Genomic DNA, 144,179 nt, shown 5'->3' with positions numbered 1-144,179 from the left:
TCTTCCCATCTGTTATCCAAATAGGCACACCAAACTGAGTCTATGTCCAAGAGATCTGTGGCCAAATGCATTGTCACTGGCTCCAAGGCCCACATGGGTATTTATGATATTATGAAAAATCAAACCAGGAACATCTTTTCCAGTAGGTATTCAAGAATCTAGCAGGCAGCTCTCCCCTAGCTCTTTGTTTTCTTCTGGTCTTTTTTGCTCTCCGGAGATTGCATTGCTAGTATGTTTCGGTCCTCAGAGCTTTATAATGGCTCAAGGGACTCTATGCTCCTGAGGCTGAGAGAAAACAAGAGAGAGCCTTTCTTTTTACTGCAACAGTCACTGCACTTGAATTTGTCACTATGGGTGAACTGAAAAGTGACAAGAGACATGCCTGAAATGTACAACAAAAATTATTTGGGCTTTTCTAAAATAGAAATATTGATCTATTGTTTTTGTAGTTAAAATGGTGCATTAATTTTTGCAGTCATAATCTGACTGTCTGCTACACTGGCTCTCATAGATAGTCCCCAAAAATACCTTCCCTCCCCCCCTCACCTTTTCCCTCTGTATGATTCCAATGCTTTTTAAATATTTGTTGCTGCTTGTTTGTTAATTTGGTGTTCTAGTGGTTGGATTATAGATGCTTTTATGTTTGTATTTTATTTGTAAACTGCTTTGAGCAGATGACTGGGAAGAGTAGCTAATGCCGTAGAAGACAGAATCAAGATTCAAGATGACCTTAACAGATTGGAGAACTGGGTCCAAACTAACAAAATGAATGTACTAGTACTGTAGTACACATGGAAAGGATCTAGGGTTCTTGGTGGACCACAAGCTTAACATGAGTCAACAGTATGATGTAGCAGCATCAACAGAAGTATAGTGTCCCGATGAAGGGAATTAATAGTGCCACTCTGTTCTGCATTGGGCAGACCACACCTGGAATAATATGTCCAGTTCTGGGTTAGGAGGATATTGACAAGCTGAAACATGTGTGGAGGGCAACCAAGATGCTAAAGGGTCTGGAAACCAAGCCTTATAAGGTATGGTTGAAGAGCTGGGTATGTTTAGCCTGGAAAAGAGGAGATAGAAAAGCCATCTTCAAATATCTTAAGGGCTGTCACATGGAAGTTTGAGCAAGTTTGTTTCCTCCTGCTCTGGAGGATAGGAGTTGTTGTTTTTTTCTCCTCCCTCCCCACTCCAACCCTCCCCGCCCCCGGTCAGGCCTTCCTTCTTCATATCTTTATCCATGTACACAGTCTGTTCATTCGAGCTTGTATGTTAGGGTTGGCTTCCCCTCTTTCTATGCAGTCCCTGTAAAAAGCCCATTTATTTGTGATTCTTTGGCATTTGTTTTCCCATCTATCCTCTGCCACTATCTGTGCAAATATTTCTGATTGTACGTATTCAAAAACATAATCATTCCATTTTTCCATATTCCATTTGGCCTTTTCTTTCCATCCCAAAGCAATAACTGCCATTCCAGCTAGAATCATAACCTTGTACAACTCTTGCTTATTACTTTTTACTTTGTTATTTCCCAGTATGCCCAAAAATAACAAATCCCTATTAACTTCTTTGTTTATTTGAAATAATCCAGAAATTACCTTTATAATCTTTTGCCAATATTCCTTAACCAGATTACATTCCCACCACATGTGTGAATATAGTCCTTTTTCCTGTCCACAATGCCAGCATTTGGGACTAAACCCTTACACTATATAAGCCATTTGTGCCGGAGTTCTATACCATTTTAATAAAAAATTTCTACTTAATTCTTTATACTTTTCTATTTTAATATTGTTTATATTCTTCATCAGTTCTTGGGCCGTGTTTGGATGGATCATACCTTCCTGCTCCCATTTAATCTGAATTATCCTTATCATTTTTTCTTTGTCGCTTATCATCAGTTTATATAACATCCCTGCTATCCCTCGGAGGATAGGAGTTGAAGCAATGGCTTCAAGGTGCAAGAAAGGAGACTCCAAATAACATCAGGAAGAACTTTTTGGCAGTAAGAGCTATTTGACAGTGGAATGGACTCCTTCGGGAGGTTGTGGACTCTCCTTCATTGGTGGTTCTGAATCAGAGGTTGGATGGTCATCTGTCTTGGATGCTTTAGCCGAGATTCCTACATTGCAGGCGCTTGGAGTAGATGACCATTGGGGTCCCTTCCAAATTACGATTTTATGATTCTGTGAAATATAGGCTTTGCCTTTCTTGCTGTATGCTTCTCATGTAGAGGGTTAACAAGCAACAAAAATTAGAACTCTGTCATTTAAATCTAACAGGTTTCAGAGGTAACTGAAAACTGATGACAGATTTCAGGCATGCACTATGTTTAGCTTTCATGGTGAGTATAGATTTGTAAAATCACCTTGGCCCGTCATCAGGTCCTCCCCTCAGCCATTCAGGAAGGCCGTTATAGGAAGACACCATACGAGGAGTGGAAATGCCCATATGGTTCTGGGCAGCAGGAAACAACAGAACATGCCTTTTTTTCATTGCCAGTACTACATAGACATACGAGCCGGGTTTATCCTGCCTATCCTGCACAAATTCCAGGACGTACAGAACAACTCAACATTTCCCTACTACTACAGGATGAAAGCCCAGATGTTACATACTCAGTTGCTAGATTTTGCGCTGCCATGATGGATATTCGCAGAAGGATGGTTTGTGCTACAAACCGGTCCTAAACAGAAGGCCCATATTGCAAAACCGTTATTTCCCTAAGCTCCACCCCTTATAGTTGTTTTAACTGTGTGTTTTCTAGTTCTTATCTGTTTTCATTATCAATTCTTATTCATCAATTATCTGTCTTTAAGCTCATACTCTAATCACGTTTTATTCTCTGCTTGTTTCTTTGTTCTTATTTGCTTTAACAATTACCTGTTTAAATCCTAACTGCTATTTTATTCATTTGTTTCTCTTATGCTGGACTATTACTGTAATAAAGTTTATTCTTCTTCTTCTAAAAAAAGATTGGTAAAAAGTGCTAAAGGCATTAGGAATTCAAGCCAATGTCCACCTGACAATACTCTTTTATTAGTACAGTGGTACCTCAGGTTACATACGCTTCAGGTTACATACGCTTCAGGTTACAGACTCCGCTAACCCAGAAATAGTACCTCGGGTTAAGAACTTTGCTTCAGGATGAGAACAGAAATCGTGCTCTGGCGGCACGGCGGAAGCAGGAGGCCCCATTAGCTAAAGTGGTGCTTCAGGTTAAGAACAGTTTCAGGTTAAGAACGGACCTCCGGAACGAATTAAGTACTTAACCCGAGGTGCTACTGTAATAGTACAGTGAGAGGACCTAAATAACATAAGAGTTTTAATAAACACAATTGGGGATGCAAATACAATGCATTCTTTCTCCTTCAAAAAGCACAGGCATAAACTCACTATGATTGCAGTCCATTTAAGTCAGCTATGTTGTTGATTGTAGTCATTGTCTTTCATAAAAGGCATCTATTTAAATGGACTTTTCCATTGAACCAAGGAGTTGCCAGGTTCATTTCAGTATAAGCAATCGGTAGATTAGATGTGTAACTAAGGCCATTCAGACTATGCATTCAACAATCTACTGTGCACATTTTCTGTTTTTACTGTACTGATTTTTACGGAGATTGTCACAAAACACTCTGGAATTTCCAATGAAGGGCAATATGCAGATGAATACATGAATAAGCCAATTTGTTCTATATACCGTACTTAATTTAGGCAAAGAGAGCGAGAGAACCATGAAGATGGAATGTATGGATACTTTCTTGGGCTGTAGAAGAAAGATACATGCTTAAAAGGTTGAAAAACGGAACAGTCAAATATTGCAGCCAGCCAGGACCACCAGTTTGTGAGTGTACGCTGGTAGTCGCCATTACAGTGGTACCTCGGGTTAAGTACTTAATTCATTCCGGAGGTCCGTTCTTAACCTGAAAGTGTTCCTAACCTGAAGCACCACTTTAGCTAATTGGGCCTCCTGATGCTGCTGCGCCACCAGAGCACGATTTCTGTTCTCATCCTGAAACAAAGTTCTTAACCTGAAGCACTATTTCTGGGTTAGCAGAGTCTGTAACCTGAAGCGTATGTAACCTGAAGCGTATGTAACCCGAGGTACCACTGTACTGGTGCAATGGGATGGAGAAAGAACACTGAATTCTTAAGCCTAAGAAAGTACTTGGACAGAACTTCATAGGTGGGAGATAGGACAGTGTATGTGAGTGGGTAGGTCGGGAGAATCCTGAATCTGTAATCAAAGTCAAGCTTTGAAGTCCATGCATGACCCACTCTTCAAGCTGCCACAAACATGTTCCTAAAAATTGATGGTTTCTGCCAGCAGGCATGCTTGGGCTTGAGAATGTAAAAGAGCCCTTCCCATCAGAAAAGTGAACCCAGAAGCCTAGGTGTGACCAAGTGTCTAGGCATTAGGTGGATGTAAACTAGACATGACTAAGTATGGATGCAGCCCTGTGTGATTTCTGTGCCTCCTACGTATCTGCTGTGGACCATGGAAAAGGTTGAACAGCAAAGGATCGTCAGTAATTCTCTACTGAGCAAAGAGGTTGTCGCTGCTGATCCATGAATTGCTTTGCACAAATAGTCCATCAGATCTTTAAATATTAAACAAGGAGAACAAACAAATATTAAAGAAGGAAAAACCAACTAACCAACTTTACTTCTTCTTTTCTTTTTCTTTTTCTTTTTTTGCAAGGTGCAAGCACATATTCCCTTCAAAGATTTGTCTCCTAGAAGCAGCAATTTGCAGGCTGCTTCCTGTCCACCTATGCACATTAGGATTCAAGTCAGAGGGGTAACCTTTTGTGCCTCTTTGCCCAGGTGCGGATGACAGTAAGCATGTGGGAGGCGTTTTCTTTAATGTTCGAATTCAGGTATACCAGCAAAGTACTTTGCTTCTAGGAACACAGGTTTTTGCTTTGTTTTTTTGCTTTGTTTTGTTGGTTTTTTTGTCCATGGAGAAATGGAGCTGTCAGAAGCTAATATGCTTTCTGTTTGTGAAAATCTACGCAATGGGGCAATTCTTGCTGGGCATCTTTTATTTACTTCTTACCTGGCAAAGACCAATTACTGAGAAACACCATGACTGATTCTGCTGGGCATCCCAGGTGACAGCTGGCTTGGTGGAAGAAAATCAGAGGCTTTGCCGGACTTTATGGAAGGATCCATTATATCCTCTAGCACTCGGCAGAGAGAAAAAGGAAAACCCTCTGTCCTGAGAGGAAGGGCATTTGGGGAAGCTTGTTTGCATACATTTCATTAACCGTATTGCTTCAAGCAACATTTCATTAAGCTAATCATTGCACTCCGAATGGATTGTGTTTAGATCCAACACTTCTCTAGTTTAGAGTTATGCTCCCATTTTTCCCCAGCAGAAGCAATTTTTCTTTCTGTGTTCAGGGCATTCAAGGTGGAATATTTTTTCCTCATCTGTAATGAATGTATATTTGGTGCTCCACTGACATTTCCAGGGGATTCAGTTGTCTTTCCTCAAAGCACATTCTAGAGTTTCTGGTGTGGGAATATTACTTTTTTCCCAGATCCCAGAGCAATATTTTGTGTTTGGGGAAATACACTCTTCCCTCCTACATATTTGTTGCTCTACCACCGAGACTCTGGAGACTGATGTGGAATGTGGTTTTGCAAGTGTTAAAGGCTGCTACTGGACAACATCCATGACATCATCACTGTAGTAGTACATACCCTCCAACATGTTGAGTCCCAAAACCAGGACTTCGCATCTGTGCTCCCATGTGATTCATGTGACCTGCACAAGATCGCAACCCTGAAATCATGTGAGATCACAATGCCCTAAATAGCTGCTGTGCTCTTGCAGGAGAAAACAAGATGTTCTGTTTTTTCTGGGACACTTGCAGGGCATGGTAGTATGTCATAAATCTCCTCCTTGTACCTATACTATTTTGTGAAAATTTAATTTTATACTAGGAGACATATTTGGGATTCCTCACATAGCTCTTTGGAAGATAGGTTTGGGATTACTCACATAGCTCTTTAAAAAGGATGAAGGTTTTCCCTTTCTCCTTTATATTAATTCCTCATCATCTTATTTATTTTTTAAAATATCACTTTTACTTAGCTCTTTGAATACATGGAATTCTTCACCCACCCATTCCTCCAGGACTAGCTGCATAATTCTCAGTTTCTAAAAGCGGCTAATTAGAGTATAGGTATATCTCTGCAGCAGAAGTGCCCTGCCTCTTGTTAAGATTATGCTGCTCTCCTTTAAACAGGGGTGGGTTTTGTGTGGTCTTTGATCATGATCCAGAGAGGTCACACAACTACATGTTTGCACTTGGGGATTTGTCTATAGTCTCCCTCAACAAATGCTTACAATCCCACCATCCCAATTGTAAAAAAGGCTTTTTGATATGCCAAGAAAGTATGCATGATAAAACAAAGGAGAAAGCCTGTTTAGACAGTTAGATCAAAATAATTTACATATGCTATTGGTTATATATAGTTGACATAGCCCATTTGGTTGGGGTTTCTCCAGTCTTTCGTGTCTGTTTTGCTGCTTGGGCTGTATCAATACAAATCCAGAACATGAAGTACTGCTCACACGTACCTGAACAGTGAGCCTTAAAGAGCTGTTTTTAAAGGCTTACAGGAGCTGTAACTTAATCCATAAGGAAAACCTCACAGAATCTCTCCAACCCAACTGAACAAATGCTTAGGTACCCTACCCGACTAAGTCCTCATCAGGCTTTTGACCAGGACAGAGGATAGGGCTAACAGTAGTCGTGTGGGATTGGAGGATTCACTTTAAACATACAGTATTTACTGTGTGTCACACAATCCAACCCCATGCTACAACTTTTCTCTCCCCACAGTAATGGCAAAGGAAAGAAATGCTCCTTGAATTTTTCTGCACATCCACTTCCCTGACGGCTGCCTTGCCACCTCACTGAATGACTGACTGGCTGATTTGGAAGAATAAACACAAGCAACATCTGCTCTGTTTTCTAATTGCCCTCACTTCAGAATATGGAGACAGCTGTTTATGAGAAGACAATGTGCGCTTCATTCCCAGATGCAGGTTTTTCATCCCCATTTTACTGTTTCAACAGCATCAAAGAAGCTACACACTAACAAAACTTGACATAACAGATAGACAAGGAAAGGGAAACATTCGTGAAAGAACAGACATATTGAACTCTGAGATGAATTGAAATAAACTATGGTTGAACTTGTCCTTAGTTTCCAGGAGCAAGGTTAGACATCAGTGTTTTTACATTCACTGTTGATCCAGAATAAATCCAGAATTCAACCCACCACCTGAAAGGTTCTTCTGAAAGTGTACATAACAAAGAATGAAAGAGAGAGGTAGGAAGTACAGCATACTTTGTCTGACTGAAGGCCTGCTCTAAGATATGTATTCAATGTATCAATACTCAATGACTGGACATTCATCTTTCTTAGGCAATGAAGGGCTTCCTTTAGTTAATTTTCTTCACAGTATCCCCACAAGGTGAGAGGCAATCTTTTAAACACCTATTTTGAAAGGAGGGAACTGAACCATGTAATGCCTAAAACCTCATAAACACAACCAGCATTTTATTTTGCGAGTGATACTACACTACACTCTGAAAAAATCCTTTGTGTGTTAAAAATTCAGCCATCAGAAACCTGTATGTACTAATCTCTTTTATTTGTCCATTAGCTTCTTATCACATCTAGAACTATTATTTTTTTGGTTTACTGTTCTTCTTCATATGTTTTCTCATAATAGCTATGCCATCCATTTGTGTGCTCTCTAGACGATATGAACATATCTAGTTTCTTCCTTCTTCCATTTTCATTTCCATCTCTTCTGCCATGGTGTTCTCCATGCCTGGAAAAACTTTCCTTTTGTTATTTAAGGCACTTACTTCTCCTCTATTTAGTGATAATTTATCGTGCACATTCAGATAGAAACGCTTGTTATAGTTCATTTAGGAATCTACCACCAGAACAAATGTGGAGGATCACATGACTTAATCCTTACAAACTTCAAAAAATCCCTACCCCTGCCTAGTATGCTAGAATAATTCTAGTCTAGCCATTTGTTCTGCATTCTGAATTGGTACAGTCCAAAGATGTTTATTTCACATACTTTTTTCTGAGGGTGCAGATCATGTCCAGAGTTCACTTAAGTATTTAAGGTGCACAAGTTTTCACTCTCCTGAAAACTTGTGCACCTTAAATACAAGGCAAAATATTACAAAAAATAGAATAGTGTTTTTCACTTGAATGTATGTTGGTCAAGGCTATACCTTTTTTAAAAAAAGAAAGAAAAAAGTAAAAATAACCGTTTAATGATAGGCACCATTTCAGACTCAAGATAACATTTTCACACTCTCTTTCTCTCTCACACACACAGAGCCAAAGCCAACAGATCTGTTAGAACAGGTGTAATTAGTTAGCACCCAAAACAAATAAATGGCATCAATCAAAGTCAGTAGCCAAAATTAGAAAGAAAGCTTGCTCAGATAGGAACCATTCTCTAAAATAGAGAAGTCCAAAATGAATGTGTTTCCACCAAATAGAAGAGCCGAATATCTGATCTGCTTGACTGAGAGGATAACAGACACTGTCATGTCCCTGAGCTAAAGAAGAAAAAAATAGCCTAATTATTGTCTTAACACAACAGTTTCGTTTTAAATCAATATCTTGAGGAAAGAGCAACAACTTCAATCAAAAATAAGGAAAAGTCAGTAATGGAACAGATTCCTAAAACTTTTCCTTGTTAAAAAGCAAGGTAAAAAAAAGATTGTCTTCGAAACTAAGTTTAGATTAGTGAGGGTTACTTTTGAAACCTTTGATTAAAGCACATTGTTAAGAACCTCAAGATTGCAGTGAATTTATTTGGTATCATTTAAGAGCAAGCTTAATGTGGTCTGTTTCTCAGAATTACATACATCACCAGTCAAAATAAAATTCTGCTTTCATTAGAATCTTGAATGTGAATCTGACAGAATTTTTGCAATTGCATATTAGTACTCAAATACGATACTCATTTGCCAGAATTTATTTTAGGTATTTTTACCATCCACCATTTTCTGAAGGCGCAACCTGGTTGTTACCCTAAAAAACTAAAAGCATTGTAGAAAGATGTCAGACTTCATTGAATTTCCTCTATCTAACTCCTGTGTCAAGCTAGCCATATGTAGAGATCATTTACATAAGAAGAGCCCTCTTGGATCAGACCAAAAGCCTATCTAGTCCAGCATTTCAGGGCCTCTGAACAGCGACTGAATATGAATAGCATGGAGGTGCTGTTGGGTAGGCACTTCCCATTTTTGAGAATGAGGAAGATGATAAATCTTGGGGGGAACTGCACTCCCTCTGACGGAAAAGATTCATATAGGAAGAAGAAAGAACCACTGAATTCAAAGAAGTGCTGCATTACTTCTTTATGCTACGTAGGAGAAAATAGAAGAGGCAACAGGCACTGAGCTCAACCTTGTCTTCTGGGGAAATGAAATCTAGTGTGGAATTTACCCTTTTCTTGACCCAGATATGCATCCTAGCAGACAATCACCAGTATCATAGTGCTGCTATGTTGGGGCAGGGGAGGTAACACCTGAAGTGGACTTAAGCACCTCTGTATGATACCTGTATATTTTGCCCCACAGAGCAAATAGCAGTTTTGGGGAAGGTTTTCAACCAGGAAAACAAGGATAGGAAAGGGTTCTTGTTATGATGATGATGATGATGATGATGATGATGATGATTAAAAAGATATACCACAGAGTCGTGGTTCTGAGCTGAATCACACACATCCGTGCAACTATATCTGCCTTTTTAAAAATTCTAATAGACCCAATAATAATTTTCTGCTGTCTCTTCTTAGTTCACTATATCCTCATATTATATCGGGGGAACCCCAGCCAATCAATTTTTTATTATTTCCTCCTGCATTTCTGTTCTGTGCTACTGTTTTGCAATTTTGCCGTTTTATTTTATTATGTTAATGTAAATTGTACTTGTTTTAATTCAAACATTTAGTAAAAGACAGGTTATAAATACAAATAATAAATGAATCAAATCAAGGTTTTTGAACACCAGCCTCCTAAGCCTGGTATTCTATCCTCAAGCTCAGAGTGGCTCTTGAGTAAACAGTTCTATGAAAGTTTCAGCAAAAAGTTGGCTGTTAAACATAGTATAATGTGGCCTATTCTTTCATTAATTGCTTAATCCCTAAATGATTAACCTCTAATTATGCTTTTATTACATTAGCAACATATCCTCTGTTCTTTCCATTCAGAAAAATGGCACTGGTGGGTGGGAATTTACCTCAGAGACAAGGAAGGAAGACATTTGGTTTTCAGAGTTTAGTATTCTCCAGAGGATTCTTTACTCAAAAAATGGACCCGGATATGTGGTAGTAAATGAAAACACAATGTGCAATTAAGATTTAAAATGCAACTTCATATTGTTTGTGGGGGTGGGCGACAAGTTCAGCATTTATTCTCCAGTTTGTTTGGATGGAAGGGGTAAAACCTGTAATTTAAACAGACCTTTCTGCATGTCAGTTAGATTGATTACAGTTTCCTGGGAACAATACTCTTTAAACAGATCTTTATAAGGTTTATATTACTCCCAACATCTTTTCCCCATTATATGAAAAACCCTTTGCTAACAAATGCAATCACATTTCTATTCAGTGCCTTTCAAAAATCTCCATCCTTCATTGTCTGTGGCCACCTGTTAGCGCTTCCTTTTCTGTTTTTAGCTCCATTTGCTTTGCACTGTAACCTTTCCCTTCTGGTCTCCTACTGTTGTTAGCCTAATTTTGTTCTCACTACAATAAAACTATGGACTGGTTTATCCTTCATCCAGTCAGAGAAACATTATTTAAAAGTGTCCCTTCCTTTTGTCAAATTGGTTTCCCTCAAGCCTTAAATGGCAGCCTGCCCTCTGCAAAGAACTCACAGGCTAACTAGAGACACACTTTTATCCTTCTTTATTTTGAGCTCTTGTCCAGCCTATGCTCATAGGCTACATTTCTAAGATCTTGAAACAACCACTGTATCTTTTAAGATCACATCTTCTCTGTCCATAGTGCTTTATAGCACTCATTGCTGTGGTGCCCCTATCACTCACAAGTGTCTCTTCTTTTCTTTAAAACTCTCCTGTAAGGCCTGGAAGGTGAGAAAATAAGAGTACTACCATTGTTTGCTTGTTACATTTTATCCTGCTATGTTACATTTTATTTCGTCAAGAAACTCAAAGCGCTTTATGTTGATTGGGAAAGAAAAATAGGTATATAAAAAGAGAATTCCTGTGTGCCTAGATCCAAGTTTGGGGATCTCCTCAAATCTCTTTGGGGAGAGAACCTAAACAGAGATTTAAAATCACAAAATATGCAGCAAAGCATAAAAAATATAAGCCGTTAGACCTTTACAATATCCCCTTCTAAGTAGCTTCCAAAGTCCTCCTCTTCCCTCAGCATAGAAAGAGACCACATATTTCTTAAGTTAAAAATGGTTTCCTTACAAACTCTTCAAAGCTCATGTTCATGTGGTTTTTCCACACAGCAGTCAGAGAAACATAGGCAATAAAACTTAGGTTCCAAAGTGGTGAATGTTTCTAAATTATTTGTATAGAATTATTTGTTCTGAGCTTGGAGCAACCAGTTCAGACCTCTTTACTGGTAGAGGTCACAAGGTGGAATGGAAGAACAAAAGCATGGTAACCCTTCTTCCCAAGGTGAGGGGGAGTGACCTAGCTAAGTTTGGCAGGATAGCTTCCTCTATGGGCTCAACCCCTTCATGCATTACTTAGGCTTAAGCATGTTAGTTATATAAGACTGATTATCCCACTTAGTACCCATTTTATACTCACAACTACTCCATGAGGTAGGTGAACCTAGAGTTGGTAACTGGTCCAAGTGAGCTTCATGGCTGAGTGGGGATTTGAACCGTGGTCTCCCCAGGCTGACACTCTACATCACAGCTTTCTCATGTCAAATCATTCCTACTGGGTGGGAAACAAGGAGGCGCTGAAAGATTTCACATTCCCAGTGCCCTTGCTGTTTGTATTTCTTACTGTCTACTTCAGTAAGGACAGGCAGGCCTGTATATCACTATGTGTAACAGACTGGGGAGGGAATGCATGTGTGACAAACACTATATTCTGAGCAGAGCAAGATCTGAGCAAAGTATCTGTGATCAGACCACTTCTCTGGAAACCCTCCACAGACAAATCTCTTGCGTTTTGTTTCCGAAGGCACACTTTTAGCTTAATCCCTTTTCCACACTGCCTCAGCTAGCTGAAAACTGTCCAGTTATTTATATGAGTGCAGAATCATTACAGTGGTGGACCTAGCCTCTAAATAAATTCTCATGACAGTGAGAGACAGTCATGCCAGATGGTTGAGAACTGCAAAAATCCAGCAAATTTAATTAGTAAGTTCAGTGCTTGAGAACCAGTAATGGCAGCACTTGATGGGACAATGTTATCAGTCTAAAAGAGTGATGAGAATTGACTCCTGATTTCTGGCTCTTCTGGAAAGTTGCATGTCTGGAATTACTTTCATTGCCTGTTTTCACCCAGAATAATGTCATGGTAAGTTGGATAGTAACTTAAAATAAGGCACTTTTTAGTCCAAGAGATGACTAAACAGAGAGAATGGTGAAAGGTTCACCCATTCTTACATCATTTTTTAAATGAAATATGAGCTGTTACCAAATCTAATTGAATGGAGGTGATGTAGAAATTCAACTGCTGTTATTGAGCTAAGACTAGATTTTTTCTTTTTCTTTTTATCTCTTTGGAATGAAATCTCAACAATTTATTTATCAGTCTTACATACCTCCTGTAAGATAAGGTGATGTACAGTGGTACCTCGGGTTAAGAACTTAATTCATTCCGGAGGTCCATTCTGAACCTGAAACTGTTCTTAACCTGAGGTACCACTTTAGCTAATGAGGCCTCCCGCTGCTGCCACACCACCACCACGCAATTTCTGTTCTCATCCTGAAGCAAAGTTCTTAACCTGAGGTACTATTTCTGGGTTAGCAGAGTCTGTAACCTGAAGCGTCTGTAACCTGAAGCGTCTGTAACCCGAGGTACCACGGTATATCAATAAAAATATTAATATGATATAAATAATTCCATAACTCAAAGATACAATAGGAAAAGGCAGCATTACACTACTCTATCACTTCCATATGAATCTAACTGTTGGCAATCAAGAAACAATCCTTCATCTTATCCTTCCTTCAAAAGCCTGCCAAAAATGATTCACTCCAACCTGCTTCTTGAAAGAATGTAATGAAGGTGGCAGATACATGTCAGAGGGGATGGAATTCTACAGACACAGGGCCAACACCAAAAAGGCATTGCCTAGCCCTCCCTCGTAGTATGCTATATACTTCATCTCTAAACACACCATAACATGTCCACAGGAGCTTGGGAAGCACATCGATTGATGAGAAGGTAAGATTCTCAGGCTAAGATCATTTTTCAACATGTTTCTTGAAGCATAACATGGTTATTATTTATTTGTTTGTTTTGTCACTCTGTTGAAGCTGAAAGAGCACTAGAGCTCCAGCTCAGTTCTTGGCCATAGTGATTTATTGGAGCATTTATAGTTATCAAGATCAGCGGTTGGATGGATGCTCTACTAGTTGCCTGCATCTCTCTAGGGTTGGATGGCCAGTTAGCAGATATAAACATAGGAAGGGAAGCTGATCAGATATTCAATGTATTGTTCAGGGGGAAAGAAAGAAAAGTGTATGCAGAATGAATAAGACCCTGATAAGCTCTGACTTTAGGACAAAGCCATTCTAATAGGAGAATTTTGTCAGCTGCCATTTCTCATCAAGGATAATAAATGGTGGAGCACATTTATGCCACTGAATGATGAATATGTTGCTCTAAATCATTTCACTTTGTTTGTCATCGTCTCCATTCCTTGTGGCATCTTCATAAAAATTAACGGTATGAAATGGAACTTTTGTCTTCAAGGCTTAGAAAACCCATTATCAAAGATGGTGAGGTTATTTATTTATTTATTTATTATTAGTCATTTCATTTCTATATCGCTTTATATTTTCAAGGGGGAAATATCTTAAAGTGGTTTACATTAAAACAAATAGAAGATGTACCGAAAATATATGTCCTGTGCAGTTGTTCATTTTTTATTATATGCTGGAAAGAAAAGAGATAGGGGTGGTTTCCCGCCCATTATCTGTTGCATGATAAAAAATAATGCGTAGGAAGTTTTACATGAATTTGGGTATATATGCATAGGTCCCTTTATAAATGGCACCTTGAACATGTGTAGACCAGGGGAAGAACCAATGATGGAATGATTGACTGCTCAGGGCTATGGTTTTGAAATGGCAGCAACTGGGTTTTTAAGAGACATTCAAAGCATCCAACCAATGGGACCTTTCTGGATGGCACTGGGAATTTTTATTTTTTCAAACCCTTAATATTAATTGCTATGTTAGACAAAAGTTGGATTTCAAAAGGATCGAAAGTGGCCTTTATGTAGTTATGAGATTTCTGAGAAATTGAGAATGAGAGGCAATATGATAGGTGTGATACTGAAGTCCTAGATTAATGTCTTTTTGTAAATAGTTGGGGTGGGTTACAATGTATGAGTATTATGGGGGATATCCAATGGTAATTGTGCACAAGCAGAACAGAATTCCACTCACACAGCAGAACATCACCTCCCTCTCTCCCATTGCAAGCCCCTCACATTATCCCAAAATTAGGGCTGAAGGATCCTTCAGAGCAGATTTGGGAATGGGGGAAGGAGAGGAAGGGGGTGTACTGTTGAGCAAGCAGGAGTTCCCTCTCACAACACTGATTTCACCCCAATTATAATGTGACTATAAAAAAGGAGGGAATATCTAGTTTCTAAAAGTGGACACTCATTTATTGTGTAGAATGTTACCCTATAGTTATTGGTTCTGCTGTTGTGATAAGGGAGCATTTATGGAAAATACTTTTAAGGCATGGGAAGAGAAGTGCCACAAAAGCGTCAAAACTGTCCAGGCTTGCTAACCCCCTGGTCAAATTAGCCAGTATCAATTATATACCACACCAGTCACTGCCATGACATTGTCAATTTTCATGCTTCCTCCCACCCTGCAGCTGTCAAAGTGGGAAGGGATACAGAAACTTACTGTATAATGGTGTCAACTATCTGTATTGGAAGTCATTCCAAACGTTAAGAGACAGGGTATGAATAGCTCAGCACTTCCCAAACAGTGAGAGCAATGTGAGTGGCAACTCTTTGCAGGTTGGACTGAAGCAGGTCATGGCACTGTGTGTATGTGCCTAACATGAAGAGCCATGCTCTTTGGGTTCTATGCCTGCCTTCAACAGCAACAAAAACCCTTTTGACTCTTTTATCGTTCACAGTCCAATTGATGTTTTCCGTGAGTAATAAATACAGATTATTCAGATCATCCAAACAGCCTATGCGCTATGCTGACTTCTATTCTGTGGAGTGAGTGACAGAAAATGTGTTTCCCCCTCTTCTCCCTCCACCCCTTCTATTAAACAGTTTCTAAGGTGAGTCCTTTGTAAAGGTCTTTGCCTTGACAAAAGGCTGTTTGTTGATTCCAAGTGCATTCAGGCACATTCTGTATTTTGACGTGACCCTATGTCACCAAGCGCAACACGGAGCAGCAACTTGGGCAACAGGGAATGATAATCAAGATCCAGCCCTACATGGAAGGAATTTTATTAGCAGCAATCTGGATCATTTCAAGACTAGTTAATGTGTATGCTTGAGATAACATCACTGTGCTCACACAAGGAAAGATAACATCACTGTGCTCACACAACTGCCAAATTCCTTTTGCATGTCATGTTTGCTGTCTTACTAATCTAAAACACATTTTGCCAATTTTTAACTGTTACACAACAATTATAAAGCTTCCTGGAAAGTACAGAGCCTTGTTGAAAATCTAAGTATGGGTCAAATTCCAATCCCTGACAAGTGGTAGCAAGATTCCAGGAGTTGCCCATACTGTTTCTTCGTTCCCCAACACAAAATATTTCCCATGTAAAACCTGAATATTGTCATCCTATGTAGAGCTGATGATACTGATGATAAATGGTGGCGTTTTCTGTAAATCTGATGTGTTGCCAGGCCATGTCCAAGGTCTTGTTACTGGAATGGAATGCCTGGAACAAGTTAGGACAAGGTTACCTGTAATTCATAGTTGGCATCCGTCTGTCTCAAGAGGCAATGGAAGAGTGCACCTTTGGGGGTGAAGTTAAACCATAAGAGGGTTACAGCGCCTGCTGTGGCTGTAAAGACCAATATGGAAGAGACATGCTTTGTTGCAGGTGTGGCAGCTGAAGGTGTCCATTGTGCTGATGCAGGTGTACCATGAATTTCTTCTTTCTGCACTCCTGTCTACAGATTTTTAAAATATTAAGTGGTTTAGAAATGCTTTTAAATAAATAATAATAATCCATGTATTAACTGTTTTATACAGGCAGAAATAATTAAGACCGGAAACTACAGTGCGTGGCATGAAAGGCCGCTTCTTTAGCACACTTGTCTATTTTTTTAAAAAAGTGTGCAAATCAGCCCTGCCAGTTGCACCTTCAGTTTGCTGCTCTAACTTCAGAGGGAGGAAGAATGCTTCTATTCAAAGAAGTCCCTCCAATTCACTCACTTTTGCAGCAGGTACAAGTAGAGAAGGCATTTTTATTGCACCCAGAATACCTGGCATGACAGCAGACGTTGGTTTAATTTCCTTCTTGTTTCTGCTCGAAGCCAAAATGAGTCATCTTCCCCATGAAATACAAATTTGTACACAATGCTGGCTGTTAATTACATTCCCTGTCTCCATTAAAGAGTGAAGTGACAATTTCAACCTGTCCCTGGGTGGCCGTTGTGTGTATGCTTGCTCACTTTCTCTCTCCTACCACGAAAGCTGCTGCTGTAACTCAAGTGCCACTTGGAATAATCAAACTAGCATTTCAGAAGGCACATCACAGCCAGCAAGCTGACAACGCGAAGGCATTGCCGGGTAAGCACAAACCATTTATCCTTCCAGCATGAAACAAATGTCGAGGCAATCTAGATAGATCTTTCTGCCCCTCCCTGCTTTCCCCTAGGAGCTAACCACTTCCCCTGGTCTACATGGAGCTCATCAGCCATGCACCATAGCATTTTAGGAGAGGGTAGCTGCTGTGAGCACTTGAAAACGCAGAGATAATGAACTGCAAGCTCTTGAAGAGACCTGAGTGAGGGAGGTAGTATAGTCCTTCCACCATAAGCTACATAAAAAACCCACATGTCCTAAAAGTTGTGATGGTGTTTGATGGATGTTTGGAGATTGCAAGTTGGCTCTAATGGGAACAGGGGAAGTTGTAGCATATAGTGTTTATAGCCCATATTTTTCTCCAAGGAGCTCAGTATGATGTACCCCTCCTCATTTAATCCCCTGTGAGGTAGGTTGGACTGAGAGGCAGTGACTGGCCTAAGGTCATCCACTGTGAGCTTTGTGCCTTAGTCGCGATTTGAACCCTAGTCTCCCAGGTCATGGTCCACCATTGGCTCTGTTTGCTCAAGTGGCATTGCAAAAGGAAATGTTTTAAGACTCGAGCGGAGAGAAAGAGTGGCAGCTCTCATGCAAAGGTTCTTTTGTGCAGAAAATACATTGCTCTGCTACAATCAACTGGACTATTACAATCAACTAAGTCTATTACTGCAGTTCCATGTGGCACATAATACAGCACTGTACTGTTTACAGACCCACAAAAGCAAAGAAGGAGCTAGATCAGTTTCCCAAACTTTTCATGTTGGTGCCACACCTTTTAGACTTGCATCATTTTGCGACACAGTATTTCCGCTTTACTAGCAAACCAGAGGTTAAACTAACCTTTTTCCAGCCCTGGGAGGAATGCGAGGAGTGTTCTCATGACACACCTACACACTGTAGCCGACACCCTAATGTGTCCACAGTTTGGAAAGCTATGAGCTAGATTATTGCACCCATCATAGCAATCCCAAGCAGATCAGCTCCATATAATTTAACTTTTACATCCACACATTTCCATTCTGAATATATATATATAAAATCAATAAAGGGGAAATGCCAGTTCTTGGGGAGGAAGGCAGTGTGCCTATAGTTTGCCTATAGGGCATGCTATTCGAGTGGCTTCGCAGCATAAGACATTCAAAGCAGAAACTAAAAGGCAAAATATGTATTAAAAACACTACCATGCGTAAACAAAAAGGGCAGCTACAGTACAACCATCAGCTAACTATAGTACAACCATCAGCAGCCTTCAAAAGCCGGTCAAAAAAGAAACATTTTCAGCTTGAAGCAATGACAACAAGCAAGGATGGGGGAGACCGAAGAGGAATCCTGGTGGATCTCAACAGGAAAGATGTTGCAGAGACGGAAGGAATGTGCCCTCCAGGTATTTTTTAGACTCCAGTTCCCATCAGCCCCAGCCAACGTAGCCAATGGTCAGGGATGATGGTAGTTTTGGTCAAACAACATCTCAGAGCCACAGGTTCCTCACACCTGAGATAGAGTAAGAGGACTGGAGCTACAGGGTGTGTAGTGACAAAGGTGCAAGCTTATTGTTTTGCTCGAGGAATTGTGTCTTCAAATGTTTGCAGCAAAAATAAAAAGAGCACCCCCCTGGACAGTAAAATAATTGATTAATAAAATAAAATGCACAAATGATAGCAGGTGGTGGTGGTGGAGTGGGGGCTATATACATGCATACATACAGACATATACTGTACATATACATATATATTCTAGATGCTTGGTAAAACCCCATAGACAATAACAGAAGTAAACATATACATCAGCTGTGGTACACAAAGATTTGAGCTGCAGCTGTATTAACATTGCCTACTGCATTGGAGGCATTTGGAGAAGTCCTGTTAGGGTAGAAGAGAGCAGGTGGGCTATGAGCTGGCTTTCCCCACAGTGAAGGGAAAGGTATAAGCCTGGAGGGAGGAAGATGTCTGGTGAGAAGGGTCGAGGTCCAGAAATGGGCTGGAGAGGTTTTGGTAATATTTTGCAACGTTATGGATGGTTGCAAGCTTTGATTGCAGCATTTATATGGGGCCAGAAATGGGAGCTAAAATACATGAGTACATGTTCCGTTGGTATGCTGCCTCACCATATGACCGAAGGAGTTCACAACATCTAAAATCATTTTAAAGCCACACCTGAAACATTAAAATGGTCTTGGATTCCCTATCTTCCAGCTTGGCAGGGGAGCTGTCCAGCACAGCGAGAAGCTGGTGTCAGAACCAGGCTGCAGAAAACAGCTGAGGAGCTGTCCAGGAAGGTAACTTAAGAGCTGGAGTCTCATGACAAGAAGCTGGTTAGAAAAGATGTTACATTGTTTTCTGCACGAGCTAACTATGATTAGCCGTATATCTGTGCCAGGTTGAATGCTTACAAGAATGAACTTTAAAGCACCATCTGAGAGCCATTTCAAACTATGGTTTGAAGCTATGGTTTGAAATGGTTTTTTAAAGCTAACTCTCATTGTGGGTGTGATGCTAAGCAATAAAACACACATTGCATGAAATTGGAAGCTTTTGTGCCTACTCCTGCTCACACACCTACCTATGCATACACAATATTGTACAGAAATGCGCATTGATGCATATGCATAGATGTTGGGGCCCAGCAAATTCAGAGGCAAATGGTGTGATCAAGTTCTGAAACAGGCAAGCAACGATCCAGAGGACCAGAGGCAGATGATGTTGCCAAAGAAGGATTGTGGGTCTAGTTCCACGGCAGGCCAGGCAAGGTATGGCATGGCAAATCTGTTTAGCACATTATCTCATCAACATATTTATCAGACTGAGGAATCAGGTCAGGTGCAATAGTTATACAGGGACAGCAAAATATTTATTTAGAATATGGCTGGGCTGACAAAACCATGGTACTGTCTCTGGCCATTAGAGGAGAGACACTGAAGTGAGGTCCTCTAGAGCTACCTAGGTGACACAGAGTGTAAGGCAAGGAGTAACGAATTCAGGGTCCTCCACTTGAGACCTAGTGCCATACAATAGACTCTTTCACAGATCATGCTGAATGTGTATATGTGAGGGAACCCCTGTGTGTGTTCAGCATAATGTGTAAAGAGTCCTAAGGTTAGTGCTGAAAAGGGAAGCAAGACGAAGTTCAACACTGAGAGGAAAAGAGAGGGATAGCAATATGTATCACTTCCTTTCATGCTGGTAGTCCCTTCTTTCTTCACAAAATACAGTTACAAACCCAGCATAAGGTTCTACTACTGTATGGAACAAGGCTGAGGTGTCCTAATGGCTGTGCATTCAGAGTAAAAGGAGCAGCTGTCTTTGGTGTCTCCAGATGACTTAAAACCTGGTCCAAGCGAGATGCTCCAAATTCACAACCCTCCATCTTATTAGCTGGCCAAGTTGAGCTTTCCAACTTCTCTAAAACAGTATCAATAATGCATCAGGACTGTTGGCTGGATGTGCTCATGAGCCAAGGCTTCCAAACCAAACAGATGCTTTGTCATAAGCTGCATTAGGAATTGCTTAATCACCATGTGCAATAACTCTGCTGTGAGCTTTGAGCAATGCATTTGTCACTGGATGTTCTCCATTGCGTCCGTGCAAGTTGCAGAGGCAGTATGTTATGCACCAACTGTGACCTATTTAAAATGGCTATTGTTAAACTGACCACTCAGACTGAGTGAAGGGAAATTCAAGCATATCTCTCTGCACACCCAGATGGAGGTTGCATTAAGTCAGGCTGTCCATGAGGCAAAATGTGTAAGCCAAATGGATCCTGCAAAACTTGAATGCTGTGAGTCAGGAGAGAGCACACCCCCAAACTGTCTCAGAAAGCTCAAATAAGCAAAAGTCAAAGAGGCGAAAGTCATATCTGTTCGAGCCAGTATCAAGATATTCAGAAAATTGGATGGGTTTTTAAAACTCTTTGCTGTGGGCAAAGGAAGTGATTGGCTCAAAACAGGCTGGGTGATAGCAGCCTCAGGTGTTCTGTATTGTAACTCTGCTAGAATAATTACTTTTAAGGTCTCTGACCTTCAATAGTTTGCACCACAAAAGCAGTAGCAGAGGATATACAAGTGGTTAGTGCATTTTTGTCCTACACTTCTGGTGTCTCCTGTGAAAAAGAAACTTTCCACTCGCAAGGTAAGCCATGCAGTTTCTCCATGTGGCCTAAGGGAGTCAAGATATCTTGATTTCCCACCAGGTTTCAGTCAGAAATATTATAGCAGTTCTTTGTTCACTGCCAATGTGCAATAAAATTATTATTATGTACAGAACACCTAAGGATTAGCTTGGGGGTCAATATGATTTAAAAAGTAAAGACAGTTCCCTGCACTGTAAAGGAAGAAAAGGAGAGAACGGAAGGAAAGAAGGAAAGAAGGGAAAGCAATGAGGATTATTATTTCAAAAAAGTTGGAGAGGGAGAAAAAGGATTCTTAAGAAGAGGCAAAGCAGAGATCTGGTGACAGAGAATTATAATGACAGTGAGAAGCTAGAGAAAAGGGACAGAGGTGAGAGATGGCAAAAATAATTCTGGATTTCACAATGAAATTGGTACCAGTGGATTGAAAGGTACTTAAAGAACAAGGGGGAAAGAAGCAGAGTGAATGGAGACATTTGTGTGTCTTGAAGAAGAGAAAAGAAGAAGTCAGGGGAGAAAGAGCATAAAAGAGAAATAATGCAATTAGTCTGACAAATGGTAAAAATTAAGCAGAGTTAAGAAGTAAAGAAAGCGTGGGGAAACAGGGGCCAAAGAGCAGGCAGCCGCAAAGTCAAGACCATGCACAATGGCAAAGTAAATTACTCTGTGGTGATATAAAAAGGAATGGAATTCTGGGAATACTGGGAAGTGTTGGGATTTAGTTAGCAACAGACTGAGTGTTAATGGGAAAGTAGAAATATGGGAGCAGGGCTACAACTTTTTCTTTAACACATGGTAGGAAGGGAGAGGAACAGACAAGTTCTCCTTCTCAGAAGCCACTCACAAAGGATTGCTGCACTGGAAAATGGGAGGATTCAATCCTGCAAAATGCTGTCATTCTGCAGGGGAAGTCACTCAGGTTGGAGCAGCAACCAGCACTATAGAAGATCAAATATTCCCACTTACGAGAGGATTAGATCCTGTACAATCCTGCTTCAGTGAACAGTAAGGAGAGGTCAAGTAAGGAAAGATACTAATCCTTACCTTCTCCCATGAGGCTGCAGCTGCCCAGTAGGTCCATCTTTTTTGCAGTTTCTCCTTCTTCCTGCTTATGCCCACCTCTCCTTCCTGTCTGACATCCTGCCCACTTGCAGCCCCAGTGCACTCTGGGCCACCCAACCTGACCTGTAGAAAACTGGTGTCTCAACCTGACTTGACTGATGCTCAGATCCCTCCAGAGAGGCCTCATTTGGTTTACTACTCAGCAGAATCTGGTACACAGCCCTGCTAGAAAGCATATTACGAAGCCACTGCCCGTGAATGTAGTGATAGCCATATTAAGGAGAAATAGATTGCTCAAATAGAATCCTGCCAAGATGCATTCTGCCTAATAACTAATGACTACTGCCCTTGTGTGTATTCTGTGATGCAGAGCAAGTCGGGAGACAACTGAACTTGGTAAAGCAGGCTTGTAGTAATCTCTACAGCAGAAACCCACTTATTAGTCAATGATTCATAGCTTACTTTGCACTTGAGATGTTCTCAGGAGCTCTAATGCTTGAGGGCAGGACTGAGAGAATGCCTTGTAACTGTCACATTTGGCTCTAGTGGCACCATCCGGTTGATGTGCCCTCTTGTAAGTGTCACATTCACTTTGAGAACCTGCCATTTTCACCATCATTTGATTCTGGATGAAGCGAGCAAGGCTTTTGCTTCCAGCTTGGTGTGACAGAAACAGTGATCTTACTCCTATATAGTAGAAGTAAGCAGCAGTGGCCATTCTGCAAAAGAGATTCAGGAAGGAGGAAAGGGAAAATGCATCCATGTAACACTAGTTAGCAATGTTTTTTATTTAATATTGTTGCTCCCGATTTCTAGTTATTCTGGAAAGAAAAAGATACAGAGGCACAGCTGCTCCATGTTCTCATGTAGATGAGCATTGATTTCCACAACAAGGAAGAACACACATACTGCATGAGCATTTCGTGAAACTGAAGTCTACTGAAAAATACTGTTGCCCTGCTCTCACTGCAATGGGAAGGAGGGAGCGGAATTGTGAAGGTCTACAAAGTCAGTAAAAGTTCTGAACAGAGCCTGTGTGTGTGCATATTGTACACGTTCTCTCTCAAAGGGGGCAGTCTCTGATTAGGTGTGCAGGACTTATGCTCATGCATAGGCTCTGTTCAGACCTTTGGCTGCATGCCTGGGGGTTGGGAGTGGTGACAGTGATCCCCCCCCTCCATGCATTCAGTGGTAGAACTGACAACAGGTGGGGAGCATTGGTTTGGTTTCTTTATGTTACGTATTTTTGTGTTTTTATACTGTAAACTGCCCTGATATCCTTGGATACAGGTGGCCTATGAATTTAGTAATAAATAAATAGCTAGAACGGCTGGCAGTGAAGTCAGTTCTTAGGCTATTGTATCCACTGCTACAATCCATTCCTCTCTTGCCTACTGAATCCAGTCCAGGGGCCAACACATACCTGTGCACATATGCTACGTTTTCTCTCACACAGAACAATGGAAATAGCTGCATTTGAGGGAACCTGGGTTATACCCTTTATCTTTACCCTGTCTTTTGACACCTGAGATATTTATTTTTAGGAAAGTAGTGGACCTATGCCAGTCACTTCTGACTGGCACCTGCTACACACTGGAATGGAGAGCCAGAGGAGTGAGGTGTTGAGGCCAGTGCAGTGAAAATGCATGGGCAAGAGGGCTGGATTGGCTCTGCCAATACATTTGCAGCATGCTTACCTCACCACTGCCTTGCACCTCTCCCTTCCAGGATGTATCAGTAACTCAGCTGGAAGGTTATATGAGTGGCACAGCCCCACTACAGTGCCCACCCCTATTTTAAGACCCACCTCATTCTCCTGACTGCAATTTGTTTTGATATTGCATTTTTCAATTGTTGTAATCCATCCAGGTACCTCACCCTGGGAATGGGTAGATAAAGGCCTGTGTTTCTTTCTCGACCTACCTGCCTTCCTTGCAGATAAATGCATGCATTGATCTTCCGACATAATGTTTAAATAAGATTATAGATACAGGAGTAACAGTCGAAAAACACAATATGCAAAACGGCTCTTAGGACAAGAGGCTTCATATTGAAACAAAAATGGCATCCCACCCCCCCACCCCCCACCTTTGCCCCTGATAATCACCTACTGGCATGTCATCAAGTGACAACAATGTGGCACTAACAGCCCACATAAGACTTGTTCAGCTGACACTTCTGCCAATAAATGAGAGTGACACAGCAACCTGGCAAGTCACTTAGAGAATTAAATCATGGCTGGGACAAGCAGAACCGCTGCCGAAGCCATCGTGTGTCCGTATTACCTTGTTTGACAAGAAGCAGGTTTCTGTGGCTGTTGCATCTTTAATGTAGCAAGAATGCTGTTAACACTTTCTCCTGAAACCTTTGCTCTCCGAGAAACACACAACACCGGAGATCACATTACCAGGGGTAATGGAGTAAAGACATGTGGGAGGGGAGTATTGTTTTGTTGTTTTTGTTTTAACTATTCGCTTCGTTTTCACCTTGTAGTTTTATCCTGTGAACTGCCTTGAGATCATGAGATGAAGGGTGGTATATTAATCTAATAGATGATGATGATGATGATGATGATGAAGATGGAGTTTTCCCTGTGAATTGCTGCTTCTGCCCTGTTGTCCTTCTATACATATTATGAAGAGGAGCTTCTCCTAGAACAACTTTCAGTCAAAGTTGTTGTTAATATTATCACCGCTCTATCATCATCTATCATCTTTGTTACCCGTGGCTTGGGTGCCCTTTTGCAAGGAGAAAGACTTTTATGCTCATTGAAAATGTTGTTTGTGGCACAGAAAGTGAGATGGAAAAAACATGCATTTTTATACAACACGTAGTCCTTATTAAAATATTATGCAATTCAGAAATGCCTTTGATTAAAATTAGAATCAGGATAAAGATTCTAATGCGCTCAGGCCACCTACACTCATTTTACACCATGAAGCATGGTGGCCACATTTTCCTCTCTGGTGGCCAAGGCTCCGCTGTGAATGGTTGCCTCCTCATTTCCAGCATCTTCCTCCTGTAAATCACACCCCAGAGCAATGCTTAAGAGGAGACACCTAAATCACAAAATAAAACAGGTCAAAGTTGCAATTATGATCAGCGAAGCAGGCACCAGTATGTTGTGCATAATTAAAATGACTGTAGGTCTTCTCCATAAATTTCAGCCAGAAAAAAGTGCCTCTTCATACGTTGGAATAATAACAAGATGTGGAGGGAAGTGTCTTACTCCACTTCATGACTTTGGAAGAACTTTGTTGCCTCTGTGGCAGACTAAGCTCCCATTTGTTAGCATGTTAGAGGACATTCCTCTTGTGACCAGGTTGAAAGGGGGCTCAGAACAGTAACTATTGCCTAACTCTGAACCTGGGAAAAAGGATCTGGAAGGTGTTCCCATTTTTGAAGAGCTATTCATCTAAAGTGACATGCTTAGGAGCTAAGATGCCGTACTGGCCCTTCATAACTCCCAAGCTAGATCTGATAGGGAAACCTGTCAGAATGAGAAATTAGACTCCAAGTAAACTCTCATCTTACTGCTAAATATGTTTGAAACTAGTTTACTGAGTACTGGTACACACCTTACGCTGGTAGTATTTACTCATTGTCAAAATACCTGAATATTAGCCTTTTGCTCTCGCACAAATATCTCAGCCCTTAATTGTATTAAATATAAACATATTGCAGCTTTAAGTTCCAGGTTAAAGTGAGGAATAACCCCAGAATTCAAGAAAAAGTCTCAAGTTATAAAAAGGAAGGAAATTACCAAGCATGCACAAAACCATTATGTCCCAGAAGAGTCCAAAGTGAAGGAAAGAATTTCCAGAGGAGGGTTAATTGAATTTGCATTCCGCCCTCCAGTCCTAAGGCTCCCAGAATGGTACATAACAATATATTAAGATACACAAATAAATAAAAGCAACACTGTAAACAAATATAAGAACACAAAATATGCACACACACAAATAACGCCAGAGTTTGGGCTTTGGGCATTTCATAAGCAACACTTAAGGCTGAAAAATTATGATCCCTATGATAAAGTTATCTGACTTTTAACTGAAAAGCAGCTTTGAAATTTCATTTCAAAATTTTAAAGAGGGAGAGAAAACTCTGACATTTGCATTGTTGGGGTGCAGGATTATTATTTTTTACACGCTTATCTTACATCTGAAGTAGATGGTGGATATTTCAATTCTACAAATAATCTTATGAATGGGCTGTACTCTGCAGTCTTCCTGGGTGCTCACACTACAATCAAAGCCCTGGAAAAGACTTCATGAGGTAACTCCTCCTATGGGGTTTTTTCAGATAAGGAAGCATGGGCAGCCAAGAAATGGAAGCCTCCCACGCTAAGAAAGAAAGCTCTCCAGACTCTGGAAGACAGGTTTTGGCATAGCACTAGTTCAAAGGATCTGAATACTAGGTCCTGGAGACAAATAACAGAGGGTAGCTGTTACTTCAATGACCTCCTCATATCCTCCCCAGAGGCATCCAGCTGTTCACTATTGGAAACAGAATACTGGATTTGACTGGCTGGCTATTGGTATCACCCAGCAAAGCAATTCTTATATTCTCATGGTTTATTAGGTTACTTAACATATATTTGATGGGATGCTAAACTGCATAAAGAAAAAAAGTGTGAAAGACCTTTCGAAAGTGGTTGGGTTCATTTTACACAACTCAACAGTAAGATTACAAGGTTTATATCTTTACTGGACATAAAGAATAGTGGTGCACCTAACACAACTATCCACTGAAAGCGATGTAGTGGGCATTAAATTCTACAAACATATATAACACATGATTTATTAGTGCTGCATGTGTAGGTCAACATCTCTTTTTTAGGTGTTACATTGCTAAAGCTTCTGCTGGGAATCCTTCCCAATAAATTCAGTTTTATGTTCCTTTTTCAATCCTAGCACAAAGTGAATTTATGATAACAGAGTTTGGAAAATCCATGTAATGGAGCTGTAATCTCTATCGGAAGATACAGTTGGCGGGTCAAGGCTGTGAGAGACCACCTCCTACCTTGAAGAGTTGCATAAGAAAGGAAATTTCCACGAGGTACAGGTTCTTCCAACAGTATAGTAATACGATGAGAAAAATCACAACTGCCAAAAAATTCCCTTCCATTTCTTGTTAAGAAATGAACCTTGAAACTCAAAAGGAAAAAGAAATCAACAGGATTATCCAAGTGTAGAAGGGATGCCATTGTGTAATTGGCCTCCATTTAGATTTCAGCCCTTGATTCCTGATCTGAAAAAGCCCCATAAGAGGAGAGCTCCAAGTGGGATTCTGTATGGTCCCCCAATCAGTGATCTGATGTGAGGTAATGGTTCTATCAGGATGCTGATTCAGGCGTTGTAGAAGGTGTCTTGGAGTCGGTATGGACTGATTGTAGGCTAAAAATCTGAAACTCAGTGCAGGGAAGATGGAGGTGGTGATGGTGTTCAAGCATTACTTTAATAGGTCTGTACTTTACCTTAAGCTTCAGGTTTTACTGTCGAGAGATGCTGTTAGACCCAGCTGTTCCCAAGTGATGCCATAACCAAAAGTGCCTTTTATCAAGTCTGGCTGGTAGCAATGGTGGCATCCGGGCAAAAAAGAGTAATTTTGCTGCAATAATTCATGCCCAGATAACTTTCAAGGTAGAAGACTTTAATGTGCTTTGTATTGGGCTGCCTCCGAAAAGCAATTTCAGCTGCTTCAGAATGTGGTGACTAGAAGTCCACATGTCGTCTCATGACAATTCCTTTCCTTTGGGATGCATATGAAAGAGCTGTCCATCTTATGGAAGCTGATGCCTAGGGTGGGTCTGTGTCCTGATCTTCCAGACTAGGGTTTGGGTTGCATTCCATTCCTGGGTCTATAGATTCACATTATGTTCTAAGTGTAACCAGGCCAGCATGTCTCTTAGCTCCAGATTACGGATATAAATCAGTCCTGCCTACAAATGGTTTCTAGTATCCTACATTATCAACTTCTTTGGTGCACCCTATATCTCTTGTGTTCCTTGACTTGTGGAAAACTTAATTCAAGTCAAGTAATAGACACACACAAAAGAACTTTCAAACCCTAATTTCCTTTTAAACTTATTTACAAGTTTTACCATTAAACATTATGCAAGCACTTTGCAATCTTCCCTTAATTCCCCAACTTTAATTATATAATTGAACAACTCCCCCCCTCAAAAAACTAATTTTTTCCAGGAAACATTAAACATTACCATCTTAATGAAATTCTTAATGAAATGGTCCACTTTGAATGCAAATGAGTGGTTGTGGATCCGCCATTTGCTCATCATGCTGTGACGCAGAAGGACAAATGCCCTTTCTTTTGTCAGTCACTAGGAGTGACAGCCATTTTGTAAATTTATTTTTTTGCCAGCAGTTCCTTGGGCGGGAAGACCAGAGAGAACAGTGGGGTTGGACCAAAAAAAAAAAAAAACGGTGCAAATGAAAGCTAAGAAAATAAGAACTGACCAACTTAAACCAAACCACTCCTTTCCTTAAAATTCACATGCTTACTGTTTTTCAGCTCTAAAGTTTTACCCTAAGTTGCCTTTCAACTACTGCTCAGGCCAATAACTAGGCAGAGATATATTGTGGCGCTGTGAGTTAAACCACAGAGCCTAGGACTTGCCGATCAGAAGGTCGGCGGTTCGAATCCCCACGACGGGGTGAGTTCCTGTTGCTCGGTCCCCGCTCCTGCCAACCTAGCAGTTCGAAAACATGTCAAAGTGCAAGTAGATAAATAAGTACCACTCCGGCGGGAAAGTAAATGGCGTTTCCGTGCGCTGCTCTGGTTCGCCAGAAGCAGCTTAATCATGCTGGCTACATGTACGCCAGCTCCCTCGGCCAATAAAGCGAGATGAGTGCCGCAACCCCAGAGTCGGTCACGACTGGACCTAATGGTCAGGGGTCCCTTTACCTTTACCTAATGCAACTCCACCAAAAAACTAGTGTGGACTTCCTGAAAAATTCTTACCCCATTCTATCTTTCAGGGAAATGATGACAAAGAAATAGCTTCCAATCCTGTTCCATTGGCCCAAGATCTCAATTAGAAGTGGAAGAGCACATCCTTTGTATGCATAAAGTCCTAGGTTCAACCCTGGACAGCCACTGTCTTGGTATAAGGCATCTTCCTATGTTCTGACTCTGAATATGCTGGGCAATTCCAGATTCTGCATCTTTCTTTCTTTCTTTCTTTCTTTCTTTCTTTCTTTCTTTCTTTCTTTCTTCAAGCTCTAATCCACTAAGACTGCACAGAAAGCACATTGTGCATTAATACCAGTTAAAGATGTAATTAAGATGCCTCTAATCTGCAGTATCTGCAAAATGCACATCAATACCTGTTGTGGATTGAGGAGGATGTAAATGCTATGGTGAAACCAAATGTGCTATTCACCTTTGTGAGATGTAATGGCGTGTCTCAATGCTTCCTCCCTGCAATGCTCCTGTCACCATTTCCTTAGTACAAAGAGTGATATTCACACCTTTGTGAGCCCACTTTGCATTTGATTAATGGAGCTTTCCACTCTTGCTATAGTTTGTTTCATGATAGTATGCCCATGCAAATTTACCATATGACTTACTATAGACGTTTGAAGGTTGTTGTGATAGTGCTGTCCCTCTATATGCACCATTGAACTGTTTTCAACACACATTGGAGAGGAAACAAAAGGAACCAATTGCATTCTAGGTGATATCCACCATAAGCCAATAATATTCAAACAAACATTTTTTAAAAATGGAATGCACACAAGACACGCAAGCAGCAGACTATGAAAGGCAAATAGGCCATAACTGATGCACATTCAAACTGCATAAAATTGACTCTAGAAATGTTGCAGTACAGAAAAAGCTGGTGGTGGCTCACAATTGCTGTAGATGTTTCCTTCAGAAAGGAAGTAACATATAAATGATACGTGTGTGTCTTTAAACACCTGTTTACATATACAAGACAGCAGTGGTAGGGTTAGGGTTCCTCAGCACAGAAGCACGGCTGTTGAAAAGGATGCAGATATATCATCCACTCTGTATGTGTTTGCTGCAGAATACCAACACCAATCATGTATGCCACATCAAGTGGGGAACTGCCCTGGAGCATCCCCCATTGATTTCTTGTCTTGAATTAAATTGCCGGCATTGAAATACTTGGCTTCCCATATTCCAGGGCTTTCCAGCGCTATACCCTTGTAGGCATGTCTTCCATGAGTCTATTTGCTGTTAATCTCCCTCTTGCATTGTATTGAGCACTCCCAAGGTGAAGAAATTCTGCCATGAACCCTGCAAGGCAAAACAATGTCTTACATTTAGTTCATGCCTTCTAGTCCTTGTGTTTGATAGAAACTTAAAGGGCCTGGGAAATGCCTTTAATTTCAAATCCAGTCACAAATGTGCCTTTCTGAAGGAGGTCACCTTGGCGTATCTGTAGTTTCCAAAGTTTCAAACATAGCGTACCCTTTTGCACTGCTTTCAGGTTCAGAGCCTGGATACCGAAGGTGTGAAGGTTATTCCTCTTCTCAGTGAAGCTGCCCTTTATTGTAAGATGTTTGAGAAACCTGGATGTACACTCTGTTGTTTACTCGTATCAAAAAGGCTGCATAGCTGTCTCACAGGCCCTTCCAGCTGACTAATTGCTACCAGCTACACCATATGGTACCCCTGCCTATAATAGTGAACACCAAGACTTCAGCTTGCCAAATGCAGACACTCACAAACTAAAGTCTGGTCTACATCTGATATGAAATATCCATGTCCAGGTACACTTTGTAAAGTACTTCCTTTAGTTCCAGATATGTACTAAAGGAGCCTTTGTAGAATGAAATGTCATATGGACATGGAAGATAATCTCTCTGCTAGATGCCACAACTGATAAATGCAATGGAATGCCTCCCAAGTCAGAATACATAAACGACAGTTTTCAGATGCTGACATGGATCTGTTACATGTTAATCTCTCATTGTTGAATATGCCTGCATGCACTCCTTAGAGCAGGAACCAAAATAAATCACCCTGTAAATCCCACTTACCTATGCTCTGTAATCTGTAAAGGTTCTAGCTGCCTTCCTTAATTAACCCACAATGACCCACAATGGGAGTTAGGGATGTGACACAAAAAGGACCTTTACGCTCTTTAATGATTGGAAATGCTATTGTTTTTTAATGGACAATGTATGTGAAACATAGCATCAGGTTTGCTGGGAGACTGATACAAGGCCCTTGGATCGGAGCAGAAGGGGAGAGAGATGTGTTAAGGCTGAAGCTGAAACAACTCAGGGTGCAGAGTTTGTCTTCCCATGAAGGAGTCTGGGCGATCTGCTTGAATATTTGTAAATGATGCAAACATCATTATGGAGAGCTCCATCAATTCCAGGAGTGCTCTCAACTGAGGGAAATTAAACCCTGCACAGCTGCCCCTGGAAGGCTTAGGGAAGTGATAAGTGTGTGAACAGAATATTTAACACATCTTGCTCATGCTGGGATCCATTTCAGTTCCCAACACTAGGCACAACCATCAGTTCTGCTGTGCTAGTGCTATAGCTCACCTTCTGTCTAGCTCAACTGAGCCACAAAAAACGTGGGTTGTTGTCGTGTTGTGTCCCCCCCCCCTTCTTTCAGGGAGAGAAAGGAAGCATTTCATTCTTGATGAGGCTGCAGTTTGGCTGTGGTCCAGATCCTTTTCCATTACATACTCCTTAACTCCTTTACCACTGAGCAAACCTAGTGAAATAAAGTTAGGAGTTGAAAGATGGTTCAGCAGTGTTGATCAAGGAATCATTCATACAGGGATAGGGTTGAGGGAATGTCTCATAACTAACATTTGTGCAGCAATTGGATCAGATCCAACACAGACAAGAGTCTTAAAAATCTATCTCCCAGTAGTCAGGGAGGAGACCGTTATTGACTACAATGGAATTTAGATTAGCACTATCCAGAAGGGCTTTTTTATGCAGAACGTAAAGAATATGAAAGAAACTAAAAAGGTGTATAGTGTCCTCTATAACCCAAGAGCCTTATGTGGCTCAGAGTTACATTTTTCACAACATGATACATGCTGTACTTCCTTGCAGTATCACCTTCATCGTTCTTGTTCTTGGCACTATTCCGTTTCAACGAATGACAAGAGTTCCCCGCACACACACCCCTCTGCACACACTGCTCTTTATGAGTCATTCTGCGGTGGAATGCTCTGAGCTATTTATTAAAGTGTCTATTATAGTAGTATTTGTCCTCAGAATTTCAGTTCCCTGCATCTTTCTTGCCCAGAGGACTCAGGCATAACTAGACCAAGTGGCTTAGCAAACAGTCCAGCTAATTTTAAGAACTTCTAATAGAAACTTTTCTGACCAGGCTAGGGGGTGTGCCTAAGAAAGTTGTTGGGTTTTTGATTTTGTTTTGTTTTGTTTTTTTGCCTGTCAGAGGCAAAGTGGAGTCTTTACAAAGGAGCACAAGTGTTTCGTCATGCCTCAGCAATGCATAATTTTTGAGATGTGGTGAGGTAAAGTGGGGGGGGAGGGGAATGTGTCTAAGTTTGCCATAGCACCCAGATGGGCTGATGAGGGAATACAGAGCAAACACTAGAGAGGAGAGAACAATGGCTCTGTGTGTGACTGACAGGCCTAGTTTAATTCTTCCCACCCCAAAAGCAAACTAGAATCCATTTATAAAAAAGTATAATGGCTTGTTAATAATTTTACACTTGTTGGAATAATTGTATTATTTAGATACCCATATATTGTATCACAATTTCAAGTACAGTGGTGCCTCAGTTTCTGAACGTTTCCATTTCGGAACTCGGACGCCATAAACCTGGAAGTGAATGCTTTGGTTTTCGAACACTTTTCAAAAGTCGAACATGCCATGTGGCTTCCGTTTTGAGTTTTCTGCATTGTATTGAGGCTTCCATATTGAGTTTTCTGTTTTCAAACATTTCAGAACTCAAATGGTCTTCCGGAACAGATTACGTTCAAAAACCAAGGTACCACTGTATTTCTTTTCACCTTTTCTTTCACTTTATTTCCTCACTAAATATTTCCAGTAATTTTTTAAAAAAATATATTGTTTTTTTTAAAAAAATACTTTAAAATACTTTTTAAAATAGTTTTTAAAAACCCCAACAACTTTAAACTTTAGTGCAACTTTAGAGCCTAGCACTAAAACCCTTGGACCTAGGGTGGATTCAAATGGATCCTGAGCCAAATTTGTCAGTCTGCAAAGTGCTTTGGGTTGAGATGAGCTATTCTCCAAAGCACTGAATCCAAGCAAATCTTGTACCTACATACTCCTAGTTCAAATACGCATGAAAGTCAAGAAACTCATTGGGTGACCTTGGTTACCATCTCTCAGCCTAACTTGCCTCACAGTGTTCTTGTGAAGATAAAATGAAGAGGTAGAGAGCTATACATACCACCTTGAGCTTCTTAGATAAAATGAAATATATAAATGCAAAAATAAAAGAAATAATGAAGTCTATGGTCCTAAACATGCATTCTTAGGGGCTATTCTGGATCAGGAAAAACATGTATTTCTCCTAATGTAATGTATATTTCTCCTAATAGACACTTTTGCATGCACTTTTGCCTAAAATACACATTTTTTAAAAGCAATTTTCCCTACTATAATGTATTTCTGCATGCTATTTTCACTAATACTTGAATTTTTAGTATACACCTATTTCTGCACCTAACTTGACTGGAGAATTTTGTACTGCAAAATTTGGAGAAGTGAAAATTTCAAAAGATAACTCACACAAATTTGGTAGGTTCACCTTTAAATACAAGCCAAATTGCATTTCTCCCCCATCTCTAGCCATGAGTCAGGAGGGAACTGTATAGCCTCAAGCAGCAGTCAGGTTATAAATGATAACATAGCAAACAATTTTATTAAAAAAAGAAATATGCAGGGGGGAAATTCCTCCATCCCATATAAGTTTCTCAAAATGCACCAATCAGCTGCCTGGCCACGGCTTTTACTTTTCTTTTGGGTAAATGTTTTCCAGTTAAATAATCTAAATTACAGTGACAGCTGCTGCAAATGTTCTGTAGCATCCCCTTCCTTCCTCATACAGCATGTCAAATTTATATTCACATTGGCTGACTCTGCTGCCAACTGTACCTTTTGTTGTCTGTTACCAACACTAAAAAAAATAAAATTGGCTTACATCTTTACTTTCTAAACTGGGGCCCAGATCCTCACAGCTGGTGCAAGCACTGAAAATTACACCGAATGGATATGTGGACATTTTGTTCTTGGGCTACAATCAAATGATCATGGCCAGGTCATTACAAGTTTGGGAGTTTGCCAGAAATTACCTAAGTGATGCTTTCGCTGGTGCTCTTCCCTCTGAATTGGCGATGAGACAGATGAATTCTCAGCTTAGCACTAAGACAAAATGGTGTGCAAGACTTTGTGTCCAGAATGATTCATATGGAACTGGTCCAGTTAAAAAAAAAACCTCCCGCTTAACTCTTATTCGCAAAACCCTGTGCATACAGGGACCCACTTTCCTGTCACAGCAGGATTCTGTGGTGCCTTGCAAAGAGATTGTACAAGCACTGTGACACAACAAAAACTGTGTTACGGTGCACCACTACAATCAATTATAAAGTTGGTTGAGCAAGGACATGTGGAATTATCATTTGCACTTGCAGGACGGTGGGTTGGGTCTAGATTCCCCATTCACATAAAGAGTGCCCCTGGTTGGCACATTCTAACAGGAGGATGAAAATCAGTTAGGTTGTTGATGATTTCTCCTTCTTCGAGGCACTGTGCCACCTCCCATGGAGTTCTGACTGTCTAGACAGGATTGGGATGGGGGGAACACAGGAGGCTGCAGAGTGCCAGGTGTCTGTCAGGCAGAGCAGGTTCCTCAGCAGGTCAGAAGGGAGACTTGAAGTAAAGTTAGTGGTTTTATTTAGGAAATTAATACAGTGGTACCTCTGGTTAAGAACTTAATTCATTTTGGAGGTCCGTTCTTAACCTGAAACTGTTCTTAACCTGAGGTACCACTTTAGCTAATGGGGCCTCCTGCTGCCGCACAATTTCTGTTCTCACCCTGAAGTAAAGTTCTTACCCAAGGTACTACTTCCGGGTTAGCGGAGTCTGTAACCTGAAGCGTTTGTAACCTGAAGTGTTTGTAACCCGAGGTTCCACTGTATACAACAGAGATCACACAGACATGGCTGCCTCCATGAAGACGTTGCCAAGACTGGCTCTTGGCACCTCCTCTTCCTGCTACCCCTCCTCTTCTGGACATCTTCCAAGCAGACACCAACTCCAGCAAATAGGAGGGCTCCCTCCCTTGGGCTTTTCTAGCTTTCTGTTCACCTACATGTAACACTCTGTGAGACCTCAGAGTCAAAGGGAGCTCAAGGCAGAAGGATCAGGCAGCTGCTATGAAGCTGCTGCAGTGCCTTCCTCCTCTCTGTCCTCTCCTTCAGATTCTGAGCTCGAAGTGTTTCCCTCCTGCATCCTGTCCTTGCAGAGCATCCTGCCTCTGGCCCTTCTTGTTCACTCAAGCCTCTTGTGTCTTCCACCCTCCAGCTTCCTCATCTGATCTGTCTTCTGTGTCCCACCACCACTGCCCTGGGTCTGGGTCTTCTTCCTCTGTGGCTTCCCTAGGGGGTTCCTCCGCTGGCACCTTCCACTATTCTTGGTCAGCCAGCCAGGCCAGACACAGAGGGGAATCTACAAAAACCTTTTATTTGTTTCAGTTTATGTCCATCTAATAAAACTATTCTCTAGTCAACATGCATAGCAAAACAGACAAAATTAAAACATGCCACACAACCTCTTTATAACAATAAATCAATAAAAATCACCACACTTACCCCCACTTTCTATGAACAGAAGCCTACCTCAGCTGGAGCAAAGGTATTTGCGACTGCAGTATGAGTCCTTCCATGGAAACTTGGGATCCAGCTTCTAACAACTACTTCTCACACTTGAATCTGAGCTTTCAGCCCTTATCTAAAATAAACAGACCACCAGACACATACGAGTTATTATTAACTGGTCCTTAGTTCACAGGGATGGGTTTAAACTATGCTAATAGCCTATTTTGTGCAGTGCCATTTAAGTTTCAAGTCACTCCCATACCTAAAATTGTAAGCAACAAGAAATAAAAGGGAGTAGCCCAAATGTGATATTAAAATGTCATTAATGAATTCATCCACAAGTAGGGATGTCAGAGAATTTTGACAAAAATGGAAAAGGCAAATTGCCTTTGTTCACTTATTTGTCCTGTGTCTGGAATGGAAATCAATCCAGCGATTGCAATTGGTATTCACTCTTGTTTTCCGTCTGCAAATGATACATAGGTAATTTGCACTGTTTTTTGCTGGCACTCAAATTAATGGCATGGAATAATGTAATGACAATGAAATTAATTATGTCAGATTTCACCTATAGCAGACAGCGAGTTGAATAGCATAGGGGGTTTTGGAAGCTGAATTGCAGTGGAACAGAAACAGGCTGCATGTGACCAATACCAGGCAGAATGGGAATGGAAGCCAAGAAAGAGGATATCACTCACACCAAGTTAATGTTACCAGGTATAGAGTAGAAAGATAATGAGCAGCAACAGCTCTGTGCCTCTTGGGACATCTTATTTTGCCCTCAGTTGCCTAGTTCATTATGAGTCACTTTACCAAACTGTTCTACAAGTTGTGCCTGGTTCAGTTCCATAAAACTGGCATTTCCCAACCTTTTGAAAGATTGGGTACAGTGTTTTTGAGGAATCAGACCAGATGCACACTTCACTCTTATCTTATTTTCTTAATCATATCCCAGAACAAAGGAAATATATCCTCCTTACAACTATGGAATAGCCCCATTAATATTGCCTCCCAGCACCCTAGCTGCCTCTTTGTGCATTAGGTCAGGGCTCAGGGGTTGGGTTCATACTTCCTGGGGCAAAAATGATGCCTCTGAGATTTTGCCACAGCTTTCAAGTGTAGACTGCAGGCCATGCCTAGGAATCTCTGTGTATTCTTACTTACTTCCCCTGATGTGGTGTGATGTGTGGGCAAGACTGGAATCACTGCTGCTCAGGGACTCTGAAAGGCACAGAAGAGGGCCTGGTCCAGAAGGCACATGATGCACTGGGTTTGGTCAGTGTTTGGATAAAAGACAGCCTGGGAACTTTTGGTGTCCTACCTTGAATCCTATCATGGACAAAAGGGGGGATATAATGGTAATAAACAATCAAACAGAGTCACTGAATTTCCTGAGGCATTGCATCTTCTCTCCTGGCATACAGTTAGGGAATTATGGGCATAGATGGAAATGGACTTTTATACATTTGCTTGCTTCCTTGCTTTAAAAACAACACCCATAAGGAGATTTTGAGAACAGCTGGAGCAGTTATGTAGTAGTCTTTAGAACAATGGGAAGAGGCATGTTTAAGGCATCACAACCGGTTCCACTTCAATGGGTGCCAAGCCTAGTGGATACCATAGGATTTTGCAACTGTGATGTAGTGAATGGAAGGTGAGAGGTGGGGGGGGGTCCCAAATTTGGGGCTCACAAAGGGTGCCACTGAAATTTGAAATACCAAAGTCTGCCCCTGCAATAGGGGCAGGGTATTCTTGGAACAGCCATTCTGTAAATATTGTTTAGTTTGCGTGGGATACTGTTAATTACAGTAATTTATCATACTGGCACAAGGTAGGATTCACAGGCATAGAACGTTTGTTCCTCCCTGCTGTTGGAATCCTATGGTTGTCGTGTTTTTAATATGAGACGGGATAGTGCTAATTGAATTTTCACTTGGATAGATAAAATCTTTAACAACTCTGGAATAACTAGATGCTCTTTGTTTAGTGAAGTGGATCAGAATGATTTACAACACCTTTCATGTAATCATGCTAATTTTGCTTTCATATGATTAATTAAAACAATATGTTATTCCTTCGTAAAATGGAATTAGCACACCCAAGGAGACAGGTTTTATTGCAAACTTCTCTTTCTTGTAATAAAGCAATTTTCATGCATCGTATTGTATTGTTGTTGTTGTTTAACAAAAGTAAGTAAACATGCTTAACTGGGCAAGAAAATAACTCCAGGGGCCAAATTAATCCATCATGAAATAATGCTAAATTTAGTAGTTATCATGCCAAAAATAATTTGGACCACAATGTGTATGACAGCAAAACACAAAGGCCATGATCCATAAGGTGGGAAATAACTGCCTCTGGAAGCCTACCGACTCTCTTCCCAAAATGTTCATGCATTGGTAATAAGTAGAGAGAGATATAGAGAAGTACCAATTTGTTTCCTCCAGCAGAGCAAACAGCAGCTTTGGAGCAGACATTGGAGTAGAAATATGAAAAATGGGGTAAGGGAAAGTGTTAATTCCCCACTCCTATTCAGTGGTCATAATCCAGTTACCCCCCACTCTACAACTGCTCTGGTTTTATTTATTTTTTAAAGTAAATATAGAGAGATTCAATCATGAATCTCAAAGCTTTCATATAGTGTGGCCCTCAAACCATCTTGAGCCTGTGATCAAACAACTTCAGAAACCTCTCTACTACAATGAGGTACTTTCAATGAAACTGAATAGCATGAAAAGTAAAATAGAACACTTGTGTGCATCCTCATTGTCCATGCACTTTTACTGCTAAGCATGGATAAATCTCTCAGATTTAGCAAAGACTAAACTGAATTTCGTGCCCAGTCCTATTTAATTCCTACCTTGTGAGACCCCACTCACAGGACAATTATGCAGAGGTCGTATTTCAGTAGGGTGGCTTGGCTGAAAAATCTCCTTCCTTGCTTTTGCTTCAGGGATTTCTGTAACTCAGGCAGTGTAGGAACATTTATGTATTTCTCAAGTTCACTTAGAATGCAATAACCATTCCGATTTGCGCATCTGGTTATAGTGACGAGGGGAATGACGTGACAATTCACAACTTTCAAACTAAATCTAGACATTCACTGGATGCTGCATGATAATGACAACTTGATACGAAAGAGCAGCAAAGCATATTCTGTGGTGAGGCAAATGATCGCCACAATGTCAGAAGAGCCAAGAGGGAGTCTCAGAGGCACCCCTCACTGCCCCAAGAGGATCTTTTTACAGCTTGGTGCACAAGGAGACAACGAACCCACTGTCATTAGTAATAAAAGCGTTCAGGTTGGGCAGCTAATGACACCTCACACCATACAGAATATTTGTCTTCTAATCACTCCTTTGTGTCTCATTTGGCTTCAAGCATGGGTGGAGGTGGCAGTCATAAAAAGTTACCTGTTCAAGGTGTACTTGAAGCAAATACGGTGACCTAATCATGTGTGTGTCAGTAAAGCTTGCCCTGTTCCATTAACTAACTAATACAGGGAATATAGATAATGTTTGTTCATTGCTTAGGTTTTACAATAGAAAAAGTGCCTATAAACTTTGTTTGTCCAGTGGATTACAGTCAGGTTTCTGCTGTTCCTCCATTTTTAGGTGTAGGTCACAGTAGGTCAATAACACAATAGAATCCCTGAATAAAGTGGACTCCCATCCATCAGGTACGGTAAGTTGACAAGCTTAAGCCTCTGTAATGCCTTGGGGACACGGATTTTAACTATGGTGATAGCAAGCAAAATAGAGAAAAGAGCAACCAAAAATCACCAAGGGGGTGAAGCAACTCTCCTAGGAAGAAAGGATGCAGCATTTGGGGGGTTTTCGTTCAGAGAAAAGGTGACTAAGACACGATAGAAGAAAAAGTGGCATAGAGAAAATGGATGCATAAAAGTTTTTCTCCATCTCCAATAATGTTAGAACTCGTGGACATCCAATCAAGCTGAATGTTGGGAGATGTAGGACAGATAAAAGAAAGTACTTATTCATGCAATGCTGTATTTTAATATTTTTTTGGAAGCCGCCCAGAGTGGCTGGGGAAGCCCTGTCAGGTGGGCGGGGTATAAATAAATTATTATTATTATTATTATTATTATTATTATTATTATCATCATTATTATTATGCATAAGTAAACTATGGAACTTGCTCCCACTGGAGGCAGTGATGGCCACCAATATGGAGGGCTTTAAAAGAGGATTATATAAATTCATGGAGGGCAAGACTATCAGTGGCTGCTAGCCATGATGGCTATGCCCTGCCTCCATGGTTGGAGGCAGGAACGCTTCTGAATGCCAGTTGCTGGAAACCACAAGAGGGGAGAGTGCTCTTGTGCTCAGATCCTGCTTGGAGGTTCCCCACAGGGACCTGGTTGGCCACTGTAAGGTGGTGGGACTAGATCATCATCATCATCAAACCTTTATTGGCATCACTTACAAACATACAGAATAAATAAGCCAGTGCGATCTCATCACCATTTCAACAGTACAGTCATTTGCCAAAGGGAAGAAGAGGCAAGCAATCTATTTCATCTCTGTGGGTCTCCAGCAAGGGCAGGATCCTGTAGTGTACTTCGGCGACAAAAAATCAAATAGAGGAACTTAGCTACTGTCTTGGTGAACTCCTGGTCTCTCCCCTATAATAAGAAGTGTATAACCTCTGTCTCTGGTTTCCATGTTGGAATACATAGATGATCTAAAAATTGTTGGCGGAGATCATCATACATTTTACATGTGAGATAGAGTTTCCACCAGGTGGGCATCACATGGGCAGATCCTATCTCCTTCTGCCATACCTGCAAACCTACCCCAAAGGAGGTTAGAAGGATTAGAATTGAACCTAGCCAGCGAAAAAGCCCTTCTTTCTTGCAGGTTAAACAAAAATTGTAAATATTTAAGGTTAATTTCCTGCGCCCAAGAGAGTCGAAAATAAAGAGGGGAACATGTTTTTCCACAGCTGAGATTAGTTCCTGACGATCTATGGGTGGGACTAGATAGCCCATTGGACTTATCCAGCAGGCTCTTCCTGTGTTCTGATAGACTAACCTAAAAAAACCCCCACAATTCTCCATCTTGTAGCAGATTTGGTTAGGATATTTGTCAGGGAACTGCCATCAGTGCCGGAGGGAGAGAGCAAAAGCCAGAGGGATTCCTGAGAGCGTCCAGGGATTGGGAGAAGCAGCCCATCTTCTGGGGAAGAGAATCAGCGTAGCACCAGTGGAGAAGGGGGGCAGATGGGGGAAGCGGCAAGGCGGTCCCATGACTCCTTGCCTGGGACCAGCGGGGAGAGTAGGGGTCCTCCACTGCCCACGCCCTCCTTGCGCAGAAGGCTTTCGCGCAGAGAGAGTAGGAGGAGACTAGGCGTCAAAGAGCTTCTCTGCTGGGGAAGAAGTTTAAGAAACGCCCACTGAAGGATTCTGCCAGTGATTGAGTCAGCCATGGGTGAGTGGCTGTCCGGACAGAAAAGGTTCACTTAGGCAACCCAGCCAGGTGTTTGCACCCAGCCGGGGAGATAAGCACCGACTTATGCACGAGCAACCCCTAGAACCATTACAATATTCATTAGAAAAAAACGATTTCTAGTTAGTTGTGAAAAGCTGAACAATTCTTTAGGCTAGGACGGAAAGAGTCATCATATCTTCTATCCATCATGAGATCTGATAGGTAGAGTCAGTTCCCAGAGTGTCGCCTTCAGAAGAACATAAGGCACCTGACCATCCCTGCTCTGGAAGAATGTCAGCATATGCTTCTGTTATTGTGGTATAACCTCATGCTGGGCACTACTGAGCATTCCGTTGATCTAGCCTGAAGCAGATTTTTATCACTGACTATCCTGAAGGGTGATAAAACATGGGAAATGAAAGCTCAAAATATATCTGTTAGTAGCTTTGGTCTAAGAGCTGCTTCATATGAGCCTTTTTCATATAATTAGTTAGGGAAAGTGTGTGCCATTCATACCATAAGGTATGAATGAATACATGACATGGACTATTTTTTGTTTGCTTGCTTTAAAAAGGGGGGGGGGGATAGACCTTCTGCTTGGACCCTAAAGGCAAACAAAGTATGCCGTGGTCTGTCTTGGCAATCTCCACTGAGTTCCAGTCCAATTAATTTAAAGCATTTCGCAGGCCATACACCATGTCAGTGCTGTCTTCCTCTAATGCTTGGCATTTTTCTGCTTCTGCAAAATTAATTTGATGACTATGTTAAACTAATAATTGCCTAATTTCCACAAATGGTCTCCTGGTACACTCCACTCAGAACTTGTTTCTCCTGGGAGATGCACTGGGATCCAAGCGTATTATTTATGGAATCGCAGCTAATTTAATTAATTTTAGATGGAAAGTATTCAGTTTCACATACTATTGCTGCCTGCTGGACTTCCTAACAGGGGCCACATGCAGCCATTATTGACTTCTCTTTGTCTTTTCCTGTGATTAGGCGGTAAAACCCAGATTAACAAAGTCACCTTGAGAAGGAACCTGCCTTTGGTTTTTAAGAGCTTCTAGTGATTTACAGTTCACTAGAATTCTGAATTCCTTACATTTGATACAGCAAATTGCATTTCTAATACAGTGAAACACTCAAATGATGTTCATTTCAATGCTGTCTCTTTAATGTGGAGAAATGGTGCCAAAGAAGTAGGAAAAGCACCACATCTCTACACTGAAGATTTATTGCCCCTCAATCACAGCATGCATCCAGTTTCCTCCATTTAAAAGTCCCATCAACATCTTCTCATTCAAGAGACAAAACCAATTCACTGGGTACAGCATCACTTTGGGAAATAAATTGCTATTGTAGAGGCAGATCTATATGAACGTGCAAAGCTGCCTCTGCCTCTAGTTACCTACCTTCGCTGAGGTTTTTGATTTTGTGGACCTGATCCAATCTCAGTTTAGTACTACTAAGCCTTGTTGGTTTCAATGGGAGAATAAGCCTGTGCTTAAATCTTTTCAGTAGAAATCAATGGGGCTTAGAATCACTTAACTTTGGCCAGATGATGCTTAGCATTACTATTAACAGCATAGAGAAGAGCAGCTTTGCAAGTGCTGCACTACTAGAGAAAGAGAGAGCTCCTTTCAAGACTCAGTTGCATGGAAGGATAACAAGAAGAGTAACTGAAGCATTGCAGATGTCTTTATTTTATCTAGCATACTATTACATTTATACAATCCTTATTTCCATGGAAAATAGGAGGCCACACAATCAACATGACACTCTTCTGGTCATTCCAGCACAAACATTTCAGCTTGCTCCACAGAATGATCTCCCCTCTCCTCACTACATGTACTGTTCTGGGGATTCTCCAGACTCCCCAGAGCCAATTTTGAGGTTGAGGGCATGTCAGTAACATGATGTAACTAGGTCTAATGACTGCAGGTTATCTATGGTAAATGGATTCTCAAAATGTTAAGCCATGGACCATTGCTCTTAAGATATAATGAAACCAAAGAAAACAAGGTTTCAAATTGTTGCAAGAGGCACAGTAACACTTTGGGAAATGCATCTCCCCATACTTCCTATGGAGTGGGTGTGTATGGCAAAACGGAGATGAACAATTCTGCTAGGATGACTACGCAGTGTGCCCAAACCAATATTAATTAAGAGCTTGGGGCCACACAGTGCCGTAATTTTATATATACAATTGCACTTAATAAAGAAACCTTTCAAATGAGGCAGACTACCATAGCAAATAATTAATTTTGTGTAGCTGTCATGGATCATACTCTAACAAGAGCTGCCACAGTGCTGTGAAAGAATGGGAAATTAGTCGTTGGAGAGCAAGAAATACAAGAAAAGACAGGGGAAATATTGACCTGCCAGTGAAATGTTGTGGCGCACTTCTACCACACCCCGCCATGTCACTTAAAGATTGCTCAGTGGCTTGAGCCCTCCATCATGTTCAAATGCAATACAATACACAAGTTGAGGAAAGAGTTCCATCTGGCAGAGAAGTGGAAATAAATCCGACAGTAGTTAACACTGTGGCAGCCTGCCTCCAAACTTTCCAAAAGGTGTTAAGGTAAAGGTAAAGGACCCCTGGACAGTTAAGTCCAGTCAAACTTGACTATGGAGTGCAGTGCTCATCTCACTTCAGGCCAAGGGAGCCGGTGTTTGTCCACAGACAGCTTTCTGGGTCATGTGGCCAGCATGATTAAACCACTTCTGGCACAACAGGACACCATGATGAGTGCCAGAGTGGTTTAACAAACAATTTCTCTTCCCAGGAACTCTGTTTTTTTTTTTTTTTAAAGATATTTATTGAGATTTTCAAAATGTTACAAAAAAGAGAAAAAATAAAATAAAAGCAGAAGAGAGTACAAAGGATAAAAATAATTACCAAAATAGAAAAAGAAAGGGGGAAAAAAAAACCAACCCCTTCCCACCATATACAAAAAAATTCCAAATGAGAAAAAATGACAGAAAAAAAGAAAAAAAAGAGGAATGCAAAAATCACAAAACTTTAAAAACATTTAAAAACAAATTCATTATTTTCAAATCCTTAACTGTCATTACCTTCTTTCCTAGACCTCCTCCTCCTCCCTTTCTTTGTATCCTAGTTATTAATTATCCCAGCAAATCCTTAACCTTATCTTTCTATAATAAAATAAACCTTAAAACTTAAAACTTAAATCTTATCCTTACCAACTTCTCATGATCATAATATTGTTTCATAATTCTTTGAACATCTTTGCTAAAGCCAAGTAATTTCATTCCAACATTTTTCTATCATTCATCAATTTTATAAAACAGTTCTAATGGTTGAAAAAAGAGGTATAAACAGATCCAATCTTCATCCAGCGTCCCTTCCTCCTGGTTCCGGGTTTTGTCAGTCCATATTCCCGTCAATCTAGCCCATTAACCTGGCAACCTTATGTCCGAGGCCCTCAAGTCTCTTCCATGACCCTTTCACGGCTCTTCTTCATATTTGTAACTATTTTCCCTTGTCTCTTGCTCGTGGTAACTCCAGCTTGACAATGTTTTTAACCCTTCTCAACAGATCAGCCCCTTTTCCATGTTCAACAATGAATTCCATGTAGTATTTAAAAGCATGTTTCAAAGGCCCTCCAAAATTGAGAGGCTGCACAGTCCCAAACATCTCACGGCCCGTTGCCATATTTGAAAAGTCCAAACATCCCAGCATAGGGGGGGTCAATCCAGCCCCCCATTTCCAAACCAAGCCAAACTTTTCCTTTCCAGATATGGCTTTTTCCAAGTTCATTTGTCAAATCCAAAAAATCATATTCCTGTTGGGCCTGTTCTGTCAAAACACACTCCTGATTTAATGTCAAAAACTCCTGTTCTGTCAAGACACACTCCTGATTTAAATCCTGAGTGGGCTCCACATATTTTCCCACTGTCTGTTCAAAGTTTCCCACTGCCTGTTCAAAATTTCTAGTCGAAGTCGCCATCCAATTCACCTTCTCGTGTAATTGTTCCAGTAGATCGTTTGTTTTATAGAGAGCATACAACAAGGCTTCTGAATACATTGTCCTACAAGGTCAGATACTTGTTCCCACGGTTGTAATCTGTAACAGCTGTCGACTCCCTGGAGTTAGTTACAGTTTCACAGTTACAATTTCACAGACTCCCCCTAGGGGGAAGACTTCTATTTATTCTTGCAACAAAGTTTCCTTTTTTAAGATACTTTGTCCATATATAATCCTTTAAAATGCGAAAGGGAACAGTGGAATCACTAGGTTTCTCTTCTTTTAGCCATCTGTCAAAAACACTTGTCTTTGGTTAATGAACTTCACACGTCAGTCCTGACAGCCCGCTCCAGGATCAGGACGGAGGAAAGTTACTTCACTTTAAAGTCACTTAAAACAGTCCAAAAAGATCCCCCCCTTCTCCTGCTGTCGAAGGGGGGTTCCACAATTTTAAATGGTGAAATCCAATCTTTTAAAAACGATTTCCTGAGCTCTAGTTTAAATTGCCTTTGCTTTATTCTGTTTACAAAAGAACGGAAGGATGATTTCCTGTTTAGACCTTCCCATTCCGTACCAAATTCAAGTAAATTTTTTAAAGTCCGATTCTTTCCTACTCGCAAGTCCTTATTTAATGTCCAATTGTTCAAAGTCTAAGTACTCACGGGTGCTTATTTTAAAGTCCAAATTGTCCCAGGAAAACGGCAGCGCTCTCCGGCAACAGCTATGCGGCTTCGCTCCACGGAAATAGCAGTTGACTCACAGCACCGCGCCACTTCCCCCTCTTCACTTCGGAGCCCGTTAGTGGGTTCCTTAGCGGGTTGGGTGCCTGCCGAGTCCCATGGTCACAGGCTTCATCCGCCTGTGATTTTTAAGTGGGTCCCCGCTTCGCCGTAGCGGAAAAGACCCGTTTTCCGCGGAGCTAGTCCCTCCAGTTCAGAGGGAGTCTGCCATTGCCAGTGGCGCCACCCCGGAAGTCTCTTCCCAGGAACTCTGAGAACTGTAGCTCTGTGAAGAGAATTTCCTCGCAACCCTCAACACTCTTAACAAACTAACCTTCCAGGATTTTTGAAGGGTAGCCAGGGCTGTTTCAAGGGGGGGAGTTCCTCTCAATGCAAATTGCTTCCGAAAGAGCAATTTTCCAGATAATAACACTATAGAGGGAAGGAAAGGGTTAAATTCCCCTGCCCCACCTGCAGAGATCCTCATCCTTAGCAGCTTCCCACTTTCACCCCACAGAAGCTACTTGCATTTTTAAAAAGTTCATGTTGAAGGCAAATAAGCACTTAACATCACAACTAGTTTTGCCCTCAAACAAATCAATATGTGCCTCCTTAAAATATGGAGTGTTCTACTTCTGTTTCAAAAAATGCACCTTTCACTAAACTGGCTGAAGTAGAGTTTAACAGAGGAGATATGAAATTAGGGATATGGTCAGTCAGCAAAAAGGGGGTAATCAATCTCACTCTTCTTGTATTACAGACAGAGAGGAATCGCCATGCAGGACAGCTTAGCACTGTAGTTTCCTGCCAGTATGTACATCTCTCAAAAACATCACTTAAGTCAAAAACACTTGGGTATGAAATTCATCCATGCAAAGAGGGTCAGTGCACTGCTCATATATTAATGTTGTCATTTGTCTGTCTTGAGAGACAATGGAAGAGTGTGGCATCTGGCATAAAGTCAAAACATTGGAGTGTTATAGTGCCTGCTGTGTCTGTATTTTGAATTATGGTGCTGGAGGAGACTCCTGAGAGTCCCATGGACTGCAAGAAGATCAAACATATCCATTCTTAAGGAAATCAGCCCTGAGTGCTCACTGGAAGGACAGATCATGAAGTTGAGGCTCCAATACTTTGGCCACCTCATGAGAGGAGAAGACTCCCTGGAAAAGACCCTGATGTTGGGAAAGATTGAGGGCACAAGGAGAAGGGGATGACAGAGGACGAGATAATAATAATAATAAATTTTATTTATATCCCGCCCTCCCCAGCCAAAGCCAGGCTCAGGGCGGCTAACAACAAACAAATAATCAAACAATCAAATAATCCAACATTCTAAAACATTTCATTATAAAAATTAATTAAAATCAAATTAATGGCAACCGTTAAGCAAAGTTCTGTGCAGGTTGCCAGAGGAGGGAGTCAGGCTGGGCCCTGACCAAAGGCCTGGTGGAACAACTCTGTCTTGCAGGCCTTGCGGAAAGATGTCAGGTCCCGCAGGGCCCTAGCCTCTTGTGACAGAGCGTTCCACCAGATTGGAGCCGCGGCCGAGAAAGCCCTGGCTCTAGTTGAGGCCAGCCTAACCTCTCTGAGGCCTGGGACCTTCAGGATGTTTTTATTTGCAGACCGTAGGTTCCTCTGTGGGGCATACCAGGAGAGGCGGTCCCGTAGGTACAAGGGTCCTAGGCCGTATAGGGCTTTAAAGGTTAAAACCAGCACCTTAAACCTGATCCTGTACTCCACCGGGAGCCAGTGCAGCTGGTATAGTACCGGATGAATGTGATCTCGCAGCGAAGACCCCATAAGGAGTCTCGCCGCGGCATTCTGCACCCGCTGGAGTTTCTGGGTCAGTCTCAAGGGCAGCCCCACGTAGAGCGAGTTACAATAATCCAGTCTGGAGGTGACCGTGCGTGGATCACAGTGGCTAGGTCAGGGCGAGAGAGATAAGGGGCCAACTGCTTAGCTTGGCGGAGATGAAAAAATGCCGCCTTTGTTATAGCTGTAATCTGCGCCTCCATAGAGAGGGAGGTATCGAAGATTACACCCAAACTCTTAACGGACGGTGCTGGCACTAATTGCACCCTCGCAAGAGATGGGAGTTGCCCCCCCAATCCCATATCGTCCCGTCCCAGCCAGAGGACCTCTGTCTTCGAAGGATTTAACTTCAACCGGCTTCCACGTAACCATCCAGCCACAGCTTCCAAACATCTGGTCAGTGTGTCTGGGGCCGAGTCAGGATGGCCATCCATCAACAGATAGAGTTGGGTGTCATCGGCATACTGATGGCAACCCAGCCCAAAACTCCGGACAAGCTGGGCGAGGGGGCGCATAAAGATGTTAAAAAGCATCGGGGAGAGTATCGCACCCTGAGGCACTCCACACACCAAGGAGTGGCGGGATGACAATTTCCCCCCAAGCGCCACCCTCTGTCCCCGACTGGAGAGAAACAAGCGCAGCCATTGAAGGACTGTGCCCTGGATCCCCACGTCGGCAAGGCGGTGGTCCAGGAGTTCGTGATCAACCATGTCGAAGGCTGCTGACAGGTCTAGAAGAATCAGCAGCCCCGACCCGCCTCGATCCAGCTGCCTGCGGAGATCATCTGTTAGGGCGACCAGAGCCGTCTCGGTCCCATGACCAGCGCGGAAGCCAGACTGGAATGGATCCAGAGCCGATGTTTCATCCAGAAACCTACCAAGCTGTTCAGCAACCGCTCTCTCAATCACCTTACGCAGGAATGGAAGATTCGAAACCGGGCGGTAATTGGATAGATCTAAGGGATCTAATGATGTTTTCTTTAAGAGCGGGCGCACCACTGCCTCCTTCAATTCCCCTGGAAATATCCCGGTGCCAAGGGACAAATTGATGATATCCCCCAGGGGGGCCCGCACCTCGTCTGGACACGCTCTAATCAGCCAAGACGGGCACGGGTCAAGAGGACAGGTGGTGGGCTTTCCAGCTTGGAGGAGTCTGTCCACATCGGCTGGGGATATCCGATCAAAGTGGTCCAATACTGGACCCGAGGACAGTCGAGGGGCCTCCAGTTCCTTTATTGTATCCAAATTGGCAGGGAGGTCATGGCGGAGCAACAGGACCTTCTCCGCAAAAAAGCTCGCAAATGCCTCACAGCTGTGTGTCAGATTGTTATTTAAATTTGGCTGTCCTTCAAGGGACTTTAAAGACCTAATTATACTAAATAATTGCGCCGGGCGAGAGCTAGCGGATGCAATGGAGGCCGAGAAGTAAGACTTCTTAGCGGCCTTCACCGCCATCTCATAGGTTTTCATAAAAACCCTATAAGATGTTCTTGAGGCTCCGTCACGGGCACCCCGCCATACTCGCTCTAGCCGTCTGAGGTCCCGCTTCATTTTCCGAAGCTCCTCGGTAAACCAGGGAGCCCGGTTTCTGTGGAGTCGCAGAGGGCGCTTAGGTGCGATCTCATCTATGGCTGCCAGGAGCTGGGTATTCCAGCCCTCAACAAGCTCAGTCAATGAGTCGCCAGGGGGAGCAAGGTCCCGCAAGGCTTGACGGAATCTATCAGGGTCCATCAGCCTCTGCGGGCGAGCCCAAATCGGCTCGCCACCTAAGCAGGGTGGGGGTGGAAAGTCAATCCTGGCTTTCAGAGCGTAGTGATCAGGCCATGGCACCTTAATTGAAGGAGACATGATCACATCTATACCTACACCAAAGATCAAATCCAGCGTGTGGCCTGCTTGATGTGTGGGGCCTGAAACAAACTGGGAGAGCCCTAGTGTTGCCATGGAAGACACCAGGTCCAGAGCCTGTGAGGAGGGAGTGGCATCAGCATGGATGTTGAAGTCCCCCAATACCAATAGGTTAGGGAACTCCAAGGCCCAGCCGGCCACCGCCTCCAGCAGGCCTGACAGGGTGGCTGCTGGTGCGCTAGGTGGCCAGTACACCAGCCAGACAGCCAAGCTCACCTCAGAGCCCCACACTAGGCCAACACATTCAATGGTTGGACAGTGTTCTCGAAGCTACGAACATGAGTTTGACCAAACTGCGGGAGGCAGTGGAAGACAGGAGTGCCTGGTGTGCTATGGTCCATGAGGTTACGAAGAGTCAGATGCGACTAAACAACTAAACAACAACAACGTGTCTGTATAGACCGATACAGGAGAGGCATGTTTTATTGCAGCTGGGGAAGATGAAGGCATCTAGTTTGCTGTTACAGGTGCACCATGACATTTCTTCTCTTTGTGCTCCACCCAGATGTCATTTCTGGTCACAGCTGTGGATGTGCAGCCTGTCTTCAGGCACTGTGGTCATCTACAAGGGATTCCCACATGGCAGGGTTAATGTTGCCAGCCTTCATATCATTTTTGCAGCCATCTTTGTGACACAGAGTTGGTATACCAACAAGCCTGGTACCTGAAGCCAGCTCCCTGTAAAGCACATCCTTGGGGATCCTACCATCTTCCATTCTGTGGACTTGACCAAGTCAGCGTAGACATCCCCGAGACAGGAATGCGAACCTGCTGGGAATGTGGGCTTGGGAGAGTCCATGTTTGTTTGAGACCCTGTCCTGCCATGGGTTGCCCCAAATCTTCCTGACAGAGCACATAAGGAAGGCATTGAGGTGTCGCTCCTGACGGGTGTAACTTGCCCATGCCTCACTTCCATAACGTGGCATGCTGAACACACAAGCCTTGTAGACCATCTTGGTATTGGATGTGAGCATCACATTCTCCCATACCCTTTCAGAGAGATGAGTTATTGGCATAGCTGCCTTGCCAGTACGCTTGTCCAGCTCAGTCTCAATGGAAAGGTTGCTGGTTATGGTGGAGCCCATGTAGATAAAATTGTTTATTGTCTCAAGCATGCAGTCACCAAAGCTGATGCATGGAGTGCTGGTGATGTTCTGACCCAAGATGTTGGTCTTTGTAAGATGATGGTGAGGCCAAACTCCATGCAGTCTTGGGCAAAACAATTGTTGAGTCATTGTAGAGTTTCTTCGGAATGCGCTGTCAATGCTGCATCATCTTATTGCAGATAAGAACCTGCCACACTTTTGTCTTGGCTTGGAGATGTCCCAGGTTGAACAAATCCCTGTCGCTCCTTAAATGAAACTGCACACTGTATTCAATTAAGCTGGATGCATATGAGAGCAACAGGGAGAAGAATATGTCAGAGAGAGTTAGGGTAAGAACACAGGTCTGTTTCACACTGCTCTTTTTAGAGAAGGTAAAGGTAAAGGAACCCCTGACCATTAGGTCCCGTCGCAGACGACTCTAGGGTTGTGGCGCTCATCTCGCTTTATTGGCCAAGGGAGCCGGCGTACAGCTTCCAGGTCATGTGGCCAGCATGACTAAGCCGCTTCTGGCGAACCAGAGCAATGCATGGAAACACCGTTTACCTTCCCACTGCAGTGGTACCTATTTATCTACTTGCACTTTGTGCTTTCGAACTGCTAGATTGGCAGGAGTTGGGTCCGAGCAACAGGCGCTCATCCTGTCATGGGAATTTGAACCGCTGACCTTCTGATCAGCAAGCCCTAGGCTCTGTGGTTGAACCCACAGCACCACCCACGTCCCTTTAGAGAAGGTATCTGAGGGTAAACCATCATACTGGATGGTACCATGTATGTTCTCATGAAAGGACAGGATCATCTTGTGAAGCTTAGGTGGGCATCCTCTCTTGCTGAGCAGAGTGAATAGTCCTTTTCAGCTGATGAGGTTAAAATGTCTTCACCAAGTATATGAAGGTGATGAACAAGGAGCATCTCTGTTCTCAACATTTCTCTTGCTGCCAACTAGGTTTTGGGAAAGAGCCCTCATACCTCCTTCTCAACGCTGTGTTCTGGCCAGAATAAATCAGGGCACCACGGCAGCAAGGCAGAAACCGTGATGACTTTAGGAGAATCGTGGCCATCCAGACTGTTGAGGGGTATGGGTAGGTCTAGCAGAGACCCCCATGTGTAATTCTGGGGGGCGGCTGACAGTCAGTGTAGACAATACTGAACTAGATGGACCAATGTCCAGACTTGGTGTAAGGCAGCTTGCTAAATAATTCTATGGAGAGCTGTCCATGATGTGTGGGTTTCCTGTGCTCCCTAACGGGCCTAGCAATAGAAATAAAGCCTAGCACTGATATCTGTATTTCATACTGTCTCCCAACCTGAACTCAGTTGCAACCTGTCACCTGAGGACCAGGTAGCTTCTCCACTTCCATTGACATATCTCAAAGCAGCTTTTCAATCCAGAAAAGGTCCATCTGGACACTGTTACATACACTTGCCTGTATATAATCCACACATTTAAACCCTTACACTGTGTGACCACTTGGAAGTAAGCCTCCTTGACCCTCAGTGGGACTTGCTGCCAAGTCAGTGAGTGTAGGGTTGAAGCCTAAATTCTATACCTAGGACACAGCTGGAGTAAACCACTGTTTTTTCCTAGGCTGAAGATGGTACACTGGCTTCAGGGGATCTGCTAATAATCCTCTGTTCTTTCTCTGTGTTAAATAGTATATTTGGACTGGTGTGATTTTGAAGGTCCCCCCCCCCGCCCCCACCTTTTAGGTTTTCGGGAAAGATCAAGAGGCTGAAAAGGGAATGAAGCCAGAGGCAGAATCTATTCCAAACATCAGCACTGCAAAATAGCTGTTAATTTATAGAGAAGAAGTCTGGAGCTTCTTCTTCCAGAGCCATACATCAAAGCTTCTACTCACTGATACCCATTGTTATTTGGCCTTCGCGGTATAGGCCAAATGGGATTTCTTCCGTTCCTGAGCTCCTGGGTAAGCACGAGACAGTATATGATTTATTGCTTTGAGCATTCAAAATGCTACACACACCAAAAATTTATTGTGACCTTATTACTTATTTTTTAAAACAACAGCAGCAGCAGCAGCAAAGTAAATAAGTGCATCGGCTAAAGGTTAATGTACCAAATAAAGCAGATACAAAACAGAAAAGATGAAACTTCCTTGCTTCTTAACTTAGATAGGAACAAGGTTGTTCAGCGCTGCTTGTTGCAAGGGAGAAAAGAACCTGACTTGCAGGGGGAATCTGACAAGGGAAAGAGATGAGGTGGAGAGGGACAGATGCTTCAGTGATGAAGAAAAAGCCCTTGTATACAATAACTATCTCTCCAGGAATACAAATAGGTTATAGTTCATCTTTTCTTTTCTTTTCCCTTCTCTTTTTCGCAAGCCGAATGCTGGAGGGAAAACAGAACTCCTTTGTCAGTTGATTTCTGACCAATTCATCTTTTATGAGCAAACCAATATAATAGACAATCTGCATCAACATAGAACGTAGAATTGTAGAATTGGAAGAGACCCTGAGGGTCATCCAGTCCAACCCCTTACAATGCAGGAATCTCAACTAAAGCATCCTACTCAATCTCTACTGAAAAACCTCCAAAGAAGGAGAATTTTCAAGGAGTTCCTTCCACTGCTATACAGCTCTTCCCATCAGAAAGTTCTTCCTGACAGTTAGTCATCCAAGTAATTTATAAAGACGTTGAACAACAACAGGCCCAGGACAGAACCGTGCAGCTCCCCACATGTCACATTATGTCGTTTACCTTCCTGCTGGAGTGGTACCTATTTATCTACTTGCACTTTGAGGTGCTTTCGAACTGCTAGGTTGGCAGGAGCAGGGACTGAGCAACGGGAGCTCCCCCTGTCGCAGGGATTCGAACCGCCGACCTTCTGATCAGCAAGTTCTAGGCTTTGTGGTTTAACCCAACTTAACTGGAGGGAGGGTGTGATCTTCCTTGAGAATGCAGCTGGGGAGGCAAGCATTAACCTCCCTTCCCCAGCTGCAGTCCATGGGTACATACATAGATACATACATACATACATACATACATGCATGCACATGCACCTCTTCATGTTGGGTTTTAGCTGGGGAGATCTGGGTTCACGGCCCTAATCCACCATGAAGTTCACTGTGGGAGCTTGAGCCAATCCCTGTCTGAACCTGACCTAACAAAGGGGTCACATTCCAGGCCCAGTGGCAGAGCAAGCTGATGGGGCACCTGGGGCAGCATGTGTGCCCTGTGCCCAGGGGCAGGGCCAGCCAGGGCAGGATGCTCTGCAGGGCCTCTGAGGAGTCTGCCTGCCTCCTCCCACTCAGCCGCTCTACAGCTGAGGGGGAGACGGTGGGCGGACCATTTGGGGCAGGAGAGACGCGTGGCACGGGCGCGCTGCAGGGCCCGCGGTGAGTGCCAACTGGCATTTTGTCACACCCCCCCTCCAGTGGTGACACCCGGGGTGGTCCACCTCCACCACACACCCCTTCCTCTGCTCCTGGCCAGGCCCAGTGGCAGAACTTAGCGCCTCAAATTTCAGTGGTGCCCTGTGCAATGCCAAAATCCAGCGCCGCCCCGCTGCCTTTTTGCCTTGCATTTGATGTCATAGTTGCAACGCCTGCTGCGGTGCCCCAGAAGCTCTGTGCATGCTCTCTTAGATCCACCTTTGCCAAGCTATTCCTGGTGCAGGCTTTATGCACAAACTAACTAAACTCCAGTTTAGGGCCTCAGTTTATGAGGGGCCTCTAAAATACAGGGGGAAATTACTAACTTTCAAGTTTTATAAAACTGGTTGAAAAAATTAAGGAAACATGGGTAAACAGACTCCAAAACAGATGACATCATTCTGATAATGACAAAAATAGGCTTAATGACTACAGAACTCTTTGTCCTATTGTGTTCACAAAGCTGTGCAAGAGTAACTATACATTCATATACATTTATATATCATAAGGTGTTTTGGTTTAAAGGTATTTCATATGCAATTAGGCTTGTTGCAAGATATACGTTTTAGTTAGCTGGTTAGCTTTTAGCTGCATCCTCGCATATGCACATATAAAAGTTTATATTATCTGTATTAGGGCTAATAATCTTTTTTTCAGATGTGACAAGAAATAACATTTGTTTGTATGGAGTGGTGCTCATGGCTGCTCCACCCCTCGAGAAATTGGATCACCTTCCCAAAGGGTGTATTTTTGGAAGAAGATGCCTAGGATCCTGTAAAGCAGAAACTTGTCAATAAATATTTCAAAAGAGACTAGATGCTGTGAAACACTGAACAATATCCTCTGTTGTTTCAAGGCAGGCAATTGTGTATTTGGAGTGGGTGTCAATCAAAAGTAACCTTGTCTCAATTTTTTTCAAAAAGTGTCTGGCAGGTTATTTTGCATCTCAGTATAATGGCCTTTTGTTTGTCCACTAAGCTAAAAAAAGGGGGGGAAAGGCTTTATGCCATCACAAGTATAGCATCTAGATCAAGGATCACAAGTATAGCATCTAGATCAAGGGAAGTAATAGTGCCACTGTATTCTGCTCTGGTCAGACCTCACCTGGAGTACTGTGTCCAGTTCTGGGCACCACAGTTCAAGAAGGACACTGACAAACTGGAACGTGTCCAGAGGAGGGCAACCAAAATGGTCAAAGGCCTGGAAACAATGCCTTATGAGGAACGGCTAAGGGAGCTGGGCATGTTTAGCCTGGAGAAGAGGAGGTTAAGGGGTGATATGATAGCCATGTTCAAATATATAAAAGGATGTCACATAGAGGAGGGAGAAAGGTTGTTTTCTGCTGCTCCAGAGAAGCGGACACGGAGCAATGGATCCAAACTACAAGAAGGAAGATTCCACCTAAACATTAGGAAGAACTTCCTGACAGTAAGAGCTGTTCGACAGTGGAATTTGCTGCCAAGGAGTGTGGTGGAGTCTCCTTCTTTGGAGGTCTTTAAGCAGAGGCTTGACAACCATATGTCAGGAGTGCTCTGATGGTGTTTCCTGCTTGGCAGGGGGTTGGACTCGATGGCCCTTGTGGTCTCTTCCAACTCTATGATTCTATGATTCTATGATTCTACAAGATCTGTATGGCATCACCTAAGAAGGAATAATTAATGAAATCCCATTTTCTCCTTTGCTTTTGAAAAGACAAATTGTCATTTCCTTCTGAAGCGCTCTAAATTATAAATGATAAGAATCTGGTGCTTGGAAAGGAAATCAGTCATAATAATGGACTGACATTTCTATGCTAAAATGTGTTTTTCCACCAAGAGGGCTTTGGACAAAAAGCTCTTTTGCCTGGCCTGAGGTCGCCATTAGGAAATCGCATGTGCCAAATGACAAAGTCTTGCTAAATCTCCTGTATTTTTATTCACTTTATAATAGTGGTGTGTCAGACTTGATCTAACATTTTGGACAGTAAACAAATCGTCGTCATATGCCGGTATCAGTCAGTACAAGTCAATAGCCTAGCATTTTATTTTCTACCTCTCAAAACAACAGCATTTTAAGATATGGCGTGTGGACTGAAATATTGGGGGCATTGTTTAGGGAGGTTTGTTGCCGTTGATTATATTATTTTTTGTATCTTTATGTTTAGATCTTATTTATGTGGGAAATGTATTCCTCCCCCCCCCCGATTAAATAATATTGTCATTACCTACTGTATCTTTAATCTTCTTTTTAAAAAAGTCTCCCAAATAAATCACAGTGCTGAAGAACAAGTCGAAAACATCTGTAGCGCAAATCACTATGGAAGTTGTAAATATGTTTTAAGTGAGTTGCCATCATTCAAATGGAAGTGAAACTGGATTTCATGTTAAACTATGCAATTTGCTTCCACAAGATGTAGCTTGGGTATCTGTTAAAGAGATTACATTAATTCGTGGAGGATAAGGCTATCAGTGGCCACTGGTCACTAGTAGGCTATGTCTTACATTCTGTAGCATATGTCTCTGAATATTAGCTGCTGAGGAAATTAGTTGGCCAGTGTGGGAAAACAGTTTGTTGGAAATTATTGAGGGAAAGGTTCATGGAAAGAGGTTCATGAAAATGGGGGCGGGGATGGGGGTGACAATGACAACAGACTACACAAAGAATAGTACACAGTTCTCCCTCTTGATTACAGCCAATATGTAGAGTTGTTTCTGCAAAGATGGATGCTTGAACTGAGGGGAAGTGAATTCCAAAGTGTATGTGTGGAAAGGTCAGGAGAGGGACATCACACCAGTTGGGCTGATAAAGGTTGTGAGCTGTTTGAATTACGAGACTTGTATCTGAAGCCTGGAGCAATGCAGCAGAAAAGGAGAGGGAGAGAGAATGAAGGAAGGCTAGGTTACAGAACAGGTGGCAGAACATAGCGATACTGACAGGGGAATAACAACCTCTCTGCACAGATGGGAAACCCAAATTAGGGAGAATATCTTAGCAGAAGAGTAGTAGATATTGAGAAGTGTGGAAAGAAGTATAAGGAGAGTCCTGCTGCATCAGGCCTGTAAAAGCCCATCTAACCCACCAACATTTCTGACAGTGGCTAACCAGATCCCAATGGGAAGTTTTCAGGCAGAGTGCCACAGCACTCTCCCCATTTGTGAACCCCAGCAGCCTGCATGCTCCTCAAAAATCCTGCTCTAATAATCAAAATGTATGAAACGTACGAGCAGTATAGATAGATCATAAGAAGAGCCTGGCTGGGTCAGATCTCATCCAGAATCCTGCTTTTAAAAACTGGGCAGTGGGCCGAAATTTCACAGCAGTTTAGATGTTCAGAGGAGAAGGATTCTCAGAAGGAACCTCTCCTTAAAAAATGGTGGTGGTGATAATAATAATAATATGTGGAAGACATGTAGATGGTGCACTGTATACATGCCTCTTCTGTATTTTGACCTGACTTTTTTCGATTAGCTCTTGCCACTCTATGGTTGGGACACGGGTGGCGCTGTGGGTTAAACCACAGAGCCTAGGACTTGCCGATCAGAAGGTTGGCGGTTCAAATCCCCGTGACGAGGTGAGCTGTCATTGCTCGGTTCCTGCTCCTGCCAACCTAGCAGTTCGAAAGCCCACCAAAAAGTGCAAATAGATAAATAGGTACCGCTCCAGCGGGAAGGTAAACGGCGTTTCCGTGTGCTGCTCTGGTTCACCAGAAGCGGCTTAGTCATGCTGGCCACATGACCCAGAAGCCGGCTCCCTCGGCCAATAAAGCAAGATGAGCGCCACAACTCCAGAGTTGGCCACGACTGGCCCTAATGGTCAGGGGTCCCTTTACCTTTTTTATTCTATGGTTAATTTCAGAGGGTCACATGACTCGCCCAGTAGCGTGCCTCAGTTTTGGGCCTGGACATGTTGTAGGTATGCTTTCCCAGTCTTGTTATTGCCAAGCTTTTAAGTGGAGAAGCCCGGCATTGAACCTGGGACCTCTAGTCTCATACATGCCAAGTATCTGACCTATTGCCCCTGTTTTACCACTGACCTATGGCCCTTAACCCTCAGCATGACTGCCTTCCTGCTTTCAGTGCAAGGACGCCCTACGATGAGAGAGTGTGCCTCTATTTTTAGAGATACCGTATTGGCCCAAACATAAGCTGTACCCGAATATAAGCCGCACCTTTAAAATTGGAGGCGGGGAGAAAAAAGAGAAAAAATACCCGAATATAAGCCACTCCATTCCTTGCTGCTCCTGGCTGCCTATTGGGGGGGGGGCTGCGCTGCGTTTCCAGCGGCCGTTCCCCTTCCTTGCTCTCTCCCTTCCATGGCTTGGGGGAGAGTAAAGGCCACTATGCATGGGGCAGGCGCCGCTTTGCCATGCTCCTGGCACTGTTTACCCCGCGCTCCTGGCTGCATACCGTAAGGTCGCGAATATAAGCTGCACTTTAACTTTCCACGGTCAGAATTTGGGGGGAAAGTGCAGCTTATATTTAGGCCAATAAGGTACTCTCCATGTTACTGGTTACCAGTGGCTGGATTGGTAGACAAAATTTTATTCTGTCATACCATCTTTCAAATTCTGCAGCTACCTCCTGTGCTTCTCATTGTCTCAGAGCCATGCACTGCCACCTTCCTCATGGTATCACCTTTCATTTATATTGGCCTCAAACTGAACACAACACACAGCTCCTCTTGCAAATTAAAACAAAAAACAAAAATCCACACACTTTAAACCAGTAACTGTATGTTTAATCAACAATATCTTTATACACAATAATTTCCTCTAAGCGCTGAGGGGTTCTTTGCTGTGAAATTGCTGTAATTACCATCAAAAGTATGCATGAATAATATTAGACACTCCCTTTGCTTTTTAATTTGGCCGATTTGCATGAAAATATTTCCTGCTTTCCCACTGTACTTGCTTTATCTGAATGTGTGCAGTTTGGCTAATGCCTTCCATGCCATGATTTCCTAAAGAACAAAAGGGTACGAGCTGCCTTGTAATCTATGGCAAAACATTCCAATCTGGCATCTATTTAAAATTTCTAAAGGGGAGCAGATTGTCCCAAAAGCTATATTCAACTTACTGGGAAATAGATTTATTGCTTCTCTAGGCAGGTTCTCGCTGAGGTGATCAAGGGCCTGCTGTAGACGTCTATGACAACATCCAAACCAGCTGCACATACCTATCATTCATAAAGTAGACCCATGTGAGTTCCCAAGTTAATTTCATCCCTGAATGAAGAGTCGTTCTGCACCAGTAGACTGCAACAGGCTACATGAAATAGATTTTATTTACAATACAGCAAAGCCACAATAACCGCCACTTCAATAGCTCCAGTTGGGCAAACCTTCCAGGGGACGCCCTGCAAAATTCACCTGAAGTTCACTTTAGTAATAAACAGAGAGTCAAGAATGCAATTGTTCTTACAAAAGAAAAACAGTTCAATATAAACGCCAAATTTATTCAACACATTGGGGAAATGGGAGAAGCAGAAAAGATGGGGAAATCTCAGAGGCAAAGAACCAGCACAGCCTTTACTTCTGGTCCTTGGCATTTTCTTGCGTTCTTGAATACAAAATACACACTATGGCATGTCCATTAAGAATGGCACATTGAATGGCACATTCAATGAATGTCATGACCCACAACCCAGAGACCATGCACTCAGTGGAAGATGAAGCTACAACTTTGTCTCTGGGGAAAGAGCAGCCAGGATGGTCCTCAAGACCCTCCCAAGCAGAGGATAGAGCTTTGTTGTCCTTCTCTGATTCAGAGGAGATGTTTCCCTTCATACCCCTGCAGAATCAAAGACTGAGAGCCCTGAAATAGCCAGCCAGCCAGCAAGCAGGTCTTACTGCACTACAAGTCCAGACAATGTCAACAAGGCTTCAATTCTAGCTAGATGTTTACACAAATAACACTTGCACCCTGGGAGTTCTTCAAGGTCCTGCAGGTTGCCTTGAACTCCTGACAGGACAGCACTTAGGAAAGGATACCATAACTAGGAATGGAACCCCAGACACCAACCCTTTGGTTCCCTATATCAGCTGAATCCAAATGAGCTTCCTCCAGAGGAAGTCTTCATTTTTTTGAGGAAGAAACACCTGCCTCCAAACAAATGATGTCCCTCTAGATCAGGCTTCCTAAACCTCAGCCCTCCAGATGTTTTGAGACTACAATTCCCAGCATCCCTGACCACTGGTCCTGCTAGCTAGGGATCATGGGAGTTGTAGGCCAAAAACATCTGGAGGGCCGAGGTTGAGGAAGCCTGCTCTAGATCCAGCCCTGTGACCAGCAACTTAGACCAGCAAGGGCCGGAAGACCAGAAGTTGCAACCAGGGCACACCATGATTCTTGCAGGGGCTGACTTGAACAGCGCAACCTTCTTCAACAACTTTGTTCCTAAAAAAAGTGCTGGCCAAGTCAAGCTAGTGGCAGCCTTCCTAGCACAAAATGAGGGGGAGAGCTATAGCTCAGCTTTGCATGCAAAAGGTACCAGGTTCAGTCCCTGGCATCTCAGGTGGGCTAGGAAAGACCCCAGTGTGAAACCCAGGAGAGCCATTACTAGTTGGTGCAGACAATAGTGAGGGAGATGGTCCAATGTTTGTCCAGCTCAGTGTGACAGCTTCCCTTGTTGTCAGAATAGATCCTGGAAAGCCATTGTCAGATAATGTAGATTATACTGAGCTAAATGAACCAGAGGTTGGACACATTATAAGGTAGGTTCCTGCATATTGCTGGAAAGGGACACCAAAAGGGCTTCTATACGCTCACAGAGGTCTCTGGGACATCCTCTCATTTAGCACAGGAAAGGTTTGTCATCCTGAGGCATCATCGGGGTATATATGTGACATGTGAGATTTTGGTCAGGAAGGAATCTGGTCCCCAAACAGGTTGGCTGGGTAGTATCAGTTGTAAAAACCCAGCATCAGCTTAGATAGTGCTAGTTCATTCATCTGGAATAAATACATTTCAAAAAGGAGCTTTCATGCCACACTCCTGAATCCAATTGCCTGGAAGTCTAATTCCATTTTGAAAGGGTCTATTTTTTTACTTGAAGCATAACATTTTTCTGCAAAAAAAAAATTATTATTATTATTAAACACCTTTTTATTCTAAAAAAGACAAATTTGTATCCACTGCCTCTGATGTGCGGAGTGCACTTGAAATTGGGTCTTAGAAAATTAATCTCGAGGTACTAGACCTTAGTCTTTTTAAAAGAACAGATTGATTGTGCCATTGGATCATAAAGTCTCATTCACGCTATATTGACAGATGTCCTATTTATCTTCTTGCAGCACAGCTTCCCATGAACTATGCTCTACGGAGGCGGCAGAGAGCAAATTCATTTCTGCGATCAACGCACCACTTTGTTTTTGTTTTCTACGCACAGCACCAGACTAACTGTAGCATTACAGATGGATTGGCTGGTTGCCAGCTTCCCACCTTACCATTGTGTGGGCCATGCTAGAGGAAGAAATGAGTGCTATTTACAACTATGTCATCATTTTGGATAGTGAGGGCTTTTAAAAAAAAAAGTGATTTGTTACCGACTAGGGCTGACCTAAATATACCAAGTGCTTTAGCCAGCAAAATTGAGCTGGAAATGTCCCCAGAATCGACTTCTGATTTTCTGTCTTGCCAGCATCAGCCAGAAGCACCGTGAAATCAACTTTAGAGATGCATCCTTAATCATGAATAGGTGGATGATGTGGTGATGATATGAAGAGGAGGAGGAGCAAGAAGAAGATTGTGCAAACATTTCAGCTTTCTGGAATATATTCAATAAGAGAGGAGATTGGTTCTAAATCTGGAGAGTTCTATGTGCATACCTTATTGTGCCCAGTCTGCACTGCCAAGTTAAGGAGGATTGGGTTAAACAAATTGTCTTGAGTATGACAAAGGAGACAACTTTTTCTACTTCTGTAGGGGTCCATTGTTCATCTAAATAAACCCCTTGGAGAGGTAGCATTTTGATTAGTGCATCCCATCTTGTATCCCTCACATACATTGAAAGAAAACCCTAATGCAGAAAGTGAAACTGCTTTGTGGTAACTGCAGACCATGTCTTGAGGGTCCTTTACTGAAATAGAGTTGCTCTGGTCTGATTTGTGTTTCATTTTTTAATTTAGAGGCCAGAGGGGCAATGCCGTTGCTTTTGCTGTTTCCCATGGGAGAGTGGCTTGAGGTACGCTGTATGAAATAAATCAAAATAGGGAAGGTGGAAGATATTTTCTGCTGTCTTAGCAAAGTAAACACATACACACATTTTAAAGTCATTAGGTAGCACAGGGAATGACTGAATTATTAAAGGACTCAGGCACAAACCAAATCCACACCTGTTATCAAAAATGGCCTTGTTTCCAATCCACCCTTCCTTGCATACGAAGCTGCCTTATACAGTCCATCTACCTCAGGTTTGTCTGATGGGCAGCTGCTCTCCAGGGATTCAAGCAAGTGTCTTTCCCAGCTGCTCCTGGAGTTGCCAGGGATTGAACCAGGGATCAGCAAAGCTTAATGTTTCACCAAACAAGCTATGCCCTCTCCTCATCCTTGATATCACATAGGCGTGATATCACAATGTTTTGCATTTCCCTCTACCCCATTTCAGCAGTTCTCAGTGCTTTGTATCACTGAGTATCAAAGGGTACCAATAAAGGGTTTTGAACAAGATACACCTGTTTGTGCAAGCATTTCCCTCAACTGAAATTGCGATTTGATTATTTCAACTGTTCCAATTGTTATCATAGAATTGTAGAACTGGGCAGGATCCAAAGGGTCATCTTGAAATGTAGGAATCCTAACTAAAGCATCCATGGCAGATGGCCACCCAATGCCTGCTTTATAAACTAAAATGAAGGAGAATCCACCACCTTTCGAGGAAGTCCGTCCCGCTGTTTTTAAACTGCTTGTTTTAATGTATAGTTTAATTAAATGGTGTTTTGATATTATTCTGTATTTCAACTGTAGAATGATTTGTAAACTGCTAAGAAGTCATTTTGACATAAGTGGTTAATAATGATAATAATAATAGTAATAATAATAATATGCTCAAAACCTAAGCCTAGAGCCAAATATAAGATTGATGGTGTGACCCAATACAATTTACATACAGTCGTACCTTGGATCCCAAACGCCTTGCGAGTTGAAGGTTTTGGATCCCGAACACCGCAAACCCGGAAGTGAGAGTTCCAGTTTGCAAACGTTCTTTGGAACCCAAATGTCTGACGTGACTTCCGCGGCTTCCGATTGGCTGCAGGAGCTTGGTTTCCGAACATTTCAGAAGTTGAATGTACTTCCAGAATGGAATCCATTCGACCTTTGAGGTACCGCTGTACTAGTAAACCCAAATGGGGGTGTAGTTAACTATGCATTTGGCAGCATTTCATATTTTAGTGGGAGGAAGGAGGGCAAGGTGAAAGATCCTTTTTCTTATAAAGAACGCCTTTGGAGCATGCATCTAGCCCAGTTTATAAAATATTCAATGTCCACAACCATGGAGTTGGCTATTAAAATAACAGGTCCGGGATGGAACCATTATGAGTCCTCTGCTTCATCGACTGGAGTGTAATTATGCAGTGTACCAAGTCACCATTGTTCATGCATATATCTGGATGTTCAGTCAGTTTTGTCCCCTCACCCTGCATCTGTTTGCAGGTTTGGGGGAACCGGTAGCAGAACTAATGCGGGATTGTCCACATAATCCAGGATGCAGTGCCAGCTTTGGTTTCTGGAAGCAGGAGAAGCTCCCATTCAGGTACCCTGTAGCTTTCATCCTAACTTAAAAGCAACAGATTCTAAAGACTTGCCTCCCAGGATGATGGTGTTAGAATGTGGAAGAGGCCAAGATTCCCATAGCCCAGCATAAAAGGGTAGCTGTATGCTGATATAAAGAAAAAGGTTACCAAACGCTCTAGGATTTTCGACTTCTTCATGTAATTCTGCCTGGTTTGGTTCCAAGGAATGTTGAGACCTAAACATAAGAGTGAAAAGGGGGCTGAATGGTTTCTATTGCGTTTAATAACCACTTCATCTCTGTCACAGGAAGGAAGTAGTACATCAGGCTGTTTTGCTGCTGACAGCACTGGGGAGCTGGAGGACAGTCTTCAATTAGGAAGATAATGCCATTTCCTTTCCCAGTTGAGGAAGGATGGATTATGCGAGTCAAACGGGAACAGAGCTAGGCAGTTCTCAAGGACCTCTCAGTTATGTGCTTGTCAGTTCCATGAGGGCAGGGATGGGGAACCTCTCCCTGCGGCCCTCCAGATACATAGATATATATATTCATCCATTCATTGATTCATTTATATCTTGCTTTTTAGCCCCCAAGTGGTTAACAGATTAATATGAAAGAAAATGCAATAAAAACACAGCCACTATAAGTAGAGAAGTCCAGTAAATAAATACAACAGATCAATAAAAATATGGCATAGCAAAAAACAAAGAAACCCAGATTTGCCATGAATCACATACATTTGTGAACTAAATTTGTGCTGTCCCGCAAACACACCTCTAGCACTGACTTGGAAATCAGATTGAATCAAATTTGCCTTCACCCACCCCGACTTCTCCCATTTCTTATCTAGGAGCAAGCCGACCCACAAACAATTGTCCAAGGGGGGTGCCCTCACTCTCGTTACACACAGCCTCCAAGTAAATAGGCTTCTCCCTGGAAACAGCTGCAACCGTGGCAAAATTCTTCCATTTGCTTTCCATGGGCGAGATTAGCTCGTTCAAACGGACTCCTCAACAGGCTGCTGTCATTTACATCTACCCAGAGAAAGGTCTCTAATGATGAATTAATCTTGCTGGCCCTCAACACACTGAAGCCTCTTACTTTTGCAATAAGGAAAGTGATGGCGGAAAGTGCTGGATAAGACTTACTCTTGAAGCAGTGTTGTCTAGTCTCCCCGCAAACAAATCAGAAGGAATCCTCTTCAAATAGCCACCATCATCTAATGTCCCCGCATACAAATCTGGGTGAATGCTCAATAAACAGGCTGCCTGAAAGAGCCCCAAGAATGTTTTCACAGAAAACATTAAATAGGAGTGATTTTCCATCTATTTCCCATTACTTGAGCCATGCAATTATATAGAACACTGGTTCCCAGTCTTTTTGGTATGGTGATCCAGAAGTCCAAATTCACTTGGTATGATGGCTTAACATTTTATTGTCCCATGAATTTGGATTTAAGTCTTCAGCAGCCATTGGTTTTGTGCATTTTAACTTCAAGATTGCCTATTTTATAGCTGCTACATGAGGCGGAAAAACTGTCTGCGGACAAATGACGGCCAGTAAAGCGAGATGAGCGCCGCAACCCCAGAGTCTGGACTTAACTGTCAGGGGTCCTTTACCTTTACCTTTTTCATGAGGCATCCAAGCAAATAATGTCCTTAACACCCCTATTAAAAATGAAATTTGTTGAAATAGTTATAGTACTTACAAAGTTATTGATTGTTCTGTTAATTATAATATGCCAGTTTGTAAAAGGGATTCGTCACACCAGTTAAAGATTGCAAGCCATTATTTTGGGTTACCCACTTGCAGAGGCTCTGAAATTCACTTGCAGGTTGCAGCCCACAGATTGGGAAATGCTGGCCATAGAACATAGGAAAGAGAAAGGGGATGTATGTTGTTGCCAGTGCTTTGTGTTTGTACAGTATTACACAGGTGGATTTAAGTCCTACTTGTGAAAACGCCCCAACCATAGCAAAGAGAAGCAACAGATAGCATCACAATCTGTTAAGACACTTCCTCCAAGAATGATGAAGTGACAATCCTTCAAATGCTATGCGCCTAATTTGAAAGCATTTGCACAGTGACCCACCACGGCTGGCAGGGCACTCAGAGCCACATCACACTGATCTCTGCTAACAATCTGATCAAAACCCTCCACCGAAAGAAGGATGAAAATCCCTGTGCTCTCCATCAAGACAAGATGCAAAAGCTGGCTAAGTTGCGGGGAGATTACAGCTATCAAATGAATAAGTCTAGCATGTGATAGATAAAACAAATACTCATTAAAATATAAATCTCTCCACACTGAAAAGAGGGGGGAAATATCCCCAGTCTACGCGCAGAAGGCCCCTAAGACGCAAATATCTGGCAGAAGAACAGATGGGCAGAGACAAGCAAAGTAATCTGTTCAAATCCAACTACCCCCACAGAATAAAGAAATATGGGACCTGATGTGACACTGATATGCTCCAAAAAACGGTACAGAGAAAAAATAGCTCATCTCGTTGCTGCTGGAAACAGGCAGCAATTTCCAATTTTCAGTGTAATTCATTGAAAAGTAAACCAGACTGGTGAAGTCAAGCTCCCTTTCTCCCCCTTTTATTCATTTCTTCTTTTCCTTTTCTTTTTTCTCTCTGCATGCTTAGACTATAATTTAGATCCACATGACCAGCCAAGTTTAAAACTATGGACGAGAGGCTACAAATCCATTCAAGGTGCAGATTGGAGGGAGGCAGGGGATTGCAATAGCCAGAGAAAACCCAAGTTAAAACCCAGGTCATCCTTTAGGCATAAGTAAATGGGATCACCAGATTTTGGTCTGTTGGCAGTTTTCTTTCTCAGAGAGGAAAGGAACATGACAGAAATGTGATTGGACATGATGTATGTACTCCAGGCCCCTCTCCTCTCACTATTGTCTCTGGAACTACATGGTGGAAATTAGCATGTGCAAATCATAGAAGTTATTGATGTCTCCCATCACAGTAGTTTTCAAACTGTGTTCCCAGGAACCTCTAGAGCTTGTCAGAGGTCTTATATAAAAGGGTTGGTGATGATAAGCAAGCAGCCTTAAACATCTTCCTCTGCAATGCACAGCTGCCAGACCCAAAAGCCTTCTCATGGTTTGGCTCCCAAATCCTCTCTAACATACAGGACTTCCATGTCAGATGTTCAGGAGTTTCTTCTTTGAAAGGCGTTCCTTCTTTGATGTGAAAAGGTTTCCATAAGGATAAAAAGTTAGAAAGCCTGGTGCTTTAAATGTATGGTGACGATTTTCCTGTTACAAGGCAAGGTAGGAAGGATGTTTGAATAAGTACTCTACCCCTAGGGCCCCTCCCCTTTCTATGAAGATTACCCGCTCTGGGATCCCACAGCTAATTCTTCCCTGGTCTCCTCGCTGGCCCAAATAGGACTAATTTAGCCAGCTATCCCTGGTGATCATCTAATGTTTATTGGATGGATTTTCCCCCTAAACCGATTTTTGAATTCTTAATTTATTGTTATTCACATTTTATGCTGTATTTTAAGCTGTTTTTTGTTGCATCAATGAAGTGTTTTAAATTTGTTGTTAGCCGCCCTGAGCCCAGTTTTCTGAACAGGGAAGGGCGGGGTATAAATAAAAAAAATATTTATTTATTATTTAGAGCAGGGGTCAGCAACCTTTTTCAGCCATGGGCCAGTCCTCTGTCCCTCAGACTATGTGGTGGGCCGGACTATTTTTTTTGGGGGGGTGAACGAATTCCTATGCCCCACAAATAACCCAGAGATGCATTTTAAATAAAAGGACACCTTTTACTCATGTAAAAACACGCTGATTCCTGGACCGTCCTCAGGCTGGATTGCGAAGGCGATGGGGCAGCATCCGGCCCACGGGCCTTAGGTTGCCTACCCCTGACTGAGAGGCAAGGAGGGAACATTATCGGCATAATACAAAAGTTACTCATTTCTGTTCAGAGAATCAAGGCATGCTAATATAAAAACAGCACTGATTTTCTACCCCCAGTTGTCCATTGGTAAACCAAGATGAAAGGTTCTAGACCTCACACGATGTTAAGCTGCAAACGCTGCATTTCACAATACATTACAATTAGAAAAATCAGAGCATTGGAGCTGGGCTTGTTAATGCCTCCTCCGTTTTGAGAAATCTAGCACAGCATGAAGCACTATGGCTCATGCTCTCAAGCTGTTCTATTATGCCTGATTTATGGCATGACAGCCCTTGTCCTAACCCATAACCTTGAGCTTGTAAAATGCACAGGGGGGAATTTACTAACTACAGCATTCATCTTAGTGCCCTATTGGGAATTACTGTAGAGAAGAAGAAAAAGCAGAGAGAGGCACAAGGTGTGCGGACACCTTAACCAGTAAATTATGAAGAGCAGTCCTCTAACAGCCAGTGTCGTAGATCATGCAGTCCATTCTATTTTTCATTTAATTCAATCTTTATTTATGCAGGCAGTTTACTGAAAGAAGGGATTGCATTTGCCATCTTCTGAAGCAAATAATTAATGAGAAAATGTTACACTCGGGGACTAATCACGCAGGTACAGAAATACTTTCGATGCTTTTTATCTCATTTTTAGCAGTGTCGTTGAAATATATTTGTGCATGTATATTTATACACATAGCCACTTATGAGTTGGCTTTCTAAAAATAATAATATTCAAAATGGATAAATACGAACTAATTTAAGTTAAAGCATTCAAAAATATATAGAATGAAACAAGATGTGTGGTGCAAGATGTGAAGTGTATACAGAAACGTAAGTCCCGCTCTGTTCATTCTCAGGCAACCATGTACAGGATTGTATCCAAATCACTGAAATAGCCAAATAGCTAAAATGAAAGCACAAAATAAACAGATGTAAAAGCATGCTTAGCAACATGCCATCAGATATTTAACAGATAACCAGCTGAAACGCAACCCGAAATAAAAATGCTTTAAACTGGTTAGCAATAAAGATCAAGGGAAGAGAATTAGTGGACTTTTCTAGGGCTCCTGAGTCTAGAAATCGGATAAATGGTTGGTTCTGGGTGAAGGTTCCCATGAAGGAACAGGTATGAAGTTTGGGAGTCCACCTCAATTCAAAGCGGTCAGAAAGCAGCAGGTCGGGGGGGGGGGGAATGGAGGCGCTTACCTAACCTCCCAGCAGGTGAATAACTACTGCTTACTGGGAAGGGCAAGGTGGGAATGAGGTTGGTGTGGTGTGAACACACAAGTGGAGACAATGCAACATTCCTGCTTGCACTGACCTCTGTACCACCTCATTCCTCTCCCTTGCGGTTAGCAGCAGAGGCTCCTCTGCTAGGAGGTCTCTCCCGCCCCCGCCCCCCCGCATCTGCTACCGGCTGCCACTGAAGGTGCAGGTGTACCTCTTGCCATTCCATAGCGAGACAAGACCAGGGCTTCAGCAGGACCATCAGCTTTCTGGAAAATCTCCCAGAGTGTTCAGCAATCCACCAGTCTCTGGGGGCAGCCCATATGAACAGGTCTACTGCCCTTGCAGAGCAGAATTGCCGTCGCCAATCCAAACTTCAACAGAAGTTGGTCAGAGCACGACAACAGGATGCACTACACGCACACGCCAACCTTCAGGCCACCCCTCATATCACTTGGGGCAAAGACTACATGAATCGTATGCCCTACGTGGGCTGGTGACCATTTGAGATAGACCCATGGTTATCATACAGGCTATTAATTCCCAACCCAGCTACAGTGCAAGTTATAGAACTCTCTCCCTTTAGAAATTCATATTTCTCCCAATGATCTGTAAAGACCGTTTTAGTTCATGGTGCTTTTGGTTTAGAATTATTTGTCCCCTAGTTCTTTATCTTCTTCTTTTTTAACATTCTATCTTGTGTTGTATGCTTCAATTTTACTTCCTCACCACCCCCCGCCGCTGCCCCCACCCCCCCGCTATGGATTTTATTTTGTTTCAAGTTGATTTTAAATTGTTTACTTTGTAAGCCACTTGGCAGGCCCTCGGGTTGAAAAGCAGCCTAGAAATATTAATATAAACCAACACAGACTTTTTGTGTGGTGTACAAATGTGGCGACAAACAGAAACTCAAGCTGGCGGCACCATTTCCAGTCCCACTGACTGATGCATCAGGTCTGGGGTAAATCAGCAAAGAGGTGCTTAGACAGAGATTATTTTCCTCAGTGAGAGTCTCTGAGGTGGATGGCAGACCATCGAGGAGAAAGCACAGCTGTCCTGTGCCTGCTCCAGTCAATGGCAGCCTGCCCTTTGTATCTGGGCTTGAATTCTTGAAACAAGAAGAGATTGTTGATGTTGTCCACAGAATATAAAATCAGTCCTGTTGATGCAGCTCATGCCCTTGAGATATTCCAGTTCTTATTTGAGTGTTAATGTTCAACAAATCAGTCTCTGGCACCAGCTCCAAAGATTTACATTTTGTTGTTGTTGTTGTTCCCTTTCTTTTAAGTTATTTTCCCCAGGAAAGTCTCCAAGCAGTGACTTGGGTAATAACCAAAAGCGGCACTGATTATTATTGTTGTTATTATAGGCTCACTTTTATTTCTGTTTAATTAGTAATTATTTTAAATTACATGTGGTTGAAGTGCAGCTGGATTAATGTGGCTCAGCCATCAGGATTTTGTTCTTGAGCGAGCCAACATTACAGGAGGATATATTTCTGAGGCTCGTGGAGTGTGTGGTGACAGTTGCCATGCTTGCTTTCTGTTGTTCATTATGGATATTTGAATTGTATTAACCTCAGTTCTCTAATATGAGGAGAGAAGCAAATGTTGCCAGCCCATGAGGGGCTGAAAGAGTAGAAGTATTATAGTAATTATAATAAATATATGTAGTATTTATAAATAAATAAACCAGCTATGCTGCTTGCCAATTGCTTTGCAGGACCAATTCAAGGTGCTTATTTTGATGGTTAAAGCCCTAAATGGTTTGGGACCCAAATATATTATAGCCTAAATAACTGACTTTGCGTACATGTGTAAATAAACACACTACCACATGATTTGCGTAAGGCCTCTTTTCTGTAGATGTACTAGCTCCCATTACTAGGAACACAGGGAGCTGCTTTCTATCATGTCAGACCATTGATCGCTGTAGCTTGGTAGAATCTGGCAGTGCCTCCCCAGATTTTTGAATCAAGATCTTTCCCAACCCTACCTGGAGGTGCCAGATGGAACAAGTGACCTTCTGCATGCAGAGTATGTGATCTACCACAATTTGGCCCTTCACAAAATTGTGCTCAACAAGCCAGTGATTATTACATTCTATGTACGTGAACGGCTGTGTATTAATACCTGGGGGGGGGGGAGAGAATTTACACTTGATCTACAATAATCAGTGCTGAAACTGTTGAACATCTGGTAACCACCCACTATAGTAGTTCTGGAGATATGACCTCTTTCTCTCTCTATGGCTGAACTTTTGCTTTTCCTTTCCAGACACTAATGCTTTATATCCTTGGATCTTACTACTGTCAGTCACAGATACGAGCTGTAATCAAGGAAGCCAAAGACAACTCTTAAGGCCAGTGCATTTAACCAAAAAAACCAGCCCTGGCTGCTGAGAGAATTCACTGTGCATTAGAGCTTGCTGCACAGCCAAGTAGTTATCTGATTGCTCTTTTGTGGGGCCAAATTGATTTTCAGCCCATGACGAAGTGTGTGGGAAATACAATCAGTATCATTAGCAACTGAAAATAAATCTGGCCATGTGTTGTACTCTAATGTGCATTAGGCTCTCTCTGTAGCCAAGCCCAGTTTTCAGCTACTCTGCACGTTGGCCCTTAATTAGACAGGCTCACTAAACTTGAACAGGAGTCAATCCCAGCGTGCCACTCATATCTAGCTAATTTGAGTTGCAATGATGAGAAGCAATGGAACCACCAGGAAAGCAAACTAAAATGCCAGTATGTTGTGGCCCATCAGTACCTTCTAGGGCACCCATGGAAGGTCACAGAAGGTCACCAATGGAAGGCCAGTGTGAGAACAGGAAGCTGGACTTGATGGGCCATTGGCCTGATCCAGCAGGCACTTGTTATATGTTCTTAATATGCCCTCAAAAATCCACAGTGAAAGAGAGACTGTTTGTTCTTCCTCCTTGGTTCCTGTTTGCATGGACTCATACACCCCATAAACATGATGACCACATTTCACTGGATGCCATGACTGAATGCCCACCTTCCCATCTAGTCTGAACAGAGGAAAGGTGCAAAGAGCACTTTGGGTGTGAGCATGGTGGTGGCTTATGCAAGTGCCTTTTTCCTACTGATGGGCTACATGCTCACTCCATTTAATTCTCCTCTTTTTCTGCTATTTTAGATGTGCCACCTGTTGGAGAAAGTAAATACATTTCCTTCTCCTGAGTTTGTAATCTATGCATATGTTACTTTAACCCACAAGAGGGCACTGTTGGTCTAGTGATCTAGTCACCCCGTTTGTAGCTTTTCTGTCTGTTAACTTCTTCCCTAAATGTTGAGCCATTTTGTTATTCTCTCCAGGCAAGATGTCTGCTGTTCCTCTCTCTCGTCTCTACCCATCCTATAAACAGCTTCTGCATGAGTAAAGCCTTTGAACCCCAGAAACTCTAAGTGATCTTTTCAATCCAATTTACCCAAACTGCAAAGTCTGCTAAAACCACCTCTTTGTGGCAGCCAATTTGTTTCAAGTCATGCCTCACAGCAGCCATTTTGTAATATGCTATGCCCCTGGAGCAACCAAGTTATGACTGGCACCCACAGCACTTTTTCAAATTTTCAAATGTGTCCACTGACCCAAAAGGTTTTGTGCCCAAGCTACCTCACTGGGCTGTTTTGAGGATAAAATGTATATTAAGGTGATAAGTAACAATGATTACCAGTTAAGAATTGAAAATTGAGATGAGACCCAACTAAGTCCTACACTGAGTTGTTTCGACGTCTTAGTCATGTTTGACTCTCCGTGACCCCATGAACCAGAGCATGCCTTGGAAACTCTCACTTTCTTCTCAAAGCTTCTCCTTTTTAATGTCCATGGAGTTTTCTTGGCAAAATACTGGAGTGGTTTGCCAGTTCCTTCTCCAGGTGGATCACGTTTAGTCTAAACTCTCGGCTATGACCTGTCCGTCTTGGGTGGCCCTGTATGGCATAGATCATAGCTTCTTGGAGTCATTCAAGCCCCTTCACCATGACAAGGTGAAGGGGACTACACTAAGTAGACCCACTGAAATCAGTGGATTTGTGTTTTTTGTTGGTAAGTGGTTAACAGTGTAATCTTGTAATAGCTGTGCAGAAGTAAGCACTATTTAGTTTGTTGGAAGAAGAAGAAGAAGAAGAAGAAGAAGAAGAAGAAGAAGAAGAAGAAGAAGAAGAAGAAGAAGAATTTATTATTTATACCCCGCCCATCTGGGCAGCTTCCAACAAAATATTAAAATACAATACTGTATTAAAGATTAAAAGCTTCCCTAAACAGAGCTGCCTTCAGATGTCTTCTAAAAGTCTGGTAGTTGTTTTTCTCATTGACATCTGGTGGGAGGGCGTTCCACAGGGCAGGCGCCACTACCGAGAAGGCCCTCTGCCTGGTTCCCTGTAAGCTCACTTCTCGCAGCGAGGGAACTTCCATATAGTTGTGCACACTACAATTCTGTATCAGTTTACTTGGGATTATCCTTCTGAAATCAATGGGACTTCTAAACAGACTTGCATAACATTGCATTGATTTTTTTTACTGGAGCATTTAAGACTGTCAGAGTTGGAATCAGACTCAAATAGAAGTTTCACTGAAGTTTCGTTTTTCCTTCCATTAAACTTCATTATACCAAGCACAGTTTACAGCTTTAATCTGTCTCTTCTCAAAGCCTAGTCTGCCTTCATGCATGCTTGCTCTTCAATTTTTGTATGATCAGCAGATATACATAATGCTGAATCTACGTTGTTCTCTGCATCTGATTAATACAATTAGTAGGCAGTAGAGACCCAAAACACTGACCCCAGTAGGATCCTTCTTGAAATAACTCCTTTATTGGAGGTCACACTATTAATGATCACCGTCTGCTAAAGGTCTGCTACCATTCTTAGCAGAGGGTTTTCTTCCATAATTAGGACTCAGATACTCAACTCAAATAGAGGCATGTTAATGACTGAGAAATTAGAACATCAGGAAACCTATCTCTGTGTTATCAGCTAAAGTATATCACAAGGGAATAAAATATCTACAACAAGATTCAAGATAGCTTGTTCCCTTGTCAGTTTAAAGTCTTCCCCACTGACACTCCTGCTGAACAAGCTATGCTTTGCCATTGTAGGTTAAGAGCCATATGTTCTGTAGTTCAGGTTTGAACATGATACACAGGAGCGTATTCATCAGGAGGGTAGGCCGGTCATGTATACAAGACGTTGATTATGATTTCTCTAAATGCAGCTGCAACGCTTTGGACCAAGACCAATAGGTGGGAACACATCTCACAGATGCACTTGGAGTGCCATGTTAAAACCTCATAATCACATTTATGTTTGCACCACTGAGAATCCAAGCTTTGCATTTTTCAACATTTCAACTCAGGGCAAGATGGCAAACTTGTTTTTATACCGCTTGGTTATTTTAAGCTTTTTATCCCATCCATGATCTATCTGTTTGCATTGGCTTTGAGACTGGAATACATTTCACAGGTTCTTAAACTTTAGCCACTGGTGCACTTTTGTGCACAATTTATCATCCTCATCATTTCATTTTGTATGCTGCCTTTCCATAGTTAAAACCATGCTCCATAGTTCAGTTGGTTAGAGTGTGAGGCTAATAACGCCAAGCTGTATGGGAACAGCTGTATATTCTTTCGTTGAACTAGATGGTCCTCAGGGTCCCTTCCAACTCTACAATTCTATGATTCCATGATTCTATAACAATTTAGAGTGGTGGTGCCCACATGGGTTGGGAACAGAGTATCTGAAGGAATGCCTCCTTCCACATCAGCCTGCTCATATGCTGAGATAATAAACTGAGGCTTCCACTGTTAGAAGTGAGTTAGGGTGGCAGCATAGAGAGGCCTTTCTCCACGATAGAATACAGAATACTCTACCCAGGAAGGCTTACCTACTAGCACCTTTGCTATCTTTTTAGGAAAGACCTTTTTTCTGAGGCTTTTGATAGTTAAGACTGTGGTAATTTTATTCCTGCTAGTTTTTATTCACTCTTTTTATGTTTTTTATTTTTGTTGCCTTATTTTACTTGTGTAAGCCTCTCTCTCTCTCTCTCTCTCTCTCTCTCTATATATATATATATGATTATACATGCTTTTATTTAGAAATAGGAAAATTTGAAATCATAGGCAAAAAAAATCTAATAAGAGATGCCTCCAAAAGCTATGAGGTTCTCATCCTACCACATGCAAGATTTTGGAAAGCTTTACCACCCAAGTGGTATTCCGTTTATCTGAACCTCATCCTCATTCGCTGGTTGCTTTTTGTATTACCATTACGAATACCCTTTTCACACCATGTATATGCAGGCAAACACATATTCTGGAAAGGCATGGGCGTAGCCAGGGGGAGGAGGGGGCAGCTGCCCCCTATCAATAAATGAAAATAACTAACTGAACAATTGTGTCACAGATAACTCAGGTCTGTCCCCCTCCCCCCCAACATAAAGCCTGCCCTCCCTCACAAAAAATGAATCCTGGCTACACCCATGTGGCAAGCTTATATAATTTAGAAAACAATCACACTGTGTGATATAAACAGCTTTTCAATGTTGACTTGAACTACGAGCAATAAACTACAGTACTGGTTAATCAAAGCTTATCTGCCTGACCAGTGACTGAAACTGTGCTTTTTAGTTGCATAAGAAGCACTTTAGACAACTTTCTTCCCTTGACTAGAGGATGCTAATAAATGCCTTAGGCTAAATGGGCTGGGTAATTTGATGGAATGTGATCCTCTTCCTCTGAAGTCTCATCATGCCGAAATCTCTCTGAGGTATGGCAATGCAAAATGACACGAGGAAGGTTGGCACTTCACATTTTTCCATTTTTAAACATGTAAGTAAGAATACAATTTGGGGCAGAGATGTGCTTGTTAAATATAAACTAATCACATTCGGAAGAAAGATATTGCATGCTTAAGCATCTCTCAGATGGAATCAGCAGCCCTGACGATGAAAAAGTGAAATATACATGCCTCATCCAGATAGAACCTACCCATGTGGCAAGAACATTATAAAAAATATTGACCACTATTGAAGATAAGCTCAATGTATGTCAATATCAAAGAAAAATAGCTGAACCTTCTGAAAATGACTTTGAAAAACTGGATGATCAAAGAAAATTATGGATATTGATTGACAAGCAATTCCTTGCCGGAGCTGTACTCATTAGGGAGTTTTTGCCACATGTGCACAGAAAATACGAACAAATTGCCTTTGCTTTCTGGAAAAATTGCTTTAAATAAAACATAGCCTAGTTTGTGGGTGATTATTAGAATAAGAATGCAGGAAGGAAGGGATCTATGAAAATCCATGGGTGGTACTTTCCACCACGATTAGCCTTGGGCAGGAAAGGAGAAATTGCTTTTTTGGGAGAGAAAGGATTTGGGCTCTAAGGATGCAGCCAATTATTCCCATCTTCACTTTACTGCTTGGAAGGCTCTTTGACACCAAAGTGATATTTTGGTGCAGGTGATGGAAGGCTTTGGATTCTTACAGATATGCATCAGAGGGCACAAATCCTCAAACACCAAACTCCTCAAACCTGCCCAATCCTTTTTGTATGAAAAAGGGCAGGTCCCCTTGTTCCCAAAGCAGCAGTGGTTAATCTGTGGCCCTCCAGAGGTTGTTGGCCTCCAACTCCCATCAGCCCTAGCCAGCATGGCCAATGGTTAAGGAGGATGGGAACTGGGAGTTCAACATCTAGAAGGCAGCAGGCTAGCCTCCCTCCCGCACCGTATAGGATCCTTTTGCAGGAAAACAGGTGAGAGAATGCAAAGTCCTAGTGGCTGGTTGTATTGGCGGAGTGCAAAATCAGCACCAGACAGCACACTTCTCCTCTCACTGTAGTCTTGAAGGTTTTTGAAAAGTATTTGTTTTCCCAGTAAAAACACAAGCAAGCAAGCAAGCAAGCAACATGATACCTTGTGTGCTTACTGCCTTCTGCTGCTGGGGATATTTTGAAGAGCTTGTTTTTACCTATTTTTCTGCAAGGATAACAGGTCTCAGTTGAACCAGGTGAGTCACTAGAATGCAGATCAGGTCCCGGCAGTCTGTAACTGACTAGATGATAGCTAATAAGCTCGGCCTAGTCAAGATGAAGGTACCGTTGATGATGGGCTTTAGAGATTGTCTTCAATCTGTTCTTGAGCAACGAACTCTCCCTAGAATCAAGTATGCTGTTTGCAGATGCTGTTAGATCCAGTGCTTCACTTGTATTACCAAATAATATCCATGCCACAAATTGCCTCATGGACAGAAGTCTTGCTATGGGTATCTATGATCTAGTAAACACTTGAACTAGGTTGCTTCAGTATATTGGAACAGAGGGGAGGAGTGGACCTTCAAAGCTGTTTAGAAACTTAGGTTGGTTCAAAACACAACAGCCAGGTTGCTAACCACCACTGGCTATTTTGAACAGAACTTGCCAGTACTAAAAAATCTTGACAAATTCTAAATTTGTTTCCACATTCAAGATGTTGGTATTAACTTTTAAAGCCCTACACATCCATATAATCACCTAGCCGATATAAGCCCACCAGTTTGTCAAGATCTACATCAAAAGCCCTATTTCAGAGATGGGACCTTTTCAGTGATGGTACCTCAGTTGTAGATTGTTCTCCAGAGAGACACTTGGCTGTCAATGATTTCGCTTTCTGGCACTGTGCAAAGAGGTTCCTACCTTTCCATGGATAAATTTTACTTCTACCATTTGTTTTTTATTGCTTGTGTTTTGTCATTTTTAAATTATTGCATTGTCTTGTCAGCTTCCTTGGAAGCCATTGGATGAAATCAGCCTACCAACAATTAGCAAATAAAAAAACTACCAAAGATTCTATTTTTTCTGCCTCATGTTTAGGCAGCAGCAAAACTCCTACAGATACCCCACTTTAATAATAAAGGAGAGCTATTTACAAAAGGGAGGGATTTTTTCAGTGGTCTAGCAGGCACTTGGAGGAGCGAAGGAATAACTTCTTTCCCCTCAGACTTTGAGAAGCTGGGTTGTTTATGAAAAATGAAGGCAACATGGAGCAATCTACAATTTTGTTGGAAACCAATATTTAGCTTATGGTAGCTGGAAGGAAGGAGGTGGGGAGAAGAGTGTGGTTCTAGCATTGGATATAAAGGCTTTCTGTGGAGGATTCTAGCTAAAGGCCCGGAAGGTTCCATGGGAACACAGTGAAACTATCTTTGCTTACTCTTCCTGAAGCCCCTTCCACATGTTGCCTTTGGTGGACCTTGACACCTCAAATTTCAGGGGCGCTTGGTGAAACGCCAAAATCCGGCAGCCTCCCCCCTCCGAGCCGTCAATTGGAGTAATAGTGGTGGCGCCTGCTCTGATGTCCCAGAAGCTCTGTACCTGGTGCGACTCCCCTAGAACTGTCTCTGTTTGAGGGAGGAAGTTTTAAATCCTCAAAAATCAAGTTACCCAAGCCAACTTTTGAGGATTTCAAGCTTGCTCTAGGCTAATAAAGGTCACTCAATAATATATAGGTCACACAAATTTCAGTTCATACAGCTATACGTTTTCTTTAAGCCAGCTGGTTACAATTAAACAAAAAGCTAAAAGTAGATTAGATTACCTCACCATCTAAAACAGGAGGGGAAAATTTTTTTCAGACTGAAACCCACATTCCCGTCAGCGTGGTTGGAGCCCATGGCAGTGGTGGGTGAAGCCAGAGGCAAAAGTAGGAAGAGCAACAATTGTAACCTTTGTGTATTAGGTTACTTTTACACCCACCCTGCTCTATCCTCCATCCAGATAAGCAAGAGGAGTTGTCAGAGTTCCAGGATAGATTCCAGCCAGGCAAAAACTCAAAAGTAGGGCTGGTAGGAAGTGGGACCTAGACAGACAGGTGCGGCTGAGGAAGTGTAGCCTAGGGAGAGTCACAGGGGCCTGATAGGCAGGCTTGGTGGGTTGCATTCGGTCCCTAAGCCTCCTCACCCCTGACCTGAAACAAAATGCATCATTATCCTACTTTGGAGCTGGAAGAGAAGGCTGCTCTGTAATACACAGCTAAGAGCACAAAATGCATAGAGAGTAAGTTGCTTCCCATCAAAAATAAAGAACTGTATAATCACTGACAATTTCCTTTTGTAATCTAGGTGCACATGCTCTATTACTGCTAACCATGTCATTTCCTGAGAGATTAACTGGCTTCTGCACATATCAGGGGCTTCTTAGTGCAACTGAGTGCCAAGAGGCAACTAAGAAGGGCTGCAAGTTTTCCATATTTCTTTATGTACCCCCAGAAAATGAACAGTAGCTTCATCTGCAGTTACATTGTACTAAACTGAAATTTCTCCTCATTACTTGTTTACTGTGCAGCTGCTTGGAAACATCCCCCCCCCCTTCTGCAATGCATGAGAAGATATCAAAAGCAATCATCAAACCAAATGCATATTCCCTGCCAGTTCTTGCCAGTGAACAAAACTGACTGCCCATTCCATATTCTTTAATGAATTATTATGCAAAAGAAAAGAATGAAGAAAAGGCAGTTGCACTCACAGAGCTTTGCCTGCTAGTTGAACATGAACAGTTGGCGTGTTTGTTTGTTTTTTATTCCCTGCATTTCCTGATGGAATTCAAATCATGTGTACCTACAGTTCCCAGGCAAGTCTCTCATCCAGGTGCTGACAATAACCAAAGCTCCTTGACTACAGCATGGCAGCTGAATCATGTGCCTTCAGAACATATTGTAATTTGAGACTTTCACCCCTCACAAATTTGTAACTAGCGTTAAGCATATGCCCCATGTTCAGGTTGGGACACTTTAATGAAGTAGATCTATAATGCTTTAACAGTGTTTCAACTACAGGGCGGAAATCTAAAATAGCTACAAACCCAAAACACCATTAATTGAACTAGGGCAGAATCCATTTACTATCATTCCAGTAGCTAAAAGCATTTCTGTCAATGCAAGCCCCCTTTAGATTGGATATCCCATTAAATCTTTTTTGCATTCTCAGCATGTGCTAAAGCATACTTGCAGACTAAAAGATCAAGAAAGGCAATACTCCCGGTGAAAGTGCTACTGGGAAAGATCCAAACTGAAAAATCAGATTGTAGCTTCCTCATTTGAGACCATTCCCTACCACTTTTCTCAAGTATCATCTAGATCTGAGGCACTGTACTTGCCTGGTGCTTGGTATGCTTTCCTAGTCACCGTACACATTTTTGTGTCTATAGGAGACCACTGAGCCTAATAAGAAACTGATTTTTAAAATGTACTTTATTTACATGGTTATCACAAAAAAAGGGAACAACGCAGTGGGGAATATTATAATGTGTTAGTAATGGTTCTGTTACGCAGCTGCTGCACATACTCCTTTGCGTGATCTAAAGCAGTCTTTGGTTTCTCTGGAGGTGGAGGTGGGCCTTCTACTAATTTCACAAAGTAATGGCACTTGACTTTGTCCATAATGCCAAAAAAGCCTTTGCCATGGTAACGGATCCTTTTCAGGTAGTGCCCTTTTCCAGAGAAGGATTCAGCTAGAAGACATAAAATAGACGTTAAAAGAAAGGGAGAATGCAGGCCATAACATAAATTCTATTTTTAAAAAAATCTGGCTCACTCAATGCCTTGACAGACCAGGATTTCTCTTTTTAATGTGTCACGTCAAAAATTAGAAAACAAACCATAGAAAAATGTACCGGTTCTGTTTATTTATCTGGGCCTACAATAAAGCTATATGCAAATCCTTTACCTTCAGAATGCCCCAACCCCCATTTAGGCAGACCACTAACTTTATTAAAGAAGTGTGGTAACAACATGGCATAGAAAAAAATAGTACACAAGAAAATATATTTTTTTAAAAAATGGGTGAAAAAACAGGACCTGTGTCAACCAGCAGCAAAAACATTAAACAAATTAATGAAAACTACTACTGTTACTCATTTTTCACTAAGTATTTCTTCTATAACTGTGAGTTTCATCTATCAAAGGTTTTTGTGCAGCCAAAACCTACCCCACCCATTTTAAGCCTTCCCCTAGGAAAGCATAATTCACTAAGCTGGTCAGTCACTTTGCCCTAGAATGTCCACTCGAGGCGTTATGAATCATGACGAAGTGACATTTTATTTCCCCCTTTGCTAGAAGCCATTTCTATACTGCTTTTTGTCATCATATGTTTAAAAGAGAAATGAGCTTCCTATGACAGCAGCATTATAAAGGTAAGTTAAAAGGGTCCATTTGATATGGAGAACTCAGAGAGCTATACCTAAATGCCAGATCTAAATGCACTTAATTTAGAACCTTTTTACCTCAATTAAAGGTTGAAAGATGACCAGTTGCTGGGAAGTGAAGTGTAAACTGCTGGCTAACCTGCCACAGCAAAATGAATTACAAACCAACAGAAATGGGCTGATGGTGAAAAATGGATTATTGCGTTTAAGACCCATATGGAATAATGCACTTTTCATGTATACAAATGCTAGGGCAAGTAATGTCAAACAACCACAGCTGCAAGAACTGAAGTTATACTTAATCCACATGCAGGTTGGATAACTTTTCAAAGGTCTACCCTACTTTTTATGCAGCTATCAGTAAAGTATGCTGATTGTAAAATTGCTGCTATCCCCAACAGTGCTAGGAAATTAGAAGCCTATCTTTAATCTATTGGAAGATGTCATCAGGCAAGTCTACTCCTTGCCAGAATTTGAGAAATGAAATATATTTGCTCCAAGGAATCTGTACTCTACATAAAATGGCTAGTAAGCCAAGAACTCCCATTGAAGTTGAAAGCACTCAGTAAAACTTGTGAAGTCTTGTGTATACAGGTAATCAGTAGGCTTTACATGTTGTGATTAAACCTTTCCCCTATCTAAGCACAGGTACTCAAAATCAACACAATGAATCTGACATCCTCATCTTAGACATATCCCACTGATTTTTATGTAATAGCTCTCATGACATTTCAGTACTTAATAAACCAAGAAACTGCAGGACACTGAGAGACATACAAAACCCTCCATTTTGAAGCTTTCATCGAATTTTTGTGGGATTTTTCTTTGTGAGGAGGGCAGGAATAAAAAAATCACAACATTTTCTGATGCCCTTAATCAACTGGAATCAGTTAGGTTGTGTTTAGTAAGCAAAACTGGGGGTGGGGGTGGGTATGCCATGTGTATTTTACTTGCTGTATAAATGGAAGTTTTTCCAATAAACAATAATATTTGATCCAAAATATTTGATTGGAGTGGGAAACAATCAATCATCCTTAGCATGGATTACATTTTTTAAAACCCAACATTTAATTTGAAATTTTTTAATGTGACCTTACAGTAGAGAAATTTTCTCATGCCAAGGCTACTCAGAGATGCCAAACTTTAGAATATGTCTTCTATAATAATACACTATTTACCAATGTGTAAGTTGGATCTAAATTCTACATTATGCTTCCTCACGGCCATTTCTTGGGCTTCTAGAAGGACCTATTGTAAAAAAGGAAAAATTACAAATTAAGATTATGTAATTTTTTAACCCTGGAGTTTTCATATGCACAGTAATACCTACTCACCTTTAAATTAAAATAGGAAACAATGTATTTCTTCAACTTCCTTGCCTTAGGGTACTTTGCTTATTCGCTTCCCTACCTCATGGCAACATGTCCTGTGGCAGATTTTAACCCCAGCCAAATTGAAAACTTTCTTTTCCCACACAGAGGTCTAGTTCCCAAAATCTCTCTACATTCTGTGCCACTACATCCAGAGTCAGAGGCTTCCCTGCCACAGGTGCCAAACAATATAATTACACTTTTGCCAGCACAAAAGTGGAAATGCCATTTCAGGCATAAAAATCCTGCCAGGAAAATTAGATATACCCACATCAACTAGCACAACACTGAGTGAGAATGAGAGACTTCTGCAAGATACTATGCAAGCTCTCAGCCACATACATCCGTGTGTGTGTGTGTGTGTGTGTGTGTGTGTGTTGTATTTAACAAAGTTCTCTAAGCAGTTCACCAACTTGTTCAAAAATACAGCATACAATCCAAAGCTTATAAAAGAATAAGCCAGTTATAAACAATATGAACTAGCCCAGAAATATCATCTAAAAGATAGAAATATATGGATTTAATAGAGAATGGTAGATTAAATTCTAAAGAAACTTGTAACATACCTCTTTTATCACTTTTGCTCCCTTTTTGTCATTGAATTCCAACTGAGCTAGTGCCTGATCTATGGACATGCCTCGTATCTGAAATGAAAAGCAACACAGAGATGGGAGAAATTCTCAATACAGTATATAATTCATATATAGTGAAACAAACCACATTATAACCATCAGTTTCAGTGTAGAAGAACTATGCAACACTGAGTTGCTTTACAGTTTTATAGAAGTGCTATGGTACAAAAAACTAAAACAAACAAAAACTCTGACAAAGAGCATTAAGGACTACCAAATCGATATCGAGAAGAAAAATTCCTAATCTCAAATGCACTGCAAAATAAATAAATAGAAAGCTTCTGATGAATAAGGCTTTCAAATCTGAAGGACTGCAACTCCTGTTATCCCTGACTGCTGGCCATGCTGGCTGGGGTTTTGCAGAAAGGAAAAGGCTATTTAAAACTATTTTCATGTGCAGCTGCTTGACACAGCAACCTATGCAATTGCTGTATGATCAGCCCCCACTATGTGGCTTGCCTTCACCTGGCATAAGCTGTCACTAATAATGTTTTCCACACATAAATAACAGTTTAGGGCATGGATAAAGTTTCAAAAGGTTTCCACATGGAAACTGTAACATGGGAAACCATAGTCCAGATACAGGTGACCTGACGTGACCTCTGCAAATGATCCTGCAATGTTTTTGCTTTTCCAGAGGAAATTTAAGTAATTCTTCATTTTTCAGTATTTGCTACACTCCATGCATCCCACCAAAAAGTTTATATTATCTAAATCATCTCCTGGTATATTCCCCGCCCACACCCCAACCGGGACAAAATGGCAAAGCAGGATATTCTAGCACAGTAGCGCAAAGCATCCTCTGCTTCTTTAAGTAAACTTACGTAACATTTTATCCAGGGCTTTTACAAGGAAAGGGTTTTTTAAAAAATCAAATGCAACCCCGTGTAAATAGGGCACGAAAATACAACCATCACCAAGAAAAGAAATCTCATAATCCTAACAAGATTAAGCCTACAAAAATCAATCCTCTTACCAGTTTTGCCAGGTACCACATCTTGTCCTTACTGTATTTAATGTGTCTTCGACAGTGGTATATTTCCTATATAAAAGAGATGTTTATGTTCTGGGGACAACAATGTCTTTTGTTTTCTCCCCACCACCCCCAGTTCCTCTACTACTTTGAAAACAGAAAACATTTCCTCCTCCACCTGCCAAAAATTATGTCAGACAGACTTTACATGGCAACAGGCAAGAATGGAAGCAGCGAAAACTAATTCCAACTATGTTGTGTTATTTGTCTCTTACTACATAATAAATAACGCTTAGTATTTCACGTGGGCAGCTTTATGGTCACCAACTATAGTCTGGCTGACTTGTTCCTACCTTTAAACAGTGCTATGCAATGACTTGGTGCAGATTAAAAAGGTATCAGAAATGGTGCATCATACTGCTGTCTCACCTACCCTACTTGGCAGCATCTCTCCAGGTTCTCAGGAATATATATTTTCTGAGCTTGCTAGAAAATATCTTTTTTTTTTAACTGGAGGTTGCAAGGAATTGAATTTGGGACCTTTTGCATGCAAAATATGCACTCTACCTCAAAGCTATAGTCCCTTCTCAGGTGGGCACACATTAGTACAGTGGTAACTTGATTTGCGAACAACCTAGTTTACGACCATTTTGGATTACGACCAATTCAAACCCGGAAGTGCGCATCCCAGTTTGCAAAAAAAAAAAAATTGGATTACAGCCCAGTTTTTTAGGATTACGAACAATTATTTTGGTTTACGAACAATTTTTTTTGGATTACGACCTGCTTTTTTTTTTGGAGGCCCCATTGGCGAAAGCGCGCCTTGGGTTACGACCTGTTTTGGTTTACGAACGGACCTCCAGAATGGATTATGGTCGTAAACCAAGGTACCACTGTATACTGAAGCAGTGAAATTTAATACAGACTTACAGATAACATAGGGAACAGCTGACCAGCTGCTTGCTTTGCTATGCACTGCCATGGGTCTTCCCTGACCCCACTTTCTTCCAGTACTCTTCCCCCACCACAGTGCTGAATGGGTCTGCTTGCCTCTCCCTCTCCTACCTGCAAACACCTGTTGATCTTTGCAGCTGGCCATGGAAGGAAAGGATCCATGCTCCACATGCAGTTCACTCCGTGTTGAAACGAATTCATCCTTTCCATTTTCCAGGTGCAAAAATTAGCCAACAGGCCTTTGACACAGATTTTTCTAGCATTGCTCAACACAAAGCTGTTCAGCTACCATACTAATTCTCAGCTGTGCCTCAGTCAGTCTTCATAGGTGAGATACATTTCATGAAATTAATGCACAGAACATAAGGTTGGCATATGTCTGGAATTTCTTGGACACTGCCAGGATTCGGCCGTCGGAAACAGTGTCCTGGCATCCTGGCAGTAATTGCTGAAATGTCCAGGAAAATCCAGATGTATGGCAACCCATGCTCAAGAAGCTCAATAATTTCCACCCCCCCCCCCAAAAAAAAGCTCAACAATTTATTGTTGTATGGCAAGCCTAACAAAATAGGTCAGTGCAGGTTAAGTTCTCAATATACAACTGATTAAAAAGCTGCTTATAATAATCCCTTCACAACTACTGTTTTGCTAACACACGTAAGGTCCAGTACCAGCTACAGAATGGGAATGCATATATATATTTTAAAAAAGCTTTGTAAAAGAGAAGCAAAATTCACCCAGATACATTAATCATTTGAGAAGTGAAATTTCATGTGTGCTTTGTTGCTCAAAAATATAGTGTGTATACTTCAAATCATATTGCTCGCAGAGCCGATAAATGCGCACAGAAGACAAAAATGAGGAACTTAAAAATAAATACTGTATTTGTCTGCAGTGAAACCATTTTTCATTTTAGCTGCGCTCAGCAGCAAGCCAAACCATCTGACAGTAAATTCATTATTTAAAGGTAAAGAAAAGCTGTAAAAAATGCAAGACCAAGATTACTATACCTGATGGGAAAACTTGAAAGAGTTTTCATACAAGTCTCCCAAGTGCCCCATATATCATGCTACCAGCTAGTGATTTCAAGCTTTTTTAAAAATAGCATCTCTTTCCTGCAGTGACCAGCCTTTTAATATTTAGTTTATCTAGTTCCGCACACAATGGAAGCTGACAAGGGTACCACTACGGCTACAGTTTTCTAAGTACAGCCCAAGGCAGGAGAAATAAGGATGCGATCACAGTGAAATTCAGGCCAGAATAAAACCCATTAGCTGTACACAGCAGACAGAATGAGACTCAATTTCTACAGAATTAGGGATACATATGCCATATCCTATGATGTCTATTCAAGATCCAGCATCTATTTTGTTTACCAGAGGGGGGAATAAAATAAATGATACTTTACTTAGTATGATGTGCTTGGCCATCTAGCCAAGCACACATATCCTAGATACTAACAGCAAACTCAATTTCCTGAGACTGGATCCTTATGTAGCCAAAATGGAAGGAGGTTTCAACATGTTCAGGAAAACCACAAGGTCTGCAGAAGTGCAGTACATCTTTAGTGAAACAAAAAAACACACACAAAATAATGGCCACTCAGCTTTTTATTAATATAAATTCTAAAGTACAAACAAACCAGAAAAACATAACCACAGTTACTAAGCAAAGTTACATCGTTTGTACTTTTGACCTTACATTTAAAAAAAAACTTTAAAAAATCTTTTTAAAAAACCAGCCAGTGAGGACTGACATGCTAAATAGCAAGACTGACTGGCTATTACGGAGGACAAAATCAAAATCGGAGGGCTGGAATTAATAATAATAATAATAATAATAATACCAATACCCTGTCTTTTTCCCTGACAGAACTCAAAGAGGCTTGTGGATGAAAACTGAGTAAGGATCCTAAACAAATCATGTTTTATTTCAGTCATTAATTGTGCCAAAGAGCTGCTGGGATGTGGTAAGTCTGGGAGTCATTGCTTCCTTTTTTGTGAATTAATTTTTATTGCTTTTCAAAAAATTTAACAAATTGTTGTTGTTTTTAAATGGGGGTCATTGCTTCCAACATTTAGGCCTGTGCATTTGATACAAATGCGGTGCCAACCTTGCTCTCGGAAATTACAACCTTGCAAAAATAGACAAAATGAACCCCTGTTCATTGCTCTACAATTCTGTAATATATAGATGTAAGTCTTACTGCAGGTCTTCGAGGTTCTCCTGGTTGCTGTGGAGGATAAACCATCCTATTCTTCTTTTCCCATCTTCCAATATCCCCAAGAGATGCACTTGTATGGATATTTGACAGAAGAGGAACACTGCAAGGTGCTAGTAACCTGTGAGACAAGAATTTGTCATTCCACCAAGATTATAATAATCACTTAAGAAGTTGATTGCTAGATGCTTTTCATCCCAACTTATCAGAACGTACTCTTTCATTGTCTCTCCTAATCAATGAGCAACATACTCCAAGATGGCTCAATTGCCCTGCTGGTTTGAGGGGCAGTAGGCCTAATGCAAGGAAAGGGGGCAAAGATAGCCCAATAGGCAGCATCCATAATGCTATCCTATTTATACATTATGGGCATATGCTCCTAATAATATATTCAATATCAATTATTAAATGAAGTGGTATTGATTCAGTTAGATACACTATATGGGAAAAGCTGAGCTTGAAGTAACTAACAGAAACCACACACTAAACGTTTTAATTTGGGCATATGTCTCCCAGTACTTCTCTTATTATTCCAACTAAATTATTTAACTTCTGGACTGGGATTGGAGACAGGAAAATAATAAAGCTGGGTCTTTCTGGGGGGAAAGGAAAGAATTTCAGTGATTAGCAGTTTTTATAATTCAGCTTTGCTTACTTCCTTGAAAAAGATTACACACTGGTTAGTTGTGGGAGGGACACTAAAGCTGCCAGGCATTCATAGCATGAAAGGTATTATGAGAAGGCAAATTTCCAATGCATATGGAGTTTCCCCTTCTGAGCTGTCATTGAGAATTCTACGCTTACAGTCTTGTGAATCACAATTGTGGCCTTTTATGTTTACCTTATTTGGCACGTACAGGTGCTGTGTAGAATACGTGCAAGTTATTTATAATTTTATTCAGATAATGAAAAAGACCTAGAATTTGTTAGTGATACAAAGTGTGCCTGGCATCTTCTTAAGACTAAGGCCCTTTAAGTTTCCCTCTGGAACACTGTAAGAACTTATTGATGCCCAAAAATGACTATGCAAGAATTCAGGCCCAGTTGTTCTTTGCAGGGCTACATCAGTTATTGCCACTTGCAGAAAGAGGGAAAGGTCCCAAGGCTGAATAAAATGCTCACATGGGGCCATATCCAACACTGCTGCTCAACTAGTGTGGTAGAATTCCACTTGCACAATTGAACATTTCCCTCCTTTCCCCGCACACACACCCTTAAAATCTGCTCCAGAGGGTTGGAAGACCCCCCCCCCAAAGCCGATTTTAAGGGTGCCCGAGGAGAGCAGCAGAAAAGGAAGTCCTATTGTGTGAGCAGAACTCCCCACATGCAGTGTAGGATGCAATTCACAGGCTGTGAGACGCAGCCAGTAGTTCCATTCGCACAGCTGTGACCCATAGAAATAACTAAGGCTTCTGCAGTATCAATGGTATTTAAAACAAGCAAAACAAATCCACTCGTTTCTGAAGCACAGAAGCTTCTAGAATATTGCAAAATTCTTTTTATAGCCTCCTCAATTTCAGAAGCAAGGTGCCATATAGCATAGGAAAATTTCTGTCTGAGAAACACAACTTGGGCACTGGAATATTTATTTTTTCTTTAGTTTCTGTCCACTGTCTCCATATCCAGTCACATTTCAGCAGAGACAAATTACCCATGTGCAAGAAACCGTTAGGTGATGGCACCCTCTAGTGCTCAAGACACCCCTATAGAGAGAACACAGGAAATACCTATTGCTATTCGTATTTACAGATACATATCTTTTAAATTATTTTCATAATTAAAAAAGCATTTATCCACCTTGGGTCTCAGCTAGTACTATCAAATCATGTTAATGTCCATAAAAAGCAATATATATATATATATATATATATATATATATATTTCAAATATATATCAAGTTTCCTGAAATGTTCAATTTTTCCATCTGTAAAAATATGCACATGCACATTTGTATTTTGTGTCTTCACAATGGTATTCAAATACCAAGAGACAGTCTGTAAAATTAAAAGCAGGCACAAGCTGTCTCCCAGCACAGCCCAAGTTTGTTAGATCCTGTTGGTTGGACCAGTAACAGAATTATTCCAGAAGAATTTCAACTCTAGAATTAACTTCTCCAAAGGAAACAAATGGAAACTATTGCTTATTTTTGCCATTAGGATGCAAAATACTGGCTTTGGATTATACTCATTAAAGCCATCTTATATAAAGGTGTGATTCATTAACCATGCAGATAAGTGTAATCTCACTGAAATAAAATAAAATAAAAACTGTGCATGTGTTTTTATTCTTCCCAAATCTTTCCCCTGTGATTCTTCATTAACGAAGATCAGAGCCCTACTGTTCCTCTGTAATACCCTACTGAATGAGAATGGCTTCTCATTGTGCGGTAGAAGTGTGCTCCCTCCTGGTCACCTAATGAAATGCTGGCCTCCACTTTTCTTTCCTAGTAACTCTGCAGCTGAGGGACAAGGAGTGAAGTTTCATAAACATTTTTGTACCCTATCAAAGGCTCCTGTGTTCAGTGATGATGATGGGGGGGGGGAGGCTTTCCAGAGTAATCACCTGCTGCACGTCAACTTGAAGAAAAACCTCTAATACATATCTTAACCACACGTGGGGAGACACAATCCTTTAGATATTCTGGTCCAAAATTGTGAAGGGATTTAAACTGAGCCCAGAAACTGATCGGGAAGCAGAGCAATTGACTTATAGTGCCTGGTCCTTTCTGGCAATTTGGCAGCTGTACTGTGAACTAAATGTAATTGTTGGACCCTCTTCAAAGCAGTCCATTCTAGAGGTTACCAAGAAATGACGTCCAAGGCATGATAACCTGAGAGTGAAGACGTTCTACACATACCTTCATTCACTTAAATATTATCTGTACTCAAGGACAATCTGAGGGTGTTTCATTTCACCATCAGGTGGATACTCCTATTGATTGATTGATTGCATTTATATACTGTCACTTCAAGGCTGCAAATTCCTCAGCCAGGCAGCCTAGTAGCTGCTGATGGAAGATGTTTTCTGTTCCTGCACTGATTTAAGAAAGCAGACACAGAGAGGTTGGCTGGTCACCTGTCATGGATGATTTAGTTGATATACAGTGGTACCTCTGGTTACGTACTTAATTCGTTCCAGCGGTCCATTCTTAACCTGAAACTGTTCTTAACCTGAGACACCACTTTAGCTAATGGGGCCTCCCACTGCCGCCGCACCGCCGTCACGCGATTTCTGTTCTCATCCTGAAGCAAAGTTCTTAACCTGAGGTGCTATTTCTGAGCTAGTGGAGTCTGTAATCTGAAGCGTATGTAACCCGAGGTACCACTGTATCTGCATTGCTGAGGATTGGACTAGTTGACCCTCAGGGTTCCTTCCATCTCTACAAGTCTGATTCCATGATTCTAGAGGCAGGTTGGGCCTCGGAGGCACAAACAGCCTAACCCTTTCTTCTCCAGCTGACGGCAACAGCACTGCCTAACCCACAATCCCTATACAAGGCTGTTAAGCACCGGAGTACAGAAACCTTTGGAAGATTTGTTTGTTAAGTCTCAGTGGTTACTGCTGCTGGTCATGCGCTCGAACTCCTGGATACTGACTACGACCAAAGCGCTGCATTGGGCGCCATAATTCTACACCACCAAATGCACAAAAAGTGCCCTTAAAAGAAGACGACGACAGCTTTGCATTAGCTGTTTTCGTGCGCCAGAGGCCTCTTCATCACCCTGAGAGAGAGAGAGAGAGAGAGAGAGAGAGATACTGCGGTCTCCTCCGCAGCCACAACAGCGACCGGCCCCCAAACCCTTTCGCAGGGCAGACTCACCTCCCGGTCCGGACGGAGTTGAAGAAGCTCCACAATCGGGCGGCCCCTGAAAACGAGAAACGAACCATTAAGGGCAGGAAGCTGGAGGTTTTGTTTTGTGGGGTGGTGGAGAAATGCTCAGCCCCCCTCCCCTGGGCACATTCCATCGTCGTTTTCCTCTTCCTCCCTCCCCACTGCCAAACTCACCCCCGAGCATTGCGGGCGCCGCCATCTTCGCAGCCACAACCCGTCTGCCTATTTCACGACAGCAGAGAAGGGCGCTTTCCCCCCCCTCCCCTCCGGAATGTCCTCAAACAGCCGCCGTAGCTCGGCGCGAAATGCTTTGCGGCACACGCGGGGAAGGAGGGGCAGCTGGGCGGCGCTTTGCGGCGGCGCGGGGCGACGGCCGCTGTGAGCAGCGAAAAAGAAAACGTGAGGGGGAAGCCGTCTGGGAAGAAGGAGACAGGATGGCGGCGGCGTGGCGCCCCGGGGCAGCCGAGCGGGTGCTGACGGCCTCGCCCAACTGGTACTGCAGCCGCTGCAGCGACACCTCGGAGGACGGGCGCCTCTTCGGCTTCGCGGCTCGCAACAGCGTGTGCCTCCTGGAGATCCGCCCCTCCGCGCCCTCCTTCCACGGTACGGAGCCGGCGCCTCCGCTGCCTGCATCCTGCGCGGGGCTCCCTTCAAACTTCGGGCTTTTCCATCCGTGCGCGAGTTCTCAGGGCGGGCTTTCAATTCTGGGGAGCGGCTGAAGTAGAGCCTCCTTGTCCAGAGGCAGTATACCAGATACTTGGGATCCCTCGCCAGCGGGTGTCTCTCTTATTTCCAGCGTGCCCTCCAGCGCAGCAAGCCCTAAGCACACTTAGGACCGCACGCGCCTTCCTTTGCAAGTGTGGGAGGTCTCTAGTTCAGCCCCTGGGGGAAAGATCCTGCCTGAAACTCTAAAGCTGTGGTTCCCAACTGGGGGGGGGGGTGCAATTTGATTTTTAAAGGGGGGGGGCAATTCGAGAATGAGATTTAACAGTGAATGGAATATAGAATTAGTCAAACCGATGTGAGGAAGGGTAAGACACACTGTATGAGAAGACTATTACTAAAGCAAGGGTTTTTAAATTGTGGTCCATGAACTCTCTAGGAGTCCGAAACCAAAAGGTTAAGAATCACCGTACTAGAGCAATTGCACAATTGTGCCTCCCTTAGCAGGAAATAGGTTGTAACTTTTCACAAATAATTTTTAAATAGAAATTAAGAAAGAAGAGAGGGTGTGGAAGCTTTAAACTTAATTTGGAAGTTATGCTAAAAGTGTAGACAATAGGCCTGTGTTAATAATAAGCTTTGTTTCCCCCCCAAAATGCTTGAAACCAAACGTTGCTTTATTTTACAGCCATAATGTTTTCTCATCACAGGGGAGCTAGTCGGCCACACTGAAAGAGTTTCGGGTTTCTCGTTTTGTTCCTATCCTGGTCAGAACAACTTCTGTGCCAGCAGCTCTGATGATGGAACCGTGAAAATCTGGGATACACAGACATTGACTGTCATGACTGAACATACGTTGCATCAGGTAAAGCAGTTGACTGCGATGCCACTGTCATTTGACAAATGGGGAATCAGGCGGCATTCTCGAGGGAAACTGCTGCTGATGTCTACTCTACAAGAACAGTGTATACAATATAGCTTTCCAAAAAGCATCCATGTTAATCTTCTTTCTCAATTCTCTCCCCCGTCTCCAAGAATACAATTTCTACAGTGCACTGGTCGCCGAAAATGAAAGACTTGGTTGTGTCTGGTGATGAGAAGGGAATAGTAATTTGCTACTGGCATAATCGAAATGACAGCCAGCAGTTCTTCCCAGAGCCCAGAACTATATTTTGTCTCACCTGTTCTCTGCACCATGAGAATTTGGTAGCCATTGGGTAAGTATACTAAGGCTGCATATATGATTTACTGTGCCAGCTCTATATTCAAAAATCTCATTATTTTATCCGGGAGCAAGCCTGATTGAACTCATTGGTACTTACTTCTTAGTACACATACAGAATTGTGCTGTTAGATTATTTAGAACTGTACTCGGCCCTGCAGAAAGAGGAATACAGAATAAATGAAATTCTCACTGACTTGAGTGATTACATGTTTCACTCAATTTTCACCAGGGGAACGTAGATGAAACTACGGTAGTTTGATCATCAGTGCCTGAACTTAAGGACTCAACTCTGTTCTCGGCATTCCCTAATTCATGAATAGTCTGTGGTTGCCTTTTTTTGCAATGACTTTTGCTTTTAGAAGATGCCTATAACACATGTGGGGGGGTGCATTGGTAGAGAAAGAAAAAACGATTTGAGAGAAAATAATTTTCACATGTCACATTCTAGATATCCTTATATATTTTGCACCTGCTTTTGGAATTTGTAAACTACAATGAAACCTTTCAGAGTTAATACATCCTGCCAGTTTACTAAGTGGTAACTACAGGGTGGTTACCCTGTAGTTACCCTTACAAGGTGGGACGCGGGTGGCGCTGTGGGTTAAACCACAGAGCCTAGCATTTGCCGATCAGAAGGTCGACGGTTCGAATCCCCGCGACGGGGTGAGCTCCCATTGCTCGGTCCCAGCTCTTGCCAACCTAGCAGTTCGAAAGCATATCAAAGTACAAGTATATAAATAGGGACCGCTCCGGTGGGAAGGTAAACGGCGTTTCCGTGTTCTGCTCTGGTTCGCCAGAAGCGGCTTAGTCATGCTGGCCACATGACCCGGAAGCTGTCTGCGGACAAACGCCGGCTCCCTTGGCCTATAGAGCGAGATGAGTGCGCAACCCCAGAATCGGTCACGACTGGACCTAATGGTCAGGGGTCGCTTTACCTTTACCTTTAACTACAGGGTGGTACAGTTCTCATCTCATTTTCCTCAATATAGATGAAAAGTAAAAACATGGCAGAAAACTATTCCACTTTGCAAGTTGGTCATCTATATTATGCCAGGGTTTGTTCAGATTTTGTGTCACATAACACTTCTAGAGATTTTTATTCACTCAATCATAAGGCAGGCATCCTCTTCTGGGCCAGGATATTAAGCATTGCTCCAAATAACTCAAAGTAATTTTCTTGTAAACCACAGGCAAGCAGTATATAAATTTTGTTAAATTAATGGTTGATTTTAGCATTCTGACAGACCAGGGAAACCTAAGGTAGCAACCCCATTCACACTTCACTTTGTAGCAAATCCAGTTAGTCACAATGGGACTTAAGTTGCAAGTACTGTAAACATTCATGAATTGGGCAGCAGTGTGTGTTTGTAGTTCTTCGTGAACTGTTCATGAGCTGTTCTTCATGTTCTATAAATTTTCATATTTGCATCCTCCCTTATTGGGAACCAATGGTTCCAAAGTCTTTGCACCAGTCTGTGGGAGGAGGTTTGGATTGAGTGGTGATGCCCCTTTGCCAGGCTAAACAGGTCACCACCAACAGAGTGTCTGTATCCTCTGAGTGGACTTTGAAGGGTAATGGCTGATCAGCTGATCTTTGGGTACATCAAGTCCCTTTGAAGGCACTTGCTGGTTACAGTGATCTCCTTTGAATGTTGACAACTGTCAGTTGCCTGGCATCATTATTATGTTGGGTGGTTGGCAGTATTTTGTCCATGAACAGTGGGGAAATCAAGTATTCATTCCACTGGCTGTATCCAGTTCCCCACCCCTGTTCTAGACATATGTTGCTCTTTCTTTCCTTGTATAATGGGAGAGGAGGAATGTGTGTGTGAAGGAGGGACAGTAGACTGCACAAAATATTTATAGGTTGCATCTTGTACTGACCTAACTCGGTAAAACATTATTGATAGCTTAAGAATTCAGGCATCCCTCCCCTAACGTATGCCCTTTCTTTTAAGCTATAAAGATGGAATAGTGGTTGTGATCGACATCAGCAGAAAGGGAGAGGTTGTTCATCGACTGAGAGGTCATGATGATGAAATACACTCACTGGCTTGGTGCCCAGAGCTTGGGGAGGAAGGTATATGTGGTCGACAAGATGACTTCCAAGGTATGTTCCTGTACATGGGGCAAAGGGGTAGTGTTTGTTCTTGTGATCATCACCCTGTATGTATTGGGTGCTCTAAGGGCGCCTGAAGACTATGTAGAAGATCTTTCATTCAAAAATAAAGTAGTACTATTTAACTTGATTTCATGGTACTCTTGGAAGAAGACACTGCTGTTGGAGGTGTGACGGAAGAGGCAGCTGTAACAAAAGGCTATTACTTGGCATCAGGAAGCAAAGATCAGACTATCCGTGTGTGGAGCTGCACTAGAAGCAGAGGTAAGTGTATAAAAATTAGATTTGTTTTTCTTTGGCAAGGCATGCTTTGTGCGTGTTTCTCAGTTTGCTTGCTTTGTGCATCACCATTTTGACAGTTCACAGCATAGTACTGACATGTTGTAACTGCATTTAGCACCCCTGACATGCTATGTTTTGCTTCCCTAAGCAAATATGACAAAACCTCTTCTGATGCCATGTAATTTCTGGCACTGTTGTCATCCAAGACTGAGTGAAACATGAAGACAGAGCAGTTCCTTGGTTGAAGTGAAGGAGACTCTTAAACCGAAAATGCAATCCTTTGCATGTTCAGTCAGAAATAAGCATTCTATGGATTTTCTTCCTTCTAAGTGTGCAAGAAATTGAAACCTACGAAGTCTGGCCTAGCTAGTCCTAAGTTTTGGTGCCTTGTACTCCAGATAATCAAGGGCCAGGAGTTAGATTGGATTCTAAGAACTGAGGCAAGAACATTTCATAAAGTTCCTGGTTATTCATAAGTGCACTTCAAATACATGTGAAGAGTCAGCTTTTCATTTTGGAAGATAGTTGTTTCGAGCTGTTCTCTCCCTTGTCCTGATATCAGTGGAGCCTGGCAGCACTTGTGGGTAAGCATGCTGTAACCATTCCTTCTGTTTCTGCAGTGGTAATGACTCTGAAATTGCCTTTTTTGAAAAGAAGAGGTGGAGGTGTTGAAACACCTGTGAAAGAACGCCTCTGGTTGACACTACATTGGCCCCCAAGTCAGCCCACACACATCTTATCCAGCTGCTTTGGGTGAGTACTAAACGCAATGCAACAGTAATAGAAAACTCAATGCAAGCATGGGATTTGGGAATAATTCCTTGGCATTCTGTAGCCTCCCCATTTCTGGAGACTTCCTCCTTTCTCGGCAGCCTGAGCCATATATAGAATGTGATGTGTGAAACCTGGTGTGATGCAGTCTTTCCCATTCTTAATGGAAGGATTTCGTGTATATTACTATTACCATGTCTAGTGGTTTTTTTGCATGTCTTGCTATTATTTTCTTCACAGAGGTGAGCTGCTGCAGTGGGATTTGACTCAACATGGGAAGCGGAAATGGGAACTTCTGGGAGCTTCATCCGAAGGACAAAACCACTCCAGAATAGCGTTCAATTTGTGTTCCTTGCAAGTAGAGGCTAGGCAGCTACTTCTCTCCATTTCAATGGACAGGGATGTAAGAACCGCAAGTCTTTTAAAATTCTCCAGAGTTTTATTGTTTTGCAGGGTTACCCTGCTAAGTTGCTGTCAGTAGCCATGAATCTGTTCCTAGCAAGCACCTATTCTAGCCTTATGCAAAAGCACACAACATCTCTCCAAAATAATTACAGTGGTACCTCTGGTTACGTACTTAATTCATTCCGGAGGTCCATTCTTAACCTGAAACTGTTCTTAAGCTGAAGCACCACTTTAGCTAATGGGGCCTCCCGCTGCTGCCGTGCCGCTGCCGCACGATTTCTGTTCTCATCCTGAAGCAAAGTTCTTAACGCGAGGTACTATTTCTGGGTTAGCGGAGTGTGTAACCTGAAGCATATGTAACCCAAGGTACCACTGTATCCACGTATTGCAAATAACTCCGGAAGGGGAGGGTGCTGAATGAATTAATATGGTGTCTGTCAAGGGCATTTCAGGGTTAACTGTTCCCATAATTCACCTTGACTCACTTTCCAGCTTTATTGTCTCATTAACATTGTCTCTGGACCTCCCATGATTTGCTCTGGTCTTTGCCTTCTTCAGCCTTCAGTTGTTAACAGCTCAGCTATCAGGGCAAACAACTGTCTGTCTTTTGTGTTACCTGTGGTTTTGGAGATTGTTTTCCGTCTTCTGAGAATTAGTTTCCTTGATAATGTCAATTTTATAGACGCGAAAAGTGATTGAAAGTCCTGTAATCTTTTAAGTTTTCAGCCAGGAAATAATCAGACCCAGTCTGGCCTTTTTTTTCTTTCTTTCTTGTATTTTGTGGAGACAGGGAAATGATTTTGGTCTGCAAGTTCTTAAAATTCCATATAGGGCCACTTAGTCATCTTTGGAGCAGATATCTGCTCATCAGCACTGCTCCCCTTTTGTAAACGGCATGCTTCTGGAGAAATGTTTTGTTAATTTCCCCCCATAACCTTTAATTCCCCCCCACACACAATCTCTCTCTTTAGGTGAAGTGTTGGGACCTGGCAACTTTAAATTGCTGCTGGACGTTGCCTTCTCTTGGGGGTTTTGTGTACTGTTTGGCCTTTTCCCCCGTGGATACTGGCTGCCTTGCTGTAGGAGTTGGGGACGGCATGCTTCGGGTGTGGAACACCACGTCTATCAACAATCACTATGATGTGAAAACCTTTTGGCAGGGCATTAAATCCAAGGTCACAGCTGTAAGTGTGTGCTTTGATGTTTCTCTGTTTTTTAAAAAAGTTCTTCTGATTCCGAGATTGATATTGGTAGCAATCTAAATGGGGGTATGACTAATGCTTGCTGTACCAGGAATGTATGGAAGCACCCAGAGTAGCAGAGTCCAATACCTGGCAGATTTGTAATAGTAAAAATAAATACATTTTCTAAAATGGCAAATCTGATTTAAAATGATTGACTTTCCAATTAAAAATTTCGCCTTTTGATAACCTGACGAATGTGGAAAGCAGCACCTTGTATAGATATAAATGAATCCCAGACATCCACAAAATGTTGAAAGCCTTGTGGCTCTTTCTGTTTGCAGTTGGCTTGGCACCCAAAGAAAGAAGGCTGTTTAGCTTTTGGAACAGATGATGGGAAAGTCGGCATCTATGACACCTACTCCAACAAGTAAGAAATGACTTGGCTTTTGTTGGTCTGTGTGAGTCGGCAGATTATAACCAAACTAAAAAAAAATTGAGGAAAAGTTATAAAGGTGGGGGGGGGGAGTATTTTTTAAGGAGATTATAGAAGGTGGATATGATAGAAGTCTACAAAATTCACATTCTAATGCAATAAAAGGAACTGTGTGCTCCTTAAATGTCATGCCGAAAATATTTACAGATATTCCAGTAAACATAATTTTTTGAATAAAGCTTTGAATTTGTTTTGAATATAAAATGTAAACCGTTTTTGTTAAGCTGATTTACTTCATTTAAAGTCATTCATAAGGTTAAAATCTGAGCAAAACTGACATTGGAAAGCTCACAGTGATTTACTATTCTCTGAACTGAGACTCGGCATAAAAAATTGCATATGCAAAATAGAGCACCAACAATCTCCTAAAATTTGCCGTGGAAGAATGCAAAAGTATCTTGAAAAGTTCTGCCGTTCTAACTTTTGCTTCCTAACTTGCTTAGCCATTTTCACACTTTGATTTCTGTTTGCAATCTTTTTCAATTATGCTTTGCATTTTACACCAGATAATGCATGCTCGGTGAGCTTTCTGTTAAATATGACACCCAAATTCTCCTTTAGGCCCCCACAGATCTCCAGCACCTTCCACAAGAAAACTGTGTACACATTAGCCTGGGGACCTCCCGTCCTTCCGTTGTCCTTTGGTGAGTCTGGGGAATCCATCTAGGATCACTGAAATAGCCTTTAAGAAGCTAACTAGCAGACAGTGGGGTGTCTATAGTCTCCAGTGTTAAGAATCAAAGCATAGTACAATACTTGTTTCCTCCTGCTCTGGAGGATAGGACTTGAGGCAACGGATTCAAGTTACAAGAAAGGAGATTATGACTAAGCATTTGGGGGGGGGCACGTTTTGACAGGAAGAACTGTTAGACAGTGGAACAGACTCCCACGAGAGGCGGTGGACTCTCCTTCCTTGGAGGTTTTTAAGCAAAGGTTGGATGGCCATCTGTCGTGGATGCTTTAGCTGAGATTCCTGCATGGCAGGGTTGGACTAGATGACCCTTGAGTCCCTTGTTCTATGACTTCTGATACATTCTATGTACTGTATGTTAGTATCTTCAGCTCACAGGCAGAGGTACCTGGCCTCCCCCGAGGCAATTGAGCGAGATACTGTGTTTACCGTCCGTCTGCGATCCCGGCAGGCTAGGTAAACAAACCCGGCGATTCTTCTCATTAGTCGTGAGAAGAACACACCCTCTGCTTCTCTGCTTCTCTCTCCCTCCCTGCATTCTCCCGGGGAGGAGAAATGAGACAGACAGGAGTCCTTTCTACATGTTTTATTCCTGTCACTCAACAGTACATAGAAATGTGACTGCACCCTTCAGTCTCCATTAGAAGAGTCACAACTCCTCCCCTGTACTTCCAGCACAGGTCATATGACACACTGAGCTAACATCCGGTGCTCAGTACAGAGAATAGGCTCCACCTTTTCTCCAACAGTACATCTGCAAACCTGTTTTGCATTCCAGCCATCTGGAGCTGGCTTTTGCCTTGGTGCTTTTTCCCAACATCCTCCCCCAAAAGCATCAATTGGCAAAACATGATCCAGAGAAGAGAACAAACAGTTGTTATACATATAACAGTCCCCTGTTGTTTCAGTTCCACCCTTGGAACTCCCCACCACTGGTTTCACCAGTGTACCTCTCTGGTTGTCTGGCTTCCAAGGAATGAGTGCTTCTGCATTACCTTGGCTAGCTACTCTCTGTTGTGTCTTTGTCTCTGACTTAGACACTGCTTTAACCTGCTTTGAGTTGTTAACAATAGCAACACACGCAACAGCTAAGTTAGCAAACTCTTTTGAGTACCTCTTTGGTGGTACACCCTTTGTAACTCTCTCAGACCTGCGTATGAGGTTCTGATCCTCTGTGCTCACTGGTTCAACCTTTGGACTCTGTTGAGAACCAGTAGCAATCAGTGGTTCTTCCTTCACCTGTGAAGGTCTATCCATTGTGTGAGATTTCCTCTCAATGACTGTTACAACTGAACTCTCTGAGCTATCACTGTCATCGTCAGTACCACTGTAATCTGTGACATCAGAAAAATCATCATCATCTGAATCGCCACCTGTGGGAAATGTTTGTACAACTCGCTCTTGTTCAGGAGCACTCTCTAGGAACTTTGTGAGAATCACCTGACCAGATTCAGACAAAATTACTCTGTAGAGACCTTTTTCATATCCCACAAAAATGCCTCTGGCATTCTTTACTCCACCTGGAGCTTCTGTTCTCACATGAGACCCGAAAACCTTAAAATAAGCAACAGAAGGTTTTCTATTGAACAGCTTCTCAAAAGGAGAACATCCCAACTCTGTTGAGACCTTTCTCACCCACACATGAAGATAGGACGCTAGCGATTCGGCCCAATATTCATGTGGCAAATGTGAACTCAGCAATTGCGCATTCATCCCCTTTTGCAATTCTTTGTTCACCCTTACACAGACCCCCCTGTTCCACGCTTCTGGCGAAACAGCAACTTTGTGGTCTATCCCTTTTCCATCCAGGAACTTCTGAAACTTCTGTAACAGAAAAATTTGCTTCTCATCTGTGAAAAGACAATCAATGTTAGCATCATGCATATTTTTAACCTTGTCACAAAACTCCTGAAACTTTTCTAAAGTTTCTTGCGGTTTTTCCATCATATAAACCCAAGAATAATTAGTGAAACAATCCACACACAAAAGGTAATATTTTGCACTGCCCCTAGATGGTTCTAGAGGACCAATCACATCAGCATACACCCGCTGAAATGCTCTGTCGACCTTCTTGGTCTTGGTCACCTTCCTGGTGCTCACACTGGTCACACCTGCAAGAGAGATTTCGTTAGAATCAGAAGAATTACATTTCATGTAATCACTTTGATCAAAAGTCAACAAATACAGTCCATCTTTCTCTTTGGCAGTAAGAAACAGTTCTCCATCTTTGTAGATCTTGCAGCTTTTAGCATCATAGGTCAGTTTCAGTCCTTTCTTTGCAATCTGCAACACGCTCAGCAGATTAAATCTCAGTTCTGGAACCAGGTAAACATCACTTATAGTCAAGTTCAGACTCTCAAGATACACAGTTCCAATTCCGGTCGCTTCCAACTCCTGACCGTTGGCCTGTTTCACAGTGAAGCTTTGCTTCCTCAACGTCGAAAACAGTTGTCTGTGCGGGCACATATGAACCGTTTCGCCCGTGTCAATTATGAACGAGTTCCCAACATCTGGCGTGGTTCCTTTCGCCATCATAGCCTTTGCAGGTTTCACCTGGCACTTGGAACGGCTTTTGCCTGACGCCTCAGGCTTCGTAGAGCTGCTCTTTGCTCCTCTTGACTGGCGCGGCTTCTTACAGTTTCGCTGTAGATGCCCAGTCTGTCCACAATTGTAGCATCGGACAGCACTCAATGCTACACCATGCTCCCTAGTAGCATCAGTAGTGGGGGAATTAGAACTCTGTTCTTCCCTCCCCCTGTCTTTCACTTCCAGTGCAGCAAGTCTGTCGTGTTCATTCAGGACCACAGCACACACTCTCTCCGCGGTCAGCTGCGCGGCCGGTAGGGAACCAAGCTGACTGGCAACAACCTTGTAGGTGCGGTTAAGGCTGTTTATCATCATGAAGCAAAACACTTCCTCCTGAAGACGGAAATTGCGTTCCACCATCTGTTGACGCAGAAACTTCATTTCTGTCAGGTGCGCTTGAACATCTCCATCAGGCGCAAGTCTCAGATTGGTCAATTTCTCAAAATACAGCAACGCTGAAGAACCAGCATCTCTCTGATGCGTTGTACGCAGCGTGTCCCAAACCTCTTTCGCATTTTCTAAATGCTGAACATGCACCAACTGATCATCTGAGACACACAGAATTATAGCAGTCCTGGCCCTTACATTCTGTGACTCCCAACGTCTGGTTGGTGCTGCAGGGATGGGGTTTTCAATTACATCAAAAAGCCTCTGATTCTGCAGCAGGGCCTTCATCTTTACAGACCAAGATGAATAATTGTCATTGGTTAAGGGAGGTGGGTAAGGCAGACCTCCCCCTTTCTTGGCATCCATCTTGAAGCCAAGCCTCCAGCTCACACTGTCAAACAAGCTGTAAAATCCAACAGTTGTTTTTTCCTTTCTCAGTCAGGCAAACTGCAAGCTGTTTACGCTCTTTAGCACCTGGCAGCTAAACTCTGGCTGCTATGGAAAGTCCCTTCCAAGGGCACGTAAACTTGTAGCCAAAACATTCTCTGATTTTGTTTCGCTTTCCCAGGCTCACACCCACAGTCCAGCCCCTTTGCCAGTAACTTTCCAACTTTCCGTTACTTAGCAACAATGCATTTCAATAGGACAGTTTATCAACCACAAGAATTTGTGGAATGCAGGCTTCAGCCTTCAAGCTGCAGGCCTCTTCCTCCCGGAGCTTTTGTTTTCTTTGAAACGCAGCTCCGTGAACCAGGGAATTAATCAGACTGCGTTCACACTTTTAGCCCGAAATGCAGCATACCTTAAACTTTGTTGCTCTGGAAAACACCTCTTCTTTCCACCAGCTGTCTGTTGAGCCTCTGGCCTCTTTCAGACGCTTGCCTTCTCCCTTGGAGCAGAGGAGGACAATCCACCAGCCTCTCATGCAGATGTCCGATGGATCGAAACCATCCAAAGGCTGCCATATGTTAGTATCTTCAGCTCACAGGCAGAGGTACCTGGCCTCCCCCAAGGCAATTGAGCGAGATACTGTGTTTACCGTCCGTCTGCGATCCCGGCAGGCTCATTAGTCGTGAGAAGAACACATTCTCTGCTTCTCTCTCCCTCCCTGCATTCTCCCAGGGAGGAGAAATGAGACAGACAGGAGTCCTTTCTACATGTTTTATTCCTGTCACTCAACAGTACATAGAAATGTGACTGCACCCTTCAGTCTCCATTAGAAGAGTCACAACTCCTCCCCTGTACTTCCAGCACAGGTCATATGACACACTGAGCTAACATCCGGTGCTCAGTACAGAGAATAGGCTCCACCTTTTCTCCAACAGTACATCTGCAAACCTGTTTTGCATTCCAGCCATCTGGAGCTGGCTTTTGCCTTGGTGCTTTTTCCCAACACTGTATGCCTGTCCCTGCATTCTCCAACATTACTGTGTACAAAGAAAAACAACTGACGTTTAAGAAATTTGTATTCATTGTGCCCTGTCTAAAAATGTTGCCACACAGTGTGAATCGTGAGTCAAAGAAATTGCCATTGCCTGTTAAATATCAGGTGGGGCAGTAGTGCATCTGGCTTAATTCTTCAGTGATTTTGTTGTCATGGGGAGAAGAGCCCTGTTGCATTAATGTTAACCATTGCATGGGGTTTTGCTAGCAGGATTTAGTTAGTTGAATCCCGTCCGATACAGTGGTGCCTCGCAAGATGAAAAGAATCCGTTCCGCGAGTCTCTTCGTCTTGCGGGTTTTTTCGTCTTGCGAAGCAAGCCCATTAGAGGTTTAGCGGCTTAGCGCTACAGTATTAGCGGCTTAGCCGGCTTAAAGATCAGCTGATAAGCGGCTTAGCATCAGCTGTTAAGCGGCTTAAAGATCAGCTGATAAGCGGCTTAGCATCAGCTGATAAGCGGTTTAGCGGCTTGGGGAAAAGGGGGGGGGGAGGAAAAAAACCCCGCAGGAACTCGCAAGACATTTTCGTCTTGCGAAGCAAGCACATAGGAAATTCGTTTTGCGAAGCACCTCCAAAACGGAAAACCCTTTCGTCTAGCGGGTTTTCCGTCTTGCGAGGCATTCTTCTTGCGGGGCACCACTGTATGTTTTGCTAAGCTGGTTAGCACACTTCTTTCTGCCAGTTGTATTCAAGGTGTCTGCTTTTAAAAAGACTAACAGGTTTAATTTATTTATTTGTTTCTCTCTTGCAGGAGGAGATGGTGACAGACCTTCAGCAACTTTGTATAGTTGCGCAGGAGAGGGGATTGTCTTTCAGCACAATCCTTGGAAACTTGGTGATGAAGCCCATGACATCAACAAACTAATCAGAGAAACTAATTCAGTCAAAGTGAGTAAGAATTTACGGGCCATAGGTGAAATTCACCTGTTAAAGTCTTCTCCATCTGTTCTGTGTTGTGCTCGTGGCAGTGCAGCCTTTGATACTGATGGGCTGAGTTAGGTGTGCTGCTGCTCAGGGAACCGAACAATTTGCAGTACAGTTTCTGAAGGAAAAGAGAGTTGTCAGTTCAGCTGGAATTAAAACTGTGGGCCAGAATTAAAACTGTGGGCCAGGAAGAGCCTCCAGGGGGTTGGGAAGCTGAGGGAGTCCAGAGGCAAAGAGGCTGAAGGAAGGACAAGGGAATGGCAGGGCCACCGAAGACCTAGTATGCTCAAGTTCAGGAGGTGGAACAAAGTGATCTGAAAAGCAGAGACCTAAGAAAAGGATTGGGGTTTGAAACGTGGAACTGTAGAAAAGTGAAACCATGATTAAATTAGAACAGCAGAGAAATAGCGTAGGCATGAGGGGGAATGGGAATTGTGTACTACTAGGAGGAAGACAGTGGGAAGGAAAGGGAGTAAAAGGATCAAAGGATTGCTAGGCCTAAGATTCCAGATCTGGAATGGGAGTTTGATGGAGGAGAGAGTGTGCACACAGTGTCATCGCCATGAGTGTGTATGGGGCTCTGAGGAAAGAGAAACATTTTTTCCTTCCTTGTTGAGCAATGAAGAATGAAAGAGGTGCTAGGAGGAAGGCAGCCACAATTGAAGTGAAAGCTGTGTAGGTTAATTGTAGGGACACTTTGTGGAAGACATCTTTTTGGTCTTCTGTACTACTTTTTTTTTTTTTTTTTTGTCAGGCTTTATTCTAAATTTTCAACTATGGAATTTATTCCCACAAGAGCTAGTGATGACCATGAACTTGGATGACTTTAAAAGAGGATTAAACAAATTCATGGCTATTGATGGCTGCTGCCCTTGATGACTATGTATGTCTCTGAGGCAGTATTTCTCTGAATACCAGTAGCTGGGAAACTGCTGGAGAGGAGAGCTCTGTTAAGCTCAGGTTCTGTCTGCGGGCTTCCCATAGGCATCTGGTTGGCCACTGTGAGAAGAAGATGCTGGACTAGATGGGCTACTGAGCTGATCCAGCAGGCTCCTTTCTAGCTTTCAGCTATTAAATTTATTATTAGTTTATTTGTATTTTATATAGCATTGCATGGATCTGTTGTTTTGTTGTAAGCCGCTTTGAGCATGGTTTTTGTGTGTGTGGAAAACCAGCATACAAATAAGATGTATGACTGATAAACAAAACTTTGAGGTGTTGTTTTTCACTATATATAGGGGTTTTTTTTAAAAAATGTTTTTGCCATTTATTTGATACATTGTGGACCATTTGGGGCACAATCTTGTGGAAGAAAGCTACATACAAATAGACAGATGAGTGAATGGGAGGAGAATGCCATCAGCTGTCACTACAGCGCTATGACTTAGTAACCCTGAGAGGATTACTGCAAGAGCAAAGTAAGAGGCTGCTGGCGAAGGGGCTGAATTTCACACTTCCAGTTCTTAAGCTGCAGGCTGCTACTCTTGATTTCCATCCATCCCACAATTGCAAATCTGTTGTAGATTTAGCACACTTGAGATTCCAAACCTTCAATTATGAACTTGAGCAGATGTTTTAAAGACCTCCCCAAACCTCAGCACATCTGTCCCTTGTTGGGGTTCTCTTTCTGCATGTTGGGGCATTGCATCGTCTCTTGTGGTGAGGCTGCCATCCATTGTTCTTACTCTTCTGTAACCTATTTGCACAGGAAAGCCTGGATGAACAATTGACATGACTTTGGCTTCTGGGCCACCCATGTGTTGGCTGGTGCTAGCCTGAAGCTTTTCATAGTCTATAAACACTCGTAATTTAGTTTCAAAGCTATAGTGTGCGCCTCCTTCTTGGCGTGAGCAAATGTCCTTAACGCCGTTCTGCCGAATTAAGGAAATAAGGCAAGGAATGAGAGGCCAGAGAACAGGGGTGGAACAGAGGTTTTGAGTTCCCCCCTTTTGGCTTGTCAGACAATGGTGTGTCTCCTGAATTTTCCTGTTTACTTTTGTCATAGCATTCTACATTCAGGGAGAAGTTGCAGTTGCTTTATAGGTTTCACACATCTGCGGCAAGATGCATGGCTTGGAAATCCAACTACAGATGGAAAAATGTAATCAAATGTTTTCAGGAGATTGTAGGGAGGCGGTAGTTATATGGCCACAAATGGCTTTTCCCCGCTGGTGTTTCTTGTGCCAGGCCATGTTGGCATGTTGGCTGACTGAAATTGTTCACTTGTGAAAATTGGTGCAGGAATTTCATGGATTCCCATCTCCTATGTGCCCCCTCTCTTAACCCAGGCAATTTTGGAAGAAACTGATTTTCTGGATCCATTTCAATCGGGGTTTAGGCCTGGTTTTGGCACAGAAACTGCTTTGGTCGCCCTGTATAATGACCTCTGTTGAAAGAGAGAGACGAGGGAAACATGTCCCTGTTCTTCTCAACCTCTTAGCAGCTCTTACCATCAACCCATGGTATCCTTCTGGAGCGACAGTCCGAACTAGGGGTGGGTGGCACCGCTTTGTGGTGGTTCCATTCCTACTTGGATGGTCGTTTCCAGCGGGTGTTGCTTGGGGAATGCTTTTCAGCCCCGTGGAACCTCCAATGTGGGGTTCTGCAGGGCTCAATCCTATCCCCTACATTGTTTAACATCTACATGAAACCACTGGGTGGGGTTATCTGGAGGTTTAGAGTACGTTGTCAGCAGTATGCTGATGACACTCGGCTCTATTTCTCCTTTACATCTGCAGGTGAGGCAGTGGAAGTGCTGGACTAGTGTCTTGTCTCAGTAATGGACTGGATGAGAGCCAACAAACTGATACTCAATCCAGATAAAGCTGAGGCACTGTTAGTGGGTGGTTCTCTAGACCAGATAGGTGGCAGATCACCTGCTCTTGTTGGGGTTACACTTCCTCTGAAGGAGCAGGTTCGTAGTTTGGGGGTCCTCCTGGATTCTTTGCTGTCGCTCGAGGCTCAGGTGGCCTTAGTGGCCCAGAGTGCCTTCCATCAGCTTCGGTTGGTAGCCCAGCTACGCCCTTATCTGGACAGGGATAGCCTAACTAATGTTGTCTATGCTCTGGTAACTTCAAGGTTAGATTACTGCAATGTATTATACGTAGGGCTGCCTCTGAAGACAGTTTGGAAACCTCAGCTAGTGCAGAATTCAGCACCAGGTTGCTCACCAGAGCAAGATGGTTTGAGCATATTACACCGATCCTGGTCCGATTGCACTGGCTACCAATTAGTTTCCGGGCCCAATTCAAAGTGCTGGCTTTGACCAATTAAGCCTTAAATGGCTCAGGACCGCAGTGCCTCACGGACCGCCTCTTTCCATATGAACTTAACCTGGTCCCTGAGATCATCTTCTGAGGCCACTTCTTTGTGTGTCTCCTCGAGAGGTCAGGAGGGTGGCAACACGAGAACGGGCCTTCTCTGCAGTGGCTCCCCATCTGTGGAATGCTGTCCCTAGGGAAGTTCACCTGGCACCTTCATTATCCACCTTTAGATGCCAGGCAAAAATGTTCCTTTTTAACCAGACCTTTGGTTGATTTGATTGACATCCTATGCCCTTTCAAAATGTGGGGTGTGGTTTTTGTTTGGGGGGGTGTTAATGGGTTGTTGTTTTCATTTTGATTGTGTATTTTGTGGTTTCATACATTGCTTTTATTATTTGAACCGCCCTGAGACTTATACCGTATAAGGCGGTATATGAATTCAAATAATAATAGTAATCAGTTCTCGTGTATTTTATTTTTTTGCTGGTTATATAAAAAGAGTGTCGGGACTATTGAGGTAGCTCTCTACTTCTTTGTCTATTTCATTTTAGCACAAACTACCAGCACACACAGAGATCAGCTGGAAATCAGATGGCAGCATCTTGGCTATTGGTAATGAAGATGGGTATGTACTAGCATTTAAGTTCATGCTAACTTTATATGTGCAGTAGGCATTGTGGATTTAAGGTCAGTACAGGGTGTACTTAACAACCTTCCAAATCTAACTTAATTTTAAACATGACAAAAATAGAAGTGGCTTACTTGGACGTACTGAGCTGTTTAATTTTTATTTATTTTTTTGCTAGCCAGGGAGTTGCATGTATTGTTTTGGGAAGGCAGGTGGCAAACGTTTTTGTTTGCCACATTATTCAACTTGTTAATTGATCATCTCTTCCTTTCTCCCCTTCCTTTATTTTTAATATTGCAGTTCTATTGAAATACTTCGGGCTCCTGACTTGAAACTCTTGTGCACCATCCAGCAGCACCACAAGCTCATCAATGCTATTCGCTGGCATCACGATCATGGGGCACAGCCAGAACTGAGTTACATGATAGCTTCTGGCTCAAACAATGCTGCCATTTATGTACACAATATCAAGAGTGTCATAGGTAACTCTTGCTCATGCTTTTAGAACCTGCCCTCAGTCACTCTGTTCAGACAGCAAACTGGCGGTGCTGCTATTTCTCCTCTTCCTGGGCAATGTTGGTTCCTTCGTGGCTTCAAACGCTAAAGGATTCTTCCTTCTCCGTTTGTTTGAGCAATGCTCTGTGTGTATGTGCGTCATTGCACAGATCTGCTTTTATGGAAGTGTCAAGAGATAACAGCAGCTAAGTCTGGAAACCTCGTTTTTTTGTCTGTGGTACAGCAAAAACCTGTGTTCCTGTGAAACTATTTTCTCAGTGAAGTTTGGCATTCATGGGAGATTTCTGAAAAAGCTGTAAACTATATGATAAAATTAGCCTTAATGTTAGCATGTTGTCTTGGGTTTGGGGGGGGGCACTGGAACTAATGGGGTAACAGAGAACTGAAATGATGACAGTAACACAGAACTAGCATGTTCAGGAGCTGATTGTGCAGTCAGAGATTTGACAGAAATGATGTTACGCCCAACCAAAATTGTGATCCTGGACTGGTAATACCTGCTCAGATGAAACCATTAATCTTGGTAGATTCAAATTTGCTGAGCAAATAGGATGCAAGGAGTAGATTGTTATTGAGTCACCATTAGCTTTGACCAGGAATAGGCAAACTTTGCCCTCCAGATGTTTTGAGACTACAACTCCCATCATCCCTGACCACTGGTCCTGTTAGCCAGGGATGCTGGAAGTTGTAGTCCCAAAACATCTGGAGGGCTGAGTTTGCCTATGCCTGGCTTTGACAGTACGCTTTGCTTCCCTTATGTTGTGATGGTTGCATTTCCCCCCCAGTATTGTTGTGTTAAATCCACTGAAGTCAAACTCTTCAGAAATTCAAGCATTAATATTGTTGCTGTCTTGAGAGAACTGCAAGTAAACTATCCTTGGGAACACATTACTTAACAGCACATCGGTGTGTATGGCATTAGCCATTGTGACAGAAGATTTCTAGAGTGTGGACATGGGCTACTGTTCCCTTGTGCTTGCGCTGCCGAGGGTCTCTGACCAAATAACATTGGCACCTTTAGAAGCAATTTTTATTCTCTGACATGCGTTTAGGAACATTTGTCCAGCTGCTTCCAACACCATGTATTTTGTCTTTAGAAAACTCTCCAGAGAGACCTGTGACAATAACTGAACCTTTCCGTACTTTGGCGGGGCACACAGCTAAGATTACTAGCTTGTCTTGGAGCCCACATCATGACGGGCGGCTCGTATCTGCTTGCTATGATGGCACTGCCCAGGTATGATTGTGAAAGGGTTGTGATTTTTGTACAGTTCTTCCCTCTGCCACCGCTAATTAAATAGATAAGGGATTTAGGGATGCCTATTTTGCTCTTCTTTTTAATCAGGGAGAGTTGTATCTTGAATAGTGGCTTCTTTTGCTACATTTTGTACAGAGTACACAATATGTGTGTGCTTTGTTAGGTGTTAAGGAGGCACTTGTGTAAATAAATGGAGGCAGCTGCCATGAAAGGGTCCTGCTTTAGGATATTTTGTAGGTGAAATCAGCACTTTTATAGACGGGTGCATTCTTGTATTTTGCCTTTCTTGCAAAACATAAGTAATAAGAAAAAAACAACATAAGTTTCTTCCTAAGTGTACTTTGGTGTGTGTGTATATAGAATTCAGGAAGTGTACATTGGGTGTGTGTACACAGAGAGAGAGAGGAAACTGATCTTGTACAAATATGCCATGAGCAAAAAATGGCAAATTAAGAAAAATGGGATGTGGGTGAAGAGAATGCCTATACAGATAGTAGGCATTCTTTGCACAGACTCTGTTGGAAGTGCTGCCTGCTGTACTCCAAAGTGGAGGGGTCTGGAGACTCAGATGCTCCTCCTTTGAGATGACCCAGTTGCATTAGCCTTCTTACTGAAAACAGGAAAAGTTTTGACTGCTTTTCTTAATGAGAGGTTATGTTTACAGGTTTGGAATGTTCTGAAGGAAGAGCCTTTGCACAACTACAGGGGACACCGGGGCCGGCTGCTTTGTGTGCAGTGGTCACCTGTGGAAGCGGACTCCATTTATACTGGAGCAGATGACTTCTGTGTTCATAAATGGGTAGCTACAAAGCAAGAGCACAGCCGCCCTCCCCAAGGTCAGTAGATTGCTGATGTGTTGACACCAGGGGGACTAGGAAGGGGGTGAGGGGAAGTAGATGCATTTGCTTCATTTAGTTCAGTGTTTCTCAAACGTAGCCCTAGGGAGTGTTCCTAAGTCAGCAGGAATTGAGGCCTCATGAAGTGTGATGAAGATGAGAGCTCACCTGGCAGCATAGACAGAGCTCCAAAGAATGATTGTGAGGACAACTCATCAGTGCAATTCGTCTGGTTCACCCTCCTTGGGTGAGGGTGTGTGGCTATTCTCCCAAGCGCATTTTGAACGCACACAGCTTTTATTTTCAGGACATTTCTGTTATTTTGTAGGTAAGAAGAACATTGAATTGGAGAAAAAGAGAAACACTCAGCTCAAACCGAAAGCCAAGAAGAAGAAGAAGACCTTGGGAAAGGTGCCTTCAATACCGGATGTAAGTGACTGGGTGAATGGTGGTGAGAACACGAAAGAGTCTTTCTTAGAGGAGAATGGCCTGTCAGACCAAGAGGGAGAAAAGGAGCAACAGGAGCAGGATACAGTTGAGAGGATTTCCATGGAAGGTATCTACTTCATTTGTATGTTTTCTTACACCATCTGTCCAAAGATTCCCCAGATCTTGTTTAAAGAGCAGAAGGTCCCTCTCTGGTCTGCAAATGGAACTGTGGATATAATCATTTTCATACTAGTTCAAAGAGCGGAGATTAACTTTTAAGTGGTTATGAGAATGGCTGTCATCTTTATTCATTTTATTTGAAATTTGAATACCGAAAGCAAAGTAGGATGAACCCTTGACATCTGGCACAAGTAAGATCTCTGGGCTCTTAGTTTATGTAGCTCTGAAATCAGACTGTGTTATCTTTGAGGTAAACTAAACTGAACTGGAAGTTGGCCTACACTTCTCAGCTCTCTTACACTTTACCTATTTTTCTTTTTTAAAAAAATGATTTTTATTAACAAACCAATCAAATCACATTAGTTCCAAATTACAAAACCGAATTTTAAATTTTTGTTGGGGGTACCCATGTTTCGAGCTCAGAAAGGGTACAATCATCTCTTATTTTCTGCCGCTTTGATGTTCACAGTTCTGTCAATTCATCTCTTTGTTATTTTCCTTTACAAATCATCTTTCAATTTTCTTGTTGTTATCGTATTTTTTTCCTTTCTTTATAACCTCTGAAAGTCTCCACAAGCAAGTTGAAACGAACGTTGTTATAGTCCTGTGTGGATTTTCACATTAATCCAAAAGTCATATTCAGACAGCAGACGCCATTTCGACATTTCCATAAAATACAGTCTCAGCATCTGCTCATTAGCTTTCTCAGACCTGTTGCTCCGACATCAATCTTTTCAGGGGGTTCTGCCAGATCAAACGCAGAGTCAAATATGATAACAAAACCGTGGCTTTCTCCCCCTCTTGACCGTCAATCCTGCAACAGAGCCTGTCTTGTCATGGCAGTTCTCTTTTAGAACTGTGTCATCCCAAAAGCCTTCCATTTCCTTTCCAGATCTTCCACAAAGCAAAGCCTTTGGTTAATAATTCATTTCCACACAGGTCATTATTCGATCTCACTTGTTATCGGTAATTGCAACGTTTCTTCTTAGGGGGGGTTGTTAGGCAATCACATAGAGAAAAAAAGAAAAGTTCCCCCCCTTTCCGCCGCGTTCCAACATACCGACATCTTTGATGTAGTCTTCTTTGATATATTTTCCTGTTCAGTCCAACCCGTCGCTCAGCTTCACAGAGGTCAATTCAGTTAGCAATCAGTACTCCCTTTCTTCACTCGAAACATGTGCATTTGCTCTTCCTAATTGTTTATCTTGAGCTCCTTCAACCAGGTCACGATCAGAAGTAGTGTCCGGGAGAGCGAAAAAAACTCACACAAGGGCTTTCCGTCTAGTGCCCTCACCCCTTCCTTCTTTCGAATTCGGGGGTGATTTATAGGCAACCGCAGACGAGGCAGGGTTTTCCCAATCCCCCTGGGAAAACCTGGGAGGCTAATTACTCCCATATTAGCCTCTTAATTACCTCATGTGAGCCAGAGAGATGGTATTGTCGGCCATCTTCCAATGCGCCCCTAGCGGCCCCCTACACTTTACCTGTTTTTCAACCAGCGTTGAAAGCCAGAGGCCATGAAATATTTCATAGGAAATAAGAAGCATGTGAACATCAGTTCTATTTTGCCCAGCTTTTATTTATTTTTTCAAGTTTCTGTTTCCATAGCATGTATAAAGTTGGCCATTTTTATGCTAGACATTATGCAAATGTAGTTTTGTTATTGACTGTAGTTCATAAGGATTCTCCAGTGTGTTCACCGCTTGCCTGTGTGACCGATATTCCAAAACCACCTGTGATCCACAAGACCCCGCTTGTGAGGAAGGATCAGTTTAAACCAGGTAGGTATGCATCCTGTAGGAGAAATCTAGGGAGGCTACATAGGATGGGGACATGTTAAGCCTTCTTTGCTTTAAAAAGGAAATACATTTGCTTGTATTACTAATTGTGGTTTAGCGCACCTGACCATCAGCCATGCTGCTTGGGGCTTATAGGAGTCCAAAATACCTGGCGAGCACTAGGTTGGGGAAGGCTATTTTAGCTCTTAAATAATGATACAAGCCTGTGGCTAGAGATTCCCACTTGTAGCCTAGAACGATATTATGGCAACTCTCTTCTCAGGATCAGATTCTTCTATGAAGAGGAAAAAGCCTCGCTCCATCCTACCTCTCAGCACATCTATGGACCATAGGTCAAAAGAAGACCTGCACCAGGACTGTATGAGACTAGCAGCTTTCTTGCACTCCAAAGGTATGGGCAGCAAATTCAGTAATGATGGCTACGCTTGACTGTGCTCAGCTGAAATGTGTGTTCTGTTAAATAACATGGGTTGAAAATATGCAAAGTAGGCCAGGGTGTCTTTAATAGATGAATACATATGAAACAGTAAATTGCCATTCCAGAGATTAAGCAGAAAATCTACTTGCGAACAAAAGGACATCAAACTGAACATAAGAAGAATGTGTGTATGGGAGAGCCTCAATCTGAGTGGTCATCTGGAATCTGTTCTTGGGCGGGGGGGGGGGGCAGTTCTTAAAGTACCGTGTTTTTCGCTCTATAACACGCTCCCAACCATAACACGCACATAGTTTTTAGAGGAGGAAAACAAGAAAAAAAAATTCTAAACGAAACAGTGGATGTATGATTTTTGTGGTTCATGCTGTGGCCACAGACATGTGATCTGACGGTGAGTTTGGGGTAGCCCAATGCAAAAATCCTGAGGATCTATGTGGATCCGTGCTTTGTAACCACGTTTTTGCACCACTGCGGCCCCAGGCAACAGTGGGTGCGTGATTTTGTTTGGTGCAAGCTGTAGCCATGGACATGCTATGTGATCTGATGGTGAATTTGGGTGACTCAGTGCAAAAATCCTGAGGATCCATGTTGATCCGTGCTTTGTAACCACGTGAATGAAGGAACTGTCAGTAATGTATGGTATCTCCAATACAGTGATGAAGGAAGGGGGGGGGGGGAGCTCACACTTGTCCTAGGCAAAGCAGCCAACTCCTATAGGCCTAGGTGCCTTCACCCCCCATTAAATATTTGAGGGAGTCATCCTCTCCCCATGCTGATGGGCATTGCCATTCATATAAGGTACCAGTGTGCATGCACATTGTCTTGAGATCATTGCAGTCTGTGAGATGGGGCTTACCTGTACCTGCCCCCCCAATATTTTATTGAAGTTGGAAGAGGGAGGGAGGGAGGGAGGGAGGGAAGAGAGATGGAGAGCTCACATTTGTCCTAGGCAAAGCAGCCAACTCCTATGGGCCTAGGTGCCTTCACACACACACCCCATTAAATATTTGAGGGAGTCATCCCCCACCCCCCATTGTGGTATGTGAGTGGGGCTTACCTGGCTGTCCCCCCAATATTTTTTGAAGTTGGAAGAGGGAGGGAGGGAGGGAAGGAAGAGAGAGGGGGAACTCACATTTGTGCAGCTGCCTTGCCTCGAACCGGAGCAAAAAGAGGAGGAGGAGACTCAGGGACACGAGCCTTGTAAGCCGCTTTGTTTGAATTTACCGGTGAGGTGCTGGGGGAGGGACGGAAGGGGATGCCCTCTTTGTCCCTCCTTCCAGCTCATTGTAAAGAAAGCAGAATAAGAGCCGCATACATTTGTGTAAGGGAGAGCCATGGAGCAGGCAGACACTGAGAAAGAGAGGCTGTCTCCCTTTCCCCACCTTGGCTTTTACACGCTGCGCGCAGCTCTTTTCGGCTTCCGAGCGCCCACCTCGCCAAAAAGCCATAGAGCAGGCAGACAGGAGAAAGAGAGGCTGTCTCCCTTTCCCCACCTTGGCTTTTACACGCTGCGTGCAGCTCTTGCCGGCTTCCGAGCTGCCTCCCTTCTCCCACCTCGCCAAAAAGCCATAGAGCAGGCAGACAGGAGGAAGAGAGGCTGTCTCCCGACACTCAGCTGTTGCTCAGCTGTTGCCGGCTTCTCAGCAAGGAAGAGAGGCTGCCGAACAGCCAGCAAGAGCAGCTCCTCCTGCCTGCATTCGCTCCATAACGCACAGACACATTTCCCTTTACCTTTTGGGGGGGGAACTGAGTGTTATGGTGCGAAAATTACGGTAATTATGGTTTTAGGCCGGGCCGCAAACTTCACTGAGTTGTTTGTATATTAATAGTGCTTTATATGTAATCGAGAACTGTAAAACTACTCAAAATATTTTACCCTGTCATGAGGAACATAAACGTATATGTGAAACAGAAGGTGATTTTTCTTTCTTTCTTATAGCTCAGAATGAAGATATATCCTCTTGTTCAAAGGATCCTATCCATTTGGGGCTATTCACAGACAGACCTGCCCTGTACAGAATGATAGAAGCAGAAGGTTAGTCCTTGAATCCTAACTCAGGTTTTCCCACCTTCTTTTTTTTGGGGGGGGGGGGGGTTGTGATATTTGTGTGGCTGTTTAGTACCTAGTGAATCCATCAAGCTTTAACCTTGAAATAAGTGGCTCCTCTACATTCTCTTGTACGCTTGTATGACAAATTGCCTAATATTCATTCCAACTACAGAAAATAAGGATGGTGTGGGTAGGGTAGGTGTTTAAGGGGCTGAGGTGGCAGCATGGTCTCAAAATTTCACCATTAAACTGAAGAGCTCATAGTAGAAAGCCGGTATAGACATTGTGTTCCAGTGGTGACTTGAATATTTTTTCGTTGTTTTGCTGTACGCATTTTTCCGTTCTCCTTCTGTGGTGCTAACCAGGGAACACGTTTTGTTTCCCACAGGAAAAAGCCACTTGGAGAATGGACACCCGGAATTATTTCAGCAGCTCATGCTGTGGAAAGGAGATCTGAAAAGTGCTCTTCAGTCCGCTGCAGAAAGGGGAGAGCTGACAGACCAGCTGGTGGCCATTTCACCAATGGGTATGTTTTGATATCCCTCACCCCGAAAGAAGCACCTGCTACTTTGCTACCAAGCAGGCTTAATCCAGACACAGCAAAACCAGGCTACTCTGAGGGTTTAGTGGCTGGACTCCGGAGAACAGAATAATTATAAAGTGGTTTCCTCCCCCACAGTTAAGAATCCTGCGTTATCTTTACACTACAAGACAAGAATGTTTTTCCGTTCTTGTAGGAAGTCCTTTCTTGTATGTGTTCACTTCATTGTTGTATTATAATTTTGCTGTCACTGTTTCAGCTGGCTATCAGACCTGGGCATGGACTGTAGAAGCCTTCGCAAAGCAGCTCTCTTTTCAAGAGCAGTACGTTAAAGCCGCGTCCCATCTCCTCTCCATTCATAAAGTGTATGAGGCTGTGGAGCTGCTGAAATCACACAACCTTTTCAGGTTACTATACTCCTGTTGTTTTGATGGGTTACAATGTAGAACACACACACACACCCCGGCCGCTTAAAAACTAAAATACATTAAATCCTAGTTATTAAAAGTCCTGGAAATAGTGAACACTCAGATCCATTCCTTCAGTTGCATTTCTGGATATGTAACGAAGGAAAATGTATTGCCAGATAAATCCATAGCTGGCAGCCTTTTAAGTGGCAATGCGCAAAGATGGATATCAAGTTTAGCGCAAGGGTGTAATAAACGGTTGTGTTAGAGCTGTGTAAGGAGCTGGTGTAGTTACTTTTCTCATTTTAAATAACACTGTATTCTATCCCACCTGGTAAAGAACCTGGCCCAATTCACACATGTGTTCAAGCCCCAAAAGATCAAGTGATTACTCGCTTGTACATGAACCATTGCAGATGAATGGTCATAGATAGGTCATATATGCCTGTTACTATGCAGATAAAATCCTTCCAGTGACAGTAATTCACACATACATGAAAGACTTGCCAACTTTTGAGCAATCGTGTGATTTCTCTACTGCTGTATGTGAGCCTGTAAAGTTCACAGATAATGCAACAGTGCTACAAGTCATTCAAGTTAGACTGTTGCTGGTTTAGTGAATGCCTTGGCATCTGAATGAAGTAGAATCAATTCATGATCATTGTTAGGATCAACTTCCTTTTGAAGTAACGGAAGCATGCTCGTTTTTCCTGTGCATTAGTGTGGTGTATCTAAATGGTTTTCTCATTTCCTCCAGGGAAGCCACTGCAGTTGCCAAGGCTAGGTTGCGTCCTGAAGATCCCGTTCTGAAGGATTTGTACACCAGCTGGGCAGCAGTGCTGGAGAAGGACGGCCATTATTCCATGGCAGCCAAATGGTATTGGTGCAAGCAACACTTTTCTTACTTTAAATGAGAGCTGTTTTGAACCTAAGAGCCAGGATCTCCTAAATAATTTGTTTGTTTTGGAGAGCCTTCCTTCCAACATGAGATGTTGGAGGGCACAATCATTTAATTGGTGCAGAGTACTGTAGAACTGTGATCCACAGATTTTGGAATGTGACAGCCAGCTCAATGCTGTTCACTTCAACCTGATCTTTGCCATCCTCAATGTGATGTGCAGTAATGGCCATGGTGAATATTGAATCGCTTCCCTTCAGCTGCTTCTTAGGCAGGGGTGAGGAACCTGCAGGTTGCCTGACGTACTGGGCCCACAAGGTCATTTTTCCAAAATTCCAGCCACCTGCACCTGACATCATATGCAAGGTAGAAATGCCAGCTGCAGACAGCAGGATGGATCTGATGCATAAGGAGTTGAATCCTGCTCTGTTCCCTCTAGGAATGTGTGGATTGCCCCAAGGTTTCAGCAAAGAGCACTAAAACACATACCTCTATTCTGATTGCTTCTTTTGTGCAGGGACATCAGTCCTGCTCAGTTGGGTCATGCAAGCCAGTTCCCACCAGGAAATGCTGCATAAAACAGGAATGAATTCCCCATGTATCAGTGATGGACTTGAGGAGTATCTCCCCCCACCCTGGGTGGGCCTACTTTTGATAGGTGTATAGTCCTGCTCACCTGTCAATAGTTGGCCCATCAAGGTCAAGGGAGATAAAGATTTGCCCCTTTCATGCCATAAACGAACCTGGGTCTTAGCAGGATGTTGCACTGGTGGTGCCAGACATTGTTTGTTTGTTCAACCAGCTTGATTCACATATGTATCTTAGATCTGATTTTGACCATCAGAATTGGACAAGCGTAAGCAATCATTTTAGTGATCTCATTTTGAGTCACCCAGTACCCCCTGAACCAGCCTTGATATAAAATCAGGTACTTCAAGAAAGTGAAAATGATTTTTTTTCATTTGTGAATTGCTTCCCATATGTTTTAAAAATAAAAACAATTTCAGATTTGGTACAGATGTAGACTGGGATAAGAATCTCCAGTTATAAATCTTTCTGGAAGAGGAAGGTCTTCATCAAGTGCTGTAAAGATAATAAGAGAGGGCACCTGCTGGGTGTTGCAGAGGGTGGGTGCTGCCACACTGGGTCCAGTTCACTGCAGCGTACAGAGATTGGTTGGGTGTCTAAAGGGAGAGACATTCATTTAGGCATTCTAAAGCTGCTGTAGCACTTTGCAACCAGAACCAGCATGCTGAACTTAGCTTGGTAGCGAGTCCAATTCTTTCAGCAGTGTTTTAACATGGCATTGATGTTCTACTCCAGTCAGCAGTTGAACCACAGCGCCTTTGCACTTGTTGTTTAGTCATGTCTGACTCTTCGTGACCCCATGAACCAGAGCACGCCAGCCCCTCCTGTCTTCCACTGCCTCCCGCAGTGTGGTCAAACTCATGTTTGTAGCTTCGAGAACACTGTCCAACCATCTCGTCCTCTGTCGTCCCCTTCTCCTTTTGCCCTCAATCTTTCCCAACATCAGGGTCTTTTCCAAGGAGTCTTCTCTTCTCATGAGGTGGCCAAAGTACTGGAGCCTCAGCTTCACGATCTGTTCTTCCAGTGAGCTCTCAGGGCTGATTTCCTTAAGAATTGAGAGGTTTGATCTTCTTGCAGTCCATGGGACTCTCAAGAGTCTCCTCCAGCACCATAATTCGAAAGCATCAATTCTTTGCACTAGATTAGACTTAACTTTTGACTTGGGTGGTTAAGTTGTCTTGAAACGAAGTGTCTGCTGGTGAAATAAGAGTTTCTTTTGTTGATGGTTCCCTTTCAGTTACCTGGGAGCTGCCTCTCCCTATGATGCAGCCAAAGTGCTGGCTAAAAAGGCCGACACCACCTCCCTTAAAGCTGCTGCTGAGCTGGCTCTGATAGCTGGAGAGAAAGATCTGTCAACGATGTTCTCCTTCAAATGCGCCCAAGAACTTCTGTCTTCCAAGAATTGGGTTGGGGCACAAGATGTCCTCCAGCAGCATGAGAGTTTGTTGGTCAGTGTGTGTTACTCCTTTTACTGTTGCACCATGGATGACTCTGGAGTTGTATCACCTGTTCAGTCCTGTGCATTTTTGTTCAGAGGGAGATACTGGTTAGCTTTGCAAGCCCAAGTGATCATTCCTACTCAGGGTAAATGTGAAAAAGTGATTTCTTTTTCAAAAAATCTGAATTTTAAAAGTGCTCTTTTTAATGTATATTGTGTCATTTAAAATAATTGGTTTAAATAGTATATCTCTTTGTAATTCAAATAACTTATTAAAGTCTACCATCTTAATTGCTTGAAAACAGAATCCATGACTACAAATAGAGTTGAAGCCTGCTTTTTCATGGAAAAGTTATCAATAACACAACTTATGAGATGAAGTATCTCAAATGTGACAAGTTATACAATACAGTCAACCATTCAACATGGTAATCTACTTCTTGTTTCAAGTAGAAACCCTGTTTTCACAACTATTAGCACTTGCCTCTGAAGTGTTTATTAGTTTTAGACACTTCATGCAGGTCTGCTTAGTTGCTGTACGTGTATATATACAACTAGAGCCAAACAGAAATCCTTAAGCTACAGTCCAAATACATACTTACTAAGAAGTACTCTTCAATCAGTACAGTGGTCTTATTTTTTCCTTATTGTTGTAAAATCAGAATTTCAGTTCCTGCCATAGGAAAATTCTGCTAATAGGAAATACCTTCATTATTTAAGTTTCCGATAAAATATTCCTAACTCTCCCAAGAGACATTTGTATTTGTGATGTGACATCTACCTTTCAGCCATATAACCCCATTGAATACATTGCATCAAGTTTTACGAGAAACGTTCTGGATTGCTTTTCCTTTTCTGTTTAAATGAATCGGTCCCTGGGTGCCTTGTTCCTCCTGACTATGGTTTTAATCTACAGGGACAAAGGCTGGTGTTCAGCGTCAACGAATTGCTCCAAAAGTGCCTTGCTGAAAAGAATCTGGTGGAAAACCGAAGCCCATCCCTACCTTGCTACCACAGCTGGACAGTGAAGCAAGGCTGCTCTTTCACAGAAATGGTGGCCGATGTGTGGCAGAGCATATTTGGTGTCGATACTGCTGAGCAGTCCAAGAACCTGCTTGAACAGCTGAGAACTATTGAGTATCCTCCCGCTACTAGCCATAGTCATCCCAGGCAGGTAATTTGCATGTGGGCTCTGCCTGTATGGTCTCTCTGAATTGGAGAGAAGGGCGAGGAAAGGTGATCTCACTGCCATGAGTACAGTGCAGAATTAATCATAGTTCTTAGCCATGCTTTTCCAAAATGGGTCAAGAAGTTAGTGCTGTAAATCCCCATTTCAATCAATCCATTTTGTTCCTTCTGTATTTAGGAAAAGTACTGGTAGGGCGACTTTATGCTTCATGATGTATGCATTGTGTGCTTTGAGAGAGAGCTTGCATCAGTTTTCTTGACTTGCGTGTTTTCCATCATTTGGCGTTGTTTGCTAGGCAGGGGCGTCTTGAAGGAGTGAGCCAAGTGAAGAGACTCTCATCTCCCAAGGACTAGATGTCCCACTGGACATTCGGTATCCTGTTGAATTAAGTGGGACTTGCTTCTGAGTAGGCAGGCATGGATGTTGCTGAATATCAGGCTGGTTCTTTGGTTGCCAGCCCCTTAAGTTAATGGTGCAAGCCTTCACATACTGTCTCCTGTGGACAGGCTTGCGTGATAGTTCATGGGGTGGAGAGACAGCTAGACAGAGAGAGCTTCATTTCCTGCTTCAAAACCGTACTTTTTTGGTAAAAACGGTGCTTTTAAAAACAGCCCCTGTGATCACCACAGCTAAAAGCATCAAGCCACTTTCTACAGCAGGGGTGGCTACCCTTTTTTGGTCCACATTGACTGACCCACGGTCAACCAAAGTGTCAAAGTCCACACTCTGGAGCTCCCAGGTTGCCACCAAATGCAAACTTCACTGCTAAGGAGCAACTGGGGGCATATTTTAAGGCTCCTTGTTGTCCCTTTGGAGCCTGTTCCACACCTGACATCACATGACACTGGGTCTGGGGCAGATGCGTATTACTCAGGGGGAGGAACCAACTTGCGGAAACCAGATTAAGACCTCTGGTGGGCCTGATTTGGCCCATAGGCCAGAGGTTCCCCATGTCGGATCTTCAGAAACCTTTTGTGTTTTCACGGTCCCTCCCACCCCACCCCCCTCTCTCTCTAGGTTTTGTTCCATATTTCCCACGATCTCACACTGGCAATTCTGAGCCATCAGACTGCTTCCTGGGAGGAGACAGTGAAAGCCACTCTTGCAGCTGTGACCCGTAGCTACGATGCTGGAAACTTCAGACTTATGCAAGAAATCTGCAACCTCCTCCTCCCTACAGGTATAAAAAGTCATCCCACTTTTAGGTCAGTTTTTATATAAATCCATTGGAACAGATCAAGACTTCGAGCCCCCCAACTTACAAAGTTCCTATCCAAGGATGGTATTCTGGTAACTTTCCTATAAGAATTTTGCTTTCTTGGATCCCATCATTGGCACCTCTGGCTTCCCTTTTATTCATTAAAAGGGCATAGTTCAATTTGTCACTTAAGCAATATTGAGCAGAGGCTGCATTTGCATGTAATGGGACGCCAAGGTTCTTGGGTTAAGAAACCGTACTCTGCATGCAACCATGTTCCTCCAGCTTTGATGCACGTTGATAAGCAAACCAGGAAAGGTATAGCTGTGTTGCATCAGAAGCTAGGACCATGAGTTTGTATCCATCTCAATCATTGCATACACAGAACATCTACTGTTGGGGCATCGTAACTTCCCCTGTGAGGGCACATGAAGGAGGAGAGGGAAGGAAATTTTCATCATGCTCACGTAATGATTTAGTTGGATACAACCCATGACTTTTTGCCCTGGTACACCACAATCCGTAAGTTTAGCAGAGAATTAAATATAATTAATAGATTAACAAAGCAGTTGTACTGAACTGTTGAAAGGGAGAGGACTGCTTACGTCCTCCTTGTTCTATACAGTATGCAGATTATGGATAATCAGCGCAGTGTTCTAGAGAAGTTCTGTTGTGTAAACCAAGGCATTGTTTTAAAAAATAACTAACATTCCACTCTGCATCTGACCCTGATTAGGCTAGCATAGTGAGGCATCTACAAGGCCACTTCCAATGACACTTCTTGTATTTCATTTCCACCAGTCAAAAGGGAACTGGCCTCTGCTTAGTGACGGGGATGTCTTCTGTGTTTTACTTCTTTTGGATACTACTAAGTTGTAGCTTTGTCACAGATGAAAAACTGGAGGGTATCTAGGGGGAGGAAGTTCTACATTAAATCACCTGTCATGTAGTCCCTCCTGAGTGAATCAGGGCAAGCAGCCCATCACATGAATGCCTTCCTCACTCTGCCAGCCTAGAAGGTATGGTAAGTGAACCCATGTTCCTTTCCAACTGTGCATATATTATGTTTTGACAGGTTGCGCTCATCTAAGAGAGAAGCTGGACAGCACAGATTTGCAAAGTATGGCAGCCTGCAAAAGCCTGGAGGCATTTGTAGCTTATGGGCAACTATACGATCTCTGGTGGAACCCGGAACGTGTGGATTTGCATGTCGTGGAACAACCAGGGCTGACCTCTGAGGCTTGTACTTTTGAGCTGTCCACTCCTGGCCAGAGTAACATTGAAAGAGTCTCTTTGCCTGAAGAAACTGAAGTTGAAGATCCGCTTTCAAGAGGACATAACAATTGCACACACTCAGAGACTGATTCAATAGCCAGCTCAAGCCTTTTAGTGGAAAGACAAGCAAAACTGAGGGGCTGTAGAGTGCTCCTTTCAGAAGAATATGCTGCAATCCAAAGTACAAAGAGAGAGATCTCTAGAATTCAGCAGACTTTGGCAGACATGATCAACCAACATCAGAAAAACAACCTCCACCAAAGTGCCACCAACAGCCAGGATTTAGCTGAATCCCCAGCAAGCCAGAGTCAGAAGTAAGTGGTGCATTTTAGTGATGATGCTCAAAGCTGGCTGTGGAATCCCATTGAACTAGGCCCCAATTCATAAATTTCTGTTGTGTGATAGTTGTAAAAAAAAACCAAGCAAACCCTCAGACCTTCTGACGGTGTGGTTGGGATTACCAGATGAGAGAAGTTCTGTTGTACTTGCAGATGTTGTTCCATGTTTGCATTGATTTAGTTGGATATGACACATGGAAAAGGTGTTAATAGTCTCTCCACTCAGTGTGAGCTTTTCAGGGAGACCTTGGCTGTGAATATTTGATACACTAACCCTGAGAGAAACCTTTGACACACTTCACAAAAAACTGTCTGATTTTTTTGCTTCAGACAAGTTGCTGCATTCCTTTTATAGTGGTATTTATTATACGGAAGTCAGTTTCATAATGTTTAATGACACATAGTTATCAAGCCTTATAATCACACTTTAATTTCTAAGTTAAAGTGAGTGGCAGGTTGGGAATATTTAACTTTTTTGTATTTTTGAAATTGTGATCTCTTAAAACTTCTTTACAGTAAGGAACAAGTGAATGAACCAGTTTCTCTGCTAGATTTGACAAAACAACTAACAGAAGCAAATCAGAAACTGGCAGAGTTCCCAGATAGTATAAAGGTAAGTCTGACTTTAACATGGAGCAAAATCCTTGTTTCCCTGCTTTACTTAACAGCACAAGCTTGTGGGAAACTCAGCCAGATGGGCGGGGTATAAATAATAAATTATTATTGTTATAACTTGACAGAAGGAAATCAAGAGATTTGGGTCTCCTTGAAGATATGTTTGAAGATGCTTGTTTTGTTGTAGCAGTAGGTGGCTAACCTGTGGCCCTACAGATGTTAAGATTCAATTTCGCCAGGGAGAATGGGAGTTGTAGTCCAGCAACAGCTGGAGGGCAAAATCCTGTTTTTTACAAGATCAGTTGGTTTAAAAATCTGCATAGCACTCGTTTCAAGCTACCCTTTCAATGATGTCAATGACTGGTTAGCAAAACAGCTGACTTGTACAGCTTCAAGTTGGAAAAGTGAATGAATTCTAAAATATGTGACCCCAGAATGAGCAAGCGAGTTATGTTCACCTGAAATATGCAGCAGTCATCACTGAAGATACCCATGCAGCTGAAAAGCTGCTTACTGCAGCAGCAGTGTAGCTTTAAAATATTGTGCTCTTTGGAATAGCACTAAATCTGGCAATGTCGTTATATTGATCGTATAATGCAGCTGGGAAATGTGGTAAGATATATCACCTCAGCTTGGAGTTATACATAGGAGTTTCCAGTGTGTAAAAATACAATTTTTTTTCTTTTTTCCAGGTTTCTCCCTTCCCCGACGTACTTGAGTGCTGTCTTGTTGTGCTTCACATGAGTGTCCAGCACCATGAAGTAGTTCCAGAATTACAGGAGAAGTCATTAGAACTACTTAGAAAATACAAAGGAACTCACATTTGTAAGGACGAAATATGTCTCATTCTAGAATGGATGAACAAGATACTTCTACATAGCCATGCCGGTCCGTGAGAGCTTTCTGAAATAATGTGCAGAAAGAAAACCCAACCTACCAGAAGTATCCATTTTTTTTCTAGTGCTGTCAACTTATTTTCTATTTTGAGGCAATACTCTGTGGAAGGATTCTCTAATGTACATTCTCTAACGTACATAGTTTCTATTAACTTTCTGTGCACGACAATTGACCAATAAATAGTATATGTTCTAAAAATGAAATTTATTTTTTCATCACTGCTTTCATAAGCAAATTTTGCAAAGATTTGAGGATGGATGCTGCCTACTGCACGAAGGGACCTGCAAGGGCACCTTTAAAAAATGCTAGTATGGATGATACAAAGCAGTTGACCGCTCATCATTGCAACCTTGTGAAGATATCTTACACCAAAAGTAGGATGGGGAATAAAGAAAAAAAACATGCATGGATGGTGCTAATTGTAGTATGCATATCAATTAATCTTGCGTATAAGGTAAGGCAAGATATTCTTGACCTCCCCTCAGTATACCATTTTCTGTAAGTACAGTGGTACCTTGGTTCTCAAACTCAATCTGTTATGGAAGTCTCTTCGACTTCCAAAACATTCACAAACCAAGGCGCGGCTGATTGGCCCCAGAAACAATGCCGACAGCCGAAATGGAGGTTTGGCTTCCAAAAAAGTGTTTGCAAACTGGAACACTTCTGGGTTTGTGGCATTCAGGGAGCACTGTACATTATATTTGCCACAAGTCTTAGGAGATCTAAGGAGACAGAAGCCACTAGCTGAGGGTGGGGTGGAAAACAGCAGCCTTTTAAGACCCCCAAAGATCCCAAAAACTCGCTTGATATCACTCATTGGCTAAAACTACTGAAAGGGGGGGGGGTAACTTATCTCACAGAAATCAGTTGGCAGATTAAGGCATGCTGCCAGCTTTGCTTTGTAGCTTTTGATCTAGGAGACCTTTTTAAAACACAATTTCAAAAGAAGTGTGGAAAAAGTCAAAAAGTCTCATGCCTTAAGAAAATTCTTTATTTTACAAAATTAAGAACCAATCATATATACATGAGCATTTAACTGCAACCAGTGAATACTTTTACATAATGGGGAGTTATTAAGCTTGTTAAAAATACCACACTATCAGGATTTTGTCTCTCCCTCAAACAGATTTTGGTTTTCAAGATTGTATGAAAATTGCTATTAAATGCACTTTTAGTCTGTAACCATTTAACAATTTTGGGTTGCTCTTTAAAGTACTATAAAAGGGACATCTAAAAGCTGAACTAGCCTTTATTGGTAGGTACGTGTGATTTTATCCATTTACTCAACAACTTGGTAGAAGGGTAACTTGGAATTAATTTTCGGTCCACATTGTTATTGTAGTCTCAATCATGCAGGCAGTTTTGATTCTTAAGATGAAGCATACTGCTATATGACACATGGCCCGGCAATCTAAAAGGAGAAGCTAGCTATAATACAAGCCAGCACAACCCTTACGGCTGCTACTAAGATGTAAGCATCTCATGCATTATGTCTCCACCACCAGGGCTGAATGGATCACTTTCACAGAATTACTTACACAAAAGATAAAAGCTAGCAGAGGGCTTAGGAACACATCACCCTCACAGAGAGCAAAAAAAGGTTTAAAATAAGCTTTCAAAAGCTAAATCTGCAAGTGCATGAGAGAACTGCAGCACTGCTGAAAGTTCTGAAATGACCTGCGCCTTGCAAATTCAGCAAGTTTTAAAAGAAAACAGAGGTATATACACTGTAGTTTGTATCTGTTTTTACTTATGAGCATGACACTCTACCAGCCATTATGAAACTGCTGATTAGAATCAGCCAAGATTCATAGCAAAGATGCCTTTTGCCCTCTGTAAAAACGCTAGTTCTTCTGCCATGTGTTTGAGATGTAACACTTTAAAGGAGGAAGCTTGCCCCCATGGACCCATGTTCTGTTGAACAGCATTCTGTTGTCACTGCTGCAAATTGTTGATAATAGCCAGAATACTCATTTTCTCTTGAGCTGCTTCTACATCTTCACTCTGTTTCTGAGCCACTCCCGTACCAAGGCCATAGAGTCTCCCACAGTACTTTGCATCATCAATTGTGTCCTCAAAGAACAACTGCAAAACAGAAAAAAATACACGTCACAAGTTGTATCATATGACTAACCAACTGCAGAAACCATGGAAAGGGAAACTCTGTCTAGTCAAAGGAAAGCTGGAGATACCAAGGTGGTTAGAATTTGCTGGCAAGCTACTGCACACTCTCACTATTTGGTAGGAGACAAGACACGCCTACCTCTTTCATTCTGAAGAATGCCATCCCAGTGAGTAGCGAGTCTGATCCAGCTTGGTGCTGCCGTCCAATCCGCTGTAAATCCAGCTGGTCAGCAACTTCCTGAAGGCCTCCCTGCAAGAGAGAAGAAATCAGACCTAATCCACCTCACTTCTTGTCTTCTCTGCCTATGACAATTAGAGAGCTCACAGCATTTTACAAGAATTTCAAATCGAAGGCCAAGGGTTAGACTTGTATTTATTAATAAGGTTAACCTTGGACAAGAATTTATAGTTACTATACCAGCAAGCTTTAGAAACTACAATACAAACACAGAGCTATCAAACAAGTTCAATTTTGCTATCGGGATATCTTAGTACAAGCCTCAGGATTGGCATTTGGACATTTGCCTCCAAACTCAATTTGATCAACCCAATTTGATCAAACAAAAAAATTCTAGGTCGCCAGAGACCAGTCGCAAACTTCTTTCAGAGTACCACATCAGATCACAGGAAGACTCCCTATAACACTGGTGTGAAAACAGCTTGGTGAATGAGGCATATGTGCACGATTACTCACACAGAGCAAGGATCGAGTGCACACTTCTGCCATTTGTATTGGATGACACCATGGTACAGTAGGTTGCCACTCACACAATAGTTGTTTATTGCAAGGAGCATGTGACACTGGTCATCAAATAGTAGGCCAGTAGCAGGGAACCATTTTTCTGTGGGCCATATTAACAGTGGCTGAGGCTGAGTCAGCTCTTTTTCTCCATCATTGTTTTCCACACCCTATACCCATCTCTAAGAAAGCATAAAGGCAGCTTGGTTTTATCTGCTTTCAGCTGTCCCCAACCCCCAGTCTCTCTTTCTGTCCCTTCTTCAGCTCTATTCAACCCTCCATTGCAGTTACCAGCCCACACTCCCTCTCAATGCAAGGAAGATTCCCACACACACCCCTCATCTTGGCAAAGCTCATCTGCTCTGCTATCAGGGAGATTTGGTAGTCTGGTTAATAGGAAGGAAGTGATGGAACACTGTGAAGATGCTGGTCATGTACCCAGCCCAGCAGTAAGAGGGAGTTGCAATTCAAACCAATTCTACTATTGTTATACTATTTATTATTTTAAAAGCCATAAACCTACCAAATAATCCATATTTCAGCTCACTTTGTTTACATCTATACAAAGCAGCAACCAATGTATCTCAAATTTTGCAATTACAGTAAAATCAAGTACTGTACCTTTAGGTTTTTGCAGCTCTTCATGAGGTACTTAACGTCATATATAGATGGAAAGAAAAGGTTCAAGATATGAAAGAACTCATGTTCTTCTTCTGGAAGCCTTGAATCTGTCAGAAGTTTTACCATATAACCGAAGTCATAGCCACTGAGGAAGGAATTATGCAAAGACAGATCAACCAGTGGTTTAAATGCATTATTTTCAAACCTGGCTGGTACTACTAAAATGCTGTTACTAGGAGATATCCTAGAAGCAGTTACTAGAAGGTACCTTGAAGCCAAGGTTATCATTATTATCAACATTAATTAACAGTACATGCTCAACGCTCAACTACTGCAGATTTCTGGCAGGGAAAGAACATTTCCCAAATAGGGTCTTTTTGGAATTCATAGTGAATCATCTACTTAATTTAATCAACCAGCAAGCACTTGAGTGCTGGTAGTTCTGAAAACTAAAAACAAGACAATGCTTCACAGAATTATAGGATTGGAAGGACTCCGAGGGTCATCTAGTCAACCCCCTACAATGCAGGCTTTGTTCTGCAGGGGGCCGACTAATAAGCTTATATTTATTTGCAAAGGGCACAGAACAGTGATGCAGAATCCTACACTGTGGAGTCTTACTTTAGCACAAAGAATTTCATCACCTTTCCCATCTCTCATAATTACCTCACTCAATAACCCGTTCAAGTTAAGGGGACTTAAGCAGAAGGGGAGGGCGGAAAGCACTTGCTCCCAGCTTCTCTGTCAAAGGCCCCCAATGTAAGTTTTATGGGATATTCAAAACTCTACAATCAAGCATAAATTTTTCACAACATAACATAAAAGTGGCTAAATGTTAGAAGTGAAATGCTATTTGACAAACCTGTGAAATGAAAGCCACTTGACATTGTCACAGAGCACCACACCAGAGGTCATAAGTAGTTCAGCAAAATGCAAGGTATCAATCCCTTCCTCTTCATGCTTCTGAAACTGCAATCCAGAGCTTGCAAGAAGGTCTATTGAATCTTGAGAATACATATCTTCCCTAGTGAGAAGGGCAAATAAATGTTATATATCAGGTCTTCACTGTGCCTAAATGAATCAATGGAACTTTTATAATATTTATTTATAACCCTCCTTTTCTCCCAATGAGGCTCAAGACAGATTACAGATAAAAACATGAACCACTAAAAACACAGGGGAAAAACAATCATCTAAAAGCAATTAAATATTGATAGAATTAAAACTATATACATATATAAAATCAGGGTAAAACATGGAAATAATTACAACAGAAACAGCACGACAGTAGCCCTTTCATTAAAAGAAGTCAATTCCCAAAAGCGTCTTGGAGCAAGAAAGTCTTAAACCCACCCCAACCCTGCTTCAGAAGGACAGCAAAAAGGGAGCCAGTCTTGCTTCTCTAGGGAAGGTGTTCCCAAGTCTGGGAGGAGCCACCAAGAAGGCCCTCTCCCATGGCTCCACACAGCATGCCTGTGAAGGTGATGGGCCTCCCCCTAAGATATCAAAACCCAGGCAAGCTTGTATGAGGAACAGCTGCTATCCCTGTGCAAAGTGAGAGCACACTTCCAGACTCTCCAGCATAAACTCCTCACTGGGGAATGAGAGAGGAAGGTCCACAAAGAAATAGGAGATTGGGAGTGTGTAAGTACAAAGGCCCCAGAACATTTGAGTAAATGCAGGGCCACTATGTCTACATTTACCATAAAAAATGGCAGCTTCTTGCCATATACTTGGGGTAAAAAAAAAAAAAAAAAAGGAAGACATTTTTGTTTTGACAATATTTTCCAGCTGGATAAAAAAGTATCTCCTTTAGGTTTAAAAATAATAAACATTTGCCTTGATTTGTTTTTTGTGCTGCTTGTATGGCATATTTGCAAACTACCATGAGAAGCATGTAAAAGGCAATTTGTAAATTAAAAAGTTATAATGATACTTACAAGAAATACTTTTTCCTGATTAGGGTGAAGGGCCTGCTAAAGACTTAAAGCCCGAACAATTTGGTAATAATCCTAGGTTTAAAAGTGATTTTTAATAACATTTTGACAAAAAAACCATCATTCTGTGCTGGCACATTGATTTGAAACATAACCCCTTCATATTGAGATGGGATTTTTTCCTAGCTGGCAAGCAGCTCTTCCTCCTATGTGGGAACAACCTTTCAGAGAAAAACTGATTCACACATTCCCCAACTTTGAAGACTTACGTAAGATTGAACTTGAAGTTAAACTGCCATGTGTTGATCCCAGCAGGGTATTCGCCTTTCTCATTTGTGAAGGTCAGACCTAGCTGGATGATTTTCAGCAGATCAACATTGCATCGGAGCAACTGATACTGATAGTCTATAGAGCTGCGAAATTCACCTATTGGTCGAACAACCACCCCAGGAAACTCTGTGTCCTAGAAAAACAAAGAGAAGTCCAACCCAAACCTTGTAAGTTCTATTCACAGATATAACACACACCAATGCAATAAACACCAGAGACTATCTCCTGAATTCTGTAGTTGCCGGCTTCCTGGCATCAGCGTCACGAAAAGGTAATTAAGCATGCATAAAATAATGCCTATAGCCAACTGCAGTTTCTCTTTTTGTGGCCCTTTTCCTTCTTTGGTGAAACATCTGGGCCCCCCCAGCCATTCTAAAATGGGAGATAAAGTGAGAGAATGCCTGCAGCACTACAACTGCATAGCCACTCCTCCCCCTGGATACAGAGGCACATGGTGATTCAGATGCCCTTGGCAGCTGTTTTTCCAGCCTGTTGCAGGCACTATCTGTGCACTATCTGCAAAGTGAATCCTTCATGTGCCCCTGAATTCAACGGAAGGAGTAGAGATACAAGGTGACTGGGAGGGACAAGGGAATGAAGGACAACAGGAATGCAACAACAACAAAAAAAGGTTTTCTTCGCCTACAATTTAAACTGTAGTAGTCTAATTAGCTTAATAAAAGTAAAAAAGCAAACCTCAGACTGATTAGAGTCCTGCTCCCCCAACTCTAAGCCATGTTCCGGAACATGTGAGCTGTTCCTGACTGAAATACAATTTTTCAATTTCACATAGGATTTGCATATGCTAAAGGGGAAGGGACATGGCTCTTTCGCACATGAACACGACATATTTTCAGATTCTGGAACAGAAGAACCCGTTATCTTAGGTTGTGGTCACTCAGTGAACTAGAGACTATTTAATCTACATAAACTCTACAATCTTTTAATAACTAGGCTATGGTGCACGCTAAAGGCATCTTCACATACCGTGTCTTTTATCAATCTAGGCTGTCATATGAGTTGGCTGGGAAGGAGCTTCTCTTAGGTTTAACCTCATCGCAAAAGGAACTTTGTACTTGCTTATAGCTTCATCCCCTACAGCCCAAACCAAAGAAGCTAGGCATTTGCTCATCTGATATCTCAATCTGCATTAAGGACACTGAAAATCCTCCTAAATTTCATCAGGTGTTATATCACATCTACCATTTAGCTTAACACACTAATTTAAGCTATAATAACTCATTTGTCTACATATAAATCCTATATTTAGAAAGCTGAATACTGGAAGACATATTTACCATTGCGATGTAGCTGTAACTAAGAACTATTTCCCGAATTTTTCTCATTTCCTCTTCTAGATTATTTGCCCATACTTCGCAGATCACCTGACTGTTTTCTGCAAGTGCCGCTGGCATCCTGAGGGATTTGCACCACAATCACAAGAGCAGGGTGGGAGCGCCAAGATGTCAAGATAAACCACCCTAAATATGTAGGAAAAATGACAAGTGCTTATTCCAGCAAGATATTCATTTCAGAGAAAAACAGGGAGAAAAACATCAGGGACAGGGAGTCCAATCCTATACATGGTTACTTAGAAATAAGTCACAGATGGCAGAGTTCCACTCAAGACTTCCCCTTTCTCTCCCTGCATACCCTCAAAATCAGCTCTAGGGGCTCCCCCCAACCCCCAGATCAGATTCTGAGGGGAAACAATACCAAAGCTGTAGCCACTGTCTGGTGAGCAAGGTTATCAGTGGTTTATTACAGTATTTTGTATCTTCCTTAAGGGTATAAACACTAAAACTATTGCATTTTCTACATTTGTGTTTTGCTGTTTTGAAACATGTGTTTGTGTAATTCTTATACTGACTGGAAGACAGATCCGCTTTCTCCAGCAACACCCCAGAGACTATGCATAAGGCTTGTGCCCTGGATCCTTGTAGACTGCAGCAACTAGAGACAGAAACAGGAAATATTCCTTCAAGGCTCCATATATTGGCCACAGGATGTTCTTTTTGAGCAGGCATTGTACACAATTCTGCCACGGCATACACATTTTCCAATGCATCTTGGATATTACAATTTAAATAGATCCATTCCACACAATGCAGGAATTGGGCCTTAAGTGTTGTGGCACTTATCCTTTGGAATTTCCTCCTCTTGAATATTAAACAAGTCTTCAGTAGTCTTTTCAGTGACTACTGAAGACCTTCTTTCAACAGCCTTTTTAAGTTGAGATCTTTTCCAGTCTGATTTTGTGCATATCAGAACTGTTGTTAAGATATTTTTGAAGAGATTTTTCCTGTTTTGCCTCTTGTTGTTTGCTGCCCCGGTTCCTCTGGAACGAAGGATAGGATATAAAATTAGTAAATAAATATGCATCTTGACCAGAGAATGTACAAAAAGACTGTTAAGATATGCACATTCCTAAAAGACTGGTGTTTTAAAAAAAGAAATTCAAAATGCACAAGGCATGCATTGCTGCTTCTGCCTCCTGAAAAAGTCCATTGAAAATCACTCTTATTTCTTCCCATGCAAAGGCAAAAGGCAAAGAACTTGGGAGAATATTTATGCTGGGTTCACAGAACAGAGTTATTCAATGTGGCCAAGTTTGTGGGTGGCACCAATTTCTTTTACAGTAGTGAACACCAAAACAGATCACAAAGCATTTCAAAAGGATCTTTCTGCATGGAGTGAAACAACAACATAAGAATTGGCCTCCACAGTCACTTATGGACTCACTATTAAGACCATATTCATGGAAGACAATCTTACTCAGCTACAAGTGATCGCCAAAGAAGAAGGAGGCAAATGAAGTTGTTAAGAGTAGTATGATGAACTTTGGTGCAAAAAATATCAATTTCATATATATACCAATGGACGCTGAACTGGTAATAACTAACCAGGAAAAAAATATTTCCATTTAGAAAAAGAAAGATTAAACATAATACAGGTTTATAAAAACTAAACACGGTATAGAGAAATCAGAAATAAAAACACATTTTTCCCTCTCTTGTAATACAGTAATAGAATGTTAAACTATGGAATTCACTACCACAAGATTGGTGACAATATTTACCGTATTTTTCGCCCTATAGGACGCACTTTTTCCCCTCCAAAAATGAAGGGGAAATCTGTGTGCGTCCTATGGGGCGAATATAGGCTTTCGCTGAAGCTTGGAGAGCAAGAGGGGTCGGTGCGCACCGACCCCTCTCGCTCTCCAGGCTACAGGAAGCTATCAGCAAGCCTGGGGAGCCCTCAGGAGTTCCCGCAGAAAAAAAAATTCCTTTATTTCCCCCCCAAAAAAACTAAGTGCGTCCTATGGGACAGAGCATCCTATGGGATGAAAAAGACGGTACTTCCAGTCTCAAGGTCTAGTAGTAATTTGGCTTCCTCTCTTATGGTGCTATATTTCACACTACTTTGTCTAACCTGTTGACTATGAAAACTTTAGGCTTCTCAGAATTGCTTGTTGTGAAACAAGGATTTTGTTTTAAGCCTGCTGCTCTGAGTGTCCCTAAACACAACCAAGTGAACATTCTTTTCACTATTTTATATGAATCTGCCAGCATCTTTTTCTAAACCCAAGTAACCTTCAGTAAAATTATCTGCCCTAAAAACCATGCCATTATTCTGAACATTCTTCTTGCATTTCCTTATTTATATTTGCTCTTCAGAGTAGCAGTAACAGTACTAAAAATGCATAAAAATCAACAGGATCATTTTTGCGTCACAAGTTTGAGAAGAACAATCTTTGCCTTCCTACAGATGCTTCAAACTGTGCTGTTTCCAAAATATTCTATGAAACCAAGTTATATGTTACATATTAAGAATTTTCATTATGTATAATCATTTTTAACCCAACAGTCTTTAAAGAAAACCTCATGTAACAATCTCAAAATTCTTAAACTATGTCCACTAGTTCCAAGTATATTAGTATATTTGTTAATTACTCTTCACCACAACACTCCAGTGTTACATCTAAAATAGGCAATACAATACTGTACAGTACATCATTTTAATCAGACTGTTCCGCCTCACCCAAACAGCAGGTAATACTGTTTACTGATCAATCTACTTCACATTCTGCTTTCAGTGAGTTATACAAATCCAAAAAAGCAGGATTTCCAAATTATGCTCTGAATCATCCCTCAAACCCCTTTAACAAGGCAATCCACCCAGACATTTCTTTGCCAGAATTACCTTCCTAAGAAGGTTAAGAAATATCTGTATTTTCTTGCAGCCTTTGCTCTCCCTCTTTGGTTCTCTCCTTGCCCTAGAAGCTTCCACCCCTCCAAGCATCACCCGCATCCAACACCCTCCTCCATTCGTTCACCTGTACTTTTCGGCTACTGTCTCAACTCCCCCGAGCGGGAATACAGACTGGAGTAAAAAAATACCAATTTTCTGCTTAAATGCGAGGCCTCCTTCGATCTCCGTAACAGGGAAGGAGGCCGGGGTTAGAAATGTAAGGAAACAAGGACGAAGAAACAAATCGGCTTAATAAAGAGCACAATATTCTTACACGCAAGAGAGTCTTTTGTCGCGACGAAATCTAGACCGACCTGGACTATGGGACTTCGCAGCAGAAGCCTCTCTCGTCCCTGATCCCTTCCAACAGAGAGGGAATATTCTCTCTCACGAAAGAAGCATTTGCAGGACAACTTGCGTGCGTGTGTGTTTCTTCGCCCGCCCCCTGCGATGCAAGAAAAACCTCTCCGCGCGGAACTTTAGGCCCTCGCTTCTACGTGCCTTGCGCGGAAGGAGGAGGAGGAGGAAACGACGGCGCCACAAACCTCTGAGGTGCTGGAGCCCCTGCTCTGCCTTCCCCACCTTGGGAGCTACGCAAGGGAGAACCGAGGGTTTAAAAAAAAACCACCCGCAACCAGGAAATCCGGTCAGCAAACAAAGGAGCTTTCCCGCCCGAGACCCTCCAGAGGCTCCTCCCCCTCCCCGCCCTCTCGGCCCCCAACCTCCCCCCGCCTGGTCTGAGGCCTAAATGCGAGCCCAACGCCTCACCAGGAGCGCGGGGAAACCGAGCGCCGGGCCGTTGCTCCTTTCCGCCGCCTTGGTCTTCCTCTGGTGGGGTCCCTTCTAGGCTACCGATTTTCCATCGCTCGATGGTTTGCTGAGCTGGGCGTCTTTTTCTCTCTATCGCTCTAGTTTTCTCCCTACACACATGCGCTCTAAGCGAGCCTTTCTGGGGCAGGAAGCATCCGGCTTTCCGTAAGAGACGCCGGAAAGAAGAAAGAGAGCGCCCTTTTGCACGTGAACACTGCTTGCAGCGGCTCCTCCGCCCCGCTGGGTTCCAACTGCGCCTGCGCCTGGGAGGCGTTGGGTAAACCCAATGAGCAACGCGTGTCCTGTCGAAAGGGATGGCTGAGTTTTTTGTTTTATGCGTTATGGAGCAGGATTCAACGGCGGCAGAGGCCGTCCAGAAAGGAGGAGAGGCAGCTATGAAAGCGATCGAGCTGTTTTGTTTTGATTCTGGCAAGCTCTGCTTCAGCAATTGAGGCAGCAATCCGAAAAGCAGCCTGGTTTGGGAATATCTGAAGAAGTGTGCATGCACACGAAAGCTTATACCTAGAACTAACTTAGTTGGTCTTTAAGGTGCTACAGGAAGGAATTTTTTTATTTCGACTATGGCAGACCAACACGGCTACCCATCTGTAACTGGTTTGGGAATAATAAGCCTCCTTGAACCCCGTGGGATTCATTCCCATAAGATTTATTCCCGAGTGAGAATGCATGCAAATACGTCATGACAGTAATGTTAAGCACACTTGAGACCTGGTTCTGGACTTTGAAGTAAATCCATTTCAGGTCACTGGGAGTCATTCCCAAGTAATTGCATTACAGTCTTTAACCACAAGGCATTTTGAAACCCTAAGGACTTTGCTTCCAAGTGTTTTAAATAAAAATATGCCCTTTTCCCTTATGGGGTATCCAAGAGCCCATATAGAGTCCTTACATAGGTTCCCTATTGGTAGGAGAAAATAACAGAGGCCAACCAGAGAATATTGAGAAGCAAAGCAGCTAGTAAGCTTGATCTTTATTGATCTGTTGCAACAGGGTGCTCCCCTCACTCGCAGGAAAGAAGGAGGACCCACAAAAATGCTGTGCAAGGGCTTATAAAACTTTTGAAATTCCCATCCTGTAGACCAAGACCACCCCCAGAAACATGATACATACATCACAGAAGGAGTGTAACCTAAGACCACCCCTCAGATACATCACAGAAAAGGTGGTCTTAAAACAGAAATTTCAATATTGTTTTTCTCTTATCCTTGTTTGTTTTCCTGTCTGGCAGGTTACTTGATTGGATTGCCTGAGGAGCCTGGCCATTCTTTTGTAGTGATAAATAGTGATAAATACTTAGTTCCTGGGCTGTGTCACAGGCTCACACCCTATTCAAACACATCAACATACCCCTAAGACAGGATTTGTGAAGGAAAAGACAATGGGGAGGTTTTTCCACTTTGACCATGCAGAGAAACATTTGCTCAGTTTAGGAATCAAAAATGGCTTCAGGTCAGTCTTCCTGTGCTTGATCTATGTACGTGCAGTTATGAACATTACCATATATCTAGACCTCAAAATTCCTATCACATTATCCCCCCTGTGGGGCTAGAATTTTTCTTAAAAATTTTTGCCCGACAAATAATAACATTGTATGTTGTAAATGGATGCCTTTGTGTAAATATATCATATAAAAATAACAGATGTTGCATTTTGTTACTAAATTACTTGCGGCATTCTAGCTCTTAATAGTGGTCTATGCTTTACATTTAGCAGGAAGGTCTTCTAATGACTGAAAAATGCAGTGTGCTTTGTCCTGTGCAGTTTTTTATGTGTTCTCAGGTGTCAAGCTAGCTCTTCTGTGGTCTCACACCGGCATAATGGTACAGCAGTGGCAATCCCAGGTGAATCCACTTAGGGCTTTCATATCAACCATGTCGTCTGGCACTCACCATAGCTGGCACAGGTTTGGACATGTCATGAGAGAAATTTCTTTGCCTTGGCCTTTCTATGGGATTTTATTATTATAGGCTCTGGTCTTGCACTCATGGGAAGTTGCTCACTTGCTCTTAAAGGACCAAAAAGCTAATTGCAGCCTGGATACACTTGCCCAATTCAAAAAGAGTCCGATTTGAATTTATATATGCCCATGGTTCTCAACTTTTAAAACAACCATTCTTAAAAGGGCACCTGTCCAAATTAGTTAATTTAATTCTTTAAGGGATCATTCCTGCTAAATCAAGGCATATACACTTTTCTTGTTATCTGGGCTTTCATGGATCCTGAAGCTTCTCCTTGGTAAAATTAAAATTCGGTAGAGAAGAGTAAGCACACAATTTGGTTGTCCAATTGAGATGAAAAAATGAGAGCAATTATGGGGAAAAACCTTAAGATTCACTGTGTGCAATCTGGGGGGGAAACTATATGAAAATGATATGCAGATGTTAGCAAAATAATAATAATAATAATAATAATAATAATAATAATAATAATAATAATATGTTGGAGATGTAAACAAAGTGAAGAAACCTTATTTGACGTATGGTGGTCATGTCCTCAAATAAATAAATAAAATTTGGGACATGATCTACACCCATTTCCATTTGGCATTCTAATCAAAACATCCCAAATAATAATAAAGAGTGTTGCTTCAAAACTACCTGATAAAATATGGTTCCAAGACTAATACTTGGTTGTGGTCAGATTAATTTCACAGCTTTATGGGAAAACCGAGATTAATAAATAAATACAGAACAATTGCTACTTAAAGACAGTACTGAATCTGCAAGGGATACAGAGAAGTCATAGAAGGGATTCAAAATAGTTTTCTGGAACATTAAGAAAATGACTGCAAAGAAAGAAAGAAATAGTAAAAAAGTAATTTCTTTCTGGGAACTTCGTGTATAGAAAAAAAAATCACTATTTGTGTCCTTTGAATAATAATAAAAAAATGGGTAGAGAAGGTTGGCACACTGCAGAGTGCCAGGTGGGACAAGCAAATATGATCATCAGTTGACTTAATCTAAATATAGCCTGATCAATTACACACAGAAATTTTGTCCCCCCTTTGTGGGGGTAACACACTATCAGACACATTTCAGCATTCCTACATAATAACACATAATACACAACAAACTAATTAAATATCAGTTGCATATCTTGAGACAATTGTGATCTTTTATGTATGTATCTTCTGAATCCTGGAGCACAGTGTTAAGGTTCAAAAGTGAGAAAATGTCCTTGCAATTCAACTCCTCCCCCCTTTGTCAGCCCCACTCCCCCGCCAGTCTATATCCTTTGAAAGAGATAGCTGTGGGCACTTTGAAAACTCTAGTGTCTGTTGTTGTTGCAGGTAATAGTCTTGTGGTGGCGAAGCTTTTTCATCATAGGTCTGTAGTAACTCATCTGTAGAAGTGAGATCCTGTAAGGGGGCAGGGTTTTTAGGGACTTAAAAGACAGAGTTAGAAAAGGAAGGGGCAAAAGCCCCCCCCCTTAGCTGCAAATAATACAATCTTAGCACGTTAAGCATTTTATTCATTTCAATATTATTATCACATTTCCATATAATTACTGTTATTATCTGCTAAGTTTGTTTGCTTTCCTTCACTTAGTTTTTTTTTTATATTACTAAATAAAAAATTACTCCACATGTACAGAAAGAGAACGGTAAAAAATACAAGAAAGGTTAAAAAATAAAAGAAAGCAAAAAAATAGATTACCAGTCAGATGAAAACGGACTTGACACAAAGACATCAGATTCAGAAAAGAATTATTATTAAATAATACAATGATACTATCAAAACCACACAGATTACTACTGGACTGAAAAAATGGGAAAACAATGGAAAAAGGCTTAAAATGACTTTCAATATGTGATGGACATGTCCCCAAAGTAAAACATACACACACACACACACACACACACACACACACACACAATGATCTATGAGGAACCAAAAACTAAATGCTAAGACACACAATTTTTAAGAAACCTGAAGTAACCTGAAGTAATCTGTTTTGGCATTCTAACATCCCAAATGAAAATAAAAGAGTGTTTCTTGATGTGACAACATCGGCTAGAATGTTAATAGCAAAATACTGGGAAATGAGTTAATACCAAGAAAAAATGAATGGCAAAGAAAGTGACTGTTTGGCTGTAAGGGAAAGACGAAAATAAATACAAATGCAATTACTTTTTTATAGAGTATTTAAATCACTGTTTGCATTCCCTCATTATCATTTGTGCTGTGGGAGAAAAGAAAGGACACTTTGTTAGAGGTTCCCATATCCTGTTAAAAGGGGAAATTATTTCATGTGAGAAGTCTGTCAGGAAATGCTGTTCCTAAAATGCATTGACATATACACAAACAAAACCTGTTATAAAATTTTAAATCCCATTGGGGAGGCGAACTACTCAAGAGAGGAACTCACAGTGGGAGTGGTTTGATATTTACCTGTGAAAAGAATTTGGCATGTTAGATTTGAAAACTTGGCAACCTCTTGACTTTTGATGGTCCAGTACTTAACACTTTTGTCTTAAGTAGCCCCTGGAGCAAAGGACACATTAAGGGTAATTTCCCTCAATGGTTCCAAGTTTACATAAGGAAATTTTGATAAGTTTCTCCCTGCAGCACACGCTCTCCAAACCTCCTCTCTCCCCCATCCTTTTCCCCCTCCTTTCTCTCTCTCTCTCTCTCTCTCTCTCTCTTTTAAGCTGATCTAGCCTCTGTGCATGTGCAGAGTTCATGTCTCAGCAAACCTTTGATATCATTGAAAGTGTTGCATCTTTTAGCTAAATTACCATTTGAATAAAGGAAATGAAGGGTAAGGAGTAGATTTTAAAAATAGGGTTAGATTTAAAACAAAACAAACTCAGCAATTCAAGTATTCACCAAAGCTAGCAATAGAAGTTGGTCAAATTAAATTTCTGTTAACTCAGTTCTAAGGGATCATCTTTCCTGCAGCCCAAGCAAAGCGAGTGCTTCCTTTATTTACAGGAAATTGAGAGCAGGTGTTTATTAAAAAAAATGTGGGCTATCATTATTTTGTGTGATTTCTCTTCTGGTCATTCGCGGAACAATCAGCCGCGCCCTTATATATGGGGAAAATGGCCAGAGTCAAAATTCATAGGATCTTTAACATTCTCAGTCATCTCAGCCTTAACATTTGCAGACAAAAATTTATGCCCTTTATTTTACAGGATGGTCAAGGCTCATTCTACTTGATTATAAGAATTTGTATGTGTTTAAACTTTGAATAGACTTGGAAGTCTGATCTTTAAAAAATAGACAAAATGATAAAAACTGTGTCACTCAAATGCTTGATATCACAAGTTCTGCTTCAAAACATCACGGCTTTCACCTCTCACCTTTTTTTTTTTTTAAATGATATTTATTAAAGTTTCAATAAAAAATTAAACATAAAACATAAAAAAAGAAATACACAATTCAAAAATACACAATACATAATCCAAAAGAAAAAAAAGGAACAAAAAAAACACAAGGCAAAAAAGAAAATAGAACAATTAAAAACAATATCACCTTTTCATCTCCATTTTTAAATTTACTTATTTTCTGGACCTCCTCGTACCTCCCTCTTTTGTATTCCAGTTCAAATTGTTTGTCCAGCAATTTCTTTCCCTCTTTTTTAATCCCAATCTTTACTCTTAATATAATATAACATTAAAATTTTACCTTTTAAAAACCAAATTTCCATTTCCTTAAACTTTTTTAATCCTAATCCTTAATCTTAATCTATCCATAACTTTAAATCCTGTACAGCTGGAAGCCACTTATTTTCAATCCAAAATCACTCTAACATTCTTTAATTTTGCAATGTTTCAGCAGATAGTCTTTGAATTTCTTCCAATCTTCCTCCACCGACTCTTCTCCCTGGTCACGGATTCTACCAGTCATTTCCGCCAGTTCCATACAGTCCATCAGTTTCATCTGCCATTCCTCCAGTGTGGGAAGCTCTTTTGTCTCACCTCTCACCTTTTAAAAACAAAGAGCAAAGCTGGGCTGAATTTCAATTCACATGCTTGCAGACACATGGCCCTCCACACAGCCACAAATTGGGAGAGTTGAAAGGGACCCTGGGGTCATCTAGTCCAACCCTAAAATACAGGGTTCATAGCAAGATTTGTACTACCAGAGAGACACACATACTTATGTACACAGACACAACTGGGGAAGAGACCACAAGCCATGCTCCTATCATGTACTAAGGAAGAGGGAAATAAAAGTAACCAACTTTATACAGAATCCTTTTAGCAGATCTTGAAGCTAGTTTGAGTGAGAGTTTACTTCCTTAGACTAAAGAGTGCAAGTTCCTAGAGAAATGATCTTTAAAGGAAGATTGAAGCGAACATTTTTTTCTGAGATAGGGAGAGGATCTCTTATAAAGCATAGTTAAAACAGCCATAGATTTGATTTAAAAGGAATACAAAAGTGAACAATTTTTCCTGAAGTTGCAGAGGAATAGTAAGCCTAATTTAGACTATTATTTTTTAAATAACTACACATAGGAAAGTGAGATGCAGGGTACCTTTAGGAAAGATTGCCCCTCCCTTTGCTGTTTCCTTTAAAGGAAGCTTACTTGGGAGTAAATTTACCTGGCGCAGAAGTAAGAAGGGGGAAAAAAACTGAAAGAGACAGAATGAAACAAGGGGGGGGGGGGGACATTTTCTAAGAAAAGAGGCCAGAAAGCCTTATAAAGACTGATATCAGGACTGGACTCAGACAATTTTGCTGGCCATGGAAGCCTCTACATTTAATAACAATTTTCTCAGAAAGAACACCATACTTTCATAGACTCACAAACTCAAAAGTTGCAGCAAAACATCATCTACCATTAGACTTAAAATCACCCTCCTCACTTAAACTATAGAGGAAGGAGGTGGGGTAATCCTCCTTTCAGAACACAAGCAGCACGTATACATGATTTTACCACTTGGGAGGAAAACTCTCTTTTAGAGCCTCTCTCAAATAACAAACATTTGCACACTTCATTCTCAATTTTGTCTTGTTTAAGATTGATAAGGCTCAACATGGCTTCCTTAGATTTAGAATTTGGAGCAAGCTTGCATTTTTATTTTAGATGGCACATTTAAGATAAGCAGCTGCTGGATGTTACCTAAGTACAATTTAAACACAGGAAAAACGTTTCTTAAACACAAATTGAAGGGGACTGTCAGAGTCCAGGTGGGAGGTAAGCACCAACTGGGCTTCTTTCCCATCAGGAGTCTGCAGGTTCCTTTCTTTTGATTGAGGTGCACCCATTTTAAGAATTTTAATAGCACTAGCTTTTACTTTTATACTGCAGTCGGGGTTTTATCCCCACTTTTCAGGAAACACAATAAATAACCCACAGTAGACTCAATTTGGACAACTCCGAGAATTAGTACTGTGACACACCGCCGTTTGTCTGGCCTGACTTACTAGGCTGCTACAGCTGTTGGCCTTTCCTGGCTACTAAGCTAACAGTGCGGTCAGCGATCTCAAACCCCCCCTTTGGTCATTACTAAGCCAGGGAGCCCACAGCAACCTCTTACAATCTAATCTGAGAGTTCCCTACTGGACACTTGCGTAGCGCAGTACCAGATTGGGACTCAGAAATGACAAAGAAGAAAAGGAATCAGCTGCCCTTGCGTTCTCTGCTCACAGGTAATCTCTAACAAAGATTGCCATGGCAGAGGTGCGGCTGCACCTGGGAGTTAATAGTTTCAGTACAGAAGAAAAAGCACGACCTTTTCTGGGCAAAACTCCGAAGAAATAGGTCGGCATATAGACTGTAGAAGGGAAATGAAAGAAGTCACACACAACTTTTCCCTGGGCATACTCCGAAGGGTTAGGGCTGGTGTTGAGATTGAGGGGACAGAAAGGAGGAGAAGGCAATTTTTCAAGGGTTAGATGAGGGAAAAAGTAGAAAGTTTATATTTGAAGGGAAAAGGAAGAGTTAAAGAATTTTGGTTGCTGTGGTTTAGAG

The 144,179-nt window shown here is 42.2% G+C and overlaps 3 protein-coding genes across 6 annotated transcripts; 1 reads left to right on the top strand and 2 right to left on the bottom strand.

Moving 5' to 3' along the window:
* Positions 1-80,520: 80,520 nt before the first annotated feature.
* On the bottom strand, positions 80,521-91,756 carry MRPL22 (mitochondrial ribosomal protein L22). Its single transcript, XM_080989162.1, has 7 exons — positions 91,648-91,756; positions 91,462-91,507; positions 87,627-87,762; positions 84,470-84,535; positions 83,428-83,505; positions 82,670-82,739; positions 80,521-80,798 (listed from the first exon to the last, which is right to left on the bottom strand). The coding sequence occupies exons 1-7, from the start codon at positions 91,670-91,672 to the stop codon at positions 80,587-80,589; spliced, it is 633 nt and encodes a 210-aa protein (XP_080845288.1). The 5' UTR covers positions 91,673-91,756; the 3' UTR covers positions 80,521-80,586.
* Positions 91,757-91,763: 7 nt separating this feature from the next.
* On the top strand, positions 91,764-125,626 carry GEMIN5 (gem nuclear organelle associated protein 5). 2 transcript variants are annotated; one of them, XM_080987800.1, is made up of 28 exons: positions 91,764-92,076; positions 92,847-93,001; positions 93,172-93,353; positions 95,320-95,471; positions 95,634-95,744; positions 96,383-96,515; positions 96,774-96,936; positions 97,910-98,122; positions 98,464-98,549; positions 99,177-99,259; positions 104,472-104,608; positions 108,459-108,532; positions 108,836-109,017; positions 110,149-110,288; positions 110,974-111,145; positions 111,474-111,701; positions 113,428-113,535; positions 113,816-113,944; positions 115,929-116,024; positions 116,428-116,565; positions 116,840-116,987; positions 117,745-117,864; positions 119,711-119,921; positions 120,828-121,085; positions 122,118-122,280; positions 123,374-123,887; positions 124,428-124,524; positions 125,219-125,626. In XM_080987800.1, the coding sequence occupies exons 1-28, from the start codon at positions 91,779-91,781 to the stop codon at positions 125,420-125,422; spliced, it is 4,695 nt and encodes a 1,564-aa protein (XP_080843926.1). In that variant the 5' UTR covers positions 91,764-91,778; the 3' UTR covers positions 125,423-125,626. The 2 variants fall into 2 exon arrangements, with proteins under 2 accessions (XP_080843926.1, XP_080843925.1); XM_080987799.1 differs by having other exon boundaries at positions 95,631-95,744.
* Positions 125,627-126,393: 767 nt separating this feature from the next.
* On the bottom strand, positions 126,394-143,716 carry CNOT8 (CCR4-NOT transcription complex subunit 8). 3 transcript variants are annotated; one of them, XM_080988974.1, is made up of 7 exons: positions 143,699-143,716; positions 132,473-132,652; positions 131,114-131,307; positions 129,770-129,931; positions 128,908-129,052; positions 127,687-127,797; positions 126,394-127,508 (listed from the first exon to the last, which is right to left on the bottom strand). In XM_080988974.1, the coding sequence occupies exons 2-7, from the start codon at positions 132,587-132,589 to the stop codon at positions 127,359-127,361; spliced, it is 879 nt and encodes a 292-aa protein (XP_080845100.1). In that variant the 5' UTR covers positions 132,590-132,652; positions 143,699-143,716; the 3' UTR covers positions 126,394-127,358. The 3 variants fall into 3 exon arrangements, with proteins under 3 accessions (XP_080845100.1, XP_080845098.1, XP_080845099.1); XM_080988972.1 differs by lacking the exon at positions 143,699-143,716 and adding an exon at positions 136,194-136,377 and having other exon boundaries at positions 132,473-132,655; XM_080988973.1 differs by lacking the exon at positions 143,699-143,716 and adding an exon at positions 135,740-136,100 and having other exon boundaries at positions 132,473-132,655.
* Between the last annotated feature and the right edge of the window lie 463 nt (positions 143,717-144,179).

The sequence above is a fragment of the Podarcis pityusensis genome (genome assembly GCF_964106645.2).
Source record: "Podarcis pityusensis genome assembly, chromosome: 2".
NCBI classification, from domain to species: Eukaryota; Metazoa; Chordata; class Lepidosauria; order Squamata; family Lacertidae; genus Podarcis; species Podarcis pityusensis.
The sequence above is the reverse complement of the archived record's forward strand: the minus strand, read 5'-3'. Positions and strand labels throughout refer to the sequence as shown.

Excerpts from the sequence above, each read along its gene's own strand:
- MRPL22 (XM_080989162.1), bottom strand. The coding sequence starts at position 91,672 with ATGGCGGCGCCCGCAATGCTCGGGG. Across the intron at positions 91,508-91,647 it reads GGCGCCCGCAATGCTCGGGG|GGGCCGCCCGATTGTGGAGC; the intron begins GTGAGTTTGGCA and ends TCTCGTTTTCAG. Across the intron at positions 84,536-87,626 it reads GAGAACCTCGAAGACCTGCA|GAAATATACCACTGTCGAAG; the intron begins GTAAGACTTACA and ends TCTTTTATATAG.
- GEMIN5 (XM_080987799.1), top strand. The coding sequence starts at position 91,779 with ATGCTTTGCGGCACACGCGGGGAAGGAGGGGCAGCTGGGCGGCGCTTT. Across the intron at positions 93,354-95,319 it reads GAGAATTTGGTAGCCATTGG|CTATAAAGATGGAATAGTGG; the intron begins GTAAGTATACTA and ends CTTTCTTTTAAG. Across the intron at positions 108,533-108,835 it reads GCTATTGGTAATGAAGATGG|TTCTATTGAAATACTTCGGG; the intron begins GTATGTACTAGC and ends TTAATATTGCAG.
- CNOT8 (XM_080988974.1), bottom strand. The coding sequence starts at position 132,589 with ATGCCAGCGGCACTTGCAGAAAACAGTCAGGTGATCTGCGAAGTATGG. Across the intron at positions 131,308-132,472 it reads GTTACAGCTACATCGCAATG|GACACAGAGTTTCCTGGGGT; the intron begins GTAAATATGTCT and ends TTGTTTTTCTAG. Across the intron at positions 129,053-129,769 it reads AAGTGGCTTTCATTTCACAG|TGGCTATGACTTCGGTTATA; the intron begins GTTTGTCAAATA and ends TTCCTTCCTCAG.